This window comes from Nyctibius grandis, chromosome Z (genome assembly GCF_013368605.1).
Source record: "Nyctibius grandis isolate bNycGra1 chromosome Z, bNycGra1.pri, whole genome shotgun sequence".
Classification (NCBI taxonomy): Eukaryota; Metazoa; Chordata; class Aves; order Nyctibiiformes; family Nyctibiidae; genus Nyctibius; species Nyctibius grandis.
In genome coordinates, this window is record NC_090695.1 from 32,767,173 (window position 1) to 32,873,631 (window position 106,459).

At 39.0% G+C, this 106,459-nt stretch overlaps 2 protein-coding genes across 5 annotated transcripts; one reads left to right on the top strand and one right to left on the bottom strand.

Moving 5' to 3' along the window:
- Positions 1–279: 279 nt before the first annotated feature.
- BRD10 (bromodomain containing 10) lies at positions 280–68,178 on the bottom strand. 4 transcript variants are annotated; one of them, XR_011050051.1, is made up of 12 exons: positions 67,537–68,178; positions 64,863–65,063; positions 54,989–56,421; positions 41,472–41,548; positions 35,207–35,296; positions 21,821–21,936; positions 17,354–17,541; positions 12,416–15,196; positions 8,012–8,214; positions 6,238–6,334; positions 5,241–5,342; positions 280–2,434 (listed from the first exon to the last, which is right to left on the bottom strand). XR_011050051.1 is itself a non-coding variant. In XM_068422641.1 (8 exons), exons 1-8 carry the CDS (start codon positions 68,124–68,126, stop codon positions 11,559–11,561), a joined length of 6,333 nt encoding a protein of 2,110 aa, XP_068278742.1. In that variant the 5' UTR covers positions 68,127–68,178; the 3' UTR covers positions 9,799–11,558. The 4 variants fall into 4 exon arrangements, 2 of the variants coding, with proteins under 2 accessions (XP_068278742.1, XP_068278743.1); XR_011050050.1 differs by having other exon boundaries at positions 6,238–6,340; XM_068422641.1 differs by lacking the exons at positions 280–2,434; positions 5,241–5,342; positions 6,238–6,334; positions 8,012–8,214 and having other exon boundaries at positions 9,799–15,196.
- A 14,488-nt stretch (positions 68,179–82,666) lies between these two features.
- Positions 82,667–100,428, top strand: LOC137676234 (uncharacterized). Its single transcript, XM_068422920.1, has 7 exons — positions 82,667–82,700; positions 86,126–86,290; positions 88,160–88,282; positions 90,281–90,352; positions 93,229–93,317; positions 94,841–94,933; positions 100,240–100,428. The coding sequence occupies exons 2-7, from the start codon at positions 86,179–86,181 to the stop codon at positions 100,426–100,428; spliced, it is 678 nt and encodes a 225-aa protein (XP_068279021.1). The 5' UTR covers positions 82,667–82,700; positions 86,126–86,178.
- The last annotated feature ends 6,031 nt before the right edge of the window (positions 100,429–106,459 follow it).

Consider the following 106,459-nt stretch of genomic DNA (forward strand, 5'->3'; position numbering starts at 1 on the left):
TCTTCTCCTTACACGACCTGGCCATGTCCCTATAGACCTCCCAAGTTACCCGACCCTTCTTCCAGAGCAAGTAGGTTCTCTTTTTTTCCTTAAGTTCTAGCCTAAGTTCTCCGTTTAATCAGGCTGGTCTTTTTCCCCGACGGCTTGTCTTCCTACACACCGGGACAGCCTGCTCCTGAATATTTAGCAATTCCTTTTTAAAGCATGTCCAGCCTTCCTGGACTCCTTTGCCCTTCAGGACCGACTCCCAAGGGACTCGGTCCACCAGCCTCTTAAACAGTCTAAAGTCAGCCCGCCGGAAATCTAAGGCAGAAGTTCTGCGCTTGCCCCTCCTTACTTCCCCCACTATCGAAAACTCTAACATTTCGTGGTCATTATTCCCAAGACGGCCACCGACCCTCACATCTCCCACTAGTCCTCTGTTCACGAACAACAGGTCAAGCAGGGCCCCTCCTCTAGTGGGCTCATTTACCACTTGCATGAGGAACTTGTCCTCCACACATTCGAGGAACCTCCTAGATTGCTTCCTCTCTGCCATGTTGTATTTCCAGCAGACATCCGGCAAGTTGAAGTTGCCCACGAGTACAAGGGCCGGCAACTGGGCGGCTTCTGACAGCCGCTTGTAAAACGCCTCGTCCGCCTGCTCATCCTGGTTGGGTGGTCTATAACAGACTCCCACCGTAATGTCCGCCCTGCCGACCTTCCCCCTGATCTTTACCCATAGACATTCAACCTTGTCATCCTCATCATCTTCCTCAGTTTTGATACAGTCCAAGCACTCCCTAACATACAACACTACCCCACCGCCTCTCCTGCTTCGCCTGTCCCTCTTAAAGAGCTTATAGCCATCCATAGCAGCACTCCAGTCATGACAGTTATCCCACCACGTTTCTGTGATGGCAACCACATCATAACCTTCCTGCTGTACAGCGGCTTCTAGCTCTTCCTGTTTGTTGCCCATGCTGCGTGCATTGGTGTAAATGCACTTCAGCTGGGCTAATGGTCTTGCTCCCAACACAGGCCTGTCGCCCCTAGGTTCATTTGTGGTTGCCCTGGTCTTATCCCCCTCCCCCATCGAACCTAGTTTAAAGACCTCTTGATCAGCCCTGCCAACTTCTGGGCCATAACCTTTTTCCCCTTCTGACTCAGCTGTTCCCCGTTCCATCAGGGAATTCTTTCCTTTCCACCAGGCCCGGTGCCAGGAAAGCCACCCCGTGGTCAAAGAACCCAAAATCCCACCTACGGCACCAGTCTCTTAGCCACTTATTAATCTGTTGTATTTTCATAGTCCTCTCCCTATTTTCACCTAACACTGAAGGAATTGAGGAGAATACAACCTGTGCACCTACCCCCTTCACCAAATGCCCCAGGGCCCTGAAGTCCCTTTTGATTGCCCTGGGACTTCTCCCTTCAATCTCATCCCTACCCACCTGGAATACTAATAGTGGGTAGTAGTCAGAGAGCCTCACCATTTCAGGAAGCCTCCTGGCAACATCCCTTACCCGAGCCCCAGGGAGACAGCAGACTTCCCTGTGAGTCGGGTCTGGCCTGCATACGGGGCCCTCTGTTCCCCTTATCAGGGAGTCGCCTATAACAATTACTTTTCTTTTCTCCTTTTTGGAGCTGGTTGCAACCCTCTTACTTGGTTGCTTCTGTTTACGTAGCCCCTTAGAAGGTCCTTCACCTAGATTCGTGTCTCCCTGATGCTCAGGAAGATGCTCGGGTTCCAGCACCTCATACCTATTCTTCAGGCGGACGCGGGGAGGGGAGGAAGGTCGGGATGGGATTCACCTACCACCCCGAGCAGGGACCTGCCTCCATTCCCCCCCATCCCCTAGGTCTCCTCCTGCTCCTTGTGGAGGAGGAAGAGGATCCTCCACTTCCCAGGGAGCATTAGGCCCGTCCGTTTTCCCCAGGACAGGCAGGGAACAGTACTGCCCGCCAACCTCTTCCTGGGATGCTCTTGTGCTCCTTGACCTTTGCACCTCCTCCTTGAGTTGCGCCACCAAGGAGATCAGGTCGTCGACCTGTTCACACCTCACATAGGCGAGGTCTCCGTTACCCTCGAGTGCCAGTGCCAGGCTCTGGCACTCCCTGCAGCCTGACACCTGCACCTCCGCATGCTGGACTGTCCTCTTGCCCCGATGGGAGGGAGACCGCACCTTCCTGCCCGCCTGCCCTGCTCGAACTGCTGCGCTCCGGGTAGCTCGCGCTCCCCAGGGTCCCTTCAAATCTCCCGCGGTGTCTCCGGCTACGGCCCCTCCTCGCCTGATTCGTTGCTGGGAACTTCCAGGTCCAGACGGGACTCGGGGCTGCTGCTCGTGGGGGCCCTGAGTACAGAACCCGCCCGGTACAGCCCGATCTCACCCTTGCCCCGCACTCACCTCAGTCGCTGCCGCTGCTGCCGCTGCTGCCGACTGACAGTGTCAGTCCCCTTAAAAAGAAAGAGAAATGCAGAGAAACTTCTCAACTACTACATATGGAGAATGTGGTATAGGGTTTTCAAACTTCCAGGAAAGGCTTTCACATTAGACAGTCACATGACTCCAGAGTAATAAATGGTCACCACATTGATAATTTCTCTGGTATGGTCATGTATGTACAGGGAGCGTGTAAAAGTCAAAGATCTCCTACTCCTTTTACTCTCTTTGCAATCAGGCTGCAATCAAATGCCTTGTATTACAACTATAATTCTCAGTAAATACGACCTTTGTGCTTTATTTTCTCCCACCAAATGAGCAAATGAAGAAACCCATGGGCAATTTGAGTTCTCCCCCAGAGTGCTGATGAACAGAGATGGCTAGTCATAGCTGGAGAATGAAGCTCTGCTTGCTACTGGTTTGCATTAAACTGCTTCCATCAGAGAAGTAGACACACTGTTATAAAAGCTTATCTATACAAGAGGATCACAGCAACTTCTCTGTAGCTGTGCATGCAATCCTTATGTAGATAGAACGAACAACTTGAAAACCAGGCCTTTCATTAATATAGTGTGTTTTGGTCAGATGGCAGTAGCAGTTGCATTGTCTGTGTTTGGATTCTGGGTATGATCCTCCTGCTGGATCATCTACTTCCTAATCAGGTTACAAGCCTCAGCGTAGCCTTAAAAGATTCCAGAATATTGGTCAGCCATCCCAGCGATTGCACAAAGGTAAAATGCAGCAGGTCTTGACGCGTGCAATCTTCCTGGCCTACTGAACCATGTAGCAAAACACTCACTGGGCCAAGAGCCATACGGTAATACGGCATACATCAGAGAGCTATGATAAAAGAAAGCACCTAGGACTTTCCGCAGAAAGCACTTGGTTTCTTAGAGTCTCACCAGTCCAGTGTAACAGGACTGCCGTATGCCGCTGGTTGCCAGGACAATCCAGTTCACCTCAGCAAATCTCTGTTGGCTTAATACCTGCTGCAGCTGGGGATGTAGATAGATTATCTTGGCCTCAAGAACTGTATTAGTATTATCCATATTGCTTATAACTTTTCAGTTAAATAAAACATTGCCAGCATATTTTGATTCATGTTTATGTCTAAAACTGGTAAAATATCCATTACTTTGTTGGTGTATGTACATGTATTTGTGAAAGAAGATTACCTTTTCTTGCCTTTAAAAGCAAACTTATTTTCACTTCTTATGAAAAAGAAAAGGTTAATGAGTTCCTCTGTGCTTTGGAGAAGTAGCATTTATGAATCTGTACTTTTCTGTTGACTGCATATTAAACAGTGCAACGGAACTGTGCACGACTGCTGTGTGTTCATGCCATTTCATGAAACATATTTTGTTGCCCATTAGATCTGAAAAGTGCTTGAAAGTTTCCAGTGTTGTCTTTTGGCCACACATCTGTACTGAACTTTACATACAGTAATAAAGGTAAACTAGCAGCAGTATAAAGTTTAAAAAGCTATCTACAGCTACTATCTACTCATCCCATACGTGCTGACAGCTAAAAAACAGCCCTTGTGCGCTATTTGGAATTGACCCTCCATATTCTGCATCCTTACACAATCCTCCGATTTTCACTTCCTTTCCCCAGAAAATCCTTGGCTCAAAGACAGCTTGGTTTATAATAAACAGAAAGAACTATTACTTCCCTGATGCAAAAATCTATCTCTTCAAGATGTTTTATTGGGCCAATGCAAAGACCACATTTTTGGGCGTAGCAGTGTTCCTAGATGCCTTGTGCTCACAGGAATATGAAAGACAGACCCTTGTCCATCTCATTCTCATCCACCCTGAACCATCTCTCAAATTTACTCACCCAAAGACAACCAGAGACTACTGGGCCCTATTTTACCAGGAAAAAAAAGGGCAGAATGTAGAATGCACTGTGACAACACTATTGACACCTAAGCTACAAGCCTAGTGATGGCCTAATATAAATACTTTAGTCGTCAATACTGGTTTTGTAAGGTCTTTTCAGTTCTGCTAGCTTCCGTTTCTGGATGGGAGAAACAGACAGCTCTGCTGCACATTCACTGTGTTCTCTGCTTACACAGAAAAGCAGCCTTCCTTCTTCCCAGTTTTTTTTTTAATTTATCACCAGCTGCATTCTTGTAGCTATTAGGAAAAAGAACTGACTCATTTTTGTTGAAGAGTATTTTCTAAGAAAAAGGTCTAATCTTTCAATTTCTGTCAGTTTGTCCTTTCCCATTTACCTTGGCAGAAGTAATTAATTTGTTTTTGCTTACCATCACTTACACCCCAGGTAACTCTTTACTGATACTCAGGAGCAAAACAGCTGCCCCTTTTAGACACTGTTCAGTGCTAGATTTGCTGTCTGCAGTTGTTTGCAGGAGGAACTTTAGGCTTGTCATCTGATAAACACATTCAGAAAAATCTTGGAACTACTTCAGAACTTGCAGTAAAACAACAAAATCATATGGTAAGCATCCTTGCAAGGATTAAAAGATATCAGATACCTACCCTGTAATTACTCCTATTTCTGTACCACTAGAAATCACTTCCTGAACATTTTTGTTGTGAACGTGGATTTAAGAAGCCTGTCCTTCTTACATTTGTAGTCTCCAGGGTATGCAGTCCACATGCTCTACACCTCTTGGATTTTGGCCTCATCAACAGGAAGGAAAACAATGGTATTTCACAGTCAATTTCTCATTCAAAACTTCTGCTTTTTAGCAGGATTCATGCACCTCTCCTACCACTTCTTAAACTGGAGAAGCAATTTTATAATTTTATGTCCATTGTTTTTTCTGCTCTGCTTCTCTGAATTACTGCTCACCTTTTTCCAGTACCCGAATCTCTGGCTGCAAAATCTATTCTTTCACGTCACAGAAAAGTCCAGGCTGAGTCCATACAATTCTCCTGGAATTACTGCTGGAGGCTGTGGGAAAAATTAACTCATACTTGATCTATTTCTTGTTCTTTCCACTAAGCATTCTCTACTGGCCACTACAGTGAGATAAATGCCCAGTCCAAGGTGCAGCTCATACAAGGACGGGACTGCTGTACCAGCCATATCACTTGCATTCCCTGTGCCAAAGTAAGAAACTCACTTTCAAATATGGGCTGTTTTTTAACAAAAGGTTACGTTTTTGCATCAATTTCTTAGCCCAGGGAAGGAAGAAAACACTTTAGGACAGGCTTCCCACAATTTTTGTGTTTGTCTATCAAAGGTTCTTCTAAGATAACCTTGCAGAAAAGCACTCTACAGGCAAAAACAGTATTTTGAAGGCATAGCATGTAGTTGAACTGGCCAGAATACTGGCCAGACAAGCCTCAAATAAACTATTGCAATTTTAGTATTGGCATGTTGCCAATATGAATTGACAAGGTTTTTTATAAATAGATGTAAGCAATTCCTCCTCCCCAGTAGTTAAAATTGAATATAACGTTAAAAATACATACTTTTTATACTGTGTAAACTGATTCCATTATAATTCCACTCTTTCCTTATAACCAAGACACCCTGTGACTACATAGTAATACCCAGTCACTAATTCCTCTTTAATATTCTGTTTTACTGCTGCACGTGATTAAAAAAAAGGGAGTAAGGAATGATTCTACAAATACCAGCACGTCATGTGGACAGGATCTCAATGCATGTACTGGTACTAGGTGCCCACGACCCATAGATAACCAAAATAGTCTGATCTTATACTTGTACATTTACTAGAAGGAATCAATATGAAAAAATAATTAAAGAAGCATAGTGCCTTTTTTCTTCTTTGTAAAAATGAAGAATAGCAGAAAATAAAGCAGTAATCTAGTTGTCTAACCTTTAGTTATGGATGGGATGCTGGAAGAGGAGTCAGGGGACCAAGGATCCTGTTTCCGATTCTTCTGTGTTGCAACATGAACTTGGTACCTCATTGTCTTCAACTGCAAAAGGTTGAAAATCATATTTATGCATATTTTAATGCATTTTTTTCTGTGTAAAAAACTTAACTTCAAGAAATATTATAAGCAATTAATTACATTTCCTTTGCTTTTACATGCAATTTCCATTTAATGTCTTTAGTTCAGCTGAGATTGAAATAAGATATTGTAAGAACACCCAACTTCCTGCAGAACTTCTGGACCAACCATATATGAAACAACAAAGTATCCTGGCTTCCAAGTTTACACCAGACATCCAGGTATGACTATTGATCAGCAAATTCAGTATTTTGAGAAAAGAAGAAAAGACATGTTTATCAAGATCTTAAAGTGTTTTATGCCACTGTAATTTAAAGGAAAATATTTAAAATAGAACATAATCTGTGTCACATTTGCAAAAGTGGCCTCTTCAACAACTCAAAAATTTTTATTTGGATGCCAATGTGTATAAAATGATCATGCACCTAATATACAGACTTAAGCTTGTATCTTATGCACAAAAATAATGAGACTTAAAAAATCATCGTGTTCAAAATCATTACAGCAGTTTGTCCTTCTACATTTTCAAGAGAGCTAAAACAAACAAAAGTAGGAACTGTACAGAGAGAGAAGAGTGCCAGACTTGCACTGGTTTCAATAATCTGGTTTAAAGACCATGTCTTTACAGCACAATATTCTGCAAGTGGAATAGTCTTATAGGATTAATTGAACTTATTTTGACACTGCTGTGTATTTGGTTTACAACTGGTATTTCTACAAAAAAGTTAGTACAAGGCAAAATAATAGAAACCCACAACAAAAATTTGAAATAATTATTATGACAGAAAAATTATCATCACACTTCTTAATAGATTTGTAGTGCTTTTAGAACATGCACTATTCTGATCCCACGTCTCAAGGATATAGTAAAACTGAAAAAGGTACAGACAGCAATGACAGTAACTGATTACTTCCATATAAGAAATAATTTAATAGACTATGTCTCTTTATTCTAGAAAAGAGACAACCAACATGGCAAAGGTTCACATAGGCCACATGGAAAAATGAATAAAGAGCAAAGGCTCGTTGTATCTTAAAATATAAACATTATTTGCATCAAATGAAACTAGCAGGCACCAGATTCATAAACAAACAGGAGATTTATTTACGCACTGTGTGAAAAAGTCTTTACCACAGGAGCTTGTGGATGGTAACAGTTTGCATGTGTTCAAGAATTCTAGAATGGACTGGTCAATTTCATCAAGAAAAATACACTGAGGGCTATTAAATTGAAAAAAATCACAGCTGTCTGAGGAAGGCTCTGGCTCACAGATTAGTGGATACGAGAATAATATTCAGGCCTGTTACTATACTCTTTTGGACTGCTACTGTTGACTGCTCCAAGAGACATGACGGTAGGATAGAGGGACATTTAGTCTGATACAGCACTACTAATCTTATTTTGAGTCAGTTAACTCACTTGAGGTGCAGCATACAGAGAACAGGCTACATGAATTTAAGCCTTGTGAGCATCTCCTGCTGTTCTTTTTAAAGGAAACAGCCTCATCATATTTGGGCTACTAAAATTCTGCACTACCACAAAACATAAGCAAAACCAGCTATGAAACAAACTCTGTGATGAGGCATTGGACTCCCTTCAAACGCCATCATGTAGTAATTTTCTGACCTACTTACATGAGACAAAGAAGTTTCTCTTCACTTCCTTATATCAGGAGAATTTTTGCTTCACTTTTCACATTGTACTCTTTGCTATGCCACAGTGAAATCAGAGTGGGTTTGAATGGCTTGACAGTAACACCCTTGGTTTGAACAGGTACTTCTACGACTCCTAATACTTGTGAAATTTAATTGCTTCTAGTATTGTAGAGGCAGAATCCCTGGAAGAAAATGGCAGCACACACACATGGGTTTGAACAGTGAGGAAAAATGAATGTAATTTTCTACTCAAAGCAAAGCAAAATTAGGCAGAATATGTCTATTTAGGTAAATATCAAAGATATCATCCAAAATGTTGAAAGACATTAATAATCCCAAACTTTTGTATATAATATAGCATCTGAATATCTGTATATAATATCTGAAGGGGTCTAAACCCAAGGTATTCTACAAGCTCTTGAAAGTTGAACATGTTTTCTTCAAAGATTGATTTATATATATTTGTTTATGTGTGTAATTAAGTGTTTTAACTTCAAGTAAAGATGCAGGTACTTCTGCTTTTTCATTGTGTTTGTGAATATAATCTACTTTTTTACAGTTCTTTTTGTGCTACAGGTAGCACTATGTATTTGGTATAGAGAACAAAAGATATGTAGCAAATTGTCAATGGCTATTCACTTTCATTTGAAAGTCTTACCCTGACTGACATATATGTTACTGGAGAAAAGTAATGGGAAAAGGAATTTTATTCACAAAAATGACTAAAATTTGTTTTTACAAAATAATAAAGCATGCAAACCCATTACATAGCAGTCTCAAGCCTTTCTCCAATAGGATTTGGAATCTGAACATGTGTCCAGTAGAGAATAAAAGTCCATGAAAATTCTAATCAAACTGAATCAAACTTTGCATGTTGCAAAGTTTATGCCTGCCAAATAATAAAATATTTATAAAACAATTATAAAATATTATCGTGCTAATTCAGAAAATTTCTAAGAAATCATTCAGATAAGTAGCTTGAGTTCCAGGTTCTTCCGTTAAGCTTTTCTAACTTTTATTAGAATTAATTATAGCATAAATCTTTCTACTACATTAGCATACAGAAAAATGTCATGCAAAATTTTTTTCTCCATCCAGGCTGCCTGCAATAGTAGAACCTAGTCTTAAAGCTTCCGAAACAATGTAGATATTCACGCTACAACAAACAAATAAAAACTAAAAAGGAAAACCAGCCATTTTAAGAGAAGAGAAAAATCCAAGGAAGCCACTCCCAAGGTTCCACCAGTGAAATGGAAATAAAATGTGTTGCTGGTATATATGGTTTTAGACTATCTAAAATACCCATGAAGAAACTGTCATTCCCTGCCATCTTCCTCTCTTGGAAGAGTCACCTGCAGCATTCAACTGCAAAATGCAGTCAGATTTAAAAAGCCTTAATATTGTAAACTCTGGCAGGCACACACCGGTATGTGTTTTCAAAATCAATTGCATAACACCTCTAAATGAGAAGTATGAGAATTGTACCAGGTAGCTTTTTCTAAAACAGAAACAAATCTTCTCTCACGCCAAAACTGACAGCTTCCATCTTTCACAGCGCTGAGATAAGATGGAGATTGCTGAGGCATTTTCCCAATTCAGATTTTTTATTCCCAATTCAAATTTTTTAGTTAGTGCAGAAAGGGAAGGTACCTATGGAAGGTGCAAGCCTTTCTTTCCCTCACTTCCCCAGAACTCTAGTTAACTAGTTACCAGATTACTTTTCAGAACAATATGAAGGGTAGCCAACACACAGAGAGTAAGCCATGGTTTTATTCTTCAACCGAAGATCCGAACTCCCAACTGTGTACAGCAAATGGGGAGGGGAAGGAGAACTTGACAGGGTAAGGAGCAAAAGCTTAAGCTTTGTCTTGATGAAGATCAGTCTAAGAATGCTGCTAAATATAGATATGTAAGCTTTGAAGTCATAGCTACTAAAAAGGCAACTAACATTAATAAGTTCTTCTGAAATCTTTCCTTCTAGTTTCTAAAAACAAAAACCAACAAAAAAATCCCACAAAGATGTTCAGCCTAAGACTGGCTCTTGCAAGCAACTAACAGAGATGATGACTTCAGGTTTTAGAACTGTGCTTCTAAAACCATCATCTTCCATAAAATAAGAGCTGCTAGACGGGAACTCTATATTCTAAGTCTCAAAAGATACCAAAAAACTTCTCTGTTTCAATGAACACTGCAGCAGGCACCTGGGAATCCAGCTGATCTGCAGAAAACAACCCAAGGGTTTTATCAGATCAAAAGCTGAACCCAAGCCAACAAATATTGAATACACTGCATAAAAGGAAGGTTTATATAGTATGTGAATTATTTCCACTCAAAGCACTTAGTAAGGCCTCCTTTAATATCGTGTGATGTTTTAGCATTATCCTTCCAGACAGACCAATTAAATGCTAAAGAAAAAAATTCAGATCTAGAAAGCACGGCTGGTGAAAAAACTGGGTATCATGTTATGGCTAGACAAAAGATTAAAGAGTGACCTTGTTACAGTTACCAGATATGTGGAAATGCATACAAGGCTGTAAAAAAGAGAACAATGACCTGTTCAACAGATCTATGAACTTTATGGTAGTCCTGAACAGCAACCAGTGTGACTTAGACTGGTGTCTGGGAAACAATTTCTAGCCTTAGCACATCACTGGAGATTTTAGGCAATATAACTAAACATTTATTAAGAACGGATGAGGTATGAGTTATCTTGCCCTGTATCAGAAGGATCAACAAAACGGCCTTCCTTCCAACTCTTATCAAATCTTGCGAAATGTAAACCATGCAGAAGAGCAGAAGAAATTAAGTAATTTCATTCTACTATATTCCAAAAGCTGAGATGCATCTGCATTAGGTAGGAAGATGTATATATATCTGTATTCTGCCACAGTGTAAAAGATATACACATTTTTAAACTATTGCCAACACAAAGCAGTACAGCAACTTGATTTATTATATGCAGATTCCTCTGCATTGTTGCTAAACAGTACACTGGTCCAAAGTTACTAAAATACTTTAAAAACTATACATTATGTAAAGAAAACATAAATAAGACAGCATAGTTCTTTGTACATATAGTTTAGTACAGATTGTTAGGAAGTCATGAATATGTACAATTCTATACTATAGACTGCATTTTTACAATGCATAAATATTTTTTTTACAGAAACAAATCAAAAATAAATTTGACAAATAAAAAGGATATATATACTGTCATAAACACACCGGCAAACAGTCCATACTGTAAGATGTGCAAAAGGCTAGATTTCTCCAGACTAAAATATTTAACGAATTCATTGGTCATTTCTGACCTTTTTACTAAAGAACTCTACGAAAACATCTCTCTGGCAAACTAAATGATTTTTTCTTCCTCCTAAGCCCCACAGGTAAACAGGAAAGAACTGTAATCTCAGGTAATTTTGAGTAAATCAAATGTTTCAAACAATGTAAGAAATTATTCAATAGTTACAACTTCCAAAGTCAGAAGAATGCCCCAAAATTTCCAAGTGGCTCATTTGCAGTAAATTCAGGATGCAGTTTTGTCAAGGCAAGATGACTGAGATGCAGGGAAGACAGTGGCAGGGTTTCCGCTTGTGGACACAACAACAGGAGGCAGTGATGAAGAAAGGGAAGAAACTTTTGATGCTGGAGTATTTACAGCATTCAAAATGGCTCCCTCTGGACTGACCAACAGTTTTTTGATAGAAGTGTCTAAGTGAAACACTGAAGTTTTGCTTGGTAAATGAGGGTTTGGAGGATGAGCAGCAGAAACCACAGAAGATGTAGTTACAACATTAACAGGTGATTTTATCACTGAAGACACAGACAGTGTCGCTGCAGACAGTGGAGTACATGAGCTAGCTGGGCTACTAAATATCTGGGGTGTTGCATGTACAATGGGTAAAGCATCTGCAGACCCAAAAGAGTTCACAATTTTGGCAGAGCTCTTCAAAGGATGTTTTGATATTTGCCAACTTAATGAGTTACTTGGTGCTAGCATGATTTTTGAGGTTATTGGATTAACAATTGGTACACCTTGAGCCTCTTGATCATGGTTAATAGTTAAAGGGGGAGTCTGTTTTGTATTACAAGAGAGAAGGAGAATATGGCTGCCAGCTCCAAGGCCTTGTGGTGGAACAACAAAACGAGTACCACTAATCATTATCTGAGTTCCAGGTGCCAAAGGCATACAGGTGTTAATGACTATTTTCTGTGGAATGCAAGGTTCATTCAACTGACCTCCTGCCTTGCTTGTTACAGTTGGTAAACCTGCAGACATCTGAATGGTAGAAGCACAACTGTAAGTATGACTTTGTTTCTCAGTACTGGGAGGCACCTGATGGCATTGTAGGGAAGCAAAACTAGGATAACTAACGACTTTACCTGTATTTGGTGATGGAGGGGGCAACACACACTGAAGTTTGTGAATACCTGCATTACTTGGCATAGCAGCTGAAACTCCTGATGACTGAAACTGAAACAGTGTGGGCAACTGGCTTTTTGGTACTGGAGGAGGAGCTGGAACTGCTGTCAACTGAGGAACTGTATCTAACACTTTGTGGGGGGTGGCTACAGATCCAGGCAAGCTAATGACTGGAAATTGCAAAGCAGATTCTAAGTTCTGAGGAGATACTGTTGGTTGTGTTGTTGAAATCAGAACAGATGAAGCAAGATGTCCTGTTTTCACAGTTGATATACCCACAGTATTTCCAATATTTGATGTACACAGTCGATTACCCAAAAGTGGCCTTATCCTTGAGGGATCGTTTCCACCAATCAAGACACTGGGCTGTATCCCAGAAGAAGTCCCACTTGATGTTACTGAAACAGATTCTACACATGTATTTGCTGTTGTTACTGTAAAGGCATTTTCAGCTTTTGTTGCAACACGTACAGATTCATTAACTGACACAGCACTTTGACTCACAAAACTTGGAACAGGAACCAAAGTACTACTACTTGTCAAAGATAGCGCCAAGCCCATGATCTTTTCGTCTTCTCCCTTAGAAATGGCAGAGTGCAATATATTAACTGGTGGAGCCTGCTGTGCATTGCCTTTAGTATTTACAATGGTGTGACCTATATTTAGTCCAATTTTCACATCTTTTACTTGAGCAATAGTTGGTGATGAATTTATTCTTATTGGTGCTCCTACTGTAGATGGGATCAGAACCAACTGTGGTTGCTCTGTGGCACTAACAAAGGTTTTGCTTAGGGAAGAAGGAAGGTTGTGTTTCAATGACTCTGGAACTAGATTGGCGGTTGATGGGCCATTGGCAATTTGCGTGTTCATGAAAATCAACTTCTGAGCATTAACACCAGTGGATGCCAGAGAAGGTATAATACTGACTCCTGATGCCCCACAGGGTGATAAAATAGGTGGATTTGTGACTAATGTAAGTTTCTGGACTGGAGCCCCACTGATTAAATCTCCATTTGTTGCTGAATTAGTCTCAGATTGTATAAAAGGATTTGGTTTTGTTTTAGTATTACCTTGTTGCTGCACAGAAGAATTTGGAGTTATGACAGTGTTATTTTGTCCAATGCTAGTCACACCAACAGGACTGTTTGGAGTTGCTGACATCAAATTGCTAGCTAATGAAATGGAGGATAAAGAAGAAGAGGACACATAGCAGGAGTTCTCTATTACTTGACCAAAAGTGCCTCCAACAGCAGGCTGCTGTAATGTTAACTTGATATTTTTCTCCATTGCCTGGGTAAAATCAGCTGGGAAAGCTGGAATGTTAACAGAAGCAGCTGTTGAGGGAGCAAGTCGAGAAAGAGATGATTGTCCAATATGTGGGAGTCCAGACATGGCTGTTGCTACAGACGGAAGAGAAGAGCATGATAACACTGTGGGTTTTGGCACAAGAAAGGCCTGAAGTTGAGGTGTGTAAGTGAAAACTGAACTAGAAGATAAACTGCTAGGTGAAATCTGGTCTGGGTTTGTTTGCACTTTAACAATTCCTGTGTTTCCACCTCGTGTTGTGACCAGAATAGATTGCGATTCTCTTACACACATCGTCTTCAGCTCTTGCCTAGTTTCAAAGCAGTCAGTTGTCTGCTGTGATGCAAGAATATGACAGGCAGAAGCAGTGTTTGTAGACCCACTTAATGCTGTTGCTGATATCAAAGACTGGCTAGCTGTGGAAAGAAGAGGTGAATTCAAAGATGCAGGGAATGTGGCAGTTGAAACTGTAGTCTTGATTTTGTCGGTTTCAGTTTGGCTCACCTTACTTGTTGATGATGGCAAGTTACCTGCTGAAGTTACAGAAAGCAATGGTTGTGTAGTGTTCATGGGACCAGTCACTTGTGACAAATGGGTAATATTCTTGTTAAAAATTGTACCAGGTGATTGAGTGGTAGCATTTGCAGGGCCTGTAACCAGAACAGGTGTTGAAGAAACACTGACATTTGATATTTCTGGTGAAGTTGTACAGTGCAGATCAGATGATTTTTGTTGTAGTGACTGAATGTCCTCAGATGCAATTTTTCCTTCCTTCTGCCGAATAAGAAAATTCTTAGGTAAAATAAGAACTTGTTGCATGACTTTTTCTCCAGTTTTAGGGTCAATCACAGGTTGCATCTGAATTTTCACAGAGCTGTTGTGAAGGCCTATTGGTACACAGTGGCCATTTGGCATTTTGTATACCATTTGTAAAGGAGTCTTTGAACTGGTCTGGCAGGGCAATGCTGGTTTTGTCAGCGATGGTTCCAAAGGTGATAAAACTGTCTTTTCAGCAGTAGATACATTTATGCCTGGGGGAGGTGACAGTTGATTTGTTAAGGTCACTTTGTTCCCAGCATTCTTGGCAAGCAAGGCCTGGATGGGTTTGGTTCCCTTCAGAAAGTTTGATACTGATGTTGCAGGATCTGTCAAGGAAAACGATTCTAGAGTTGACCCTTCAAATTGTTTCAGCTCAGTCAGACAACTATCTGGCTCCAGGCTACTTTCTGAACTCTGGACCACAGCCTTATTAGTGCTCAGCTTAGCCTTCTTCCTTGGTGAAAGCTCAGAAGTGCTTTGATCCAGGCAACTACTTTGCTTGGACTGTCGTTTAACACATTTAGGCAGTGTCTTCTGTATTTCTTTAGAAGTTGATTCTTTTTTCAGAATTCTGTTTTTTCCTGCAGGTAAATTCATCTCTAATAGTTTCATTTCATCTGCAACAATATTAAAACAGAAATTGTGTTTTACACGTTTGCAACTGATACCTGTATATAACAATTTTAGAGTGTCTAGCTAAAGGCAAAATGCTAGTCTGCAAGTGTAAGGACACGTGGAAGGACAATGTCTGCTTCTTTAAGGGCATCTGGTCAAGGACCTTTTTCAATGCAAAAAGGGGCTAATAAGGAAAGGAAAAAACCATAAACAAAAACATACAGGGACACAAACCTAACTGTCAAGGGAGACAGTGAGGAAAATCAAGCCTGGTCATTCGCACTAATTGACAAAGGCATTTGAGAGCATGAGAATGTTTATTCCAGCAAGGTTATTTCATCAAGGACCTGGTTAATTGGGAAACCGAGGGAAAAAGGGAGAAGCCAGGAAAAGCTGTACAAAGGTACAGCTCTAACAAAACAAACATGGAGACAATGACAAGAAACAACCTCACCACTCATAATAACTGATGGGCTATCAAGAAACTGCAGGTGCCCCTTACAGGAAGATCAGCCTGGACATTGCAACTGATACAACTGTAAACCAGGGGAGATCCTGGACACTGGTCTGGGAGGGGTGAGGGAACCAGTAGGGCTATACCAGCCCTTGAAGGGATGGGCAGGGGAAGGAGGAGCTGCAAGGACACAGCAGCAGGTCACAGCCTGTCTGCCTGGTGCCAGCTCCTGGGGCATGAGTGTCTGTATCTTCCCCAAACCCAGTGTGCATGGAGGCAGTGTGTGTATTCACTGGCAAATCTCAAGATGGACTAGCCAGTGAGCAGGGGGATCTGGGGTCTGGGCTGGCATATCAGGCACACTTGTGAGTGTCGGGTGCCTGTGGGACAAGGGTGTGAGCGCTACATGTTTCATACCAAGCATTGAGCTGGACTAGCCAGTGAGCAGGGGACGCATGAAGTGGATAAGAGGGCCCAGGAAGGAGGCAGAGGTGCCGGGTGGACAGAGGGGCTGCACATTGAGGTTTTAGCAAGGTTTCGACAGTGTGGGGCTGTGGAAGGGCCCCTGTGAGTACACACCAGGAGCTGTCCCCGTGCCACACGCAGCTGGCTCCAAACCAGATACACTGCAGGACACAGCTGAGCCCATCAGCCAAGCTGGTAGTGCCTCATGGAAAATGCTGCGCAGAAGAGCGTGACAGAGAGGAGTGAAGAAAAAATGTAGGAGAAAAAGCCCTGTAGACACCAAGGTCAGTGTCAAAGGAGGGAAAACAGGTGCTCCAGACACTAGAACAGATTCCCCTGCAACCCATGAAGACCACAGTGAAGAAGGCTGACCTCCTCCCTTGGAGGACCATGCTGGAGCAGGTATCTACACTGCAGCCTGTTGAGGACCCCATTCCACAGCAGGTGAATATGCCCTGAAGGAAGCTGAAGCCCCTGGAGAGCCCCCATGGGAGCAGGCTCCTGACAGGAAATGTGACTTATGGGCGACCAGCACCGGAGCAGTCTTATCCTGGAAGGACTCTAGCCTGTGGAGAGGACCCACGCTGGAGCAGGGCAAAAGTGTGAGGAAGGAGCAGCAGAGATGAAATGTTACGAACTGACCTCAACCCCCAATCCCCATTCCCCCTGTGCCAACTTGACAGGGGAGGAGGTAGAAGAATTAGAAAATAAGCTGAGCCTGGGAAGAAGGTGGAGATGGGGCAGTGGGGGGAAGGTGTTCTAGTTTTTGTCTTTCTCACCATCCTACTGTATGTTTAATTGGCAATAAATCAAATTCATTTTCCCCAAGTGAGTCCGTGTTGCCTGTGACAGTAACTGCTGAGTGATCTTCCTGTCTGTACCTTGACCCATGAGCTGTCACATCTTATTTTCTCTCCCTGTCCTGTTACAGAAGGGGAGTGGCAGAGCACCTGGGTGGGCATCTGGCAGCCAGCCAAGGTCAACCCACCATAGACATAAATTCTGAGCAGGCCTGCTACATTATCACAGAAATAGTTAAGCACAAAAATGGCAAAAACTTGCATTAATCAGAATTTTCATATTGGTCATATCTGCCCTCTTCTAGTCTACATTCATCAGACATGCATCAAAACCTTTTTCAATATTATCGCAGTAGTAGTTAAGGTAAAAAGTAGCACACAAGCTCACATGGAAAAATTAAGCTCCTGAATCAAGCTATCAAATTCCAGTAAATGCTTACCATTGGCTGGGTGATCTTTTTTGAAAACTTCCACATGTTTTGCAGACTCTGAAGATTTACCACATACTACTGCAAAAGAGTCTTTGCCAGAATCAACTTCACTTTCATCATTACTCCACAATTCTCTGGTAAATTTATCATGGTCTGGATGTCTTTTAAAGTCATCATAGTCCTTCTTCAATCTGGACCTTGAAAACAACAAAACTAACTTACTGAAAAACCACACTGTTTTTAACATTTTTTTAATTTGTATTTGCTGCCACACAAAAAGTTGGTGTTCTACTGTGCCCTTCAAAAAATTTCAGGGTAGCTCTGTCTGCAAGTCTCTAAAATGCAGAAAATGTGAAGTGACAGTAATGTCCCTTCCCTCACCAAAACTGAATTCTATGTCATTTAGTCCTCTACTAACTGGCAAAAAGACTGAGTCAAATACAACTATCACTGGTTTACTACATCCATCTTCTGTTTCTTCCTTCATCTTGCATGGTGACAAATATGCCTGTATGGACGTAAGTATTAACTGTAACAAGTCTACTCTTTCCTTTGAAGGCAACTCCAACTAGAGAATTAAGTAAATCTTGTTTTTCTTAAATGCATCATGCTTTTGGCCCAGCTATGGGACCGTAATGTAACTTTCTCCTTCAAGGAAACATTCTTTTCTCTGTGCCATTAGAACAGCTGCCACTGTCATCTCCATAAGCTCACACTCCACTAAAGAATGTGCATATGATGGAAATACAGAACGGCTTTACTCATTTGAACACTGTTCAGAAACACATCCACTTACCTTGATACTCCTAAACTGCTACATATTTCCATTGTCCCTTCTTCTAAACCATTGTTTGGATGAGATCTAGGGTGTATTTTAGTGTACAAATACAATGAACTACAGGATTCAGCTGGTGGTAACCAACTCAATATCCAGGAGGATTATTTAGCAAATGAATAAATAGATTATAGCAATTAGCACCTTGTTTGGAATAGAATCTAGACTCTAGTCTGGATCTAACCCTTATGACAGTAAGAATAAGATCTTAAATTTACCCATTCTTATGCGTTAAAGTAACAGTTGTTTGCATTGAGTGCAGCAACGGCCAGCTACTCCCTAGGGGATGGAGAGGGAGGAGCCAAGTACGATGCCACAGCTGGCAGGGCATAAGCCTCACCAGCCAGGATGCCACCCCACTGCCCCTGAAAGAGGGAGCAGAGCAGGCCTAGGGCTGGTAGCTGGGTTCAACAAAGAGCCCAGATCAACAGGCAAGTTCCTAGTGCTGAGGCAGGTCTGAGGTCAAGCTGAGAAGTCAATTCACAGGTTCAGATCAGGAACAGATCCAGTGATGGCTGCCAGGGTCAGGATGCAGTCGAGTGATTTTCTGGGCAGGTCCACAGTGATGATGCAGGTCCCAGGTCAATCTGAGGGTCGGTCCAGATCAGTAGGACCCATGGCCAGGCAGGATAACTGCTGTAATTGAGCTGGAAACTGGCATTCCTACAGCAGAGATTGAAGGCTACAGAATGACCTGAAATGGGGAACCTGGGCCCATGGGCAGGTGATGTGAATGGAGGTCCTTGTGAGGCTGGTCAGGGTCAGTAAGACATAATAGTTCACTCAGAGTTTTGACACTCTCATTGAGAGAAGGCAACCTTGAAGTTTGTATGAAGATGTAGTGTGGACAATACCTAAACTCTGCCACTAGGATTTTGAGCCTGAAGTCTACTTGTGGAAGAGCTATAGAAGGACACTAGAGAATCATAGGAGGACACTAGGGAACCACTACTGCACTAAAACTTCTGGATGGGAATCTCCTTTTTTTCTTTTGAGGAACTTTTGCTGTGGGGCCAGTGAACAAATGTCATCAGTGGGCACAAGTAACCTTTCCTTTGAAACCTTGCTGCTATTCAAATACCATTCAACATTATACTCTGTCATAATTTTGAAAAGATCACAGGACCTTTCAGAAGGGGAAAAAAAGGGATTTTGATCATAAAGAGTGCTCCTACTAATTAAAGACAACAAAAAAGGAAGGAAGGAAAACTCCAGACTCACTCCATACTGAGGTCTTGCACAGATGGAAGGAGCTCTGCCCAGCCCTTGACAACCTAGAAGGCCAACACTGTCATTCAATTAGTAGGTGTTAGTAGATGTCTGAGACACCCTATGGACACTGCAACTGCAGCTAGACTTGTGGTGGTGCTGCTGTTTATACCAGCATAAGTATCTTTACTCAGTTTTTTACCCCTTTCTTCACCACTTTCATTGGTGCAACACAGCTGCCTAGCAGCTGCATAATGAACCAGAGCAAGACATTGATCTAGCCTCCCCCCATCCATCTCTCCTCCCTCCCCATGATTTGTAAGGATTATTTTTCAGCTGGAGCTGTTCCGTGGTATAATCTGTGTCTGTCCAAACAGTTATGTCATAGAAATATCTAGGCTAGCATTGCTGAATAAACCAGGGTTACAGCCTAAAACATAAATCCTGAGAAACATGAGTTAAGTTGATCACAGAAATTAGCCTCCACTCTAGGTGCATGCTTCTTTAGCTACCAGCACATGTACGTGCAAGACCGCAGCCACCCAGTTCCAAACTAATTTACTCATATTAGGCACACCTCATATATAGTACTTCTACACACTTTACACAACAGTTCTACTGCTGTATTCTATAACCACATTTAACAAACAAGAACTAATACTGGGCACCAAACCATTCCACAGCAGAATTTACACAAAGGATCACAGAATCACAGAATCAATCAGGTTGGAAGAGACCTCTGGGATCATCAAGTCCAACCGCTGCCCTGACACCACCATGTCAACTAGACCATGGCACTAAGTGCCATGGCCAGTCTTTTCTTAAACACATCCAGAGATGGTGACTCCACCACCTCCCTGGGCAGCCCATTCCAATGTCTAATAACCCTTTCTGTAAAGAAATTCTTCCTGATGTCCAACCTGAACCTCCCCTGGCGAAGCTTGAGGCTGTGCCCTCTTGTCCTATCGCTAGTTGCCTGGGAGAAGAGGTCAACTCCCACTTCACTACAACCTCCCTTCAGGTAGGTGTAGACTGCAATAAGGTCACCTCTGAGCCTCCTCTTCTCCAGGCTAAACAACCCCAGCTCCCTCAGCCGTTCCTCGTAGGTCAGACCCTCCAGACCCTTCACCAGCTTGGTCGCCCTCCTCTGGACTCGCTCCAACACCTCAACATCTTTCTTGAAGTGCGGGGCCCAGAACTGGACACAGTATTCAAGGTGTGGCCTCACCAGTGCCGAGTAGAGAGGGACGATAAAACTGGAAACCCCATATACTGGAAACTGAAATCCTTTCTAATAGTATTACTATCTGCTACATTTCCAAAAGGAGTCTGAATTGCTACAGAGAGGAAGAAATGAACAGCTAAGGAAAATGAACAGAAATTTGAGTAGAAATTAATAGAAAAAAGCAAAATTTGTACTTTGGTCCATTATTTAAAGCAAAATGTTCCACAACATTTTCCTTTACTGATTTCCTAAATTTCCAAATACTGATTTTAATTCATGGATGATATTCCTAAAATGAGGTACTAAGCAACCAACTCTTAGTAGTTCTATCTGTTTACTGTATTTGGTGCTATGGTGGTGTTTTTTTAAACATAATACCTTTTACACTTTTCACAATTAGTTCTGCACCATGTAACTGAGTTTTTTTCCTTCACACTCAACATTTAAGCAGCTGTCTAGCTATCTATCATTTGACATAGAGTTCAAGCTCCTAATCATTTCTTGCTTTTTAAATGTCTATGTGGCAAAGCTAAGGTATGATTATAGCAACAGCTGTATGGCCAACAGACAACAATGGCACCAAGCTTCAAGGCACAATGATGATACCAAGTCAATATCCAGTCTCTCCAGGATTTATAATCTGTGTAGCATCTTCACTGCTACTAATACTTGCCCTTACTAGATTTAAATCTGCTTCACTGATATTTCTCTGACACACCTTGTTCCAGATGCATTTCAAATTTACAGGGTTACAAAGATTTCACAACAATGTTTTAATAATTGCTTTATGGAGAACTCATAATCAACCAATTTAGGTAGCTTTAGACAGTAAGTAGTCTGACAAAGTATTCTAAGAAGCCCTGGTCTAGTTTTCTAGATACAGGTTTTCAGCACCTCTTAACCAAATAAACAGCAATACAAATCCTAACTGGAATGTGATACAACTATTGATAGGCACGCTTAAGGATTCTAGAGAGTTTTAGGGACAAAAATATTAGGGGGTTAAACTCAACTTTATTTAGAGACAGTAAGTCTGGAATATAAAATAATTCTTCCAACTAAAGCACTGCCCATGCCTCACTCCTCTCCTCAAAGTATTTTCTTTGAATTTATTTGAGAAGTCAATTTACTGATTAGTTTTTTAAAGGTGAATTTTGTTCTGTTTTCCATCCCATGCACTATTGCTAAAAAAAGAACAGCTAATTACCTGTTTCTTTGAAATGCTTTCATTAGCTTTGGTTCCCATGGTAACAGTTCATTAAGCAGTCGTATCAACGTACCATGCAATTCCTTTACTGCTTGCTTCCGGTGGTACCATCTTCTCTGCAAACACAAATAACATTTATTTATCGTTGCATTAGACCTGAATCTTGTTATATTGTATTAGTACTACAATAATCCCGGTACACTAATACAGCATATGAGGAAAATAACTGTAAGAAAATATTACTAAGTTTCACAGTTACATCTACCCTTAACCTATGTAAGATTACTACTTCTACCTTTTTTTTATACTACAGAGAGATAATGTCCTAGTTAAAAAAGCAATACTGCAAGGATGATAACTTTTTACAGCTCAAACTTAAAACTAAAGCAGAATCCTATGAACACACCATGTGTTTAAAATTACTTAAATGAGTAACTAACATAGGTAGTAATCCATTCAGATCAGGGAAACCAACCATGTACATACGCTTTTAATAGTTAAGAGATAAAATTTCTACAGGAAACCTTACCATAATTTCATTTAATACAAGTGATATGATTTATATTATTATTATTTGCAAAAACAATTTACTACAATTTTCAGGGATAAAAACACACAGGTTTTGCATTACATTTTTGTATTTTATTCAGTGTTCCAGAGAAAGTTTTTTTTTAAAGTTTTGCAAATTGGTCACTTATGAAGTAACAAACTATGCAGCAGAGACCAGCTTTCCAACATAAAAGCTTTAAGCTTTTAACTCAAACGTATAATTTAAAATGGTTGTCTTTTCCAAACCAACACATGTAATATTATGATCTTCCATGACGAATTCATGTTTTAATAAATCTGGAAAGGCTGAATGAGGATAAAAGACACTGGGAAAAGACAATTAGCATGTATATACATATATACAGCACAACCATGGTGGCCATAATGCTGCAGAACACATGTCTTACCACTCTTAGGTACCCCTTGTAAGTGTTCCTTCCCAAAACTTTATTCTCTAGTTTATTACATAAAAGACTCAACAATGCACATATATGTAACAGCTACACGAAGAGATGTGTTATACTCTAGTACTTTTGCCACTCTACTAATTCTGTGCATTTTACGTAAATGAGGATTTTATCTCTTGACTTGTCAGAGATGATGTAAGACAGTAAAGAAACTATGGTTCTGCAAGAAAAAGAAAGAAGACTTGCGAACTCATCTATTTCATATACATATTTAGCTTTTGATAGAGCTCACATCCTTCACAGCTTCCTGTGGTCCAGCACACCAAGAAATGTAGGGCAGGAGAAGCTGGATAAAGCTTGACACAGCTGTCTTTCAGCAGTCTACAATAATTATTTTTCTATGGACTTTGGAATAATTCCTTTCTACACATTTCAGCAGATCTCTCAGTACAGTAAAATCAGACAGGCCGAATGCTTGTTTGAAGACCAGGTATCTATTTTTTATGGATAATCATTTGCATGTTACATAACAAAATGAATAACTACTCCTTCATTCTTCAACTAAAATTACAAAAGCAAAGATTTTAAGTAGGAAATTATGCCACATTACCACATAATGGTTAGTGTTGAGCACACAGACAAGCCAGCAAACTGTATTCTTATTTCCTTCATTTGTGTCCAGTCATATTTGCATATGTAATGCACTGTAGCATAAAACCTGCCACTGAGCACTGCAACAGAAAAAAGCCCTTATGTATACTGTAGCCTACCAAGGCATTTGGTGTCACCTCCTGATGTTAGCAGTCAACAGAATTAATTGTTAAAATATGAAATAATATTATGTGCACAGATTTATCATTCTTGTAAGATATACAAAACATCTCACAGACAGTTTTAAAAGGATGAATTTATATACTACATAATGATTGTATCAAAACGGCAAAAATAAACAATGCCACTACTATCAGGATATAGAAATGCTGTACATGCATTTGCTATAGCAAAGAATGGGATGTGTGAAAATGTAGTATTAAAAATACATGAAAAATTACTACAGAGTAAAAACAACAAGAAATTATTAATTTCTGAGATTCATTTATCTTTACATAAGGCTAAGATCTTGGCTTAAGTAGAAAAAAAGAGTAGTTATGAGCCAGATAAATATCAGCTGACTACTGACTAAACTTTGAAGTGCTAACTGCATTATGCATTGAATAGCCAGACACAAACAGAAGGCTTAGTCAAGAGCAGACTTTAAGACTTTACTGCCTTCATTAACACTTCAAAGAAGAACAAATACAAGTCATTTTTCTCATTGCTTACAAAAATGAACAAAAAAACCACCCCCAAAAATCCTCTGCCCCCTGAATTCTAGAGCTAGTTTTTAACAAAAATAGTGTCCTCTGCATATAATATCTGGAAAACTCGCACATTTGCTTCCAAATAATTTTAATGCAAATATTATAGCAGCATAATTTTAAAAAAAAGTAAATTAACTATTTCCCTGTATGCCAATTGCTCATTTTTCTTACTGGAGTTTAGGAGTTGACAATAAACCTGTTACTGGCAACATACACAAATTTAAGCCATGAGAAGAATTTTCTTTCCTCAGAAATAGTGAGGACACAGAACAAATATGGGCCAAAAAAGATGTGGGGGGAAAAAAAATCCTTATGTTTTAAATTATTGTGGTTCAGTTGGTTTTCTGTGCAAACACATAAGATTCCTGCAAAGCACAGGTCTTACACAAATGATGTGCTATTATTCCTTAAGTATTAAAATATTAAAAACGAAAGGACATTAAAAAAAGTCCATAACCTTAAGACACATCACTACAAACGCTAGCATTACCTTTCCTATGCAGTTTCATTCTTTAACAGTCTTGTGTTCTTTCCAGAAAAAAAAAAAGGCAAATCAATAACTGATGAAGCTATGACTTAACTCCCTACTTCAGCATTACATAGCTACCTACTAATTTCTACAGATCATAAAATTCCCTTTACAAATGGCTGTGTTGTAAACTCCTCTCAGTAATATCAAATGATGTAATGCAGGAGAACAGCTACAAACTGAAGCTTAGGAGGTTCAGGTTGGACCTTAGAAGGTATATTTTAATCAGAAACATAAGGCATTAGAACAAGTTGCACAGAGAAGCTGTTGAATCTCCATTCTTTCTTTCTTGCTTTCAGAACTTGGCTAATCAGGTCACGGAGGACCTAATGCAGCACTGACAATAGTCGTGCTTCAGGGTGGGGATACCTTCAAACGTCCCTTTCAAACACTGACTGCAGGGTTCCTTACGATGAAAGATAAAAGCCTCTGAGTATGACCTGATGTGTTATGGGATTAACAAATAAATGGAATGCAACATCTAATGGCACAGAAGGAACTGACCACAGCAGAGTAGCCATGACTGATCCATTCAATATAATCAAAATATAGCTGTTCAGGAAATTCCACAAGGAGGGGTTTAGTGGAAGTGCAGGGTTAGTACAAAGGAATAGATATTACAGCCCTGTAAGTTCAGTCCTCTCATCAACAAGGGATGTGCAGAAATGGAGGTCTGGACGCACTGCCTTCTGGCGTTTATGAAATCCAGCAGGACCTTACTAGTAGACATGAACTAAAATTATGCAGCTACATCAACCCAAGACAGTACTTTAGAGGTAAAAATAGTCTTTCTCTATCACTGAAGAGCTTGCTCTTAAAGATGTGTGAAGAAACTGTTCCCCTTCAATTTACTTGAGCTAACTCTAAGTTTGGTAAGAGCCTGCATTCCTAACTGATTAATAGAAATATCCAGTACCTAACTTGGGTGTGTACTCAGTTACGTTCTTATGTGGTCTGTAATTCACATTCCCAGCACAACTGCTTCTATACCTTGCATCTGACCTCTAGTTACCATCTTGTTCCAGGTAGTGACAAATAAAACACTATTTTCTTCTGGAAACACAATGTAAGGTATTAGCAACAGAACAAGAGAAGAAAGGCCTAGACAGAGGACAAGTATAAAACGTGACTTTTAGCTGTGTTAAATTACAAGTAAATTTTAAAAATGCAAATCCAATAAAAATACATTTTAGAAATGTGCTGAATGTTTCCATATAAACATAGAGACATTCTACACATTCTCAACTGAAAACTTACCTTTTAAAATAAGGTTTCTGACATCCAGAGCAGCCAGGAAATGCTGACTCCACTCTCCATGATGCCCCAACATACACTATTCTGGCATACTTGTCATGGAACCCCAAAGCAGACTGGAGCCAGGATACAGATATATGGGGTAAGGACTGAACTTTATAGGGGAGTTTTTGTTTTGTTTTTTAAATAAACACACACACACACAACCACAATATTATGCAGTTTTATAAGTTTTTCTTTAATCTTTACTTTATATCCCAGGGACATAAAATAAAGAAAATTAGAAATCTTATAAAACCATGCAATATTGTTGAAAAGGGGTGGTGGTGGAGGGAGAAAACTTACCTTACCCTTAATAGGCCCGCTCCATTCTGCAGCGGGGTTCTGTGGTATGTGTGACATCACCAGTCTAGCGTTTTCTAGTGATGTCACACAGAGAGGGAGTTGGTGATCTGCAGCTGCTTTGGACATCAGACACCTAAAGAAAAGAGATTGATAATTTTTGCAATTCAGATACGGATTGATATTGAATGTTCTTATTAACCAATTTATGGGCCCAATACTAGAATTTCAGACACTTACTTCAATGGCAGCTTTGACTGAATAAGAATGTATCATAAAACTATGTATTCATACTATACAAACTATGTAACTGAAAGCAGTTTCATTTTGAAAATGCCTATAGAGTTATTTTCCACAGGAAAAGTTTCTGAAAGTCAGTATCTTGTATTTTACCTTCAGCAACGTCATTCCAAATACTATAAATATCTATCAATAGCTAGCCTCTGATGTTATTTGAATACTGGGACTGAATATAGTCAGGCAGAATGACTTGTAGTAAATCATAAAACAAATTAACTCACAACATCTCTTAATCAATTTTATCTTTGAGCATTTACAGGCAACTAATGAAAAGATATAACAGGCCTGAAACTTTGTCTTTTTTAGAGAGACTTCAGCTTGCACTTCCATGACCTAGATATCTGATCACACCAAGCTATATTCTAAAATGGTATCCCATACTCTCTTATTAAACATTACAAACAAACGAAGTAAAAAAAAAAGCCAATAAATTTCTTACTACTGAGAGCGTCTTTATCTCATGATTTAGCTCATTACTATGAAATGAGCTTTCATTCAGACATGTTCTAATTTTCTTTAGGCAAAATTACTACATGTTCATCATTGCATTGATTAATCTACCACATTTATTTTAAAGATATAAAACACAAAACCACGGGAGTCTGTATAATCTTGCTATCTTTTTGAACCTAACTCAGAACAGTGAAATTATCCAGCACTGAACTGTCATGTTTTACTCTTCATTAGAAGAACTTCAAGATATTAAGTAACTTATACTTCGTAACTCATGAAGAAACTGGATGTAAACAGTATCTTAAACTATTTACAAAAAAGCTGTCTCTTTTAAGCTGTTACGGATCTTACTTAACTTCCCTTCATATAGCTGAATTTTGCATCTTCTTAACTCTGGATATACATTTCTCTATTCTTCAGCTGAACATATTAAAATCAGTTGTTATAACTGTGTGCTGACAGGAATCCCTTGAATAATTTTTTCAAAATAATATACTAACTGACCAAAATCCAAAGCACTGTTAAATGTTCTAAATATACAGTAGTATCTCTATAACAAAAATGTTCCAGATTAAATGTATGAGTACACATTCATATCTTTGATGCAGTATCCATATTTTCACATTTGGAACTGTAGAAAGGTAGATGATAAATGCGGCTTAAGGAAAGCTGCTTAGCAAACATTTATTGGAGGGCTAGCCAAGCAAGGAAAGGCATGAAAGATCATGGGAAGCTAAGAGAAAATAGTAGTGAAAAAAACTAGACAATACAGACAGAAAAAGAGATACTGAAGGAGCTAAGAAAAACTGAAGACTGCGACAAAAATATTGAAAACTAGTGAGATAAGGAGAAGACAGAAATACCAGAGAATAAAAAGTAATTACTGTGGAGAAGATTTCAAAATCTGAAGCCTAAAATTGGCTTTATTCATTCATATTATACAACTAAATAGCTGGTTGGATTTCCAAAAGCTCCACATGCTCAATCTTTCCTCAGAAGTACAGGAAACTGCATGGATGAAAATGTGTAAATTTCAGACTCAAAGTTCAACATTTTGGGCTTGTATCAGCATTTTTAAAAGATGAAGGCAAGACAGAGAGAAGCAATAACAGATTACTTGCAAGTGACAGAAGTACAAATCAAATTTTTGAGACTGGAAACATTTTTGAGAATGGAAAAAGAGAATATCTTTCTTAGATACATTACAGACAAAGATGCAGAGCAACACAGAACCTAAGCTGAAATTAAAAGAAAGTGTTTCAGCTGCAAGACTTCAAGCAGGTCCATTAAAATTCTGTCATCCTTAATATTTACTGGCATAAGTACCTCTTCATCTGCAGTTTAAAGCTGCAAATGTGTGTGCAAACACTGATTTCTCAGACTATAATATTTGTTTGCATGTACGTTTATGTAAATATAGTAATACAGATGAAAACAAGTATAACTGAAAATTCCTTACATGCCAAGGTCTCAAGCATGGTACTTATTTCACTGGGGAGGGGGAGAAGAGGCTAGGAGGAGAGAGGAACTGTGAGAATGAACCCTACCTCCTGCTAAAAAGTGAGTAAGATTTAACCCAGTAACAATTAAGTTTCCACAGGGTCCAAATGAAATGACACAGTAAGTTATTCCACTTTATTGTTTGTAAAGTTGAGGTTCAATTCACTAAAATACTAGTAAGAGCCCTAATCTATATTTGACGGTTACATGAATTTCTGCTGAGCATTCTTGGGAAGTCCCTGTACAGTCTTGCCCAAACACAGTTTCAATACCATCTTCAAACACATGGCAATATTTCCCATTTCTTTATTGTGCATAAAGGAAATATTTTATAAACTTTTATATAGTAAATGAGCCATTTTGCATTATTTTTGCCATATATTAACAATTTAAATTTTTTTTTAAGTGTAGCAAATCAATAAAAAACCAGAAAACTTCTCTTCTCTTAGTTTAGATATTCCCACTTCCTATAAAGAAATTTAACAGCAGCCTGTTTGGAATTTCAAAAAAAAGAAGACACAGAAAATACTACGTTCCATCTTGACCCAATGTATTCCTTTGGATAGCCTCAGTATCCTACAAATGAATTTATGTCTAAGGTTCTAAATATTTCTGACCTGAACCCACAGGTTTTTAACTCTGAATTTTCAGGTGTACTCCGAAATATATATTTCTGCAGGTGATATGTACTTAGAGCTACAGAAAACCTCAGTTTGCTTTCAGCTGTTCTGACTCACCTGCTTAAAAGAGATATCCACTCCCAAAGACAGACAAAGACATTCACCTGTCTTGGAGAGTACAACTACCTATTTAAAACCTTCAGGAACAATATTAGAAGATGGCAGAACCCAAAACCTTTACCAAGGAGGTTTTTTCCTTTTTTACTACTAAGTCAAGAACATCAATGTGTTACAGACCTCTGCAAAACAATAAAATCTTCAGTGCGTTTTTTCCAAACCCTAATTGGTTGTGAACTTGACTGGTGTCCTTTGACTAAGTAATTCTCTTTCCCCTCAACTTTGTCTGACTTTTCTCTCCCTGTAGGGAAAGTCTGGCCTCCTTCTCAGGAAGGTACTGCCCTTTATCCATTTTAACCTTGTCAACTTAGCTGTGGGAGTCCTGGGCTCCAGCCTCCCTTCTCACTCCCCAGATAGCTATGCACTTACCAATCAGACTTGCAAGGAATGATTCAAATCCAATGGTGCTACCAAAATAAAGTCTTGCATTTCAGTAAACAAGGAATCTTTCAATGTTTATGTTCTCTCCAAGACAACATATGCTTTAACATAATCAGAACCGGGTCTAGAAGTAAGTGTCCTTGTCAAAATCCAGTTCATTTTACAACAAACACGTTTACTACAAAATCAGCTTGCAAAATGACATCTGCAAAAAAAAAGCCCAAAGTTCACAATTTGATACAAGTATCTGCAATCCTGTCGGTTTCATATTACACAACAGCAAGAAGGGATTTAAAGAAAAAAAATATCAAGGTCAGCTATGATATGCAACAGTTAAATACATACAACTGATCTACAGAATAGCTTAATTAAGTTTCACACAAAAACCCTGTTACTTCAGATCACAAGAAAAGCTGATTATCTGAAAGGCAGTAAAGAGACTTCCATTCACTCTGCAATCCCCACTGATTTTACCTGACACAGCAGACAACAGGGAAAAACGGGATCCAAAATGTCAGAAACTGATAGTTGTTATCTTGCGTACTGATCAGGATAGAAGGTGCTACTTTACCATCTCTTCTCATAAAAGAAATTTCACGTATTAGACAGAAGCCTTTATGTTATCCTAAATGTATTTGCAAAATGCTTCACTACCACGTACATTTGTCAAAATTATTTTTCATCAATACCACTGGAAGTAAACTTTTCGTGGAATTACGCTAATTTGCATGTCTTGATCAATTTGCTAGTTAAAGCAAATTTCTAAGAGCTCGCATTCAACTGAACTGCCATGCTTATATATACAGACTAAATTTTCAGGAAACATGAGGTAAAAATGCAATAAGATCTCAACAGAATTTTTAGCAAACATAGAATCATAGAATGGTTTGGGCCGGAAGGGACCTTAAAGATCATCTAGTTCTAATCCCCCTGCCTTGGGCAGGGACACCTTTCCACTAGACCAGGTTGCTCAGAGCCCCATCCAAGCTGGCCTTGAACACTGCCAGGGAGGGGGCAGCCACAACTTCTCTGGGCAACCTGTTCCCATGTCTCATCACCCTCACAGCAAGAATTTCTTCCTAATATCTAATCTAAATCTACCCTCTTTCAGTTTAAAACTGTTCCCCCTCGTCCTATCACTACATGCCCATGTAAAATGTCCCTCTCCAGCTTTCCTATAGGCCCCCTTCAGGTACTGGAAGGCTGCTAGAAGGTCTCCCTGGAGCCTTCTCTTCTCCAGGCTGAACAACCCCAACCCTCTCAGCCTGTCTTCATAGGAGAGGTGCTCCAGCCCCCTGATCATCTTCGTGGCCCTCCTCTGGACTCGTTCCAACAGCTCCATCTCCTTCTTATGTTGGGGCCCCCCGAGCTGGATGCAGTACTCCAGGTGGGGTCTCACCAGAGAGGAGTAGAGGGGCAGAATCACCTCCATCGACCTGCTGATCTACTTCAGATTTGTAATTGTCTACTGACTGCTTGTAATTTCCCCTGCATCTTATCTATGTCAGTATTAGCAACAAAACAGACATAACTTTTACTAGAACCTAATTCTTGCTACTATTAGTTCTGTGTTTTTTCCATTAATTCCATTTTCACTCTACTTTTTAGTCACGCTGCTTTAAAGTGAAAGGATGCCATTTCACATGCCCTAAGGAATGTACCAAAGCTAGAATGTCTTCTAGCTTTGGTATGTTCCTTAGCGAGCCACCCTCCATCCTTTCACTAGACAGTGCACAGAGCATCAGACTCAAGTCCTTCAAAGCCCCTTTCTGCACCTCCTGCTTTCTGATTTCCAGTCAGGGACTCAAATAAACAGTAAATCTGACTAACTCATTCTCTCCTCTCCCTCGTGAAATGTAGTAGGTGGTAAGGAGAGGCACTGTGTAGTAGCTGAAGGGATACTTTTAGAGCACCCCTAATTGTAATATCATGTACAACCACCTGCCACAAAAAGGCACTTTTCCTGTCAAAAGCAGTCCCACTTTCTTTTGCCCCCAGATGCTCATTCCTGTCCTTTCAATGACCCCTCAAACCGTGGCAGAACACAAGCACAAGTATTTGTGCCACTGCATAATAAATTGCACTAGAAAACTGATCTGGGTTACAAACACCTCAGCACCAGTAAAAAAGTAGTTAGGTTTATCACAGACTAACTCTCTTACTATGCAGCTGAACAAAGAATTTTGCTACCCTCTCTCATGGGGTGGCACAGAAAATATAAGCTGCCAGAGACACAGAGAGTAGGAACTATTTATTTGGCAGCAGTTTTGGCTTACGTCAGTTGAAAGTATATGTGAAATTGCAGCCTCACTTGAGTGGCTAGAGTTCAAGAGCAAAGCAGTCCCGGAAGAGATAGAATCATAGGATGGTTTGGGTTGGAAGGGACCCAAAAGATCGTATAGTTCCAATCCCCCTGCCACGGGCAGGGACACCTTTCCACTAGACCAGGTTGCTAAAAGCCCCATCCAAACTTGCCTTAAACACTGCCAGGGAGGGGGCATCCACAACATCTCTGGGCAACCCGTTCCAGTGTCTCATCACCCTCACAGGAAAGAATTTCTTCCTAACATCCAATCTACCGTTACCCCTTGCCCTATCACTACATGCCCTTGTAAAAAGTCCCTCTCCAGCTTTCTTGTAGGCCCCCTTCAGGTACTGGAAGGCTGCTATGAGGTCTCCCTGGAGCCTTCTCTTCTCCAGGCTAAACAACCCCAACTCTCTCAGTCTCTCCTCATAGGAGAGGTGCGCCAGCCCTCCAATCATAATACTAACACTGAGTTGAACTTCTGTTTAAAATTAAAGAACTGAGGTCAAATTTCATTTTCCTCTCTAAACAGTTATGGCAAACTGGCACTAAGGTAAATCTCACCATTGTTACAGCTAACTCACCCATAATCAAGCAAAAGGGTAAGAATTTTTAAATGGAAAAATATTAATCATAGCTAATTCAAAAGACAACACAGGTGTACAAAAGAGTACAGAACCAAACTTTTTCATCAATCAGTGAAAATCCTCTCCAACAGGTTTATTATTTCATTGTTGTATGAGAAACTGGTAGTAATGCCTACACTTAAAATTACCCATGGCTTTCCATTACATAACCCTGTTCTAATTTTCTTTTAACTTGCCAAACAAAACTTGTTTGGGCTAAAAATCTCTCATGTCATTTGTTGTCTTAAGCTGATATTCTGAGAAGTGTCAGGTACAACCAGTCCAACTACCTACAAAAAATACAGGAAAACAGTAAGTTTACTCGTATTAAAGAAGTCTTACATCTCAGCTCTTTCATTACAGCCTCCAGTACTTCCAAGTTCTGGAGAAGGAATTCCTTTTACGTACCCTAGAACGGTCTCCCAGGAAATAAAGGGCAGTTAATACTAAGAAAAAGGTTATAATTTAAAGTCTTAATATAAATTAGATGACCTGTTTTTCTAATATGTGTTAGTATTTAACATAAGCTTTAAAGCTTGCTTTGAGGGTTTCTCTCAGTAGCACGTGCTAACAACTACTAAAACTGGAATTACCAAGCAGGTTAGTCACGAAGAAGAAAGATTCCTACAGCTTCACCTAGGCCACTATTGCAAACAAAAATCAATAAAATTACCATGAAGTAGAAAGAACACCACTACCTTTGGGTCAAAACAAGAAAGAAGCCTAGGAACAGCATCAAAATGAATACCATCATATTAAAATAAACATTAAGTCAAATTTCCATCATCAAATTAGAACAATGTTTTACTTAATAGACCAGGCACTTCAGAAAAGCTGAAACAAATGATATTCTGGATGCGTCTGAAACTGCCACTATCATTTGTGTCAGAGCTGAAGAATGAAAATCTGCATTTCCTCCAGTTTTTAAGATATCTAACCTAACTACACATGGTATTAGACATAAAAAATGAAATTCTGATGACTATTCATCTAATTTATTAGATGTATTTTTTTAAAAGTGACTATGAATTTTCCCTGATAATTATTTTTAAAAATCAATACTATTTCCTTATAATTACTTCTTCAGCAATTAATCCTAGCCTTTTTTCTTTACATAAAATATCTAACACAAGTGTTTAGAGACCCAGAATCATGATCTGATAGATCTACACAAGCACACAGAAAGATTGTCCTTACCTCACAGCTTCTGAATGCTGAATAAGTTGTATCTTAACTCCCCTGTACTGAAGCGTTTGGGTTTTTTTAAGACGGTGTGATTAGAACTAAACATAGTATTCCTGCTGAAGTCATGCAACTTATTTACATAATGACATTATCAGATTTCAGTTCAAAGAGCAATTATGACATATTTAGCATTTGTCTACACTTGAAGAAGTCTTGTTGGTACAGTTTTACTAGTAGACTAGAAGTCTCACCTATACTAAGATTATTGATATGCTGATGTCCACTCTCATTTTTGGCTTTTTTTTTATTGTTGACACAGCTTTTCCGATAAGCTCTTGACAATCTTATAAAACCAACTTGCAATTTAGCAACTACAAAATAATTTCAAGTTAAGTCTGTTTTTATTCCTTTGGATACTGTAACAACTATTATGCTGTGTCTGCACTGAAATTTGTCTTCCAAGAGTCCTAATTTATACTGCTTCTCACCTACCATATCCCTCTCCCCTATTTAAATAATTTAAAAATAAATTGTTTCTGCATAGGAGTAGACATTCACAGAAATGTGCAGCCTGATTTCTACAGTATAGAAAAAGCAACATTTTAAACTACTACTGTTCATAGAAATGCCACAGAAATGCCTCCCAAAGGTTTAATAAACAGAACTTCAATGAGAAGGTGTATGTAATAAGAAGAGTTGGCTGTAGAGGGGCATTTAAATGAGTACTATTTATGTATTTAAAACTATCCACCATCTTGATGAGAATCACTGCCTCCTACAAAACCCCAAACATGTTGGATTCTCTTGTCTAACCATTATTCTTTTGAGGTTTTCAGCTGTATAGACTGAGTGATCCAGTGCACATTGGTAAAATTTGTATCTCAATACGGTATCAAAAGCCAGATAGCAGGCTTTCCTGTACAACCTACTTGAATAAAAATTAAACAAAGCCAATTTTAATAACTTACTTGCAAACAAAAGGAGTTAGGAATCCTAATAAGCAACGTAAGAGTCCGCTCACGAGAAAATCTGATCAGCACTGGATAGGCAGATATGAGAACTCTATCCTGTAATTGCTTGTTGGGTAAGAGTTTGTCCTCAGGGAAGAACGGTCACATGTTTAATAGAAAAGAAGTACTCCTTCTAAGGTATTACCACTATCCACGCTTTATTTCGTCAGTGAAAAGTGTTAACACAGTTATTGAATTTACTTATCATAAAAACATTGTGAACAGAGCACTACATACAGAAAGGATTAAGATTACAGTCTCCAGGTATCAACCTTATGAGGCGTCATGCAGTTACTGAACAGGCACAAAATCTTCAGTCGACAGGCCTCAGCAAATAACTGGCACCATTTTATTGTCATACAAGAGAAAGCTTTTAATGTCACATACCGATTTCTTTTTAATGTCCTCCAGATCTTTGAGTTCATTCTCAATCTTTGTGATTAATTCCCTGAGTTCATCAAGATTAGTGCAAATAAGCTAAAAAACAAATGAACACAAACACTTGGTAATGTGGGACGTGGAAAATATACAATGAAGTTAAATGAAATCTAAAAGCACATGTTATTACTTAGTGCAACCATTTGATTTTTATTATAGCATTTTTTAATGTAAAAAAATAGGACTTCTTGAAAGGAAGAAGATCTAATAAGAAAATACTTCACTTTTCAGACATAAACCATATCTTTGCCTGTAATCTTCTGTTTCAAAATGTAGGTATTTTCTCAAAACTTCTGTGAAAGACAACTACCAAATTTGTCTCAATTATAGTAATGAGTTGGAACAGGTTGGAGTATCAAACAACTCCCTGGTGAATTAAAGTGTACCAGCTTTGGACTACGCTGTGGTTATAAAAATTACACTTGTTACAACTTTTTCCTGAACTTGATATGTTTACACAGAGTATTCCTGACAGATAACCTAGCCACGTCTATCAAATCTGCCTACCTATGTATGTTTTGCAAAAGTATTATATTATTCTTATTCCTGTCTTTAGAAAACAGCTTTTTACATTTTTCCTTTCAAAATACAGATGCTATTTTCTTGAAAAAATCATCAAACAAAAGTAAACTGTATGTTTTGGCTTACCATCATTTAGGGCAATTAAAGACTTAATGAATTGGAAATTATTAAACTGTTAGGTTCTTTTAGTTTATTGTATGTCAAGACTTGCTTCTTTCTGAACACCTTTAGGTGGAAATGTTTTCATTACTATCGGAAACATATTGAAATAATTTAAGAAAATCAAATCCAAACAGAAAAAAATCCCACAAAAAATGCTTTTATCATACAACTGCTATTTTTTAATTTTTTTTCTCCCAAATAAGTAATTCATAACAATATATTTTTACTTCAATTACACATGAAGTTTTAGATTTGCAGCAAATTCATATTAAGAAAACTTTGTTTCATTATTAAAACACAGAAATGACACTTTTAGCAAAATACATAAATTTCAGAAACCTCTAACATATATGCCATTATTTTTGTAACACTTGTGTACATTTCAGAGCACTGGGGAATTGGAGTGACTCAAACTAAAGTTTACAGTGTTCACATTTATCGAGTTTAAAATAGCAAATGAATAAGGAAATTGGCACTTCTTGCTGTAGACAATGTATGTAAAACGAACTTGCAAATGGTTTCTCTCTTAACCCAGAAAATAGTACTACTATGCGTAACTCTAGTACGTTCAACATGCATGTCTATCCTGCACTTAAAGGAGTTCCAAATATATAAGATGTAAACTGGAAGCCAAATACTGTCTTGTCTTTTCCCATCTGGCCCGCAAAGAAATCTGTGATACTGTATTATTATACAAAAAGGTGCCAGTTTGTCACAAAAGTCAATAAAGACATGGATAAAGATTTTTCCCTACACAATTGTAATCCACTCCTTTGACTATATACCTGACAATTCAGTTTTTACATTTTATCACTGCTCTTTATTTTCCCCTATGAGACACATTTAGCTCAGTGTACCATGGATTAAAGATAAAGCAAAACTATGAACCAAAAGAAATATACTGTGTTCATTTGCTAGAAGTGGGTGAATTTCTCTCTAGGAACTCACTTTTAGAAAGGCAAGAGATTGCAAGGAGAAGGATGATTTCACTACTGTTAGTTGTCCTGAAAATACCAACTCTATCTTTGACTCTACCATAAAAAGCTCCTACATGTCATCAGACAATTCATGCAGCCAAGCTTTTCACAGGTCCCAGTCCTGTTTCTCATTTTCAGAAGAGTCACTTGAGAAATAAGGATCCAGTTTGCAAAATTGTTAGTGTGTACCAATCCAAACTACATCAATGGGAAAAACAAGGCAAATATATAAAGTTTCGTTGTCTTGGAGCTGAGGGTGACAAGGAGAGTAAACAAACCTCTAAGTCCCGTTTTTCCTCAGAAGAGGTGTACATTTGAGGCTAGTATCTGTGTGTCAGTTACCTACTGGTAAAACAAGGAAAGTAACAGCAGTTCAGCTTAGAGGATTTACTGTCAAAATGAGTTTAGTATTTTAAATACTCCAACACTGTACTGAAAACCACTATAAAAAGGTTCAAGAAGAAATTCATATTTCTTCATTCACAGTAGGATTCGAGATGAGGTACTAAAGATGCACACTGACTGGGAAAGAAGCTATTTCTGAAACTTCTCTCATCTCCTTAACATTTCCCATCTTACAGAATGAAGCCAGCATTTTGAAGAAAAAATGAAAAGAACAGTAATAAAAAAGTGTAGCGTATTTTTTATGATCATTTTGATATGGAATCTAGCTGCTGTTTCTCATAATGAGACTCCAATGTATGTTTCAGTGTTTTTTGCTCATGGTTGTTAATTGGCTGAACTTAGCAATTAAATTTTCTGCAAACAACACTGCCTTTCTAAATTGTTTTGTATGTTTTAACAGGTAAGTTAACGTGAAAGCAAGAAGAAAGGTATTAATGTTACAATCTAATCATTCTGTCACATTCCAGTAGGTCACTGGTAGTTTCACACACTGCTCTTGAGGAACATGCCTCATCTATCATGAGAAAAGGAATCTGAAGAGGAAAAAATGAAAATGTTTCCTTTATGACTTCTCAAAGGTAGTGAAATATTAGTCCCTATTCTCTAGAACACTACATGGTGGCTTAAAGATTCAGGTTGTAAATATTTCCATTAACGCACAAGTCATGTAATTAGTTATGTACATGCTAACTACAACACAAACATTTTCACATCAGGCACAGTATTAACTACACATGGACTTAGTTTTCATAGGAAATAAACATCCTGTTTTTCAACTGAATGCAATGGAAGCTTCAGGTATTCAGTATTCCAGTAAATTTTCAAATTCGGTGTTCAACTTTCCTGTTAGGATACAATCTCAGATCTCAGTAATCTCTCAAAGACCCTCACTGACTCCTAGAACTTCAAGGAGGAAAGACAGGAAATCCCCCCGATTTTTGTAAGGAAAGACAGGGGGACCAAGCTCTATTCCAACCTGGGACTCTCCCGTGATCCATTCCTCAGAATTTATAAAGCAACTATTTATCATTATAAAAACAAATCTGATCTGTGGATCTATTCATAAATACAAACCTAGTGTACTCCCCCAGATCACTGATGCTCCCTCCTTGCCCCCCTTAACTTCAGCCAATCTTTTAACGTAATTTTTACTCACTTTAATGGAGTCTTGTGCTTAACTTCAGTTTATCTGTGTATTGATCACAGAATCACAGAATAGTTTGGGTTGAATGGGATCTTTAAAGATCATCTAGTCCAACCCCCCCACAGTGAGCAGGAACATCTTCAACTAGATCAGGTTGCTCAGAACCCAGTCCAACCTGACTCTGAATGTTTCCAGGGATGGGGCATCTACCACCTCTCTGGGCAACCTGTTTCAGTGTTTCACCACCCTCCTCATAAAAATTTTTTTCCTTATATCTAGTCTGAATCTACCCTCTTTTAGTTTAAAACCATTACCCCTTGTCCTATCGCAGCAGGCCCTACTAAAAAGTTTGTCCCAATCTTTCTTATAGGATTGTAATGATGATTGTAAGTTACACTTATTTCCTATGAACCCACTCTTTTATTGCTGCAATCTCCATGTGGAAAATGTCCAGATAGACCCCTTTCAAGATATGTGTTTAATATAGACCATAGCTGATAAAACCAAAACCGTTAAGACACAGTTAAACAGAAAAGCTGAAGTCAGCCTAGTTCCTTAAAATGTGCATGTTCCTTTTTTCCTTAATTATAGTACATGTAGATCTATATAGCTACACATATATGTATGTGAGGGGAAAGGAGGAAAGACTGAGACAAAGCACTTGTTACAAAATGTAATTCTACTTTGTAACTGGAAAAGAAACACAAAAACCCTCACATTAGTGTCCCTTCTGTACAGCAACATAATTACTGTTGTTTCTTTAAAACATTAATGAGCAACAGTAATAAGAAGCTTGGAACTCAGAATTTCTTTTAAAAGGAAATATGCAACAGCCAACTAACTCATGATCTATGAATCTGTAAACTCACTTCTTAAATCATTTTCAAAATATTAAAAACAGGACATGTTTTTTGTGTGTTTTTATTTGGTAAAGAGAATTTAATTTGCATCTGCTTTTGTTTTGGGTTTGTTTTTTGTTTTGTTTAGTTGTTTGTATTTTTTTTTTTAAAGCAACCTTGAGCTAAGAAAGTAATATAAGGTCTGAAATCATATACAAGGAAGGAGTGATATTCACTGACCTATGCTTTTATTGCTTTGTCCATGAGATTCAAACTATGATAGAGAGCAGAAAATCTGTGCACTACATTTCCTTAGAAGGTGGTTTAAAATGGCATTATAAATGTTAGGATTAAGTAGTACAATTATCTCCTGATTTTTTTTGTTAATAATTAATTTAAATGCATAATTTGTGTCACTACACATATTAGAAGATTTATTAATACTTATTTTCTGAGCTTTAATGTCAAGTTACGATTTCCAGGTAAAAGATCTATACTTAAGTACAGAATCTAGTCTTATGAAATCAAGTGCCTTACGGTTTTGTGGTTTGTTGTTTGTTTTTTTTTTTAACTTTTGTAGGCTGCAAGGACCTAAAACATCTTACAAATTTTCATTTATTTACTTTCTTTCCAAAAGAACTGATGTTTCGATAAGAATAGCAATATTATTATGGTTACATCCTTCCTGGCATACCTCACAGGGCCTGTATACACTCAAGCTGTCTTACCAAGTATTTAAGAAATATACTCTTACCTTCAAATAGTTTACATGATTTCATTAAGTTTGGCCATCCATGTAGGTGGAGCAGAGTATCTTGAAGCATACTTTCCTAGGCTCTAAAAGTCTTAGTAGTATACCAAATATAAATGTTTTATTATTTGTAAATACTTCTAAGAGTCATACCAGTCCTGCCTGTCCTCTTGGAAAAGGAAGTTTAAATTGTCAAAAAGTTCCCTAATAAGATTAAACTGCTCATACTAATCGATCTTAGCTTCATCTAAAACAGATATAAAGCCTAGCTCTGATCAAAAGAGCCAGAATTATTTTGTAACATTTTCATTAACATTTGACATAGGTAAATGTAATAATGTTGATTTTACACCTAGATAGATATGTAAATGTACAGTTTACATTGGTTAGATAAAAAGCTGAGCTAAGTTTTAGATAATGTTTTAGACAGACTACTTAAATGCACTAATTTAATACTGTAAAAAATTATTTCTAACCTAACCATGTACATCCACAGCATGCAGGTAATGTGCTGGGAAAAATAAAATTCTTAGACACTGTATCTCGTTTTTGGAGCTGCTAGGAAACATTTTAGTCACTACCATTAGAATATAGACAAAAGTCAGTGTACACTTAAATATCCATCTTTTCTCAATATTGACCGCTACTAACCAGTTTTATCACCAGAAATTCTACTAGCTCTACCTGAAACACATCATCATCATGGAATAAACTGATTCAGTGTGAGGGTTTTACAGAACAGTCATGATTTAATGTGGGTCTATTGCACACAATGGGGCAGATTGCTTTCTGAAAAAAAAATTTACAGCCAAAGGAGAACTTCAATCCCAGTAGGCATGCATACATAAATTGTTACTTGGAAGGGAAGTATTGTAACACTTCTGTTGCAGTACCATAAAACCTCATTATCATAATTAGCACTCTGTTCTTAGTGCACTCTGGTCTAAAGGTCATGTGCAGGTAATGGGTAAAAGTTGCAAACAAGATGAGCACAGGAGTCTACAAATTTTTTGCAAGTCCTTCCATAAATCAAGCTAGATTTCAATTCAGGGACCACAGTGTCACAGCTCATACAAATCCCAAGTAATTTCATCCCAGAAAATTATATCTACCTTAAAAATTCCTTGAACAACTCCTAGTTTTCACAGGTTTTGTCCTGTAACAGATTTATCCAGGATCTTAAACAATACTGCAAAACACTGTGTATGCTGCACGTAATGAAAAACGTTAAAACATTCTCTACCAAGAAAAGGTGAAATGCACTTTAAAAAACACTATCAGATTAAGCCTTTTGAACCAGAAGAATTAAATTAATCTTTAATCAGGATTTCCAAGGTCTCTATCAGAAACTAAAGGACTTATTTTACAGACATTCAGATTTCAAGTGCTTAAAACAAGAATTAAAATAATTTACCTGAAATTCTGGTATGGTAGACATTGTGACACCCTTCCTCTTCTTTGTGATTGCTTTTTTAGATACCGATTTTTTTCCTTGTGAGATTAAAAGAGAAAAGCTTTGTAATGCTGTTCGCTGTACTTCATTAATAAAACCAAATTACACACAGACTGGAAAGTTAAACTATAACTAACAGATGGCTGACAGTAAGTCATGTAAACATGATGAACCAGAACTAGACTCAGCAAAAGCAGACATTAAACTACAAGTATCTGTGTAGGGCAGTCTTTCTAGGGTGGGAAAAAAAAATAAAAATAATAAAAAAAAAAAGAACAAACCCACTACAATGCCCATAATATACAACCTAAAAATTGGAAGTTATAAAAGAAACATTCACACCACTGTTCTGAAAGGATTGAAATCCAGAACTTATGCCACAAACTTAAGAAATACAGCATCTTACCTGCAAGATTTGTTCTCTAACACTGTAAAGTGAACCACACATTAGGGTCTGGGACTTCGTATCTTACAGTAAAAAATACCCTCAAAGCACAAGTAATACCTAGAAATCCCTGAATGAACATATTGAAGTTACCAATGAAATCAGATTACTGATTTGTGTTTTCTGGCTGTGGCAAAACCTAACATTTTAGAAGAAAGTAAACACCTTCCTATAATGCCCTTCACACCCAACTGTGCTATATAAGAACACGGATGTAACTAAAAACCTCCTTAAAGGTAAGGCAAGTGCTTTACTGCCTATAATACCAGGGTTCACAAGTCACATAAAATTCTCAGATCGAGTAGTTATGTCACCAAGCCATATATGCAAGATAATGGAGTTTCTTACATGGTTCTATATTCACATGGTAAATTGAAACCCAGAAGCCCACTTCTGACCTGTTCATTCAGACCAAAACCATCACTCTTAAGATTGCTGCTAGGCTCACATTCAGGGGTCCTAAACAATAATTAAAAACCTTTAAAAAAAATCATACAAAGTATGTGGAATTCCTTGTAAAATAGAATCATTACAGGCACTTGGTAATAACACAAACATATGCAGATTTGATACTTATATTTGAAAATATTGGCAGGAATTGCATTTAATTTTTTCCTAATAGGTCCTTGCTTGTGTGTGCAAATGCATGTGTACATATACACACACCTATCCTAGATGCCTAGGCATCTATATTTTCGGTTTATTACACTGTGAGTTTCCTGATGATCTTACCTGAATTTGAAATAAAACACTCTTAAGAGACAAGGCACAGGGTTCGATGGATCTAGATATGAAACTCCACGTAAAAACAAACCATGTAAAAATCAATAAATCAACTTAGATTTGAAACTCCACATACTGAACACATAAAAAAATTTAATGATACCTCAACTACCAAAAAGAAACACTCACAGATTTCATATTACAGAACGAGTGATAAAACAGAGAAGCCTGTTAATTAGAACAATAACCCAAACGTTTTGACAAGAGGCAAAAAAGCATTTTTGTTATATATTTTATAAATCCCAGCTGCATGGAAAACATAATTGCTACTATGGAGAACAGTGGTGTCCATTCAATGAACTAAAGTAGACATCTTTCTTGATGTCTTCTTGACAAATTGACTCAAAAAGAAGTCTGGCCGTATGGTGGTTCCTTGTTACAGCCCTGTAAAAGAATGTTATCTGGCAAGAACATGAAGGGATAAAAACATGGGGCAGCTAGACTGTCTTGCTTCTTTACAAAGAAGGATTTGAATACGATTAAAATGAAAACTTTCATTTTATTTTCATATTTAAGTATAATTTTCAGCAAATATGTATGTTAATATTTTCTGCATTAGGTGTTGTATGATGCAGTGTACTTCAAAAAATAACACAGTTAACAGAAACATGCTCTCTTTTCCCCAATATTTCCTTCTGAAAAAGAGGGAAAAATTGTTAGGAAGAATTATAATTAATTACCAAAAAAAAAGAAAGTAAATATTTTTTCCTTCGCAGCAGCGACTGAAAAACATGCATTAGGGAAGATAATGGGTAACAGTCAGAACAAGAATAAAACAAAACTGAGTAGAGGCACAAGGAAAATGAGCCTTACCTTCTGTGTAAACTGAATCACGGAAAAAAAGTCTTTGAAAACAGACTACGACATACAGGTTATCATAAAGCATGCCTACTAGAATATATATATCATAAGATTTACTAGAATATATGTACCATAAGACTCACACAATTCCCAGGCTGACATGTGCCATGAACTAAGAATATATTTGTACAGAGCAGCACCACAGTCTCTTTCCCACTTTGTGACTACACACATCACTTGTCCTATGGTGCAGGCACATATCACATACCAAAACAAAAAGAAAACACCACACATATTTGCACAATGGAAGAGAATTAATATATACAGCAACCTAACTTGGGTAAACTCATCTTCACAGAATCACAGAATCACAGAATGTCAGGGATTGGAAGGGACCTCGAAAGATCATCTAGTCCAATCCCCCTGCCGCAGCAGGATTGCCTAGACCATATCACACAGGAACGCGTCCAGGCGGGTTTTGAATGTCTCCAGAGAAGGAGACTCCACAACCTCTCTGGGCAGCCTGTTCCAGTGTTCGGTCACCCTCACCGTAAAGAAGTTTTTCCTCATATTTATGTGGAACCTCCTGTGTTCCAGCTTGCACCCATTGCCCCTTGTCCTGTCAAGGGACGTCACTGAGAAGAGCCTGGCTCCATCCTCATGACACTTGCCCTTTACATATTTATAAACATTAATGAGGTCACCCCTCAGTCTCCTCTTCTCTAAGCTAAAGAGACCCAGCTCCCTCAGCCTCTCCTCAGAAGGGAGATGTTCCACTCCCTTAATCATCTTCGTGGCTCTGCGCTGGACTCTCTCTAGCAGTTCCCTGTCCTTCTTGAACTGAGGGGCCCAGAACTGGACACAATATTCCAGATGCGGCCTCACCAGGGCAGAGTAGAGGGGGAGGAGAACCTCTCTCGACCTGCTGACCACACCCCTTCTAATACACCCCAGGATGCCATTGGCCTTCTTGGCCACAAGGGCACATTGCTGGCTCATGGTCATCCTGCTGTCCACTAGGACACCCAGGTCCCTTTCCCCTACGCTGCTCTCCAACAGCTCTGCCCCCAACTTGTACTGGTACATGGGGTTGTTCTTGCCCAGATGCAGGACTCTACACTTGCCCTTGTTATATTTCATTAAATTTCTCCCCGCCCAACTCTCCAGCCTGTCCAGGTCTCTCTGAATGGCTGCGCAGCCTTCCGGTGTGTCAGCCACTCCTCCTAGTTTGGTGTCATCAGCGAACTTGCTGACAGTGCACTCTAATCCCTCATCCAAGTCATTAATGAATATATTGAATAGTACTGGGCCCAGTACCGACCCTTGAGGGACTCCGCTAGACACAGGCCTCCAACTGGACTCTGTCCCATTGACCACCACTCTCTGGCTTCTTTCCTTCAGCCAGTTCACAATCCACCTCACTACCCGATCATCCAGACCACACTTCCTCAGTTTAGCTGCGAGGATGCTGTGGGAGACTGTGTCAAACGCTTTACTGAAATCAAGATAGACCACATCCACAGCTTTACCATCATCTATCCACCGGGTTATGTCCTCAGAAAAGGCTATCAAGTTGGTTGAGCAAGACTTCCCGTTGGTGAAGCCATGCTGAGTGCCCCTAATGATCCCCCTATCCTTGATGTGCATAGAGACAGCACCAAGAACAAGTTGTTCCATCACCTTTCCAGGGATGGAGGTGAGGCTGACCGGTCTATAGTTACCCGGGTCCTCCTTCTTGCCCTTTTTGAAGACTGGAGTGACATTCGCTTTCCTCCAGTCCTCAGGCACCTCTCCCGTTGCCCACGACTTAGCAAAGATGATGGACAGTGGCCTAGCAATGACTTCCGCCAGCTCCCTCAGCACCCGCGGGTGCATCCCATCAGGGCCCATGGATTTATGGATGTCCAGATTGCTTAATTGGTCCCTGACCCAGCCCTCATCTACCAAGACAGATTCCTCCTCTATCCTGACTTCTTCTGGGGCCTCAGGGGTCCGGGGCTCCTCAGGACAGCCTCCAGCAGTATAGACAGAGGCAAAGAAGGCATTCAGTAACTCCGCCTTCTTTTTATCCTCTGGCTCCAGGGCCCCCACCTCATTCATCAGTGGGCCTACATTGCCTCTAGTGTTGGCTTGACCTGCAATGTATTTGAAGAAGCCCTTTCTGTTGTCCTTGACCTCTCTTGCAAGGTTTAATTCCAAGGAGGCCTTAGCTTTCCTAGTTGCCTCCCTACATCCTCTGATAACAGACTTATATTCCTCCCAAGTGGCCAGCCCCTCCTTCCATGATCTGTACACCCTCTTCTTCCACTTGAGTTTGCCCAGCAGTTCCCTGTTCAACCATGCAGGGCTCCTGGTACCCTTCCTTGACTTCCTACCTGTTGGGATGCTCTGATCTTGAGCTCGGAAGAAGCAGTCCTTGAATGCTAACCAACTATCTTGGGCCCCCTTACCTTCTAGTACCCTGTCCTATGGGATTTCCCCTAGCAATTGCTTGAAAAGGCCAAAGTTGGCCCTCCTGAAGGCCAGGGTTGTGATTCTGCTAGCTATTCTGTTCCTGCCACATGAGATCCTGAACTCTACCATCTCATGGTCACTGCAACTAAGGCTGCCCTCAACCTTCACCTCTTCAACCAGACCCTCCTTGTTAGTGAGGATCAGATCCAGCAGCGCTCCTCTCCTAGTTGGCTCATCCACCATTTGCATCAGAAAGTTATCATCAATGCACTGGAGGAACCTCCTGGACGGAGGATGGCTGGCTGAGTAGGCCTCCCAGCAAATATCAGGGTAGTTGAAATCCCCCATGACAACCAGGGCCTGTAATTGCGAGACTGCTCTCAGCTGCCTGTAGAAGGCCTCATCACCCTCCTCATCCTGATCTGGTGGCCTGTAATAGACACCCACAACAGTATCACCCCTGCCAGCCTGCCCCTTAATTCGCACCCACAAACTCTCAACTCGCTCCTGATGCGCCCCTGGACAGAACTCAACACATTCTAGCTGCTCACTCACATAAAGAGCAACTCTACTACCTCTCCTTAGCGGCCTGTCTTTCCTGAACAGGACATAGCCATCCATGACCACATTCCAGTCATGCGAGGCGTCCCACCACGTCTCTGTAATTGCCACTAAATCATTGCCCCCCGACCGAACACGGATTTCTAACTCCTGTTTATTCCCCATGCATCTTCTACCCTAATAACATCCTTATAAAACACCAAATCAAAATTCAAAAGAAGTTATAGCAATAGTACTGACATTCTCTTTTAAAAAAAGTTATCTCTGGTTTTCAAAAAATAATATTTCTCATTTGCCAAGTCTTAAAAAGAATTTTTAATAGCTTTTCAAGGAAAAAAACACCAAGATAATAAAGGGAAACTTCTGTTTAGTATTCCTGAGACAATGCGGCTGCATCTGTGTCCAGTTTCCAAATTGACTTTAGTACCTAAAAATATTCCAATTCACTTACCTTTGAGCTGAAAAATCTTTGGATAAAATTAAACAAGGATCATATTTCCACAATAAAAATCTATTGAGATCTGCTACTTTAGATTCTCAGACCACAAGCTGACATGTTCAGCAAAAACAACTATTCTAAGGGATGTCAGCCTCTACCAGCTACCTGCTACTGGCCCTGACTCATGAAGCATGACCATGCTCACACTTCAGCCATGCCACCACAGAGCAGTCACTTAGCTTCAACTGCCAGGCTGAGGTGGGCATAGATTTTGTATGGAGGGTAAAATCACTAAGGGGATGAACAGGCATCCACTGTGAGTGGCAACTTCTCAAACCACTCCACTGAGGTCTGCTAGAGCTCCTTCACCCATAATCCAAGGTAATTTATTTAATATTTAAATTATTTAAAATGGCTTAAATTACTTACTTTAGCAGATGAAGTAATGTTTCTGACAGCAGCTAGATGCATTTTGAATCACAATACACTGTACCTTTCAGAGCATAGTCAACGTACAAATACATTTAATTGCTCACTCAAAGCAATCAGATTTAGAAAAACACACCTAAGAAATAATAAAGAAAAAAAATATTTCTAATAAGGAAGCTCATATGCATTATCTCTTCAGGCCACCTATTCCAATTCAACACACCCTGGTTGCTTCCCATCTCTTGGTCCCCACGTTTTACTAGCCATAATTTACAAACCACTTCACCAGGTTTCTACATATAGACAAAATAATAAACTAATTTCAGTACAAAAATTCTCAGAGAGGTAAGGGGGAACAGTGGCTCAACAAATAGATTTCCATCTTTAGAGGTCTTCTAGTCACAGCTTACATGATCTGGTATTTGTGACAGCCCTACTTCAAACAAGGAATCAGACTAGGTGACTTCCAGATGTTCCTTCCAACCAGCTTTTCTATGGCTCTGTGACTCTTTAAAAAAGACTATGTTGCACAGTATACATATATTAGTAACAAATACATAGGAATCAATAACTCAGGACTGCACTGCACAGAAGGAAGATAAATGAAATAATGGTTTTGTCCAATGAATTTCTTTACACTTCTTCCTAATCATGTAAGAATGAGAAAAACACTCTCCATCAAAACAAATTAAGCGTTTCCCAAACTAAAGAAGTCCAAAGAAAATCATGATCTTGAAACAGCTGAAGAGACCTTCTCCTTCAATAGCTGCAACTACCTAAAATTAGCTATTGTTAGGCCTACCATCTTGAGGCACTAACAGTGGCCTCCCTATCCAGCAATAGCTACAACTCTTAAATTATATTTTGCGGAGTAGAGAAATACTTGAACAAGTACTTGATAAATGTTTTATAAATGTTGATAAATAAATATTGATTTATTCTTATTCCTGTTTCCACTATAGGGCAATACTTGTAATAAAGATTATATCAAAAAGAATCAAAACTTTAAAGTTCAATTTCAAATATAGCCAACACTTATTTGGAAAAAAAAACCTGAGCTTTATTCCTCCTTGCCAGAATTACAACATAACATTACTGAACAGAAAAACCTGGTTTGTATTCAAATATATACACGTCAAAACTGTATTAAAAAAAATCTACTTTGCTGCAAAAGGAACTGTTCTAAAGCTAGGAAATGTCAGGCTATATTATTCCTCTGTAACCTTACATTCACCCACTAACATGATTTTACTGTGCCACAATTACTAATTATGTCTCCACACTGCCTTTTCGAACAGGGTCCACATTTCAGTTGCATTTCAGTTCAGAGGGGAGGAGACTATGAGACATCTTACCTTGAACAGAAACTGTAACTATCATCTTTTTTCCCCTCCCATGCTGCAGGAGAGGATTAGCTCTTTTTATACCACCTCCAATACTGACAGAAAGCTAAGCAGTTCCTGAGATTAGAGAGGGGACAACTACAGACACATAAGGCATGAGCCCTTCTATGTTCAGAGGTCGAATAAGGACTGTGCAATAAATAAAGAGTCCTTTCCATTGTCTACCAGAGAATAAAGAGAAAACACACAATCACTTTATTCTTCAAGCAAACTACAACAAATCTTATCCTAAATTAAACTATAATTCAGTTATCTGTGGATATAAAACAAATCTCACTATTGATTTGACATAATATTTCTCTCTAATAACATGCTACCAACCTATACCTAGAGCTGGTAACATGAGAGCCCAAAAGCTCAATTCGCACATTTCCTGACTTCACCTGCTGAAACAAACCACTTGGATATTAAATTGGAACAAGAACACTGTCAAAATGCATGCAATCTGCAGTAAAAGACAGTGCAATTGTGAAACATTTTAGCTATCACCCCATTGTTTTTTCTGAACGAAAACAAACATCTTGCAGCAGGAATGCAGTAAAATATAGGTTTTCCACAGTAAACTTACTTGAGGAAGCCCTTACTCATCTGCCAAAAAAGCTGGAAACTGTATTAAGCAGACACAAGTAACATTAACTTGGATATTGCCCTGTCTACTCAGACAGAGTTTGGTGCCTGAAGGATGATGAGGACAGAAACCTGTATAGTGAGTATTAGTATACACCAATAACAGAGGTTAGTGAAAGCACTAAAGTGAATGTGAAACAAATGCTACTCTGAGAAAAGTTGATTTCAAAGTTAGTGAAGGTTGTATTGGAAAGCACTGAAATATCCGTACTGTTTGAAATAGTGTATTCCAGGTTTCATGCATCACTCAGTCTCAGAGTAAAGACAGTACTTTATGTAACAAACCAAAACTAAACTAAAATAAATTAGTAAAATAATTCAAAGGTGAAAAATTTTTACATTACTACTTTTTAATTTTTAATGCTAAATTAATGGTGATCACAATAGGTGAAGCAGAAGAAATATGACTACCCTGAATTAATACTGTTTTGTGTTATCATCTGTTCTAATCTCAATTCCCAGAGATTGGATTATTTTATACTTTCAACTGATAGTTAAGAGCTGGCTTTTATTGATTTTCCTTCTACATATTTATAATTGTCATCAAGCAAATTCTTAAACAAACTCACTGCTGAAAGTAAAAAACAAATCCAGATCTACAGATCTTTCACATTTATTCCTTTAAATAACACCACTGCTGGAACACTTCTGTTCTAAGATTCACTGGAAATCAATATTTTACTGGCCAAGAGCCCCTTAGCCAACTCTGAGAAAATTCATAGATGTTATTTAAGTTCAGTATATCCAGAAGCCATCTGTCTGCCATACGTTTTCCTTTCAAGCCAAAACAAATTCCACAGATGTTATCACTGAATAGATGTGCAGGCAATTAACAAGGTAACATAAAAACCAGGGCCTGGACACTAGTTATGAGCATCCAAAAAGCCCACTAGGGAGATTAGATGCAACTAAAACAGAAACCATCTCAAGCTGGTCTTGCCATCTGAGGGTGAAGAAGGGGGAATAAATAAATTATATTTCAGATCTCTTCTAGTCCTATTTTAGAGGCATAGGGATGTAGACAAACGAAACACTAAGTCACAGAAATGCTATTATTTGTAAATTGCCTCAGCAAAGACAATGCAATCCATTTATAAGTTATCATAAGTCATTTTGACTTGAAAACAGGAACATTTTTACAGATCTAGTAAAACTTTTCGTTATGAACTACGATATTTGAGTTCTCGTGGCTCCTCCTTGAAGAACAAAAGTAATGTCAATCCCTGCTTCAAATTATAAAGTGACAACATAGAGCAATTTTTAATAAAAATTTATTCTAATAGTAATTTTTAATAAAAAGGCAATTTTTACTGCATATGCAGCAGAGCTTCATTCCCCCAGAGGGGTAAACAGATGGTTTTGACATCAAACACTACCTCGGTTCTATTTGCCATGGTAAAAAAAAGTTAAGTTAGCCCCTTCCTACTGCAAGAATTCCTGTTTTCTCACTACATTCTAGCAGCAACTCCACTGTTCCCAAATTGAAAAACTGGCCTGAATTTGCCTGTTCATAAATTTGTGAGACACATTTCATGCTTTTCAAAGATTTGGCAGCTACTGAGAACGTCCTGTTTTCTCTTTATTCTCCTCATCTTCTATCTTGCACCCAATAGCTCCTCTTTTAGAAAACATAACATGCAATAATCTGGAAAATGAAGCATTGCTATAGACCTTTGAAGCTACCACACTGACACAGCATATGCTTTTATACAGTCAAAACAGCAAAGCAGGTCTGAACAAGGGCATTAATAAACTGATTTACAGAACAATGTAAGTAAACTGAATAAAACCTCAGCAGTACATGTCTCTGAAGATACTGACACCGTAGTTTAATGCATTGAGTACGTGTTACAATTCGGTAGAACATCTCATGTAATGTTTTCAATATTAGGTTGTTAACAGGCTGTTCCAGATGTAGTGGCTAGACAACACAGCAATGTTTTTACAACTCTGAAGACAAATGTGAAGATTAAACTCCCAAGGACAGTACACCAGACACTACAAAACTGCTTCCAGGCTGTTAAATTCATTTCTTCACACTCAAGCAATGCTTGATTCCATACACAAAATGTAATGGTACCCTAAAAAAATAAAATATACTGCAAAATAGACTTCAAGCATGTGTACTGCTATGAATCTTTCAGAGCACAAGTATAGGGCATAGAATTTACATCAAGGTTCTTCTGAAGGTGCATGCTGTATTTGTGTTTGCTACACCAATTGGAATAAAAGAGATTCATCTTAACACTATAACCCCTGCTTCAGGCACATCACAGTTATTTCAAGCAGCCTCTGGTCTCTCCTATTTTCTCAACCCTACGGATGTTCTGAATTTCATCCAATCCCTGTTTCGTGCAAGCAATCACAGAATTCTCACGCTTTTGTACCGTGCCTTGCACTGCAATCTCTGTTGTACTCCGTGATTTACTTCAGCATATCTGTCTTAGTCCAGATCCAACAAGCCTATCACCATTGTCACAATCTAATTCAAGGATTTATGACCTAATTTATCTAAGTCCAGTAATAAATGAACATTTAAAATGAATGTGTAGTATGCAAGTTGTTTACAGAACTACTCTCTCTGATTCTGTCTTTCCATTAAATTCAGTACTATGTCAATAATATTGACATAGAACACTGCCACAGTAATAACCACCACCTTGTTTCAAAGACACGGATTCAGTAAAGTGGTTACACCTTCGTTTTCATAACTTGTAAGAAAACCTCGTAACTATGGCAATGCTCATGACACAGCTGTGTTCTCCAGTAAGTTTTGCTCACAATAGTTATGGGAAGTTTTCAGCTAAAAAAATTGCACAACCAGTCTATATTCATGAACAATACCTTTTGGGTACCACTGCTACAACAAGCCAGGAATGTGCAAATCATCTCAACAGAAATATGAACTGTGACTCAAAGTTACATTTAGCTGCCTTAGAGAACCAATGGCGGAAAAAAAAATCACCTCGTTAAAAAATAAGGAAAGGTACTCACTTCTACATTCCTGATGCTCTCTTTTAGCTCTTGTACTTTTAAAGAACATTGTAAAGAGTGATTATGGCTATAATCAGATTTAAATCAAGTGTTTTTGTGAATTTAGGACAAGTTTTACCAAATCCCTTCCTTTGTTCTACATTGTCAGGGTATCTTTAAACAGAAGACAAAATTTCAGAAGAGCTTTGAGAAATACTACTTGGCCTTAAATGTTATGAAACATTACAAAACAATAAGGCATTGACATGCATTCAATACAGTCCTATCCATTTCAGCCTAACAGCTACAGGACTAACAGGCATTTAACAAGCATAGGAAGAAAGGTCAAAATTTGCAATGAAGAAGTAATCAGAAGGGCAATGCCTCAACATATTAATAGATAAAGAAGACAAAACAACAAGAAACAGGACCCCTCATATCATGCCCAGGACAATTCCAGTCTCACGCAGATGAAAAAGAGTGTTTTATGCCCTTCACCTGAATGGAAACGAACATATCATCTGAGTGTAACCTAGACTATCAGATCCAGGCTATTAAGTATATCAAGTATCAAGATGGAGGCAAACGGGCAGCTTTTTTGAATTCTGTTGTTTTTATGATACACATAAGAAAAGCAATTATCACCGTAAACATCATTTCTATCAATTAACTTCAAAAGCTTTTTTCAAATATTGCCAGTCTGTTTTGCTAACAGTGGTTGTCTTTCAAAACAATAATCTATTAAAAAATGACACATACTGTTCTACGAGCATTGCTTAATTCATAGAAAGTAGATTTTTAAGCATGTGTTGTAAAATGAAGGTTACAATGAAGATGGTGACCTACTTTAAATACTTCCACAGAAAAATAAAGGACAGTTGGTCCCCAATTTTTTTCCAATAGTTCTCTAAATTAAAGAGCCCTTATTTGCAATTTGGGTTATCATTAATTTTGTTGTTTGGTTTTAAGAATGAAAACCGTGATACATTTGGAGAGCTAACACTCACAAAAGTGAATGTAAAATACATTACTTTTGCTGAATACTACATATATGAACTTCAACTGTAACTCTTAAATTATGTTTAGATGTAGGCATTGACATTTTTTGGAAGGAAGAGTTTGTGACTTATATAGTAAGACAGTTCTTTGCATATTCTGCACAAATATTTGGGATCTAAGCATTACTTGTTTTCTTAGCTTTAAATTTCCACTCAGCTTCTAGCTAAAATTCATTGGCATCAGATTCTGAATTCTCTTACCCTTTAGAAGACATTTTGGTGCACATTTTTGGTTTTGGCTCTCTGCTTTTTCAAGTGAAATACAGTATTTACCTGTCAATCTACACTGTTCAGAAAATAAGTCTGTCACTTCAAAAAAATGTAATCTTTGAAGCAGTTTGCTAAGATATAACAGACATAGCTTAGCCCAAGACTCGAGAGCAGATCAAGCTTTATGGTACTTCATATGACATCAAAAATACTACAACTACCTGACAATTTGAACTGACTTAAGGACTTCGTAACTTTATTGTTTTAAAAGTGGTTTAAAATTTTCCAGTGAGTTAAGTGAAATCTGGATTGTGTATCACCTACCTGAAACATTTAACTAGATGCTGCCCACATCTGTAATAAAAACATCATCTGCATAAATTCTGTATCTCAGTTGTTGGACTAAGCAGAAATGTGATCAGGCCCGCAGAAAGCAATACTGTTTGGTGACCTCAGACTGCACAGTTCCCGTAGGAACAATTTTAGATTCATGATCTAATGTAATTACTCTGTGTTTCTTTGTAATTTGGATAAGGTAATATTATGAGAAAGGGGAGAAATATTTCCACAATTGTTGACATAAGACAGTATGAAACAACTTCAAGCTACACAATCTGATGCTAAACAGTTAGTCAGATTCATTCTCCTAAATATTTTTTGTAACAAACAAACTCTTCCAATGAATTATGTTCTCTAAAGATACATTCTGCAAATGAATCATGGTTTAATCAGCTGATGAGCCTGTTTTATGTGCTTGTGTTATTGAATGGGAAACTTTCACATTAAAATTAACATCAGAAAAGCCTTCTGGGTCTGTTTAGCCTGGAGAAGAGAAGACTGAGCAGGGGGGAATCTTATCAATGCTTACAAATACCTTAGGGGCGGGTGTCAAGAGGATGGGACCAGACTCTTCTCAGTGGTGCCCAGCGACAGGACAAGGGGAAATGGGCACAAACGGAAACACGGGAAGTTCCATCTAAATATGAGAAAAAACTTCTTTATTTTGAGGGTGACTGAGCACTGGAACAGGCTGCCCAGGGAGGTTGTGGAGTGTCCTTCTCTGGAGATATTCAAAACCCACTTGGACACAACCCTGTGCAACATGTTCTAGGGGAACCTGCTTTGGCAAGGTGTTGGACTAGATGATCTCCAACCCCAACCGTTCTGTGATTCTGTAATGCAATAAGGCTGTCCTGTTTCACAAAACAAAATGTAGACTAATCAGATAAAAACACAATTAAAAAAAAAAATTAGTATTCTAATGATTTTTATTACAGGTAAAAATGTCAACTTACCAGACTTGTGTTTCTTGTGTTTTGCTTTCTTTTTGATTATAAACAACTTGTTCTGGATCTCAGATTTATAAGATTTAAATGGATAAAGATGAAGCTCACGCTTTCTTTGCAAGTCATCAAGTTTTCTCTGTAGATTTTCATTTAGAATATCCTTCAACTTCTTTTTTTTCTTTTTCTTCTTTTTTGCCTGCAACTTATTTAGTTTCTTCTTATTTTGCAGCGAGTTCTCTAGCATTGTTTCTTTAGCAGATTCGTGGTAATTTATGTCATGGTTGTCATTCTGAGTGCCATTGACATGCATTTGGCAAGCTTTCAGTGTGTTCTCCTTGAATGGACTGATCTCAGCTTTTACTCTGGCCATTTCAACACAACCTTGTCCATTCTCCACAGCAATTATTTCTCCTGAACCAGGATGACCACCCATACCAACAATCTCTCCTGAACCAACCAGACTCCTCAAGTTCTCTTTATAGCAACCAGTATTTTTGACTTCGCAGATTCCTGAGGTCTTGATTTCACAGTTAATCTTAATCTCCCCTGTAGTGACTCTAAAGCTATCTAAATGTGTTTTTTTTTCTGGACAGGTAACAATGGAGCCCATACTTTTCTCCACTGTCTTGGAACGATGTAGCAGCTCTTCTCTACCACCAGAACTGACCTCCTCATTGCTTTTACTTATATAATCATGTTTTACTTTCTCCAACTTAACACGTGACACTTTCTTAACTTTGATGGGAGGAGATGGGAATTCAGGAGCCTGAAAAGGTTTTTGTTTGTAAATTCGAACATCTGCACCACAGAACTGTGGAAAATGAACATATGCATTCTCCAAGTAGTCATAACCAAGAATTACTTCTCTGCATTCGTGGATAGGCTGACCTAGCACTGCATCCTGAACATCCTTTTGTGTTTCATACACAAAATCACAGAGACCTTTTAGCAGCCACACTTTTTTGTAGAATGGCAGCTCATGAAATTGTTTTTCCTGCAAGGGATTAACTTCTCCAAGGACTTTGAAAAACTGGGGACATAATCCAAGTTTTTCTGCAGAGCTATTAGGATTGTCAGTCTGCCCTACAACAGTATACCAGTGTTGTACTTTCTGCCTGAGTGCTGCTTCCCAAGTCCTGTAAGAAAGTGTAGGCCTGCGATGTAATGTAGATCTGCGATGAGGAGGACTTAATAAAGAAGTCATTATTTTAGATAAAAAAGCATTACACTGAGGCATCAGAAGACAACGTTCCAATTCATAGAATACTATTTCAGGTAAATTTAAAATCTGTTGCGCTAAACAAAGAAAATGACCAATAGCTGGAATTTCCCACATTGTCTCCATCCTTGTAGGTGCTGCTTGAGCTAAAAGTGACTTTTCCCATTCTTCTATTTCTTTTTGACTAGCTTCTTCTGCTTCTTTTCTTTCTTGCTCTCTCAGCCTATTAAGAGAAAGTTCATGAAAATTCAGATATCAGGTGAACGAAAAGAAACCAGGGAGAAAAAAATCAGAACTACAGCATGACAAACACACTTATCTTGAAGTTATAAAGAACATAATATATAAAGTTTTAATTCAGTTTCTCTTACTTTGGATTACACAACACATCACTGCACCAAAATGCAAAATTACAGTCCTTTGTTTCTATCACCACTAGTTTAAAAAAGGGGAAAAGGTAAGAAAAAAACCTGACAGATATCAATAGTTTTGGTGGTTTAGATTTAAAAAAAAAAAAAAAAAATGTATTCCCTTCCCCAGTCGCTTTTTGGCAGGAATAAGTATTTGCAACAAACTATCCATATAAAAATCTCTGAAAGTAAATTCCAGACAAGTCTTGCTTTCAAATGGTTGCCCAATAGCTTGTGTCACGCACCTTGTAACTCCCTTCCTCAATACACAAATATACATGCCTAACTGTTAAATGCTTCACTCACATACAAAAGCCATTTTCCCTTCTACCCACAGGTGTGTTACTAGTTGGTTTGCAATGGTGGTCAAAAAGGAAACAAATATCAGGATGTATGAAGAATGTGATGGAAAGTAACACCAGAAATAAAATGTCATTAAACTAATAAATGGTTTGCCCTCACCTGAAAAACTGTATTCAGTTCTGGTCCCCCTATCTAAAAAAAGGATAGAGCAGAAATAGTGGGTATTCAGAGAAAGAGATTATGAGTAATCAGAGGCCTGTAAAAACTTCTGAAAAATCTGGGGCTCTACACAAAACACTAGCAAGAGGAAACATGACAGCAATGTACAAAACTAATATGATAGATTGGGAATTTCTATTTACTTTTATTTGTAAATGCATCATGAAATTTAAAGGCAACAAGAGGCAGAAATGCTTCCACTTCAGTTAATCAACCATGTGTAGCTTACCACCTAACTTACTAGAACACAGGATATGTTAATTTAGTTCCAAAGTGAAAAATAGGACATCTGCATAAATCACAAGAATATCAAGGGTTACCAGTAACAGGAAGGATTTTTCTTTAATGTTGCAATGGTAAACTAACATTTTTACCTCAAGGCATGACCAGATTCCAAAAGATAGGATTAGGATATAGATGTACTTAGAGGAAATTTTTTCTAGAGCTCTTTCAAAGCTTCTCAGATCTTTTTCTCTGAAGCTTTTATCACTGACCACTGCTAGAAACAGTCACCTGTGTATATCAGGTCATTAATGTGACCTGTTACTGGAATTTACATGTCCTTACTTCAAGATTGCTAACCTCCAATTATATTTCTTTGTATACAAGTAGCTAATAAATGCCATGTATCCATTCAAAGCATCAATGCTTTCCAAATTCAGCCAAAGAGTAATGGTATATTAAAATCTTTCTTTGACAACACGAAGCTAGTAGTGGCTACTAGCATGAAGAATGCGTACTTGAAGCATTGACTAGATATTTCAGTAATGTAAAACATGCAACAAACCTAGTTCAGCCCACACTTTAGTATCAATGCAGGAGAAATATGCCATGACCACAAACTTAAAATTTGCATCCTCTGTGTATGCAAAATGACATATAATACAGTAAGATTCCACTGAATGCTTTATCTTATTCAATGAAATTAAATTTCAAGTGACTTGTTACCATAAATTGAACACAAATTTTTAGTATCACATACTGCATCTTTTTTATGTACCTATTAAATGCAGAAAGACAGATTCATGTAAAACATAAAATTAAAATGTAAAAGAAAACAGGTCAGTAAATTCTCAGCTTCACTCTCCCAATGCAGCATTAATTTAATCATATAATGGATGGGATCTAAAGACAAAATGCCACTTTGCAGCACTAATTTAAACTTATAATGAATGTGGTCTGATGACAAAATTCTATTTGCCATTCTAGGTGAATAAACCAGTAAATTCAACAACACTACTTGCATAGGTAATGCGAGCATTTTTTAGTGCTGACTTTTGTTCTATTTCCATGTGTTAATACTACATTAATAAATAAAAATAACTAAAAATAATAAATAAAAATAAATAAATTACAAGTGGGGCAGAGGAAGAAACGATAGTAAGTAAAAAGTGTTCTGAAAAATAAATTTCAAAGCACTCCTGAACCCCACTCTCTCCTCCCTAACTGTAAAACATACTTCCAATTAACCTTCTGCCTCCACAAGGTGTGAACTCTATTAAAATAGTACAGAAATAAGCTTAAATATTAATAGACTGACAGCAAGATAGAACATTTGTAGAAACAATCACATTTCAGTATCATTTAATAAAAATACAGGCTGTAGTTGACCTAAAAATATCACCTTTGCAAGCTGTTTCAACTTATCATCAATTAATAATCTAAATTAAGGTAGAATTCTCAAAATAAGTACAATACCCTAGATTCACCTCTGTCTTGCACTTCATAAAATGACAATCATTACACTATTTTAAAGATCTTTAAAAAGAAAAACATATGTTGTTTCACTTGCAAAACGTTTGCCTTTTTTTTTAAAGCTATCATTTTATCACAATATCTGTAGTCATTCCGTTCTCAGTAGACATTCAAGAGAAAATGTAAATAATAGCACACTTTCATATCTTCATTATTGAGGTCTTCCTATTAGCTGCCCATCTTTTGGAGGGCATAGCTTTTTTCCTGGGGTGTTTTTTTGAGAGGGAGGAGGGGGATGATGAGGGGAGAGGAGATGGGGCAAGGGAGCAGGGGAGAGACAGAGAGAAACATTTGCTATTTAGCAGGACAAATATCCTTACATGGAGAAATTATCTGTGCAAACATATTTGGCTTTTATGCTGACAGCAATTGTAAAAAACCTGTTGTTTCATACTTTTATTTACATTTATAAGGAATATGTTTCCTGGCATGTATTGCATTTACAATAATAACACAAAACTATTCTAAGGTCAAGCTGACATTTACAGAGTAATAAAGGACAAACATATTCCTAGAACATGTCTGCAGCAGTTGTTCTGCAGCTCTTGAGTGAATAAAACAATGCACCTGACCTTAAAACTCAGAAGACATGCTCCCGAAGTAGAGACACCACCTAAAACCCGAAGTAGAGACACCACCTAAAACCCGAAGTAGAGACACCACCTAAAACAGAGTCCAGACATAACTCCTCACTTTCTTATTTTCTCCTTTAAGACAGCAGACACATCTCACCAGCTAATTCCTTCTCACTTGCAACCAGAGATTTCACTTGGAGGTGAGAAGAGGGAAAGATTAGATTTTACTTCCCCCCCCCCCAATTACCACTTCTAACTCACTTAAGTGTTGAGTAATTTTTCACAGGTAAAAGGTAAGGCACTGGAACTCTGATGACAAGGTACAAAGAACTGTTTTAATTCTACAATAACTTGTTTCTACAAACTTTCTTTTAAAAAATAAACCAGAAAGTTGCATACAAAATAGCATATTATGTGTTATTGTAAAATAAATCAAGATTTAAAAGTCAGAAGAAATTCAATTTGAAGACACCCATGTGACCTTAATTCTGTATCTGTAATGTCTTACATCATATTATGCCATACTCTATATTCTTCCATAGGACCTAGTTCCTTCCATGCTCGCAACATCATCATAGAAGGCAAAATTGACTGTGTAAGTACACCTCATTCCACAATTTGCTAATTAAAATAACTAACTTGCAACCAGAATTGAATTCTTTAAATGTTTTGATGAAGATGTCTGAAACCTATTGCAGGATCACGTTTTCAGAGACAGTAAAGACACAGAGCTGCCTAGCATAATTTTCAACAAATCAAAGTCATATTGACATTTAATTCCCACCGAAATCAAACAGTTAAGTACCTGTCATTCACTGGCAGCTTTAAAAATTTCAGTAGGAATCTACCTCTATGTTTAGGTATCTAAATGCCTCTAAATAGGGAAGCATTTCCAATTACATACTAATTCCACAATTATTTATTAACTAATATGTAAGTTAGTATGTGTATTGATACATTACTTAATTAGCATGTAACCAAGCAGCTGAGTAGAACTTCATGGAAATATAACTAATAATCCAAAGAAGATATTCAATATTCTGGTAATCAGATATTCAATATTTTGGTAATTAGAACAATTTAACAAAAGGGAAGCTTATAAACAAGACTGACAAGAAAAGTAAATCAAAAGTTGTTACATATATGTACTTGGAGGGGGGAAGTGCTTTTACTGCTGTACAGAAAGTATTAGCTACAAAATAGTGAAATCAGCTTTGCAAAGACATCTTCCCAGTTTTTACATGTTGAGTCTACTGTGATGAATGTACCACTTGGGGGAGGTTATAAAATATTAAATAAAGAAAAAAATAAATAGATTGTGCAAGAAATGGATAAACTACAAGAGAACTCTCTACAAAGGGTACCTACGTAACAAAAATAATGAAAGGCTTTGGAGTAGGATTTCCATGAAGTTAACTACAGAAAAGAAGATAAAAACCACACTTCAGGATATTCTTCCAAAATATGCAGTTGGAAAAAAGCTTGTAAAATAAATTTCAAGGATTTGGGGGGAAAAAATATCTAAAATATTTTAAAGATTTCATTTACTGCAGTTCTTTCTACTCATCCTAAGATGCCTATGCCTTGCAAGAGTATCTAAATATCTAAAGCAAAGGATTAGATATTAACTTGGACTTCAACAGGCAATTTCTTTAGGTATGAGGCTAAGTTTTGTAGAAAGGCACTTGCATTTGTAACCTTACTTATCTGGGGCTGGTAGTATGGAACTCCTAGTGAGGCAGCTAAACAGTCTAAACAAAGATAATTGCTAGCTAAAAAGTACATGTATGCTGAGTGGTCAGCTGGATGGCCAGAAAGTGAGCACTTTATGTTCCTAATAACTCATCTTAAGTTGGGTGAACAGCAGGTGCTGCCTATCCAAACACAACTGATTTGCCAGCACACAAGCAAGTTATACTACCATACTACACACAATTTTACAGGGAAAAAGAGCAGTAGAGCAAGAACAGGAGGAAGGCAAAGTTCAGTATGGTAGAAATTAAAATCCTAAACTCACTCATTTGAGTTGACCATCACAGTCATTCATAATTGTACTCTGACACAGGATAGCCTACATTATAGCAACAGATTTAGACACTCATTCTTTTACAACCATGATGAAAGACTAAGTGAAACAATAAATAATAATAATAATATTAAATAAAATAATCTGTATCCACCAAAGTAGTGCTTTAGTTCTAAGAACACAGTTCATAGCATGAATTCTACTAGGATACATTGAAATAAAGAGCAATTCTGCATTAGCATTTTGTGGCCGGAAAAAGATGTGGATAATTGTTCAGAATCACATATTTTTACTTGAATTTTCCTTGCAGATTTACTATAAGCTTTAAACAGGTATAAACGCAATTTCAGTTCAGCAAACTTCACTTTTATTACAAAAAATGAAGAGTGAGTGCAAGCCAAATTCAGTAATTAAAATGCACATTTGCCAATGGACCAATACTGTAGCTCTAAGGAATACTGCAATGGGGTTACCAAAACGATGGCACTGTGCACTCCCATTAAACTACAAAGTCTGCAATTTTGCTTATAGTTTTGAAAGTACCTGTTCTGTGCAAACCTCAGCATGTCAGATTTCTTAAAAAAGCAGCTGAGTAACAATTTTCTCTTCTTAACAGATAACTATATTCAACAGCCTATATTTTAGCAATAATGCAAAGTAAGTTTAGGAATCATAGAATGTTAGGGGTTGGAAGGGACCTCTGGAGATCATCGAGTCCAACCCCCCTGCCAGAGCAGGACCAATCTAGGGCAGGTTACACACGAACGCATCCAGACGGGTCTTGAAAGTCTCCAGAGAAGGAGACTCCACAACCTCTCTGGGGAGCCTGTTCCAGTGCTCTGTAACCCTTACAGTAAAGAAGTTCTTCCTCATGTTGAGGTTGAACTTCCTGTGCTCTAGCTTGCATCCATTGCCCCTTGTCCTATTGCAGGGCACAAGTGAAAAGAGGTTGCCCCTTTCCTCTTGACACCCAGCCCTCATATATTTATACACATTAATCGGATCCCCTCTCAGTCTTCTCTTCTCCAGACTAAAAAGCCCCAGGTCTCTCAACCTTTCCTCATAAGGCAGGTGTTCCAGTCCCTTAATCATCCTCATAGCCTTCTGTTGGACTCTCTCCAGTAGATCTCTGTCCCTCTTGAACTGGGGAGCCCAGAACTGAACACAATACTCCAGATGAGGTCTCACCACAGTAGAGTAGAGGGGGAGGAGGACCTCCCTCGATCTGCTGGACACACTCTTCTTAATGCACCCCAGGATACCATTGGCCTTCTTGGCCACAAGGGCACATTGCTGTCCCATGGATAACTTGTTGTCCACCAGCACTCCAAGGTCCTTCTCCACGGAGCTGCTCTCTAGCAGATCACCTCCTAACCTGTACTGGTGCATTTTATTACTCCTTCCCAGGTGCAGAACTCTGCACTTATTCTTGTTGAATCTCATTAGGTTCCTCTTTGCCCAGCTCTCCAGTCTGTCCAAATCACGCCGAATGGCCGCACAGCCTTCAGGTGTATCAGCCAAACCTCCCAGCTTCGCACCATCAGCAAACTTGCTGAGAAGACACTCTGTCCCTTCGTCAAGGTCGTTGATGAAGATGTTGAACAGGACTGGACCCAGCACTGATCCTTGGGGGACTCCACTAGTTACAGGTCTCCAGCTGGACTTGGCATCATTGATTACCACTCTTTGGGCTCTATTGTGTAGCCAGTTCTTAATCCATCTCACTGTCTGTTCTTGTTGTAATACATTTTTGAATAAGAAATGTCCTATCTTAGTGTTGCAAGTATGTGCATTTATATGCAAACCACTTTTTAAATTTATATATGCTGTATGATATGATCTTCCCTGGTAACGTATTACTAATTTTACAGGCCTTGCAATTTCCAAGTTGTTTTCATAAAATACCTCTAAAATGTACTTTTGGAACGTTTGCATTTTAGTGAATTGGGAAACAATTGGTATAGAGAGGTCCAAGATACTTTGAAAACATGGTGGATCCATTATTAAATAAGAAAAGTTAAGAAGATATCTGAAGCATGATTATTTGAGAAGATCGACAGAATCAAAGAAAATTTCAACCAGCTATGTACTGACTCATCTTTATTACTTCCTAATAAGTGACACGGTTCAAAATTTTAGGTCATAAAGAGGCAAGCTAGTTATGATCTTTTTCTGTTATTTAGAACATTCTGTAGAATCAACCACTGTGGAGTATCCTTTGCACAGGATCTGGGACTTTTGAGTATATCCATATATCTGGATTTAACTGTTAATTACTACAGCTTTGCAGGAACGTGCTTAAAACACGTGTATGCAAGTAAAATTTTTATTTGATCAGGTAATATGTTCTACTGACTATGGATGAATTCAAATCCAATCAAAATGTCCTTTTTCATAACAGTGTTGTCAAGTTCAGAGATCTAGAACACAGAGTTGAACAAAAATCAAGATAATTTTACCAGAGAAACAACAACCCTAATGATCTTTGCTTTTTTGCAAAGTATGAGGTGGATTAGAAGAAGAAAGATTCACTCATCTCTAGAAAAAAAAAAAGTACTAACACTCAAGTCAGCCTGAACTGTATGGCTTCAAATCTGTTGAAGATTACCTGCAAAATGAGGGTGAACTGGTTAAATACAGGAAAAACCTGCAAAACTGTAAACTTTTAAAAAAGCAGGAAATATTTTGTTTCCTAAAGCTAATACTGTCTTATCATCATGCTCCATATTCAGACACAGTGTCTCGAGTTACTGTTGAAGCATACAAGCTTATGAGCTTCAACTTCCTCAAAGTGAAACCTATCACAGTCAATATTAAACACTGCCTGGAATTATATACCTCTTAAATTTATGAGAACCACAAAATCCCACAGTGTTAATTACACACACATTCTGAATTTGTTACCTAACTGACAAGCTGAAATGCCACATCAGTGAGATAATAGGAGTGGCACTGGCAGAGATAATTTGCTTCTGGCTATCAGTGAGGGAAGCAGTGACAAGATCATAGAATTAGACTGTAGTTAAGAATTCCAGTAGTTTTTAAACTAATTGTTGCATGGAAAACAGTCCAAGGAGAGGTATGATAAACTTTGACTGAGCTAACAGGAAATTGATGTGGATGATTTCAGTTACTATCCTAAAATAACAGCAGCCTTAATTTATTTTAAAGCTTATATGACTTTAGCAATTTTTGAAGACAGTGGTAAACCAAAAACTAATTTCTTGCTTTGTGGATGCCCTGTACTGAAGTCCATTCAGGAACTTAAGACAAAGAGCACCACATTTATTTACCTAAAAAAAGCCTTAAGGAGCTAGCCCCTGTAGAGAAAAAGGAAGACATAACTATTTAAAACCAAAACAATTTTTCCTATTACCTCTTCTCCTCTTTTGCTCTCAGCTGCTCCTCTTGTCTTAGAACCTGAACCATCACAGACTCAAACACGCCTGTTGACAAGCCTACTAAACTGCGAGGCGTGGAACGACGTCCTGTTGAAATGCATGCTGTTCCTTTCTCATCTTCCAGCCCATAGCATCCTCTAGATGTTACAGCTATTGATGTTTTGTCTCTTAAATGCCTAGAAGAAAAATGCAAGTCAATTCACAATTACAATTTCCCTTACCAACAGCACTTTAATGCCTATACTACCAACCACAGATCAAGCATATTTACTCAGAAAAAAAGCAGTTATTTTTCACCTGCCACTTTTTCCACTTTGAAAGTTGCTCTACAAAATTTTAAAAATAAAACCAACATGCTAACACGAGCTATATTTTCGCATCTGTTCAAAATGGTAGGTATTTATCTCAAGTAAAGAAATATTATTTGTAGTTGAATTTCCTATATTAATCCATAAATATTTGGAAAGAAAATACTTCCACAAGACCTGAGATAAAAAACTATCATTTTTAGAAGACACCTAAAAATATTGAAATAAAAAGTGCACTTGTTGGTTTGGGTTGGAGTGAGCGTGTGTGTTAAACAGTAGTTTAGTTTTGTTAAAAATTAAAAAAAAAAAGGTGAAAAGCAAAACACTACAAATTTGGCTGTAAAGCTATGTTTCATCTTATACTGTTTCAAAGTGTGCCACCAAAACTGGTATGAGAAGTAACACTGTATCACACAAACTCTGAAAACATTTGAGGGGAGGGGGAAAAAATCCAACCTTGATTCAAAAGCAACCTCCATTCTGAGGTAATTTTCTGAGGTTTGTAATATCTGAGATTCATGCAACCAACACTGATCACTTCCCTTGAGACACTTTGTGGGGATCATTGAGATAAATACAGCTCTGTAATGAAGCAAGAATGATTATTCCAAGAAGTAGTTCTTGAATTTCATTTTGCTAATAAAATTAGTTCTGTTAAACACTTAAAACAAATCTGTCTGATCAAAAATAGTAAAAGAACTTCGAGACTTCTAGATTCCGTAATCCCTTCTATACATAGTTCTTAGAAACTTTTACCAAGCTAGTGTCCACAGACATATTGAAAAAATCTTTACACATCTCTGAAGAGTTAATATAAGAGAAATTCATTATATATTTAGGGAGGATAATTTTTGGCCAGTTTAATATTTCTTAATATTTATTTGAACAAAGACTGTGCATTTGTGAAAGAATGACAACAGCAATTTAATTTTTTAATAAATACATATAAAGCTATTTGATGACCCAGTACACAAATTGACTTCACTTTCTTATGCAGTTCCTAGTAAAAAGGCATTAAGCGTTCTCAGGTCTTACTGAATCCAATAAGCCGTCATATAATTCAACAAAGAGCCTTCAACAAAATGCCCTTCAATTCAGTACGGTTGAGACGTTACAGTCACAAAACATACATAAATGAACTTGGCATAACTCTTCCAAGCTGCATTTGGTTAGCTATTTATTTGCCAGCAGTAACTCTTTTAAGCCAGGAATTCTGATTTTTTTTTTTTTAAATCAAGTTTTACTAAGCAAACTAGCAACATTCATGCCCCATTAGGATCAGCTCCTTCCTTTCTGCTTCCAACCTGTCCCAAAACTGCTGTTATGCAAAAACAGTTTCAAATACAGTGTTTCTACACCAACACAGAATACATTCACTCTGGCTTATTCAGTTGAGTTCTGCACCACACTCAAGCGTTCCCACTACACGAGCAAGGTTCTCCTTACCAGCTGGCAGCTAATGCTCTGCATCAACTAGCAAGTTTAAGGCTGATGGACATGCACACCTTTACGTGTTTCCCAATACTGTTCCTTCACCCTTTGCAAAAAAATTCTCATGGTTTTTATATGCAAAATACTATGTCACTCAGAAGACTGGTGGACCTTTCATTGGAAGAAGCCACCACAGGTTCCTGAATATGACTGAACTAAGCCTATGTCAAACTCACGAGAAAGCATGTATTTCAGTCATGATTTAAACTGGGCTTTCTACTACATAGCTTGACAGCTTCTATGCTTCAGCTGCTTTGGCTGATAAACAAGTTCCTGCCAGGGACTTAGATTTGAACACATCACAATTTTCATTTTGCCATTTAAGACTATAATGTGCCAAGCATTATCTTTCATTTTATGATTATCAAAAATAAGCCATTTCAAAGCAAGGTACTTTGGCTGAAGTTTTTATTCCTACTGATTTTAAAGACAGTAAAAATTTCACAGACTGTAAAAATCACAACATTAAAGAGTCAGATGTTCACACAGAGTTTGGGTAGTTTCACTTGCTTTTGACAGTGTAAGATAAACAAAGGAACATTTGACATCTTGTCTAAACAAGTGTTCCTCCATGTTCATAAAAGGCTTCTTTCAGAAGGAAAATCTCAGCCAGGAAATGCAATGCCTTATTTTGCATTTTGGTATTTTCGGGTTCGGAATCACCAAAGCATTTTGAATAGTTTCCAGTAGGAAACATTCCTCTTTTTGGAAGTATTGAGAGCTTCAGTGGTTTATTGCAGGCTTTTTAAAAACCATTCAAGTAGTATTTTTTTACATAAAGAAACACACCCTCCTGTTCTACTTTACGTAAACAGCATCTGGCAGGGCCCATAGAGTTCTCTACACCTACCGGGACAGCAGCGCCAGCTTCTGTTCCAGCATCATCTCCAGCTTCTGGGCCTGTTTGGAGAGCCAGTGATCTACACCATGCAGCCGGTAACATGTCTCCAGCATTAGCCGGAAGTCACCCACGAAATCTGCTATCCCTGTGTACTGTCCACCGGAAAATTTCTCTTCCATCTTCAATAGCCACATTCCACCTGGCGACTGCTGAAAGGAGTGACTGTTGTTATGACCCGAGAGGGGGCCAGCTCCTTCTTCCCTGATGGATGCCTGATCCGCGAGTGGCTTCAAAAATGGTGCTGTCAGAGGTCGGTACTTCTCCATGAGAAACTCGCGCAAGATGCGGTATCCCTGCTGCAGCTCGGGATTCAGGCTCTGCTCCCAGGAGCACCCACCGCTCTTCCCTCCCGTGTTATCTCCTTCCTTGCCCAGCTCCTCCTCCTCGCACCGAGGGCGGCTAGCCGCGGGACGATCCGCCGAAAGGTCTCCGCCCGCGGCGCCCGCGGGCTCTGCCGAGTCCATGTCTCCCACCCCGCGCACGCACAGGGCCTCGCCGGCTCCAGGGGGGCTGCCGGCCCCGGGCCGGCTCTTCAGCATCAGCTAGGGACCGCCGCGCTCCCCCTCGCCCAGCCGGCGAATCGTCATCGGGCTCACCTATGCACAGAGACACGACTCAGTCCCTCGCCACGCTCCCCCGCGACGGCCTCAGCCCTGCCCCCCAGCTGCGGGGGTGGGCCGCGGCTGCCGGGGAGGAGGCAGCGGCCGGCCTCCGGCTGGCGCGCCCGGGCCTGCGTACGGCCCCGCCCGCCCGGGGACGGCGCCTGTGCCCTCAGGGGCCCTCCCCGGCGGCGGGCAGCGGCGCGTCCCTCCTCCCGCATCCCGCCGGCCTCGGGCCCCCCCCCCCTCCCCCTCTCCGCCCGCGTTCCCCCGCCGTGACGGGGCCTCCCTCCTCCCCTCGCCCGCCGCCTCCTCCTGAAGGGAGGCGGAGAGGGCAGGCGGGCGAGTGTTTCCCCTCCTCGCCTCACAGCACGGCGGGACCGGCCCAGCGGCGGCAGCTGGAAGCGGCCGCGGCCGGCAGCGGTGTCAGTTAACAGCCGGCGCGTGCGGGATGGGAGGGGACGCGGCGGCCCCGGAGGGGAACGAGAGAAACGGACCAAGCGCCTCACCTAGCGCGCATGCGCCCGGATGGCGGCGGCGGCGCGCTGTTTTTTTCGGGCGTCAGGTGAGGTGGCGTCATCAGAGGGCGCCCGCCCGGGAGTGGGGCGCGGGAGGCTGAGGGCGCCTGCGGCGCGCGGGGCGGTGGCCGTTGGTGCGCACGCGCAGGGGTGGGCGGACAGGCGGGGGTCGCTCAGAGGGGCCGGCGGCCACCAGGCGTGGGAGCCGTGTCCCGCCGGCGGCTTGGTGCGGCCGTGCGCTCGTCAGGGTGGGGAACGACGCCGGTCTCTGACGCTGTGTTCGCTCGGCACGCTTGTCGATACGGGTGCGTGATAACATGCACCGGCCTCACCAGAGCACACACGGAGCGTTGCTCTCGTGCTGTGGATAGGAGGTCTCCTGTAAGGACACCCGAGTAACGGATTTCCCGAAACTTAAAGGTTAACGACATTCGGCGGTTGAAGTGAGGAAGTTTGCAAAAGCATTCAGTTATACCTATTGAAGTACGTACCTGAGGAGTTGTGAGTGGAAGCTAACTGGAGAAGTTAACTGGAGAAGTTCCAGCTCACTGGAAATTAGCAAATGTAACGCTCCTCACAGAATCACAGAATCAATCAGGTTGGAAGAGACCTAAGGGATCATCGAGTCCAACCGTTGCCCTGACACCACCCTGTCAGCTAGACCATGGCACTAAGTGCCATGTCCAGTCTTTTCTTAAACACGTCCAGAGATGGTGACTCCACCACCTCCCTGGGCAGCCCATTCCAATGTCTAATAACCCTTTCTGTAAAGAAATTCTTCCTGATGTCCAACCTGAACCTCCCCTGGCGAAGCTTGAGGCTGTGCCCTCTTGTTCTATCGCTAGTTGCCCGGGAGAAGAGGCCAACTCCCACTTCACTACAACCTCCCCCTCTACAAGAAGGGTCGGAAGGATGATCCAGGGAACTATACGCCTGTCAGCCTGACCTCCATGCCAGGCAAGGTGATGGAACAGATCATCCTAAGTGCCATCACATGGCACATGCAGGACAATCGGGGCATCGGGGCCAGCCAACATGGATTCATGAAAGGCAGGTCCTGCTTGACCAACCTGGTCTCCTTCTATGACCAAGTGACCCACTTAGTAGATGAGGGCAGGGCTGTGGATGTAGTCTACCTAGACTTCAGTAAGGCATTCGACACTGTCTCCCACAGCATCCTCCTAGACAAACTGGCTGCCCGGGGCTTTAATGAGTGGACTCTTCGATGGGTTAAAAACTGGCTGGATGGCCAAGCCCAGAGAGTGGTGGTGAATGGGGCAAAGTGCAACTGGCAGCCGGTCACTAGCGGTGTTCCCCAGGGCTCAGTTCTGGGGCCGGTGCTGTTCAATAACTTTATAGATGATCTAGACGTAGGGATTGAGTGCACCCTCAGCAAATTTGCAGATGACACCAAGTTGGGTGGGAGTGTCGATCTGCTGGAGGGTAGGAAGGCCCTACAGAGCGATCTGGACAGGTTAGCTAGATGGGCCGAGACCAACGGCATGAGGTTCAACAAGAAAAAGTGCCAGGTCTTACACTTTGGCCACAACAACCCCATGCAGTGCTACAGGCTCAGGGAAGAGTGGTAAGAAAGCGGCCAGGCGGAAAGAGACCTGGGGGTGCTGATTGACAGCCAGCTAAACATGAGCCATCAGTGTGCCCAGGTGGCCAAGAAGGCCAATGGCATCCTGGCCTCTATTAGGAACAGTGTAGCCAGCCGGTCTAGGGAAGTGATCGTCCCTCTGTACTCGGCACTGGTGAGGCCGCACCTTGAATCCTGTGTCCAGTTCTGGGCCCCGCACTTCAAGAAAGATGTTGAGGTGTTGGAGCGAGTCCAGAGGAGGGCGACCAAGCTGGTGAAGGGTCTGGAGGGTCTGACCTATGAGGAATGGCTGAGGGAGCTGGGGTTGTTTAGCCTGGAGAAGAGGAGGCTCAGAGGTGACCTTATTGCAGTCTACAACTACCTGAAGGGAGGTTGTAGTGGAGTGGTAGTCGGCCTCTTCTCCCAGGCAACTAGCAATAGTACAAGAGGACATAGCCTCAGGCTTCGCCAGGGGAGGTTCAGGTTGGACATTAGGAAGCATTTCTTCTCAGAAAGGGTTATTAGACATTGGAATGGGCTGCCCAGGGAGGTGGTGGAGTCACCATCTCTGGACGTGTTTAAGAAAAGACTGGACATGGCACTTAGTGCCATGGTCTAGTTGACAGGGTGGTGTCAGGGCAACGGTTGGACTCGATGATCCCAGAGGTCTCTTCCAACCTGATTGATTCTGTGATTCTGTGTGAAGCTACTAGGAACCACGCTGAGCCACCCTGGGGGTGCACGTGCGGTCCTTTCGGATTTGCCCTTAAGCGCCTTCCAGCCCTGTTCACCACTACGATGACATACTGAAGACCATTGCCCAGGCTCCAGGGGACTCCACAGTAGTAGTATTAAGCACCTGGGAGACAATTATTCGTGTGCACAGTTTTGAGCTTATCCTCTCCAACATATATAACTGTCTGAAAAGCTTAGGGTACCTTGCTAAGAGAAAGACAACGCATGTAAGTGGGGTGGGGGAGGCACAGAAATGAAGTTTTCTTTGATCAAGCCTCTACTTCCATGGTGGCATTCTTGTCGGTTCTGCAAGGTAACTTTCTGCAAAGATCACTCCAAAGACCTTGCTCATGACACCATCTTGCTGGGAATAAATCAGACTTTGCAACATAAAGAAATGTAGAACCCTGTCATTATTGCAGTTTCTCATCCTAAGGACAACTGGAAATTTCGGTCCCCTTCATCCCTGTTTGGTCACAGCCAGGTTTCATAAATGCTTCTGTCAAGCTGTTTTTGCAGAAGAGGCCTGAGCGAAGGCCACAGGCATGGTACCCCGCCCATGGTGCTGTGTGTCCCCTGCAGGCTGTGCCTACAGGGCAGAAGTTTGGGACCCACAAGGTTAGCAAAAGCCCCCTTTAGCCCCGTTTTTCAACCCCAGCCTACAAACCCCCAGTACAGCCTATGCATGAAGGTTTACCCTTGAGGTCCTGCCATCTCTCCTGGTCACTTACTGATATTACAGCTGCCTGGTTTTGTCCTACAAAACCTCCTCTTGAATTGCAGACTCCATGGAAATGAGGTCAGACACTTAAGCACGCAGGGTGTGGTACTGGAGCAGAGGCTGCAGCATGCCTCCACATTGGAAGGAGCTGCATGGAGGACCATTGTACATTGAGACCTTAGTGATCCATGCAACAGTTAACACGAGTGTAGCCACATACAGCTTGACCTTTAGGCCTGTGTTGTGCAGTGCACATCCCATGGCCACAGGATAAACTCAGCCAGCTCACTGTTAGAGGAGCTGTCGGGCAGCTCCCACATTGTACTGGCAATTAACCACTTCCGTGACCTTGCCTCTATCTAAAAGTGTGGCAAGAAGTTATCATGTGAATATCCTTTCTATTTGACAGTGGAAATGATGATTAGAGTTCTTTTCTTGTAAGAAAATGCTCTAATAGCTTGAATGACCACAATGGGGTAGCCCTTCCACAGACAGGGTCTTCGCAGTGTGCCCTGATCAGAGGCCCATTTGATGCTGCACTGCTCATTGTTCGCAGCATCAGAAATGCTGTAAGAAAACAGTTCTCTATTTCTTTATGGTGTTAACTCTAATAAATTGTATTTGAAATGATAATTTACAGAGTCTGAATGCCTTTCTTACTGGGACCATAATGGACCAGCATGTTCTGGTACGAAACAAAGGGAATGCTGTCTTGTGTTTTCTTTGATAACTTATTTTGGGAAGAGTGTTCAGCTTGTCTAATTCTCACTCCAAGCTGAAGGTGGAGGGTCGTCATCACGGGGACAGAAGTGGTAGAGAGCGTTCTGCAACATACGTGGAGATTAAATCAACTGTAGAAAAAGCATGATTGAAGAAGATGGAAAGAAGCCAGCAAAGTTACAGTGGGAATTTCTTGTTTAAATTAAGTAAAAGTAGATTAGAGTGGAAGCTCTTTTAGCAGCTTTGTGACTTTTGGATGTTCAGCTAGCAACAGTTGCTTTCTGGTACTGCTGGTTCAATCAGATGGGAAAAATCGATGAAGCAAGACTCTTAGGCCTTTTCGCACAGGACACACAAGCAGTGGCTTCCCTCCTCCCTTCAGTCCTTGGCCTAACAACACATAAGGCCATGGGACTTCACAAGTCTTGAGATCATGCCTGCCCTGGATTAACAAGGATCAGCACTCCAGTAATCTTCAAAATAAGGCTTTTCTTTCTTCAGGATTGTGAATGTCCTCCTGTATTCCAACCCCACTGAGGTGTGTGTTGCTTGCAACCTCCTCACTGTCGGACCTGCCGACAGCCAGACAGTTTGCAAGGAAGCTGTTAGGCATGGGAAATGGCAGAGTGAAAGAAAGCTTAGCAAGACTATAGACAGTCCAGCTATTGCTGCTGGACAAACACATACTGTTGGAGGAGAGAGGGAATTGTAAGTCCTGTTCTTTCTGCTTGGGTACTGTGGTACTGCAGCTCTTGTTAGTGAGGGCTCTGCCCTGCGTGACTTGCTGTGTCTCCCTGCTCCTGGCTAACCTTCTGCTCCCTGACACATTATACTGATCTACACCTCCTTGTGATTGCCCAAAATGTGGGAGGAATGCTCCAAAGGGCTTCTTTCTCCCTGAAAAACATCACAAAGACTAGAAATGGCAACAGTAAAGTTGATTTGACTTGTGTCAGCTAACCAGTTACCATTTCTCCAGCTGCCTAAAAGCTTTCAGTGTACAGGTACCTATAATGATTTCTTTGGGATGGCTGTCTTCTTAATGAGAGAAAAAGAATTTGTGGTCTCTGGAATATGCAGCTTTATGGTGGGGAGAGAGACTATAGTGAAATACAAAGCCAGTATCTGTTTTCCACTTTTTGTATTCCAGAAAGTTAGAACTTTAGTTCAATGCTCATCCTTTGAAAGTGTTTTGTAGGTCTCCCCTGTGAGTCAGGACTGAGATAACATGGACTGCTATATTATATGCTGCATATCTAAGTAAGTAAGAGCAGTTGTTTTCAATGTATGTTTAGCTTTCAACTCCACTTGTGGAGTTTGGGCTTGTTTGCCTGGAAGCTTATTTATGCTTCCTTCAACAATACCACAGAGCTTAATAAAAGTTGTTACTTCTTGCTGTACATCTGGCTTTGCCTTGACACTATGAGCACTTGTAGTCAGAATTCTGCATACAATTCATAGACTAATACCTGAGAAGCCACAAAATGTGATGTTCGTAGATTTTGGTGTGATAACATCTCAGCTATATTCAGGTCTGCCTTAGAAAACAGATCTTTAGTCTATGGTGATGAAAGAAATACAGATATCAAGATTACACTCTGGAAATAAATTTGCAGTGAAGAATGGGGCCACATATGACAAAACAAAATAATATCCTTTATTGGGAGCTGTGACTTGTATCACCAAAATATTTGAAAGAGGGTATTTTTTCTAAGTATACAATCAAAGTAGGATAAAAGAATAAAAAAAAAAGTACCTGAAAGGAATTAAACTGGAGAACAGATCATTTTATATATCTACAACAACTTTTGTGAGTTATTTTGTCTTCTGTAATGAAAAAATACATTGCCTTTAACCAATCCTTAATATACTATCTATGTACTTTCTAAGTCTTGCCACACGAGTGCATTGTTGAATAAAAACCATACCCCATTCCCGCTTTAAGTTAGTGGTACTCCATTTCGCTGTAATCAGGATGTAACTGCTGAAGCAAAAGCAAACAAACTTTAGAAAATATGTAAAAGTGATAAAATGGAGTTGTATTTTACCACGTATCAGAAAAAATATTGTTCAGAATAAATAGAGCTGATAAATTTAACACTTCAGTGAGGCTTATTCTCATTTCTCTCCATACATTTGAATTTGATACACAATTTTTGTAAAATGTCATTGTAGAGGCTTACATCTTTTTTAACGGTAAAAAATAATTGCAAATGTGGATCTGCAGGATCTTCTCTAAGACAGACGATTACACTAAATGAGCCCCTGTGCCTTCATGTTATCACAAAGATGGCAAGAAATTTTGCAATTATAGTGTTATCCACAGTGTCTGAGGTGGCTAGGGAAAAATGCAAATACCAAGTGGATAAAAGTATACCATGAGGGAGAAATGTGATATATGCTTGGGAAAGAATAATCTTCCACATACAGTTCACAAGAGACAGGATGATCTTGTAAAGAAATAGAGGCAATAGAGACAACATGACCAGTATCCTCTACCTCTGATATGGTTGTTGGGTGAGGGAACCTTAGCAGGTCATGGAGGTCAAGTGCAGGGATCTAAAGTTAAGAGAGTATTTTAGGCTGACTGTGAAAGCTTCTACCATTTCTACAGACACCCATTGACAATGTAAATATTTAGTCTCTTCGTGAAACTTGATTTGAGTATTATAAAGTTTTTTTATAATGTGCCCTAACCTGATACCTTACCTTTACATTTGCTCTCAAACTGAGATCAGTGTTATTAGACCATAAAGGAACAGCTAGAGACTACAAATATTTTATATAGTAAAATGAAATACTAGGCAAAATCCAAAAGTTTTAACTCCCTGAGTTACTTGCCGCCATTGTCTATATTTAACATCAGATTATATGTGCATTCTCAGAGATTTTTACATAATTCTTAGAAAATATGTAAAATATTTTACAAAAACTACTCTAAACCTCTTAAATCCAAAGGCCTTCTAGCTCAAGTTGTTGTCTATCCTAACCTTTTCAGGAGGACTATACATTTTTGTAAAGGAAGATATCACCGTTCCACCACCCTCAAAGAATCATTTAGGCTGGCAAAATTACAATATACGTATTAGGACACTGGAAGGTTGTGTCCTAACAGGTCAGAAGCTGCCTGTTTCAGGGTGTGGGATGAAGAAAGAAGGATGATCTCTACAGCAGCAATACAGAAACAGTGTTTAGGAAGAGGAGTAAAATTGTCTGTTTCTCTGTCTGTTTCCGTGAAGCCCTGGAGTTTCTGAAACTTGAAGTAATGTAAATCTGTTTGCTTCTGGAGCAGTAAAGGGGGATCAAAAAGTATCTTCCAGCTTCAACTTTAGGTTATGCTCCACATATCAGAAAAAAATCTGTTCCTGATATAACACACATCTGCTCAGTGTATCATTTCCTTCTTCTCCTGGCAGTGTCATGAATAGTGACTGATTAGCTTACTTTATCCTTAATTCTGCTTCTTTTAGTTCATACATTAAACCCAGAGGTCCAAAATTCAATTTTCTCCTACTGGTGACACCCACAGTGACATACAAGACAGTGCACATTAAGAGTCCTTGGAGCTCTTCTGTGAGGTGACTGAATTAGCACTGCCAGCAGAAACAGTTAAACTGTGTGCCCAAATAACCACAGGCTCCTTTTGCTTATGTAAACTAATGGTAAATAAAACCCACACCAAACTCCAGCAAACACTATCAAAGGTCTTTTCCTTTGAGGATCTGCCACCAGAAGTTTCTTTTTTACCAGCTGCACAAAAATTCTTTGGGAACAGGGTGTTTGGCATGTGAAGAAAATAATCTTTGAAATGTTCCAGGCTAGTTATTCTGCTGATCTTTTTCATCCTCTCACATGTCCCATCACCATTACTTAGCTCTTCCTCCCATTTAGGGATACAGTACTGCTTTTTATTGTTAATGCTGTCCTCATGGCCGATTAGATATACAAGCTGACAGAAAACAGAGAAAGCATCCTTGAATTTTCCACTTTAGAGACGTTCCCAGTTTTTTGAGTTCTCAAAGCTGTAAGCTGTTTTGCACCCAAAGTCCTGCAGCAAATAGTACTGAAAAATGACTGTTCTCCCTTAAGTAAGTAATTCTCAGCAACTTAAAGTAAAGCAGTAGTAAAATTTTACAATGTGTTGCAATGCATCAAAAATCAATTATCTTAAAAGACCATGAATAAATATTTATTTTTTTGTTAATATGACATGTTATGATTCAAAATTCTGTTCTGATGTATTTTTAGAACTAGAGGAAGAATAAAGCAGTTGAACAAATTCAAATGTTTCTTCTTGATTCTAGATTGCCTTTGAAGTCCGCTGCATGAGCTAGTTACTTCTGATTAGACTGCTACACCAGGCTCCTCCTGAAGAGCAGTGTGATGGAACTTGCCATCTTTATTCTATTCTAAAAGTTTAAAATTTTATATTCTTTCCCATTTCTACCTTTTGTAACTCACTTACCTAGTGCCAGCTACTTTTTCTCCATAACCCTGCACCAAAATTACTTTTTGTTGCTCTAATATTGGTTCTGAACAGTAAAACTAATCTCAGCCAGTTCCCTGTGAACTGATGTGCACTGATACAAAGTTACTCTGCTGCAGTACCTTCACATCCTTAAACCTTCTCTCATGCCCTCCCCTACCTTTCACTGGCAGCGAGGAAAGAGTGTCACAGCCCAGTGCTGTTCAGGTACATATGTGCTTGCTGTTGGCACAGATGAAAAAATAGCTTAAACTGTGAATACAAAAAGGTGGCAGATAATGGCTGCACGTTGAGGTGGTGATGAATATATGAAACTGATCTTTGAAACTCTGAAGCACAAGCCTGATACCTGCTAGCTGCAATTGATACAGGCTGGCTGCAAATTTTGGTAATACCTGGACAAAATAAAAGCGAACCCTCCAATTAATAAAAAGACAAAACCACCAGCTAGGAGGCAGATCATGCATTGTGCTTCTGCACATAAACTATCTGGATTTAGAAAACCAAGAGCTTGGGGCCCTGGGAAGAAGAGCTGGCTCCAAAAAGAAGGGTCCCTGAATAGAACTGGTCTCAGAAAGTGGAAAGGGCCCCAGAAGGTGAAATCCTGGTTGGAAGAAAGATCCTGGAAGCAGGGAAGATCCTGTAGATCAGAGAGCTGTGTGGAGATGAATGCTGTGGAATGCCCAGGGACCTTGGCGGGTAATGCTCAAGACTGGAGGCTGCAGAAGGCGACACAGCAGGAACCAACATGATTTTCTACCTGACTGTCCCAGGCCAGCAGGGATTTCCTTAGAAAATCAGGGCAACAGGAATTTAGTAATCTCCAGCACTGTACATTTTTACTCTTCCCTGTGTAATTGTGCAACACAAGAAAGGCAACCACAAAATAGCTTCATATGGACTTAACCTTTATTTATGTGGAAGGTTTTGCAATTATACTTTACTATGTCTAATTGCAGAGCTGAAACTTGTTTTTCATTGTTCTGGTATTATAGAAATGACAGTTATTTCCCTTTCCCGTTGCTGAAGATTGGAGAAAAAATACAAGGATATAATTTTGATAGCAAAGAGAGATTTTGAGAGAGGCTAGATAAGGACATTAAAAGTACACAGAGAGGCAAAGTTTAGATGACTAAAATATTTGCTCTGTTCACTGCTCATTCAGTTCCTTTATAATGATTAACTGTAAAGAACATGTTCTCCAGTATCTGAGAAGGCACATCATGGGCCACAGCTAAAACAGCAGTCACCCAGGTATGAATGTCTGCTTCTGGCAGGGGAAAAGAGGACTCCTCCAAATATGTTCCCATTATCAACAATTCTACAGTATGCATTGTATGTTACTCAGGTTGGTCAGGCATGATTTACCCTTCATGTATCCATGCTGACTACTGCCAGTCACCCTCTTGTCCTTCGTATAGTGTAGAAATGGTTTCTAGTATTGTTTCACCTTCTCTGGGATCAAGGTGAAGCTCACTTGTCAGTATTTCCCATCCTGCTTGGAGATAGGAGTTTTGTTCTCTTCCAGTCCTCTGGAACCTCTCCCTGTTGCTGTGACTTTTCAGAGAACATCAAGAGTGGCCTCGCAGTGACATTGGCCAGGACACTCAGCACTTGTGGGTGCACTCTGTTTAGTCCAAAGGGATTGTTTACATCCAGTTTGTTTAAAAGTTCCCCAACTGGATCCTTCTCTAAGTCTTCACTGAAAATCCCCATTGAAATGAAGACAGCTAAAGAAAAAGAGAAGAACGTATCTCTTTTTAAAGATACAGGATGGCTTCCCTTTGCGTATTAACTTTTAATATGAAAATGTAAACTTCTGGAATGTCCCTTTATATTGTGCCACTCCCACTCTCTTCTAAAGTTAACCCTGCTCTCCGTTGGAATAGAAGGGATAAAGCCAAAGTTAATGTGACTCAATTTTGCATGTAAGAAAGAGAAGCTACTGTAGTCCAAGGAGATATCCTGACAGCCTCCAGGTTTTCCTCTATATGCAGTGACTTATAACACTGCTAGGCATTGCAGCATATCACTGTACAGTGGACTACTTTTGATGAATCCCTTCTGTGGACCTATGTGTCCCCTAGCAAGTGAAGAGAGCACACCTTTTGTGATCTCAAGGTCAAATGCCATCACCCTTCTGTTATTCCTGGAAGCATCAAAAATGATGTAACCCATAATGAGTGGAAAACAACTGCAGTAACATTCAGTGTAAGAATTCTAGACTTCGAGAAATGTTAAAAAGCAGTAAAATGGCATTGGAGCAGAAATAGCTTCCATTTATGCAGCGCTGTTTTTCACTTTTGTGTGTGTGTTTTTAAGAACAGAGGTTTCTCACAAAACAGTAGACATTGCAGCAGTGGTCAGCATAGGCATTACTAAGTCATTAGTCTTCTGTTGTGTACAGAAACACATGGAGGGTTAAATAAGTGCCCACTGTTTTGAGTAGTAGAAAGCTTCACTGTACAGTAGAACAGAATTTTTTAATGACAGTTTGGAAGTACTGGGAGCAATAGATAGGCTATGGTAGACTCAGTTTAGTCCTATATATGTCTTTGTCATGCCATGTAAAAAGGATGTGAAGTAAGATAAAGTTGACTGTTAGATGCTCATTCTAAAATGTTCTTAGAATATTGAAAAACCCTACAGTTTCCAAGAAAAAATGTATTGATAGATTGTCATGTCAATTTGTTTCAGTAAGCTGCTAAGTGTATTCAGTTTGGTATCTTCGTGCCCTTGGGGGAGAAAGACCTCAGTGTGAAGAAAAAGACAAACTTCTCACGCAAATATTAATATATGTTCTGGTATAATGAAAATATAATCTATATTCCCTAATAGTAAGTCACTGGATTTTAGACTAGGAACACTGTATTCAAAACTAGAGCAAGTATTTTTGACGTGACTTCTCCAAAATCTGAAAATCCTATCTTTCATGTCTGTTTTAATGTTTTCAATCACTGCTACTGAAAATGTTTTAGATAAGCCTTCTTTGGAATATTACTATTTGTGATCAAACTTTTCCCCAGTGTAAATTTGGCAATAGACTGAAGTCAGAATTACAAGTAAGTTTTTATATCTGATCTTTTTTCTGGTACATTGGCTATGTTTCAGTTTCGTTCCAGCTTGTGGGACTTTGAGTTAGGTCTCCTGCAAATTGTTTGCAAATTAACTGGCTCATAAAATGTAGTTGCTGGTATTTACTGTACGCTAAATATTATTCATGCAATAGCATGTGGTACCAGGAAACATTTGCTTCTTCTCATTGCTGCAAATGTTTACTTTTTGCAGATGAATATTAAAAAAAAAAAAACAAAAACAAAACCACAGTTTTAGGCAGTTGTTTTCCTTGTTGCTTTCCATGTCAATAATTATACTAAAACTAATTTTATAGTAATGTTGTTGACATTTTTCTCATTATGACTGTTTTCTAAAGGCTATTGCCTTTCAACATAATTTAATGTAAGATACTAATTTGAATTAGAAGAAAATTTTGAAGATATGTCTGGTGATGGACTGAGACTAGTGTTGTAACTGTAGACATACAGTTATTAGCAGGGTTCGTGGCTGATGAAATACATCAACTCTAATGGTGAAGCTTGGAAAACAAAAAAATAAAAAGAAAGAAGAGTGAGAGACAGAGTGGCAGAATGGCAAAGGGAGACGCAGGCACCAAGAAGGAGAGAGAGAGATGGGGGGGAGGGGAGGAGGACAGAGAGAATGGAAAACACTTCCCAGTGGCCAGACAGGAAGAGAAGTGTGTGGGGCTCCCGAGATGAGTGTCCTCCCATGGTTCGCTCTCCGGTGGAGCAGGTGGTCCCCCCAGTAGTATTTTTTCCCGTGATAACTTGGTAGTTTTCATCAGGACCTGCACAAATTCCCCATTGGTTGTTCCTGCTTTTGATACTGTTATTGCTGATGGGAGCACAAGCTGGTCAGGGAGGGTGCTGCACAGCTCGTTCATTGCTGAGCTTTCTGCTAACGCTAAACTTTGGGATACAATAAACTAAATCCCAAATAAATCTCTATTTATTGCTGAAGACCACTACTGGTCTGGATTTAGGAGGACTCTTCAGGTCCAGAAATGCTCAGCGACATAGTCAGTTACAGTCTAAACAACAATAAAGTTTCAAATAAACTGTAAAGGTTAAGATGGAAGGTTGGCTGCAATGTGGATGCATCCTCAATATTTACATGGCTTAATCTGCCCAGATTGTATCAATTACAATTATTTTACGATTGTTTCTTTTTGTGGCTGCTGATGGCATATGTTATTATTTAGCTATTCTACAGTCGTGTTGGTGTAGTGCATTGTAATGTTCATACAGTTGGTCATTTAAAATAAAAAATTATTCTGTGCTCTGGCTGTAGGAAGCACAAACACTTCACTTAAACCTGGAATGTTACCTCATGGCCCAGGAACAGATACAGTCTGTAAGGATGGTTCACGTGACATGCAGTCTACATCTTGCAACCTGGATCCACCTGCTCCTTACCAAAAAATGCAGTTGCTGCAGGGTCGTCAGATCTTGACCCAGTGTGTACTAAAAAAAAAAGAAAAAAGCTTTTGCCGCATCATACATTTTTTGTTGCATTTGTCTTGTACTTAAATGACAATCTTACATCATGACATTTAGGATCCTTCCCACATTTTTCAGACTGCTTGTGTAACAGACAAAGACTTGAGATTTCAGTTTCACATTGCTTTGTCATTAAATATATCTTTTTACAAAGTCTTTCTACTGACCCGATACACTACCAGTGTCCAGTGAGGACTTAATGAACTAAAAAACACTTTTCCTAAACCAAACACAGGTAAAATACAGAACTTTCTTGACATAGTATACAAATTCTAGATAAAAGCAGTAGCTCCTTGATTTTAAGGAAACTCTAGCAAAAGAAGAAGTCATCATTGTTTTTTGAGGAGCGTCTTCATTTCAGTGAGGTATATAAAAGTGTGATTCGCTCCTTTAAAAATGCAAGGCTTCCTTATTAATACGAACATAGTGTGTATGAATGGAGAGGACCAATAGCTGAGTGAAGGATTAGGAATGTAAGTAGGTAAATAGATAAAGCCAACTGAACATGCCAAATGTGATAATGAAAGAGCTAGTTCTTGTATATAAAAAAACTTTATCTGGGCTTTATGGGCAAAGAAATACAGCACAACCACTTTAAACAACCTCACTCATGTCACAAGCAGTCCAGCTATTGCTGTTGGTGCAATGCCTACAAAGCTCATTTAATAGCTGGGTAAATGTTTAAGCAGTTAACTTCTTTCAAGCTCCCTGCAACTGAGGCTACACTCCTGCTTTTAATATGTCTATATTACCATAAACAGAGCATCTGCCCTTAACTCAGCCTTGGAAGGAATGACAGATAGCGAGAACAATATCAATGACATAAAATATCACAATAATAATTATGAGTATATTCAGGCATTACTGGGTAAAAAATTGCGTGCAGTTCCGGGGAAGCCAGCTTCTGTGGCATCTTAGAGAAACAGATGTTTAAAAGTTTGTTCTTACTATTTCCAACACTCCTAGAATTCCAGCAGCAGTTAGAGCCATGAGAATATTGATGTAAATGAGTGAATGTAGATATCTAAAAGATTAGGTCCACATCAGACTTTTCTTTTATTCGGAGGTTTGGCTTCCTGCCATGTGTTCAAGCAATAAATTGGCTGTAACAGAGCTGCTTCTAGCATTCTGCTAAGTAGAAGTATCGCAGCAGAGACAATAACAGGCAAAATAAGGTAAGCAAGAGTGGAAGATAACAGCAGTATTTTAAACAGGCTTCAATCTAAGATTATTTTATCAGACTGCTTGTTTAGATTCTAACAAATACTGATTTTTTCAGTTGACTTTAAAGTTTTCTTCTGAAATCTCTTCCGTAGTCTAGTTTATGTCTATTTTTATATGTTCCTGTATCTAGTTTAGAGTATAGATTTCATAAAGTCTGTCTGATTTGTAAGAGACAATAACCTCATTATTTATTAGGTATTGGATGCCAAAAGTTCTTTATAATCCACTGTTAAATTGTAACGAACTTGGAGGAGTTTCTTCTGTTCTTTGGAAGCAGGACTGTCAGCTGCAACCCAACACACTCGACAAAAACAGTTCTGATCCTTTAATGGTCTTAAAGATACCTTGTTATGAATGTACCAATATACTATGAGATATTTGAATTGTATCACCGTGTGAATGAACTCCAAAATTTTAAATTCTGTTTTCGTGTGCTGTATTTGATTTAATTTTGTGATCAGATGTGTCTGGGGTTTAAGTAGAAGAGATAATGATGGCTAAGAACAAACAAGATCACTAAGGGGGCAAAAGAAGCTATATAACAGATTTCCTTTGCTGCCTTTGTATAAACAAATTGATACGGTCTATGCAGCAGGAAAAAATTTCAAAGTCCGTGTGCTTTTTAGGGTGATCATGTTGCCATTGGCCACAAATGTGCTCAAGTATATCTGATTTCAGCAGTTTAAAAGAGCTATAGCTCAAGTTTTCTGCTTCCCTGGTACTTAGATTAGACGCTAAACAAAAAAACCCAGACCTGTTTCCAAAACAAACAGTGGTTGACTAGGTCTGCAGCCAAGAACAGTATTCAGCTCTTCCTAGCCCTCTTCAAGCAACACATACCTTACATAAGAGAGAAAAGAACTGAAGAAATGGGCATGAAGGACATTAAACCAAAGAAATAGACGTAGGGAATTAAAAACTATGAGTAAGAACTATTAAAAACTATGAGTAAGAATGAGAAAAGTGGGAGTAGGCGACATTGATGTAAGAATGTGGCATGAGAGGAAAGGCTTATTGAAATGGGAGTATTTATATGTCACTCAGTCTTAAGGGACATGTGAGAAAATTCAAGCTATGGAAACTTTGTTATATATTGTAGAGAGCTTTATTTGTTCTGGACAGCTAACAGAGGTGAAGTTCTACCATAGACTTTTCCATTTTCTACTTCTTCAAACAAGCCAAAATAATTAAATACAGCCTTTCAGAGCATCAAGATTACCTGTCTATTTTCCTCCATAAAAAGTTTCCTAAGAATTTATCCACTTCCTAAATGTGCTTCTGAAAATTTCTTTGAACTGGCCTGCCCTCTTCAGGAATTCTTCAGGGTCTTGGCTTGTAATCATCCTCCTCTTCTTACAGTGGTGAGTGTAGGTAACACAGATGCAATACTCTGAATCTAGGTGGTTTGCATGTTATCACATTGGTTCTCCAAAAAAAAAAATTCATTAAGCATTTAGGATTAACTCAACATAAATTGGCATTAGTAACTGCAGTATATGAAGGGCAAACTCAGCAGAAGACAATTCCCTGACTGCTTCACTGGGTATAAAAATCAGGAATTGAGATCTTCAGAACCTCTGATCAAGTGCAGCCAAAGTAGGATTGCACTGTTTTCAGCAGGAATGTTCTGTAAGGGATTAAATGTCAGTTTTTGAGCATCCTAGATCTAATGAAATCTTAATGCTTTGTTAATGCTGAACACCTAGCATACTAACATTTCTCAAGATCCACAAGCTGGTATTACTGCTCACATACTTTGCAGACCCTGATTCAGTTAGATGTTTGCAGAGGTCAGGTCCCAGTTAGGACTTAGTGGAGAATCACAAAGGGTCTTCTCTTTTGTTTGGCATGCTCAGTGATACACCAGTTTCAGCAAGATGAAGGTAACCCAGCCTTTACTTTCTACCTCTGACTACAAGTTATCAGACATTTGAAAAATGGGACCTCTTTACTTGGAAGAATAAGCTAATTCTTTCTAATAAATGTTTCACTTTTCAGTGGCCTAACTGAATGTTTAGTTGTAACTAAAGTGCCAAAAAGAGTGAAAAGAGCCTTAGTTAGCCTTTGTGGTCTAGTAACAAGAGAATTGCCAGGGACAGAAGTCTTTCATTTCTACCATTTCACATAAATATTTAATGTGAAATTCTGCATCAGTGAAGTGAACCAAACCAGAAGTCAGAGCTCCCCTCCCCCGGGTGAATTCACAAGTCATTATACTAGTGTCAGAGCCATGATCTCTCTGGCCTAACTGGTATTTAGTTATTCTGTGCAAAGCTGCATGGGGCTAAAATTATACAATCTTCGCTTGGTTCATTGGCCAGGTTACCAGTTACAGAATTGAAGATTGTCATTTTCTTTGGTCTGCACTTGCCATAAACAGTTGTCATAAACAGTTCACTTCAGGAGAGTGTGTAGACTTGAGAATTCCAGTTTCCCTTTCTTCAAACCAAAGAAAGATCCTTAGCTTTTCTGAAATGCTTTAAGCTGCATCCTCAGGATATCTTATTAGCTGCTTGGGTGGTTCCTCAATCAATGTAGTTCCCATTCTTAGACACCAGCCTCTCCTTAGGTTATCTAGCCTAGGTAATGCTTAAATCCTTTTATTCCTCTAGCCTTCAAAAACTGAAGAGCATTATTTTTTGTAAATATAGTCACAAATACAACATCATTTGAAAAATACGGAGCACATCGAAGTAAAATTATTGAATTGTAAAGGAAACATTAATAGTTTGAAAATATGAATGGTTGCTAATGGTAGGAGATTGATTTTTTTTTCCCGATGTCTTGTGATATTCATTAATAATTCTAATATACTTCTCAAATTTCCAAACTCCAGTCCTCATTCCTGAGGTACCAAGGTACGTTTCCTGAACATTGGTTTAAGATTGCAATATGGCTGCATGTCTTTACTGAAAGTCAGATTATGCTGTGTTGAAGTTAGCATAATTTTCAATCACTCATGAACACTTTGAAAATTATCTTAGACTGTATCCTGAAGGACAAAAAGAATATGGTTTTCAATCCAGCTAGCAAAGCGTAGCTAGCTTCCTATGACTGAGAAGCATAAACAAATTAAATTGAAGTCACATAAACTGCTCATATTTTATCTAGAGGGAAGTATTTTAAAATATATTCCTTCAACACAACTGTATCCGCGACAACCTGCATCTTAGTGGAAGTGTAGATAGATAACTGATTTACCATCACTGGAAACACATTTTTGCCTTGTAAGACACAGGCTTGGGTCATGCAAGGTCAACATTTATTGAGTTTATCCTGCTTCCTCTAACTGTCATTTATCAAAGTTATCCTCTTTGCAATCTCGTTTCTCAACTGAAACATGAAGTATTGTGACAAATTCTAACTCCTACTTTAGGACTCGAAAAGAAAGGCAACTCACGTTGTCAGGATTTCTCGAGTGCTTCCGCAATGCTGCTCCGCTCAGGCCGCCAAAAGCCATATGAAGTGTCTCTCTGTAGAAGGCAGAATGTTAAGAGCCAATCTCCGCCAAGAACTGTGAAAACAGCTCCTGAAAAGTCAGGTAACTCTTTCCTGAGTGACAGGTTGGTTTGTAATCTTGGAAAGATGATTCCACTCCAAGGCAGAATCCAACCAAATTAAGGATCTGGAACAGCTTATCTATAATCAGGTCAAAAATAAAAATACCTGGAGGAATAAAAAAATGACAGCTGCCTTTAAAACAACCAATACAGAAATACTCCTCGAAATAGTGACATTAGATTTTTCACACCACTAAATTCAGACTAGTAAATCCTAAAGTACATCTATACCTCCCTGGAAAAGAGTGAATGACATAGCAAGCCTGCCAACTGCTTTATTTTGGGCACTGTACTAGTCCTTCTAATTCTAGTTAGAATTCTTACACTATAACTATTATAAAAATTTTTAAAAGGTTTGCTGTATTGATTATTGTAGTTGTTGTCCTGTTGCTTTTTAGAACAATCCATCTTTCTTCTGGAACTCTGATAGCCTGAGCTGCCAGGCCTTTGAAGAGAAGCCATTTGCCCATGGATGAATCAGCTATGCACATGCTGAAGGTCCACCACAGGATGTGTCGGACCTGCCACTTCTGGAGGGTGTGACTCAGGCTGTCAGGGTGTGCATCATCCATCTCTTTTTTTGACTGTATGTGCAGAGTTTCTGCTCAGCCTAAACAGGGTGGAATGAAAGCTTCTCGGAAAAATGTCTGCTTAAATACAGATGTTTCAGAGGAGTTACATCGATATAAAATGAGTAACAAAGTTTTTGGTGAAGTCAAGCATTCCCAGAACATTATGTCACTGCTAGTGCCTTTTGAGTATCCTGTGGTTTTACTTGCCTAATTGTTCTGGCAAGAAAGGACTGTTTATCTAACAGCATACCCCAGAGGTCTGTGTGGTCTCAGAAATGTCTTAACTGAGTTTGAAAGTAGCAAATCTATTCCAGTAAAACAATGTTCAGCCTAACATAATCAAAATTGTGCCTTATACTGTTATTCTGCAGTTGTCTGACACCCAAGTGGCTGGACCTACATCCTTCTGACACCCAGAACAGCACAGTTGTGTTCAGTAGTGATAGGGAACAATTTCCCTCCTAATAGCTTTTAGCTATGAAGACCTGGGTCTTTTTTATTAAGAGATGTCAGGTCCCCAAAATAAATGCTGCTATTTTAGGTAGCCATATGCACTCTAAGCTAAACCTCTTGTCTGTACACAGATCCAATTTTCAAAGTGCAAAATTGGGAAATAGGCAAGTATTTACCTATAAAATAAAGGAAATAGTCTTGAAGGAGTATGCTGCAGAGACACTTTCCTGACTTCACCTCTTCTTTTCTTCAGAACAAAAACTTATAACTTAACTCTATGTTTTCCACTTCTCTCTCCATGTGCAGGGTCCTGTGCACAATCTTGCTCTGGCTCTGGCTCCCCACAGACTCTCTACCCCACTGTAAGACTAGTCATTCCCCAGCCAATTGCTAACTTAGGCCCCCTCTCTCATGTTCAAATTCCTCCTATCCCCATTAGTCTCTTTCAACACAGCTATCTGCAAGTTGTCCACAATACCCCTTCTTACACTATCCCTTAGGCACTTGGGTTGGAAGCCATTTTTTCAATCTCAAGTTTTTGCGTGTTAACTCTCCAAAAGGTTCAGCATACCTCTCTTCTCACTGAGATGATCTTCCAAGCAAAGAAATCTTTGCGTTCCCTCTTCACACCACCATCAAGCCCCAAAACCAGCTGCTTAAGCCCACTGTATAATTTCTATTATAAGTTGGATATACTGTTCAGAGTTCAAATATACATAGATTATCAAGTAAAGATTGCTATGAAAATACACTTTATCTTTTTACTATGGAATTTTGCCATTTTTCTGTTGCTAGTAAAATTAATTGCAGTTCATTTTTTATTAGTGTTTAGTCTGCGAGAAACACTAAAATGCTATATACTGACTGAAGATTCAAAAACAGTGCATTTTGACATAGATGAAGATGGTCATCATGAAATATCAACCAAGGATTCACAATCGCATGAAGGTAGTGTACTTTATACCAAAACTCACCAACTGTGTGTGTAGTCCTATAGGACATTTTTTAATGTACATTTTTTAAGGGTCTGCAGAGGGATCTCGACAGGCTGCATCGATGGGAAGAGGCCAACTGTATGCGGTTCAACAAGGCTGAGTGTTGGGTCCTGCACTGGTGTCACAACAACCCCATGTAATGCTACAGGCTGGGGGAAGAGTGGCTGGAAAGCTGCCCAGCAGAAAAGGACCTGGGGGTGTGGTTCAATAGCCAGCTGAATATGAGCCAGCAGTGTGCCCAGGTGGCCAAGAAGACCAAGAGCATCCTGGCTTGTATCAGAACTAGTGTGGCCAGCAGGACTAGGGAAGTGATCGTCCCCCTGTGCTTGCCACTGGTGGGGCCGCACCTTGAATACTGTGTTCAATTTTGGGCCCCTCACTGCAAGAAAGACATGGAGGTGCTGGAGCGAGTCCAGAGAAGGGCAACGAAGCTGGTGAAGGGTCTGAAGCACAAGTCTGATGAGGAGCGGCTGAGGGAACTGGGGTTGTTTAGTCTGGAGAAAAGGAGGCTCGGGGAGACCTTATCACTCTCTACAACTACCTGAAAGGAGGCTGTAGCGAGGCGGGTGTTGGTCACTTCTCCCAAGTAACAAATGATAGGACGAGAGGAAATGGCCTCAAGTTGCGCCAGGGGAGGCTTAGATTGGATATTAGGAAAAATTTCTTCACTGAAAGGGTTATTAACCACTGAAGCAGGCTGCCCAAGGAAGTGGTGGAGTCACCATCCCTGGAGGTATTTAAAAGACGTGTAGATGTGGTGCTTAGGGACATGGTTTAGTGGTGGACTTGGCAGTGCTAGGTTTATGGTTGGACCTGATGATTTTAAAGGTCTTTTCCAACCTAAATGATTCTATGATTCTATCTTTTCTGTAGACATAACATTATATAGCATCTTTATGAATATTGATAGTGATATAAGAAAACTTTTATTCCAGTTTACAGTAGGTACATCATACACTTAAATGATGAGAAGAATATTTTGTTCACTCCCATTTGAGTTAATGGGAAGTCTAAATGCTTAGCTATTAAGAGAATGAAAGCAAAGGTAATCCTGAGAGACAAGGGCAAAATGGAGAAAAATAGAGAATATTTTGGAATTTGTGGGATTATTTTATTTTTAATGGAACTCTCATCTCAAATGGAGCTTCTTTAATTGACACCAAAAATGATATCACAACTAACATCACAGAAGTAGTTGTTAGAGGGTATTCTGTTGGTAGAGAAGAGGCAAATAACAACAAATGCCATTATTCTAGAATTATACATTTTCCAGAGATGTGAAAGTAGAGAGAAAAAACAGTAAACCGTATTTCCAACTGAAATACAGGAAAAAGTTGAAATCTGTAAGATAGCTATCCACTTACTGCAACTTTATGTCTTACAGAAACCCAGCTTTTACAGGAATGAGAAGTCCATTATATATGCTCCAGATAAAGACATGGAAAGGCTTACTTGATACATTTATAAACTAAATTAATGTTATTTTTATTATATTAAATTGTGAATAATGACAGCTGCACTCTTAAGGTACTTTATATCTTTTGAAATATCTTTTACTTGATAACTTTACAGAATTTTGAAGTAACTCATACAATTAGTATTGCTAATTTATGAGCAGAACCAAAACTTGGATAGGTACACAATAGAAGCAGTTTGTGAATAGATTTGTGGTGTGACAGTCCTGGTGTAGAAGATGCTGATGTTCCTAGAAAAAAAAAAGAAAAAAAAAGAAATGCTATGTGATATTGTTGTATATGTAAACACAAGCACCACAAATATATATTCATGATGATGCAGTTAAGATGACATCATATTAGACAACATCAATTATGTTAAAACATAATTCTCAGATTATGTTTTAAAACAATTCCTTAAATTGCTTGTGATTTTTTGTTATTTGAAGAAAGTAACTATCTAATTCCACATATATGTTAAATATCTTCTATTTCAGATATTGCATGGTTAAGCATGTTCACAAGGAATGAACCAGCAGTTACCTGCAAGACTCCTGTGGGAATAAAAGGTATCATTCTCTTTGTTAGGGTCTGGTTTCGAAGAGACGTTTGAGAGTAGAAAACGAAGTTAGTAATGCTTTATACATAGACTTGACATTAGAAGTAACATATTATACCAGATTTTCATTTAGGTCAGGTTGCTGAACAATTCTAAAAATGAAAGAACCTTTCTGTGTTCCATAAGAAGAAATCTTCGAAGTTACAAAATTTGCCTTAGCAAGTTGTGAGTAATGGCTTGGACTGAAGACAAATGTATATGAGGAAGTATACATGAGAATGTATACAAGCTAGAAAATCTTTTTTTTTTAAAGAATCACAGAATCACAGAATCAACCAGGTTGGAAGAGACCTCTGGGATCATCAAGTCCAACCGTTGCCCCGAGACCACCACGTCAACTAGACCATGGCACTAAGTGCCATGTCCAGTCTTTTCTTAAACACATCCAGAGATGGTGACTCCACCACCTCCCTGGGCAGTCCATTCCAATGTCTAATAACCCTTTCTGAAAAGAAATTCTTCCTAATGTCCAACCTGAACCTCCCCTGGCGAAGCTTGAGGCTGTGCCCTCTTGTCCTATCACTAGTTGCCCTGGAGAAGAGGCCGACTACCACTTCACTACAACCTCCCTTCAGGTAGTTGTAGACTGCAATAAGGTCACCTCTGAGCCTCCTCTTCTCCAGGCTAAACAACCCCAGCTCCCTCAGCCGTTCCTCATAGGTCAGACCCTCCAGACCCTTCACCAGCTTGGTCTCACTCCTCTGGACTCGCTCCAACACCTCAACATCTTTCTTGAAGTGCAGGGCCCAGAAAAGTGTGTGTGCTCTATTGCTGGCATGTGGACCTTAGCTAGCAAAGGCCTGTTGTAGCAGGAGAGGGAAAACAAAAAGAAATTGATATGAAGAAAGGGGAAACATTTTTTGAACTTTCATATTGTAAGCATAAGAAATGGCTGGGAAAATCAAAGATATATTAGTTCCAGGTAGTCCAGTAGAAGAGAAATGTATTCCAATTTCAAGCATAAAGGGCTGCTCTAATAGATGAGAGCAAATATCCATCTGGTCCAGGACTGCACCTTGAACAATGGCCAAATGAGGTTTTCTAGGTAACAGTATACAATATTGATACCCTCCCAAATCCCAATGCTTTGCATTTCAGGGTCACCCCAAGCAAGAAGCGGTTTCTTGTATTTAGTTAATTTAAAAGCATTTCCTTTCCATGAATTTGTAAAATTGCCCCTTAGACTCTGGTAAGTTTTTAGTAACCAGAGAGGCTAGGTAATTCATCCAAAGGCCATCAGAAAGTGGAAGTATCATATATGGAATCATGGAAAGGTTCCTTACTTCCCTTGCCATTCACTATCTGCCTGGTAGACCACTTGTCACATTTTTCAGAGGTGATAGGGAAAGTTAGTCTCCTTTGGATTTACTCAGACTAGACAATGTATAAGCAAGTCGCAATAAACTCTATGGACAGAAAGCCAAAGTTAGGATGTAACTCATATTGATGTATGTCCCTGGTCAACTGTCTGGACTCCTCCATCCCTCTTTTGTTGCCTCTCTTACCTCTAAGTCAGAACACTTTTGACCTGGATATGAAATCTTTCTTGCCTGCTGATGTGTCTCTTACATGCTACAGCTGAAGTTGGACAATTGCAGCTGAGCCAATCTAAACTGATGTCACGAAATGTAATAAAAATGGCAGAATTTTAGACCTTCTACATTCCACTGCATTTATCTGAATACATATGTAAACTGACTAAAATACACTAGGCTGGAGTGTGTCTCAGTTTTTAACAAGGATTTTTATGCTATTTTCATGCTGTAGCTGGCTCAAACAAAATTTCTTCAGAAGGCTTTCACAAAAGCCTTACAGTTAGAGTAAGTTAGGGCGACTAAAACCAGGGCCAGGATTAGAGCAGCTAAAATCAGTCAGGTGGGATTGAATATGTTCTGCTGACTCCAAATATCCTTCAAAGGCTAAAAAATACCTTTGGTAACATGAAAAAAAAATCTCCTTAACTGCAGCTGTTAATGCATAATTACCTAACCTCTGTGAAATTTGTATTCAATTGCTGCAGTGATGGACATGTATATCAACTTCTAGTTTCTTTTACATTTTTTGTCTTAAACAGTACACCCGAGATATAGATACTTTTAAAAGCACAAGTGGTATTATTTGAAGTAAATCTGCAACGCAGGGAGATAGTTGTAGCATCACTGGGTAGTTATTAATGTCACAGGCTTTGCTTGGTAGTGCTCTTGTATGCTATATCAGTTGAAAAAGGGTACCTTAATTTACTTTTTGCTGAGGCCTTGAAGTACCAAAAGGTAATGAATATTGTCAGTTTATCAGGCTGAGGAGTATCCTGTATTATTGATATACTATTATTTCGTGCAGCTGAAAAAACAGTATTATCTGAGAAGAGAGTAAATCCAATGCACCCACAATTATGACAGTGGAAAGATTTTGACCTAGAAAGCATACAGAAAACAAAAGGGAAAAAATGCTACATTTTCCATAGTGACGTATACGTAGTCAGGTATATTACATGAACACGTATCTTAGATGTATGCCTTAAGTACTAATATGTATGCCTTTATGGTTCATATTATATATATTAATGTATAACTGATACTCCATACATTAACTACAAAAATAGATAAATAAAGTATATATATGGCAAGTTTAAACCATCATAAAGCCATAGTCTTTAAATACTTTACAGAACAGGACAGTATCAAGAGTGATTATATTTGTTTCTATTCCTATGCCTATCGATGCAAAGTGAACCTGAATGTTGTCTCTTTACAAAATATTTTCAGCTATGCTTCATTTTACAAAGTGATACATATTTTATTACAATATTTCCTCTACGTAAAACAGATTCTAAAAATTTGGTGATCCTCACACAGAGATCAAAGCTTAATGAATTTGTCCTATTGTGCAAGGGTAAGAAGCAGCTCTCTCTGAAGGTAAGAAGTAGTTTATTTCCATTGTAACTTGTGGGTGCTCTTTCTTACTATAGGATAATTTCCCCCACAGACCTTTCCAAATTAATTTTCCTTTACTTACCACCTTCCACATTTTACAACCTCTGATTACTTACTTCTATTCTGTCTGGGGAAGTAGGTTATTGCAAAAATCGTTGGGTTAGGTAGTTGGCTACTGTCACTAGAAGACAGCTGGGGATGTTGGGTTCCAGACTCTCTGGAGGGAGAGGGGGCTTCTTAATCAGAAAACATACAGGCAATCAAAGGGGAGGAAGAAGCAGGAATGTTGCCTTGGAATGAGTTGAGCTTAAGAGGGGAATTATTTTCTCCTACTCAACCCAAACAACAAGATAAGGAATGTGATGAAAAGGAAATACAGCTGAATGTAGTATCCTGTTTTAAACATTTACCATCTGTTGTCAGAGCATTCTCATTTTCTCCAGTCTTGTGAAAGTTTGTTTATGGTAGGAAGAATGAACAGGCAAGGATAGTTTTCCCTATTGGAGGGTTATAACCTTTACTAAAATCTGTCTGAGGAAGAAGGTTATGTTGGAATTTACCCTCTAAAACAGGGCAAAGGTCTAAGCAGCTCTGTTTATGCAGCTTATGGTGAGATAAAAGAATGACCCTTCATCTAATGCTCTCCGTGCATGATGGTGTAAATCACCAAATGCTTCTCAAATTAAGTCTTTGATGCTTGCCATTTGTTTTTAATTCACAGATTACTTTCCATAAAATCTATTTCCTGAAATTATCTGGGGAAATGTATGTTGCAAGATAGGTTAATTATATTTGTAGCCTGTTATCCCACTGGGATTTTCCTTTCTGTCCTTGAAAGAACAAGTATTTCAAAAGGATTCTTCTGGTTCAGAGATTACCTTTTCAAAAATTAATTGTTTGCAAAGTGTTCCACCAAATCAAGGAAAGAACTGAGCGTTGAGCCCTAATGAATTTTACTTCCCAATCACTTATTTTAAAGTACCAGGTTATACCAGATTATGTTTCTTGACATGATTAAAAGCAGTTCTTATCTGAAATTGAAGTAAGATATATTTAGTGTCTCCCAAATATGTAAAAACCTTGGAAAGATCATAGACTCTTTTTTTTCCAGCAGAATACAAATAATTTTCTTAATCTCAACAGGAATTCTGATATGGAAGATGACAAGGCTCCTTATCTGTGATAAAATTTTGGTATCCTGTTACAACATGGTTCAGTCTTGGCTGCATTGCCAAATAGAATCTAGGTATTAAACAGTTCGAAGGACTGTCTTTGGCATTTGCTTTCAAACCAATTCATTTTGCATTGCAAGTGGTAAAAGAGGAAGATATTCATGGAAGGGTTTCAAAATTTATCAACTTATTCATTCAGATAATTTGAATGTAATCATTAATGAACTTATAAAAAAAAAAAGAGGCTTTTCTTTAGAATTAATACTACATTTGGAGGATTAAAAGAGCAAAATATGAAGACAAAATTACCAATCTGCGTGGTTGTAAACACAGGTCTTAAAAGCATCATGTTCAGAGCCAGATTATCCTTCAGTGGAAAGATGCAACATGAAAACATGCAACCATGAAGATCCTGACTTCAAACAGGTATATAATCATGATCAAACAAATAAAAACTTGTGTGTGAGAGAGTGTGTATGCAAACACAGGTGTAAAAAAAAAGCAGCTAAATGCATCCTGCTGTTACTCATTAGGTGACTAAATGTTTACTTTCCTAATTCAACTGATTTTTAGTATTTTCCTCAGAAAAAAAAGGAAAATAAGAACTTTTCCATACTTTTGACTTGACTTGTATGTATGAGTACAACCTTTCATCTACAGGTAAAATACCTGAATTTCAATTAAAAATGAAAGATGGAGATGTTTCCCATATTATTATGCTTATATAAAACATAGGGTGATGATAGAAAGTAGTTTTCACCTGGTATAAATTTTTAGATAAGATCTAGAAAATCTGGATTAATGTATTAGCAGATCTAGAAGGGTCAGATTACAAGAGTAATGATGTTTTTAAGAAGTAGTGAATCCGTCAGTCAAAAACTTCAGGAAGTAACAAAACCATAAAATACATATGTAAAATTTAATATAAATAAGAAATTAAAAGTAAGCAGTCCCTGAAGTACTTTCAGATGGAATTCTGTATCAGCAGATGATTATCGATCAGGAGTAATGCATTGTGTATATAAATACAGGTAGCCATGTGGTTTCTTAACATGGTTTTGTGACCAAAGCTTGATTTTGTTGGCTCTTCTATAGATAGAAATGACAAAACATTGTGAACGCAGGAAAGAAACTGCTTTGATTGTTCTGTAAAATATCTTAGACAGAAAGCCTAACCTAGAGAAAATGAAAAACTAAGGAAATGTAGTTAATAATATTTTTTGTTAGGGTTGTAGTTCCAAGGATTTGCTATTCAGGGCCATTGAAAATCTTTCCAATGTCAGTGAGTAAAATTAAAGCTATCTGTGATCAGATAGCTTTCAGAACTTCACAATGTGAATGTGAAACACTGAAAACCTAAAATTCCCAGCCTAACATTTCTAACATTTCTAACATTTCTAACATTGCTAACATTTCTCCTAAATCAGAAGGGAATTCTGGTAATTTGAAATTACAAAAAGTTTCTTCTTTGAAGTAATTCTGAAATGGTCTTTCAAAAGTATGAGCTACAGTACTATCGATTTTTTTAATAATTAATGAATATATATCTCCTGCCTACTGGGCCTGGAAAATCCAAGCGGGTCCTTCAGTTTAAGTTCCTGCTGAGGTACTTACTTGCCACAAATATTCCTTGGCTCTACACAGGAGAAAGCAACGAAGCTTAGGACATCTGTAAGACAACTTCTAGTCCCCTCCTTGTATGATGTAAACTATCACAATCATATTGCTTTCTTCTTAAATGTATTTCATATGCTTTTTTATAGAAAAAGATACGCCTTTTTCTATGGAGTTGTTCATAGGGAAAGAATTAGTGTCTTGATGACTGCAAGTTTTGAGGGACAGCTGGAAAGAAGAGCTGTAACAGCTGCCTGTAGAGACCTATTCATCACTCTGGGTTTCTAAACAGATAATTAAATTGAAAAATTCATTCTGAGAACCAATTCATTGCCTAAGAAGACAGATAGTGATCTACTTATCATGGTTTCTTGCTAATACCTTGAAGTAGAAGAAAAAAAAGTCACTCATTTGGGTTAGGAGAAAACAGCAGCCTGCACTTGAACCTGTTAGGCCAAAAGGCAAAATCAAAGTCAAGGCTGAATCATGAGATTCTTAATAAACCTTCTAGAATGAGTGCACTGATCAGGAAATAACTTCTGGTGTGATGAATTAAGCCTCCACTGTCCCTAGGATTAAAAGTTGCGGGAGTAGTTGACTGAGATGGAGAAATACTTCTCATGGCCAATGACAGAGCTATGTGGTGCTGCAATGAGATATTTAGTCTGCTAGCTTTTAACAGTAAGACTTACAGACAGGTATTCTCCTTCTTTTTATTGGAAGGCTGCCAGCAGAATTACCAGAAACATGAGAATCTCTGGAGCCTGCTGTTATACCAGCAGGAAGAGTTGCATATATTGTTGTAAATTTCCATTTCTGTAACCAAGGCTTACGGAGACACAGTTCACAATATTTATTAAACATCTTTTATTAATTCGGCTGTTAGTATCACAATAAAATAATAACAGCTTGTAACAGTAAATAATAGTTTATAGTAAAATCTTGTTCTGATAGGGGTTTGAGTCAGGAAGGTAACACATATCACAACAAATATTTATTGCAACACTATGCTGGTAAGAGCAGAAAACTGTTTGCATCATACATACAGTTACTGCCTCACGCAGTGCACACACTTGTGGTCACCCAGATGAAGGAGGAGTGGAGAGGCCAGCCCCAGTGGTTCTCTCAGGAGCAGACTTACATTTACTTATAACTGTAATTATTTTAAATTTATAATAGAGCATGCTTATCATAATTAAGAATATCATACAAGCAAATGCAGTTAGACACACAGGAGGATGAATTAAGAGATAGAGAACAGTATTTTCCTTTAGCTGCACCACAGAAAAGGTTTTCCCAACTACCTCCCCACAACATGTTGACAATGATGGGAAGTTTCCCACCCCTTATATATAACTCTCCCACTAGCCAATAGAGTCTCTTTTAGCACAAGCAAGATTACATTGACAAACTTTGTCACTTGATGTAGCTCACACACAGGGAAGTCTTAATCCCAGTCATTTCTGAAAAAAAACCAGCATATGGTTATGGTGTTGAAATGAGTTTTATTTAGCGTTCACTGTTGACATTAATGGCTTGATTTGACCCGGAGTTCTCAACTAGACTGCTACTGTTTCATGCCTTCCTTATCTTCTTGCAGGCTGTCTCATAAACTGTCAGTTTCCTTAAAAGTCTGGACCAAAATTATGTGGCCACGTACTATGAGAGCTGGGCCTGTATCTTTGGAACACAGGCAGCTGAACAGATCATAGGAGGAGGGAATTCAGGCTGGAAGCACAGCCCTACCATTTGTCAGGACAGAACCAGCTGTGAGAAAAAAAGCACTGAGGTGTGTTGGCCCCAGCCAGCAGCCAAGCCCGCACACAGCCACTCACTCAATCTCACTCCCAGTGGGACAGGGGAGAGAACAGCAAGAGCAAAAGCAAGAAAACCTGTAAGTCAAGATAAAGACAGCATAATATGTGAAGGTCAGAAAAAAACCCAAGTGATGCAAAAGTACTTACCTCCTCCCATAAGCAGATCAATGTCCAGCCAGTCTCTGAGTGACAGCTACCTTGGAAGCAAAACAACCCCACCCTCTTCTTCCTCTATGCCAGTCTTTATGGCTGACCCCAACATTGTATGGCATGGAGTATCTTGCAAAACACATTGTTCTTCAATGACCTGCTGCAACTCCCAGCCCTAGCAGTGTTTGGATATGCTTCTAATCCCAGCTCCTCTTCCTTCTCCCAGCCACACAATATCATTCCCCAAATCATCTTCCTGTGATGGCTCTCCATCTAATTTTCTATTATTTCATGCAGATATAGCAGGTATTTTTAATTTTTGCATCTCAATCTGCTTTTGCAGGTCTAATTTTGGCCTCGCATTTACCAGATCCCATTGGGGTCTCCCTTGCTCTAGGGTGAATTTCTTCATTGTACACATTAATCCCTCTCCTTCCTTCTGCAGGTTTTCTTTCCTCTTTTTTTTTTTTTCCTGAATTTAACAGATTCTCTTATTCCATTTGTATTTCCTTATTAACTTTTTGAGTCCCTAGAAGGTATTTCTTTCCTAAAGACAAATTGTCTTCAACTTTCTCAATAGTATTTTTTAAAACAGAATTTTTGGATCGAAGCTGCAGATACTCTGCTGTTACACTGGCTCGATCAGGACAGAATGTTTTAGCTGCTTCCCATTATAGCTTTTCTAATACAGGAGGTGTATCCTCAAGTTTCTTTCATGTACTCTGCAATAACGGCAGGACATTTTCTTACCGTCCCCTGTTGTCATATGGGCTGAAAGGACACATTCCTTCTTCCATGTGAAGGTGGTTCTTGCCAATGCTGTAATCTCCAGCATAGTTGGGACCCTTTAGTATCCTCCTGCTTTTCCCCAAGCATCCAGTTTCATTTTAGAGGTCCCCTTAAGCATTGTGCAGAATGACAATACACCAGACTGGTCAGATTTATAGAACTGTCTTGGGGGTAGGATGAAAGTGTTCAAACAGACCACTCGACAGGGAAGATGAAATAATTTGATTATGATGCATTAATTTACCATCTCAGTCTTCCCCAAAAGATATTATAAATTCTCTGCTCCCTGAAAAGGGATTTAGTTGGGGGAAACAAATATCTCAGCCTTTCATTGATTAAGCTCCTACGGTTAGCAGCAGGTACCTGTTCACACAGTCTTCTCAGTTACTCCCACACTCATTGCACACACTCAGGAGCAGGGGCTTGTACTCACACCCCGGGGGCTTCCAGGCAGCTGTGCACAGTCACATGCAGGGTCCCTCATTTCAGCAGGTGTGCTTACATATAACGCCCTGTAGTCTGTCCACCTATACCAGCTGCTGCCTTCTTGGATGTGGTGTGGGTTACATGATGCGTCGTGGGTGCCGGTGTGTGCTGGAGGCCTTGGGCAGGTTCAGAAGCTCCTTGATACCCTGGATTTATCAGTGTTTGCAGATTTAATGGAGCTACTAGTCTCCAGGGTTTATGGTTTCAGAGACTACCTCTCAGCACATACTCTTCCTCTCTCTGGCGTGTTGTTTTCTGGTGACTATTTCTCCATCCTCACCCTGAGGTGCCTAGAGAGCCCAAACACATCCACACACACAGAGGGGCTGTTTTGACAGTAGTCTTTCCTCCAAAGATGGATCTTAAAAAAAGCATACTGGAAACTGGAGAGGAACAGAAAAATCATAGGTAATAGAACAGTTGTTTCAGAGTAATGGGTATTGTAACATTCTAATTTTACTCCAAAAGACGTAAGAATAACTGTGGATTGACATTTTGTTGCTAGTGGCAGTTGACAGGGTAGGTCTGTGGTAAGAAAATAACCAGATGAAAATCCTAAATTATGCCAATAGCAGGTATACTGCAGAGGAAAACTGCTGGTCTTCTTGTGAAGCAAAGGAATGCAGCTGCGGGTCTGGAAATACTCAGTCCTTTGAGGGAGACAGATATTATTTTATTTAGAGTTACCACAGAATCTGTCCCAAAATGATTAGGTGTTGCCAAAGATTTATCTAAAAATTGGTAAATATGTGTCACTGGAGAAAAGCATTCAAAATATAACAAGCCAGCAACATACATGAATTTTTGTCACATGAAACCCTTATAGAAAAGTTTTAAAAATGTAACATATGTTCTTTACTTTGTGTGTTTTCACAGCTGAAAGAAGATAATAACTTTTTCATCATGCATTACCAAGGAGATTCAGTGCAGTTCCAGTGCTATGAAGATAGAAGTTACTACCTGTATGTGAATGACAACTCACTTGATATTCGCAAGCCAGAAAACAAAGAATCCAACGAGGACAAAAATTTTTACTTTAGGGTGTCATATTTACAGGAAAAGTAACTTGTCTACCTTTCAGTGGCCTAAGTGTCCATACAACTCCTATAATAAGCTAACAGAAGAGAAAGAAGGTTGAGATCAACTAATTTCCATTTTGGCTTAATTTTTACTTTTTTGTAATTTCTTGAGTCACTATTTTGCATGAGTAACATCCTTTATTTCTGTACTTTCAATAGGAAAAGAAAAAAGCTGTTTGAAAAACATACTAACTGATCAGTCTCTTTGTGTCTTACCAGCACAATTATGGTTTTATGGAGCTGAATTCTTACTGTAAGGGGAAAAATACACAGGGGCTATTTCAAAGACAGGGGAAAAAAAGAAGGAAGCATACATGGATATGAAATACAAAGCACAGGTAGTTCTCCATGTGGTAAACATTTTACTTTTTTTTAAAAAAAGTCTCTTAGGATCTCACCTGAACTTGAGAAGAGAACATTTAGAAGTTACTAAATGCACATGTGCATGTGCTGACTGACCCAGTGACTGACTGACTGACTTTGTGAAAGGAGTGCAAAAGGTGTCTCAGGTCTAACTGGGAACAAAGGAAGAGGCTGAAGGTTAGACAGAAGATCTCTCTGCTCCTGTAGCTCCAAGTCAGCCCATATAATCCCTTTTGCAATTTCAGCATCTATCCATCCTGGCAGCTCTCTAAGAAAATGCACACAGAGCATCAGACTCACAACATCCAGGCAGAGGGACATTGAACTGATGGGGCATAACAGATGCCTATGAATGCCAGCAGAAAATTGCTCTGACATATTGGCTTCCATCTCTGAATCATAGAGGGAAATGCAATCATGTGTTCAGCTGCAAAGCAGAGTGCAGAACAACATCTGAAATATAATTAAATGCTCAAATGACTGAATAACATAAACACTAAGTGCTTATGTGGGGTGAACTGGAGGAGCAGTAACAGAGTCTGTCAGTGTGAAATGGAAGATGCTGACACCTAAATGTCTGTAGACCATACCCCGCAAGGCACAAAACATTTGAAATACGAGAGGAGACAAACCAAATGTGTACACAGGATCACTAGGTGTTAAAGATCTGGTTCTCCACTGCTATGCATGGAGTCCCACTGTGATTTAGTGGGGATTTTCTTTGATGCAAGTAATTTGGTAATGTATGTGTATAAACGATAGATGTCATGCATCTATGCCAAGAGGTTGTTGCTTAGTTGCAGTGGAACAACCTACAAGCTACACAGCACTTGCAGGAATTGTTCTGTGTAAATATAATAAACAATGCATACCTGAAATAGGAATCCTAACGTCAGTCAATCACACCAATGCACGTTACAATAAGGAAATTATCTATAGTAGACCAAAGTCCAAAGGTCCGTGAGACCTTTAAAGACTTTTAAATTTCCCTCTTTCACTACTAGCAGTGTGGGCTTTCACTGCTGGGCTTGTTGTATTCTTCACATAGTGGAAAGGATTCTGTTGCTTCCAATGCTGACTGAACAGAACAAAGCTTTTGAGTATTCCCTAAATAATACTTACAACTTCTGGATTGGTTAAGAGTTCAGTGAAGTCAGTAGGAAGAAGACAAACCCGAACTCTAGATATTTACTTCAGCATACATTACACTAGAATTAAATTATTTTAGCACTATTATGTTGCACAAGAAACAAATTCAATTATATAACAGGTACAATAATTTCACTAACAGATACACTAACATTTCATAGTCATACATTTATTATTGGTGATGTGGTCACCTCACTAAATTACAGAACATGTTCTCTAGTTGGTAAGTTTATGAAATTATGACAAATCATCATAAAGCTCATACAAAGATGACTAATGAAATCATTGTTGCTGATGTCAGCAAAAAAGTAACCTTGAGCTCAGTGAATTTTGAATCTATTTTATAGTTAAAACTTAAATTATGGTTATATGCAGAATTTTTTACTTTTATCATCTACCTTAAAAATAAGATTTTTTAAACAATTTAAGGGACAAAAGCCCTTATGGAAAGCAGCAGTGGTAATTTTGTAAAGTTTCAGATTTGACATATAAGATAGTAATGTCATTTGACAATTTTTCTCAGAAAACACAATAAATTCAGCCAGCTTTGTAACTATAAATGCACATAGAAAAACAAGTTAACAATTTCTGGATCCTAATCTTTCCTGGATTCTTATTTTGCTCATACAAACTCTTCAAACTGACTTTTTCAATTTCCCACTAATCTGAGTGTCTCATGAGTGGCAGATAAGTTTCTATTTTGTGAAGTGGAAAGCATGTAGAAATTTTATTTAAATATAGAAAACGAAAGCCAGTGAGTCTTTTAGAAAAATATAGCCTCTAACACTTTACAATACAAAAAACATTTATCCAATGTGTCTAACAGTTGAATATGGAATATAATTGCTATTTTGCAGTTTATTTTCAAAAGAGTACTGATATTCTGTAACTTTTTCTTAGCAGATGTAATAATTATTAAAATACTAATACAAATATTTTGCTTTTATTTTTCTCCTCTTCAAATCTGTGCCTTACAGAAAATACCATGTTTTCTTTGCTGTGGAACAATTTAATGCAAGTACTCTTTATATATAACTTCTAGTATTTTGACCATATTTGTGACTTGATAGAATAAAACTTGTGAGAAGAACATCAATAATTGTAAAGAATGTGATCCTTATGCTAGTTCATCTGACAAAAGCTAACCAAAATAATGTATGTAAAAGAGGGGACCTTCTTAGGATCTATCTGCTCTTTTTACAGGGAACCAGAGCTCTTTCAATCGTGGAGAAGGGAATGGCCATTTACAGTAGGAAAAAAATCATTTTCAGTAAAAAATACCGAACACTGGTAACAGAATGACTGCATTAAAATGTGAGTTTAGGAACAACCGTCATATGGTAAAGCAACAGACTGACAGCCAGCATTGCTAGCCCTGAAATAAGTGCCTAGTATACGCATGTTGTTAGTCTAATGAATGCTTTTACAGTCTAAACAACATACAACAATCTAGCATTAGCGCAATTGCAACTGTACTAAAACTTGTAAGTAATCCAAATCATGCAGTTTCTTTTAAGGATCTTTAGTAACACAACACATCAATAGACCAAAGACTCATTTACGCCTCTTCCCTGGTGTGAAGTTCTCAGCCTTCCAGTCACTCACAGTCTGAAGTCAATTGCTCTTTTTTCTTAGATAGGATGATGTGATGATGTTGCCATTACAATAGATACAATAATATATATGTATCTTGTAGTTCCCCATTGATTTTGACAGAAGAGTATTCTGTCTTGAGTGTTGCTGGTTTTAGACATATGTGGCGTGAATTTTGAAGTAGAGGTATGTATAAACAGAGATTTTTTTAATGGCATCTTGGTTTTGTTTCTATTTGTCCATAGTTTCGCTAACCAAAGAAATCCTAGGCAGGATAAATTCCTCCAATGTTTGTGTGTCTTAAATGCGACTCCTCATATTCCCTGTATATATGAATAGAGGCAGAGGAGCAGATTCTCTACCAGCTCCTCTCTTAGTTGCTTCTGGCAAATTACATGGGCTAACTAATACCGAGGACGAAAGACAGCAGCTGTTAAGGTATAGCTCCTGTGATAACATGCGGTTCATTCATAGCAGCCGTCCTTCTCGAGCACCATCTCGTGGACTTCAGGTGAACGGCAGTAAATCCAAATTACATCAGCAAGCTACAGAGAAGTTCTCAGCAGCTGGAAACAAAAAAAAATCTTTCTTTTTCCAAAGCCTGGTATTTATTTCCAGCTAACATAGGGCCTAGACCTCCTCTGTCTGGAATGACTGAAGGGGGCAGCCAAGCAGGTCAAGGAAAGGATTTCCCCTCCATTTGGCATTTGCAAGGCCGTACCTGCAGTACTGTGTTCAGTTTGGGGCTTTCCAGCACAAACTGGAGCAAGGCTGCGCAGAGGCACGAGAATGGTCAGGATGATGGAGCATTTGAGGAGAAGAGGCTAGGACAGCAGGATTTGTTTTGCCTGGAGATGAGAGGGTGACTTCACCTAACTGAAGGGCACTTGTAAAGAAGATGGAACCAAACTTTCCTTAGAGGTGCACAGCAGAAGGACAATAGGCAGCAGTCACAAGTTGTAGCAAGGGAAATTTTCACTGCCTGTAAAGAAAAAGAAAATGATACGTAGGAACTAGAACAGGTTTTGTGATTATCAAGTGTCCATCTTTGGAGTTTTTCAAAATTCAACTGGACAAGGCCCTGTGCAACCTCATCTAACACTGAAGGTAAGCCTGCTTTGAGCAGGTGGTTTGACAAAATGACCTCCAGGTATTCCTTCCAATGTAAATTATATTGTGATACTAGGATTCAAAGGCAGCTTCAATGTCTTAGAACTTACAGAATATTTAATTGAAAGAGCAAAAGTATTGAAGTCTGGTCAGTTCTGTGAGGATCCCCTCCACTCTCCACCATAGCTATTAAAAGTAATGAATAAACTACAGTTTTATTAAATAAATCAGAAGGTACATCATGTATTCTAATAACATTAAAATCTAAAAGATCTAATACACCTAGCTACAAGTGTTACCAAAATTCACAAATTATGCAAATTACTACCAGAATAATTAATTCTTGTAATAAATAAGTTTTTCTCTCATAGACACTGAAGTTGTGGCTGACAGTCATGACATTTTCACTTGTCATAACAAGTGAAAGATTCCCTTTTGATTTCCAGAAAACTCAAATCGAAACACATGGGTTATTTCAAAGCAGAAAACTGTATAAGGAGAACAAGGGCTCATTTGGAAAATAAAAATTAATTGCAATATGATTATCAGATGAATTTAAAAGCTACTGTCATTTTACCTGATTGTTTCTGGTGTAGTTTTTCTGCTCAATATTTGAACGATCTCTGGAAATACAGTAAACATACCATATGTTGACTGCTAAAATTATAAACCAATATGTTCTGTATTTACAGAGTTAGGCAATCTTTGATGACAATTAAGCTTCACTCTTAAGATAAGCTTAAAACTATTTTATGGGTTTGCCTCAAGAGTAGAGAAATTAATATTTCACCACATCACACTGAGGTGCCTTGGCTATAACTTTTTTTTCCAAAACCATGATATTAAGAAGGAAACAACTAGCTATGCTTTTAAAGACCATCTGACAAAGTATCTAAAGGCATTTCAATATCTGGACAGTACTCATTCTTCTCAATTATCTACACTTTAAATTAGTTTAATAATTAACAGGGATAATTGCTCAATGTTTTTGAAACTGGAGTTTACAAAGTGTGATTTGGATGCAGCACAAAACCCAGTTCTTGCAGTAGATGAAAACAAGAACTTTGTTCCTGATGATCAGATGGATTTCATTAGACAAAAAGTGATGATGTGCATTGCAAGTGATGAGTAACAGGTTCAAGCTCACCCTGCTTTGTGCAGCAGAGCTGACTACATGATTCTGGAGGTCACTTCCAACCTCAATTACTCTATGACAACTGCTGGTGATTCTATTCTGTAAGAGGAATTTATGCCAGGAAAAATTTCTTTTGGGAGGAGCATGGAAATGGGATAAAAACAATTTGGGTGAGAATAAAAATTTGTTTGCATGAAATTTTCTGTTCAGAAGGACACTGAGCTAAATCATCAAATATGAACCCTAAGTAATCTCTTTGTTGGTAGATTATATTACTGTAAGAGTTCTACAATGTCTTCTTAATTCTATGTCCAGTGTTTTCAGTATTGCGTTATCTACTTTTTTAGAGGTAACTGAAAAATTCATTCTGACAACAGTAGCTGTAGCCTCTGTACTAAAACTAGAAATTTAGCTCCCTAATTCTCCTTGTATTCATATACCTTTCCAAGGTATTATTGGATTTTTTTTCCAGAGAGACAAAAGAGAATAATGTATTGCAAACCTTTATTGTGAGTCTTTATTAAACTCTTACACTCAAAAAGATTTTGATCAATTTATTTAGATTAACTTGACTGTGAGACCTACAAAAGAACTTTCTGGAATTTGCATTTATTTTTATTAAAAAGTGGAGACACAATTTTGAGGTACTAATAACAGACATTGAGGG

Bases quoted from the DNA above. Each gene is read 5' to 3' on its own strand.
- BRD10 (XM_068422641.1), bottom strand. From the start codon at position 68,126: ATGCTGAAGAGCCGGCCCGGGGCCGGCAGCCCCCCTGGAGCCGGCGAG. The intron at 41,549-54,988 runs GTAAGTTGACAT...TAATCTCACAAG, and splicing joins ACACAAGAAACACAAGTCTG to GAAAAAAATCGGTATCTAAA. The intron at 15,197-17,353 runs GTAAGCATTTAC...ATATTGTTGCAG, and splicing joins AAAAGATCACCCAGCCAATG to ATGAAATGAAACTATTAGAG.
- LOC137676234 (XM_068422920.1), top strand. From the start codon at position 86,179: ATGCTGCTCCGCTCAGGCCGCCAAAAGCCATATGAAGTGTCTCTCTGT. The intron at 86,291-88,159 runs GTAACTCTTTCC...ATTTTTTATTAG, and splicing joins AACAGCTCCTGAAAAGTCAG to TGTTTAGTCTGCGAGAAACA. The intron at 90,353-93,228 runs GTATCATTCTCT...TACGTAAAACAG, and splicing joins GACTCCTGTGGGAATAAAAG to ATTCTAAAAATTTGGTGATC.